The following is a 143657-nucleotide window of genomic DNA, read 5'->3' on the forward strand; positions in this document are numbered from 1 at the left end:
GCTCCCTCATTACCACCTCCCATATCCGCCTCCAGGACTTCTCCTCAGCCTCGCCTATCCTCTGGAATTCGCTACCCCAATCTGTCATACTGTCTCCAAATGTATCCACTTTTAGTCTATCCCTGAAAACTTTCCTCTTCAGAGAAGCTTATCCTGCCTCCATCTAACAACTGCACTATTTTCTCCTTTAGCTCATCCCCCATAGCTATTACTCTTTTGTATAACATGACCCTCCCTCCTAGATTGTAAGCTCTAACAAACAGGGCCCTCTGATTCCCCCCTGTATTGAATTGTATTGTAATTGTACTGTGTGAGCTAATGTTGTAAAGCGATGCGTAAACGGTCGCTGCTATATAAATCCTGTATAATTATAAGAAATAATAATTTGGAGATTTCATAATTTGCCACGTCACGAATGTTAATTCTCCATTACAAATGCTAGTTTGCAAGACCGACCACTTCTGCTTCTGACCATGCGTGTTTTTACTTTGGACTTTTGTCCGGCGGACTTGTGTACACATGATCATAAAGTCTAACAACACACATTTGTTGGCGGAAAATTTGAGAGCGTGCTAGCCAACATTTGTTGGCGGAAAGTCCGACAACAAATGTCCGATGGAGCATACACATGGCCAGACTTACCACCAACATTTCCCGTCGGAAAATCCGATCGTGTGTACGTGGTATTAGAGTGCTCTCTGTCTGAGTCTGAGTAGGATCTATTGGTTAGGTCTGCTCATTGTGCTCAGGTGCAGCTCGGCTTGTTCTGACTGTCCCCCACTTTTCCAATAGGGAGGCATATTGGGACAGTGGGAGAGGACCTGACAAGTGAGTGCACAGGCTTTGTTACAGTCCTGGTAATTGGCAGAGGACAAGTGCTGCATTGCATGTTGGTATACTGTATATAAAGCCAGAGTACATGTGCTCATGGTTAGTTGAGCCGGGGAACAGAGTCCAGGAGGGAGGGGGCAGCTGCCCTCCCCTTCATGGAGGAGATTGTGCGGTCCTGGGTGGTCGACCCAGGGACCTAGAGAGAAAGAGAAACTGAACCCAGAGGTCCTGCAGAGCTTACTGGAAGGGAGACACCAGGAAGGATCTGACTCTGCCTATTGTGAGTGAGTACAGATGTGTGTCTTTGGGGCCCTGTCGAGTGAGGTCCGCCCCCTTCAGCTAGAAGAATCAGTGGATGGGTGTCAGTAAAGGGGATGCTAGATCATGTCCTCAAGATAAAGTAGTGCATCAAGTTGCTGCTAGTGAGATTACAAAGACTTAACCCTTCCATTGTGGCTGTATGGTTAAAGCAGTGTGACTGCTTCTACTACCAATTCGATGAGGCCAAGTGAGAGTTGTCCTTATCCTTTGTAAATAGTTCCAGTTGTAGTTTTCCACCCATCCCTTTTCCCATCCAAGTTCCAAAATAAAATACAAAAAACACAAATACCCTGGACTGGTCATTGAGTAACGAGCAAGCGGGAGTAAGAGTGGGCACTCCTAGCAAACAAGCGGGAACCCCTAGCACCAAAGTGGGAAAACCAGCTGCAGGTACCCAAAGAGAGGCCTATGAAGTGAGCACTCAGCAACCCCTACAGGGACAGTGTTATGCCCTGTACACACGGTCGGATATTCCAACAAAAAAATCTGTCTGATTTTTTCAGACGGATTTTGGCCCAAACTTCTCTTGCATACACGCTGTCACACAAAGTTGTCAGAACATCCGATCATTCAGAACGAGGTGACATAAATCATGTACAACGGGACTATAAAGAGGGCAGTAGCCAATAGCTTTCATTTGGTAATTTATTCTGAGCATGCGTGGCACTTTGTCCGGAATTGTCTACACACGATCGGAATTTAAGCGATCAGATTTTGTTGTTGGAAAATTTTAGATCCAGCTCTCAAACTTTGTGTGTTGGAAATTCCGACGGAAAAAGTCCAATGGAGCCCACACACGATCAGATTTTCTGACAACACGATCCGATCGCACATTTTCCAACCGGAAAGTCCGACCGTGTGTACAGGACATTACACTTACAAACCAGGGAACGCCGAGAGCAGTCATATAGTACATCTCTTTGCAGAAGAGACATTGCATATCTCTTCTGCAATAAATAGATTGCCTACTCTCAGTGAATAACAGCAGAGCTTTAGCTCCATTTTAAATATTGTAAATGTTGTGGACTTTGTCCTGCTTGCCCAATGCTGGCCCCTTCTACATGAGAAAGCTAGGCTAAGATGTGTGGAGTTTACTGTAGGTGCAGCCCTGCATGGCAGTTATTTCTGCTTGTGTTGCAGATATTATTTCAGCTTTGTCAGTCGTATCAAGGCAGCTCTTTGGCGTCACTTAGTGGTCTTTTCATGTATTGCGCCTTTGTGTGACACACTTGTTGGCAGATTCTACACTATTGTTGAATTATACTGCGAACAAGCTGAATCTGGTGAGCGTTTTTCCTCTGCTCTGCAGCTGACCTGAGCTCCAAGGTTCTTCAGTGGCACTGGTGCAGGCTTGTTGCTGTATGCCTTCCATTACAGAGTCAGACTACCCACTGGGTTCCCTTCGCACACCTACTGTGGTTTGCAAGTGGAGGGAGAGTGTGGGGAAGGGACATTCAGACACTTATTCTGTCAGTGGATCTGGTCTGGTGGCATTATTTTAGCTTCCTGTGGGGTCCTTATCCCGAATATTAGGACTCCTCTCCACCCCAGTCTATTTCAGACTCTGGTAGGCCTTCCGACCTGCTGCAGAAAGACACGGAGGAGGAAGGTTTAATAGAAGAAGAGGGTGTTCTTTCCTCTGAATCTGAAGATTAATCTAGGGAACAGGCTACTTTAGCCATTATTTCTACCAAGTTCAAAGATATCATCTTTGTCTTTGAGAAGCTGCATTCCTGTCATAATCTGGAGACATGGGCATCCATCCACCATAAAATCAGCAGTATAAGTTCTAAAAATGCTGCAAACTTGACCAAACTTTTCTTGTGCAGTCTATGGTTGAAGAAGTTTTAAATGGGGCATGGCCTCTCCCCAACAAAGTTTATTTAAGTCTTTAAGGGCTCGTTTAAATGTCTAAAGGTCTATTTCAAAGCTCGCTTGAAGCATCTGCAGCTTTTGAAAGGCTTTAAATCTGCTTTGTTTTGGAGAAATTGTAGGAATGGGATTTCAACACACACACTTGGCATCCTCCAAGCTTCATTAAAGCTTCAAAAAACCACCACCGAAGCCTCATTAAAGCACCACCGAAGCATTGCAGAAGCATCCAAAACACATCAAAAAAGCATGTTGAAGCAGTAGGCTCTTTAATGTGTGTTGGAGCTGAGGCAAGTGTAAATGAGCCCCTAGTGTTTCTCTCAGCAGTAGCGCTGTATACAAAATAACAATGCGTGAATCTATATAAAAAATTAAACTTATTTGAAATACTCATATGATTTCTGTTGATCTACACCTCAAAGGAGTATTTTCAATATCAATATGTATTGGTGCTTATTAATATCTATACATCAATAAGTGCTTGAACAATGTGTATAAAATAAAACTCAAAAGAACTAAAAGCAAACAGTCCTTTATAAAGTAAAGTCCCAAAAAGTGAAGGTTTTGAAAGGGCAATCCAATTTCGATTCAGCCGGACCACCACCCAAGTGAATATACCACCACCTTAATAGATGTAGGCTTACCGGATGGTGTTGACCCAAATGAACATATATTCTAAGGGTCATGCGTGCTTAGCATTCTGGTTGTGGGGAACACACTTCCCAGATCACAAGTTTGTCAACCTCCGTGTGGAAAATGCCTTCCTTCAACTCCTGGACATACTCGATCCTTTCCACTCAAAAAAGATCTCTGACACCAGCCGGCCCTTCTGTGCCACTGACTAATAACACGCCTTCTACTTCATATAGTGAGGCGGTACAGAGATGGCCGGACAGAGACGCACAACAAAAAGTGCATCATTATAGTCCCCGCACTCCCAACAACCAACAGAGAGGTAGGGGTAATTTTCGAGGAAAGAGAGGGAGAGGACAGTCAAGAGGTCATCCCCATAATCCAGGTGCTCCTCCACATAGGGAGTATGATAATTCACCATATTATCTTCCACCAAGAGAAGTGGGGCGTTCCATCTTTTACAATAGTGGACCGCAATATTGTAATACTGTAACGGTCCCTACACAGAATAGGTTCTCTCCACTTGGAGATATGAGAGATTCTGACACCACGTGAAATGGATATGGGCCATCTCAATATCCATACAATCTACCTACTGTTAATTACGAACAACAGGGTTTTTACAAAGACCCGTACACACGAAAACGAGGCCAAGACCCAAGAGAGGGTGTAGAGGTGGAAGGAGACTACAGAGGAGGAAAGAGAAGAAGGGTATGATAGAACAAGGGGTTTTTAACCTGAGTACCAAAATCCTTTACACAGGAATAAATGTCCGTTTTGGATAAAGGGTTAAAATATGCACCCCCTAAGAGATTGAACAAATTCAACACTTTTATTGATATACAGAAGTATATACGTAAAATTAACATTCAACGTTATCTAATATATAATCCGTATAGATTGGATTATAATGCCGCCACATCAGGGACGGTACACTCAGGATTATCCAATCCATCCCTTTTTACACCTCCGGTACCTACAGACTCAGCAGTAAAAATTTTTAAAGAGTTGGTACTTAAAGATTTAGCTAAACTTCCGGTGAGACAACAGTATCCTCTGCCCTTTCCGAGGACAGGTTTTCAATCACTGTGTAATCAAAAAGAAGTGATTATACGTCCTGCGGACAAGGGCGGAGGTATTGTTATATTCGATAAGACACAATATGAAAATGTATAGGATTCTAAGTGAACCAGGAACATATAAGATACTTGAATAATAAAGAAAAGTCGTTTTTAGTTCCTGTAGCTCCACGGATACCTACAATTTATTATTTACCCAAAATTCATAAGGATCCAGTTAACCCCCCTGGTAGACCGATAGTTAGTGGTATCAATTCAATAACTTCACGTGTAGGCCGCTACATAGACTTTTACTTACAGCCCCTTGTTAGAAAAACACCATCGTATCTTAAGGATACAGGTGCTACTATTAGGAAATTGGAGAACATCGATTTACAAGGCCAATATATCTTCGCCACTGCGGATGTCGCGTCTTTATACATGTGCATACCGCATGGAATAGGTATAGAGGCTGTTCGCCATTTTTTAATTCAGGAAGATTCTCTAGCACCATTCCAATTTGAATATCTCATCGAATTGTTAGAATTTGCTACTGAACATAGCTATTTTTGGTTTAACGATAATTATTATTTACAGCAACGGGGCGTAGCAATGGGGGCTAAATTCGCCCCCAGCCTCGCTAACCTATTTATGGCCAAGTGGGAGGAGGATGTCGTCTATGCCAAACAGAATCGATCATTGGTTCTGTGGGCTAGGTATATTGACGACATCCTCCTCCTATGGAGTGGCACTCCCCAATCTTTATCTGAATTTTTTGAAATCTTGAATTCCAATGATAGTGGCATCACATTAACTTGCCAAATGAGTAATAATAAAATAATTTTTTTGGATTTGGAAATAGAAATAATAGATTTTAATTTAAAACCTACTTTAAATCCACGGACCGCAATGGTTTCATTTCCATGGACAGTTGTCATCACAAAATATGGTTAAGTTCTATTCCAAGGAGTCAATTTCTCAGACTCCGGAGGAATTGCAGGAACATAGATACATTTTATGCGCAGGCTGAAATTTTGAAACAACGATTTTTGGATAAAGGATATGACAATGCAAGTCTTAAGTCAATAGAGAGTCCCTTCTAGCGGTTAAACCACAACGGGAACCGGATGAGAATTTCAGATGGGCTATGTTCACCACATTTTCCATCCAACATAAACAAGTCAAAACCATTTTGGATAAACATTGGGATGTCCTCAGAAATGACTCCATTTTAGGCCCCAAATTGCCTCGAAAGAGCAAAGTAGGATTGCACCAAATATTAATCCACCTGTTCGTCTGTCTTTCTTCCATAATTTGATTAGTTATTTCCCTTGTAAAAAATACCTTTGTCAACACAAGACAATAGGGAAACGTAAAACACTTGAATTTAAGTCAACTGTTACCAATAAGAAATATTTGATTAAGACGTTCTGTACGTGCAGTAATAGATATGTGGTTTACTTGATTACCGATCAGAGTGGGCGAACACATTGCTCTAATTAAAAGTAAGGACTCTAAATATAGTGTCCCCAGACATTATAAGGAGTTCCATAACAGTAATCCAGAAGGCACTCAGTTTATTGCTATTGACAAATATATACCACCTTGGAGGGGGGGAGCTATGACAAGCGGAGTATCACAATTAGAGACTTATTGGATCTATGAGCTTCAGTCCCACTCCCCGTTCGGTATGAACGTGGAGTGGGACATTAATGCTTTCATTAATGAAGCTTGATATATATATATATATATAATGAATACATTTTTTTTTCATTATATATATGTAAACAGAATCCATCTCACTGGGTCGCCTATCTGGGAGTAATTCCAATTTTGAAGGTTTTGAAGGATATAGGTGGAGCAAATACATCCAAAATATAAAGGTAGCTATATAACAAGAGGCGTATTGCCTCCGATATAAATGTGAGTTCCATCCAGTACAATATATACAGGATATGCCATCAAATGCCCTTTTCTATATATTTATATATATATCTACATTATTCATATTTAATTTCTATATAGAGCGATTAGGAAATTTTAAATTCCAAATTCATACCTCTTACTATACTATACAATGTAAGTGCAATATATGAAAAGTTTTTTTCATTTTTTACAACAACGCCAATTTTTATTAAATACTGTTATTTGTAGACCCATTGATGGAGTTTTGGGTGAGTAGTGGCTATGTTCGACCATTTAGAAACCTGTAATGTTGGTCGCACTAACCACTTATAAAATTGGCTTGATGAGATGTTGAAGCTAGAACCCCAACGAGGCTTGGCCCATTGCTTTTGGGGATGTTTGGGTTTTAACCGGAAGTGACGCGTTGTTTTTACACACCACTTCCGTCAAATCGGTATACTAGTAATTGAGACATTGAAGCTTGGCACGCAAGCCTCGACGTGATCTAGATGACCCGGAAGTGACGCGACGGACATTTTCTCCATCACTTTCGCGGGTTATGTTTAGTATTTGGGAGTTATAGGGGGCAAGAGAGCTGTGTCTTTTTAAAACAAGTTAAGTGGTGCTTTGGCAAATAATGCCATCCGTCTGGCGATATATCTATTGTACACTTAATGTGGAAGGCATGCTTGTGCTATAGAAGCATGGAACGCACGCCCGGCGGCCATTTAAGCCGCAAACCAGAAGTGATAAGTGGTGACACAGGGAGATGGAATCTGGCTCATTTGCACTTGGCACCTTATATAAGTAAGTTTGGCAGCAATGGCAGTATACCCCAGATGATGTCCAAGTGGACGAAATGCATCGGAGGGCTCCACTATTGCCTATTTTTTTATTGATAAGCGCTTGAGTAACTACACAAATGTAAGTTTGTTACCGTTTAAAAAATATTTACCGTATATACTCGAGTATAAGCCGAGATTTTCAGCCTCTTTTTTGAGGCTGAAAGTGCCCCCCTCGGCTTATACTCGAGTCATCGCCGTCTGACTGCTCGATCAGCGTATCGAGCAGACAGACGGCGGACATACTACAATTCGCAAGCCGCGCCTCCGCCTGTGATAGGCGGAACACTGAATTTCCCAGCAGCCTGTGTTCCGCCTATCACGGACATCGTCTCATCCTCGTCCGTAGTACGAGGATGAGACGATGTCCGTGATAGGCGGAACACAGGCTGCTGGGAAATTCAGTGTTCCGCCTATCACAGGCGAAGGCGGAGGCGCGGCTTTTGAATTTTAGAATGGCCGCCGAGGCGCCGACGAAGAGCGGCGATCCTGGCAAGGCACGGGACGGAGGCAAGGCAAGGCACGGCACGGGACGGAGGCAAGGCACGACACGGGACGGAGGCAAGGCACGGCACGGGACGGAGGCAAGGCACGGCACGGGACGGAGGCAAGGAGGCAAGGCACGGGACGGAGGCTCGGGACACAGGCTCGGGACACAGGTAGGCTGGACACACACACACACACACACACACACACACACACACACACACACACACACACACACATGGACACACACACACAGGGATGGATGGATGGAGACACACACACACAGGGATGGATGGATGGATGGAGACACACACACACACAGGGATGGATGGATGGATGGAGACACACACACACAGGGATGGATGGATGGATGGAGACACACACACACAGGGATGGATGGATGGATGGAGACACACACACACAGGGATGGATGGATGGATGGATGGACACACACACACAGGGATGGATGGATGGATGGACACACACACACACAGGGATGGATGGATGGACACACACACACACAGGGATGGACGGACACACAGGGATGGACGGACACACAGGGACGGACACACACACAGGGATGGACAGGCATGTCTCACCCTCGGCTTATACACGAGTCAATAAGTTTGCCAGTTTTTTTGGGGGTAAATTGGGGGCCTCGGCTTATATTCGGGTCGGCCTATACTCGAGTATATACGGTATTTAAAAATAGTATCACGCTATTTGGCCATGTTCTCTTGCCCTATGTGTATTTCGGCTGGTGTCGGAGATCTTTTTTGAGTGGAAAGGATCGAGTATGTCCAGGAGTTGAAGGAAGGCATTTTCCACACTGAGGTTGACAAACTTCTGATCTGGGAAGTGTGTTCCCCACAACCAGAATGATAAGCACGCATGACCCTTAGAATATATGTTCATTTGGGTCAACACCATCTGGTAAGCCTACATCTATTAAGGTGGTGGTATCGTCACTTGGGTGGTGGTCCGGCTGAATCGAAATTGGATTGCCCTTTCAAAACCTTCACTTTTTGGGACTTTACTTTATAAAGGACTGTTTGTTTTTAGTTCTTTTGAGTGTTATTTTATACACATTGTTCACGCACTTATTGATGTATAGATATTAATAAGCACCAATACGTATTGATATTGAAAATACTCCTTTGAGGTGTAGATCAACAGAAATCATATGAGTATTTCAAATATAAGTTTAATTTTTTATACAGATTCACGAATTGTTATTTTTGTATACAGCGCTACAATTTATATATTTTTTTACTGGATTTGAGCTAAAATATCAATTTTTAGCGTGTTAGCAACTTTATTTGGATAGTGCAGTGTCACTTTTGTGTCACATTTCTCTCAGCAGTACCCTATGGAAGAAGCGTTTGGCAAAACATATCATCTGTGGATCTTGCCATTGTCTGCCTTAATAAGCCCTTAGTCTTTCAAAATGCTGTAGACAAGAGATTTAAATTGCTCTTTTGAGGCTTTATTTTTGCTTATTGGCCCTACAGTGCACCCTGTGATGGTTTCCTGGGGTGGAGTAGTTAGAGAGTTTCAGTAAGAGGAACTGGGAGGTTCCTTATCCTTTAAGAAGGGAAGATAAGTTTCCTGAGATAGCAGTGAGGGCAGTAGGAGACCAACGTCCATATGAACTTGTCACTGTGTGGTTGGGGAAGTCCTCTTCTCCAACACAAGTGATGGTTTTATTGGAGACTGGAGCTGAGATCACACCTTTTTAAGGAAATCCTTCCTAAAACAAAGGGGAGGTGATCCATATAGTAGGGTTGGGAGGGCAAACCACACCAGCAAACAGAATGTGGATGAAAATGGCTATTGGCGAGGGACCACAAATATGGACAAATATTTTGGTATCAGAGCTACCTGAAAATATACTTGGGATGGATGTTCTTCAAGGTCAGTCAATTCAGACTGAACAAGGAACATTCACATTTGGGTATCCTGACAAAGCATATCTGGTAAGGACAGTAAAGGCTGTGGTCAGAGGTCATGAAAAATGGACCCTTGTCTTCATTAGTCCACCAGAAAAGCCAGTCTGTCTCGAACAGTACAGACTTCCTAGAGGCCTCAAATAAATTGGGGATACTATTCAAGAACTATTGAGAGTAGGGATCCTTAGCCATGATGTAGGTCCTTTCTTCGCTCTGGTGTTCCCAGTAAAGACACATATATATGTGCTTAGGTCAAATTTCATGAATGGGATTTACAGCCACTTTAATATTATTAAAAATTACATTTTATTTTCAATCTGCAGCCGCTGTAATGTTCTGTAAAATTCGATGCAATATGGCAACCTAGAGGCACTCTCTGCGCTAAGATACAATTCAGATTTTAGGAATCTTTTGCAACAAAAAGGTCATTTTTAAGATGCTTCTAAAGAGTAAATCACTTCTAAAGGGATGCAGACCTTGCAGCTTTCCTCTTTAGGGCATTGCAATTGCAGCAGCTGATCAATAATGAAAATGTCACTCACATTCAAAATCAGTATCCAAAAGAAATAAAAGCACATACTGCTATTCCATAAGAGCAGAAACAGGTAGAAGATTATAATAAAGTTTGTTAAAATCCCTGCAAAGTACAGTGCCTTGCAAAAGTATTCGCCTCCTTGGCATTTTTTGTGTTTTGTTGCCACACAACCCAGAATCAACATGGATTGTAGACATGTGCAAAAGGAAAAAATTTGTTTAGTTTAGTTTCGTTTTAATTCGTTAATTAATTCATTTCGTTTAGTTATATTAGTTAAATTAGTTAAATTCATTTTCGGATTTTGTTTAGTTTTCTACTGAATTCGAAAAATCGGTGGCATTCGAAAATATTTCAACCAAATTCAAAAATATTTCTACCGGATTCTAAATTGTTTCAACTGCATTGGAAACTATTTTCAACCGGATTCGAAAATATTTTGCGACCTGAATTAAGGGGCCATGTATCTCGGGGTCACTTGGTGCTAGAAACCCCAAATTTGGAGATGTTGTAGAGCTAGTTCTATTGTGTTTGCATTTTGGGGTTTCTAGCTATAAGTGACCCCGAGATACGTGGCCCCAAATTCGGGTTGCAAAATGTCATTCTCTGCTGCAGAAAAGTGCTTAACATTTTGTGACCCAACTTTGGGGCCCCGTAACTCGGGTTCACTTAGAGCTAGAAACACCAAATTTGGTATACAAACACAATAGAACGAGCACTACAACATCTCCAAATTTGGGTTTTCTAGCACTAAGTGACCCCGAGATACATGGCCCTAAATTCGGGTTGCAAAATATTTTCGAATCCGGTTGAAATCGTTTCAAATGCGGTTGAAATAATTTTGAATCATGTTGAAATAATTTCAAATCCGGTAGAAATATTTTCGAATTTGGTTGAAATAGCCCCAATTGGTGATTTTGTAGTTTGCATACCAAATTTGGGGTTCCTAGCTACAAGTGGCCCAGAGATACGTGGCCCCAAAATGTAATTCTCTGCTGCAGAAAAGTACTTGCCATATTGCCCATATCTGGGGTCACTTGGTGGCAGGTGACGTGGCAAGTGGACAATCCACAACTTGGCCATGTGGCACTCGTGGCCGGTCACATGGCACTCGTGTCAGGACAATTGGCACTCGTGGCCGGCCACGTGGCACTCGTGGCAGGTCATGTGGCACTCGTGGCCGGCCATATGGCACTCGTGGCAGGTCACGTGGCACTTGTGGCAGGTGTCGTGGCAAGTGGACAATACACAACTTGTGGCAGGTGACGTGGCAAGTGGACAATACACAACTTGTGGCAGGTGACATGGCAAGTGGACAAATACAATACACAACTTGTGGCAAGTGGACAATGACAAGTATGAAAAGTTGATGTGACAGATATATATAAGTAAGTAACTAACCATCTTCCAAAATTTCTAATTCAAATAGAAAAGATTAGAACAGAATAGAAAAAAATAAAATTTAATAGACTAAAATAGAATATACAACCATCTTGGGAAATTCGAATTTTAATAGAATAAATTAGAATAAATTAGAATTTCGAATAGTATGAATTCAAATTTTTTAATTAATTTAAAATTTGGATAGAAAAGATTATAATAAAATAGAAAATAGACTAGAAAAACGATAGAACAGAATATAATATATTATATTTTATTCTGTTCTGTTCTATTGTTTTTCTAGTCTATTCTTTTATATTCTATTAAAATCTTTTCTATTAAAATCAAAATCATTATATACTAAATTCGAATTTCGGAAGATGGTTTTATATATATATATATATATATATATATATATATATATATATATATATATATATATATATATATATATATATATATATATATATATATATATATATTCTTTCTGACATTCAAATTTCGTATACAATGAATTTGAATAAGAAAGATTAGAATACAAATAGAGAATAGACTAGAACAATAGAACAGAATAGAATATAGATACTATCTATTTCATTTTACATTTTTTTGCAGATTACCATTTGTTTTAATAAGATCTCCTGCAGACTATTAGCATCTATTTCATTTTTTGCAGATCTCCTGCAGACTATTACTATCTATTTCGTTTTTTTCAACAGATCTCCTGCAGACTATTAGCATCTATTTCATAGTTTTTGCAGATCTCCTGCAGACTATTAGTATCTATTTGGTTTTCTCACCAGATCTCCTGTAGACTATTCGCATCTATTTCTTTTTTTAGCAGATCTCCTGTAGACTATTAACAGCCATTTCACTTCTTTTTTTTTTTTGCAGATCTCCTGCAGGCTGTTAGAATCAATTTCATTTTTCTTTTTTGCAGATTACTATTTATTTCCATCAGATCTCCTGCAGTATATTAACATCTATTTCATTTTTTGCAGCTCTCCTGCAGACTATTAGCATCTATTTCATTTTTTTTTTTTGCATTAGAACAGCCATTTCCTTTAGTTCAGCAGATCTCCTGCAGACTATTAGCATCTATTTCATTTTTTTTTGCAGATTACTATTTATTTCCATCAGATCTCCTGCAGACTATTAGCATTTATATAATTTTTTTTCAGCTCTCCTGCAGACTATTAGTATCTATTTAATTTTCTCATCAGATCTGCAGACTATAAGCATCTATTTATTTTTTGCTGGTCTCCTGCCGACTATTAGCAGCCATTTCCCTGTGCATAGAGATATAAGCGGTGATGTCTTTCTTGTTGTCTCTTCCTCATACCGTTCCTCCATTCATAAATGAAATAGAGGCTAATAGTCTGCAGGAGATCTGCTGAAATAAAGGAAATGGCTGCTCTAATGCAAAATAAGAAAAGAAAAATGAAATAGGAGATCTGCAAAAAAAGAAATAGATGTTAATATACTGCAGGAGATCTGATGGAAATAAATAGTAATCTGCAAAAAAAAATGAAATTAATTCTAACAGTCTGACGGAGATCTGCAAAAAAAAAAAAAAGTGAAATGGCTGTTAATAGTCTACAGGAGATCTGCTAAAAAGAAAAGAAATAGATGCTAATAGTCTGCAGGAGATCTGGTGAGAAAACAAAATAAATACCAATAGTCTGCAGGAGATCTGCAAAAAAATGAAATAGATGCTAATAGTCTAATAGTAACAAATAGTAATCTGCAAAAGAAATTAAAAATGAAATAGATAGTATCTATATTCTATTCTGTTCTACTGTTTTTCTAGTCTATTCTCTATTTCTTTTCAAATCTATTCTATTCAAATTCAAATTCATTCTATAGGAAATTTGAATGTCGGAAAGAAATATATATATATGTACATATATATGTACATATATATGTACATATATACATGTACATATGTACAAATATATATATATATACACATGTTATAAAACCACCATCTTCCGAAATTCGAATTTAGTATATAATGATTTAGATTTTAATAGAAAAGTTTTTAATAGAATAGACTAGAAAAACAATAGAACAGAACAGAATAAAATATAATATATTCTGTTCTGTTCTATCGTTTTTCTAGTCTATTTTCTATTTTATTATAATCTTTTCTATCCAAATTTAAAATGAATTAATTAAAAATTTGAATTCATACTATTCGAAATTCTAATTTATTCTATTTGAAATTTTAATTTCAGAAGGTTGTATATTCTTTCTATTTTATTCTATTAAATTATATTTTTGTTCTAATCTTTTCTATTTGAATTAGAAATTTTGGAAGATGGTTAGTTACTTACTTTTATATACATCTGTCAGATCAACTTCTCATACTTGCAGTGTACCAGTGCAAAAAAACACACACATCTTATTTCATTTATATTTATCACATCAATGAATTTGTCAGCATGCCTGATTGAAGAAGTCACAGATGTCGATCTTAAGGCAAGTACATATGCTGTATGTCATTGTCCACTTGCCACGTCACCTGCCACAAGTTGTGTATTGTCCACTTGCTACATCACCTGCCACAAGTTGTGTATTGTCCACTTGCTACATCACCTGCCACAAGTTGTGTATTGTCCACTTGCTACATCACCTGCCACAAGTTGTGTATTGTCCACTTGCCATGAGACCTGCCACGAGTGCCACGTGACCTGCCACATGACCAAGTTGTGGATTGTCCACTTGCCATGTCACCTGCCACAAGTTGTGGGGTTCCTAGCACCAAGTGACCCCGAGATATGGACAATATGTCATGTACTTTTCTGCAGAAGAGAATGAGCTTTTGCGACCCGAATTTGGGGCCACGTATCTCGGGGCCACTTGTAGCTAGGAACCCCAAATTTGGTATGCAAACAGAGTAGAGCTAGCACTACAAAATCACCAATTGGGGTTATTTCAACCAAATTCGAAAATATTTCTACCGGATTCGAAATGATTTCAACATGATTCGAAATGATTTCAACCGCATTTGAAACTATTTCAACCAGATTCGAAAATATTTTGCGACCCAAATTAGGGCCATGTATCTCGGGGTCACTTGGTGCTAGAAACCCCAAATTTGGAGATGTTATAGTGCTAGTTCTATTGTGTTTGTATACCAAATTTGGTGTTTCTAGCTATAAGTGACCCCAAGATACGTGGCCCCAAAGTTGGATCACAAAATGTCATTCTCTGCTGCAGAAAAGTGCTTGACATTTTGTGACCCGACTTTGGGGCCCCGTAACTCGGCGTCACTTGGAGCTAGAAACCCCATGGAGAGGTTGTAGTGCTATTTCTACTGTGTTTGCATGCCAAATTTGGGGTTTCTAGCTGCAAGTGGCCCCAAATTCGGGTCTCAAAATTAAATTTTTCGAATTTGATTCAAATTTCGTTTGAATTCGTTAGCATTGTAATTCGGTAATTCGGATGCATCGGAATGTCCGAATAATGAAAATTCGTCCAAATTTCGATTCGTAACGAAACGAAATGCACATGTCTAATGGATTGTTTGAGGATTTGCATCATTTAATTTACAGAACATGCCCACAACTTTGAAGAGGTGTTTTTTTTGTTTTATTTTTTATTGTGAAGCAAAAAACAAATAGGACAAAATAACTGAAAAAGTCAATGTACATACCTATTCACCCCCCTAAAGTCAATACTTTGTAGAGCCACCTTTTGCGGCTATCACAGCTCCAAGTCGCTTTGAATAAGTCTCTATGAGCTTGCCACATCTTACCACTGGAATTTTTGCCCATTCCTCCTTCAAGTTGGATGGTTTGTGCTTGTGAACAGCAATCTTTAAGTCTGGCCACAGATTTTCTATTGAATTGATGTCTGGGCTTTGACTTAACCACTGAAGTGTTGCTTTAACAGTGTGTTTTTAGCAGTGTGTTTGCTTTAGCCTCAAATCACACACAGAGTGGTACAGGTTTTGCTCAAGAATATCCCTGTATTTAGCACCATCCATCTTTCCCTTAACTCTAACCAGTTTCCCAGACCCGACTGCTGAAAAGCATCCTCACAACATGATGCTGCCACCACCTGCTTTCACTGTGGGGATGGTGTTCTTTGGGTGATGTGATGTGTTGGGTTTGCGCCAGACATAGCATTTTATTTGATGGCAAAAATGTAAAATTTTAGTCTCATCAGACCAGAGCACCTTCCTCCATACATTTTGGGAGTCTCCCACGTGCCTTTTAGCAAACTCAAAACGTGCCATTTTGTTTTTTGCTGAAAGTAATGGCTTTCATCTGGCCACTCTGTCATAAAGCTCAACTCTATGGAGCGTATGGCTTATTGTCGCTCTATGTACAGAAACTCTGGTCTCTGCTGTGAAACTGGGCTCGTCCAGGGTTACCTTTTGGTCTCTGTGCTGCCTCTCTGATTAATGCCCTCCTTGTTCGCTCCGTGAGTTTTGGTGTGCAGCCGTCTCTTGGCAGGTTTGCTGTTGTGCCATGTTCTTTCCCTTTGGTTATGATAGATTTGATGGTGCTCCAAGGGATCATCAAAGATTTGGATATTTTTTTATAATCTATCCCTGACTTGTACTTCGCAACAACATTGTCCCTTACTTGTTTGGAGAGTTCCTTGGTCTTCATGGCACTGTTTGGTTAGTGGTGCCTCTTGCTTAGGTGTTACAGCCTCTGGGGCCTTTAAAAAAAGGTGTGTATATGTAATGACAGATCGTGTGACACTTAAGCCGCGTACACACGGGCGGACTGTATGGCCTACTTAGTCCGTCGAAACACATTTCAGCGGACAGTCCGCTCGTGTGTGGGCTTCAGCGGACTTTTTCAGCGTGCAGTCTGGCGTACTAAGTATTTCGGAATTTCCGTAATACTGTCCGTCATACTTTGGTTTCAGCGGACAATCCGCTCGTCAGTAGGCTAGTTCGACAGACTAAGAATGGCGCATGCTCAGAAAGGATTTACACGGCGAAAGGTTGCATTGCTGTGTATTGGACTTCCTATTTCTAGTCCCGTCGTACGTGCTGCACACGTCATCGTGCAAGCTTTCGACGGACTGTTTGTGCATCCGTGTGTGGTCAAGTCCGTTAATTCGAAAGTATGACGGACTGTCCGTCGGATTGTATGACGGACTAAGTAGGCCATACAATCCGCCCGTGTGTACGCAGCTTTAGATTGCATACAAGTGGACATCATTTCACTAATTATGTGACTTCTGAAGGTAATTGATTGCACCAAGACAGCTTTTTATGGTCTTCATGACAAAGGGGGTGAATACATAGGCACATGTCAATTATCAATTTTTAATTTCTCAAAAATAGTTTTATGTATATAATTTTTCTAAATTTACTTCACCAACTTAGACTATTGTGTTCTGATCCATTGCATATAATTCAGATTGGAAAAAAAAACATTAAACTAAAGGCTGTAATGTAACAAAATAGGTAAAAAGCCAAGGGGTGAATACTTTTGCAAGGCACTGTACAATGATCACCCAGAGAGAAATGGATACAGGCAGGTGGCAAATTGTTGTTCAGAGATCCAGGCAAGAAGTCAGAGGAGAGACTGTATCTGAAGGGACAGGCTCTACTGTTTATGTATTATTGGAAGTAACAAATTACCCACTTTTCTTTCCACCCCACAGGCTCTCTTTGGTTGGCGGGAAAACAGGAGAAAATGGCTTCACGATGAACAGAATAACCGAAGACCACAAGAGCTGTGGAGAGTGAGGCCTTTGATATGTTGCTAGCCTGGACTTGTTTCAGATGAACTTTACTGAAGACTGAGGGGTTGCATTAATAGTGAATAAATCTTTGGTATGAGTGAAAATAATAAAAAAAAAAAAAACTGCTATTCCTTAAGAGCAGAAACAGGTAGAAGATTACAACAAAGTTTGTTAAAATCCCTGCACTGTACATGGATGGTCAAGGAACGCATACATGCCGTAAGATGTACAACAAGTCGCCTCTCCACAACCGCTGGGCATCATACCTATTAAATTTTATAAGAATTGGGGATTATACCCTGTTCAAATTACCTAACAACTAGCTTTCTGACACTAATACTCAAGACAATACGCAGACACTTAACAAGACAATCCACAGGTACTCGCAGACCACTCGCAGACCTACGTGCACTCGCAGACCACTTGTAGAATCTATTTACTAACTGGACTGTGCACATTGCAAAGTGCAGTTGCTCCAGAGCTTAGTAAATGAGGTAAAGCTTCACTTTGCAAAGAATACCTAATCATATGCAAGGAAAACTTAAAAAACAGCATTTTTACTTGCACATGATTGGATGATGGAAGTCAGCAGAGCTTCTGCTCATTTACTAAGCTCTGCAGCAACTGCACTTAGCAATGTGCACAGTCTATTTGCCTTTAGTAAACAATAGCAATGGGTTATGTCAGATATACTGTGTGTGTGTGTATATATATATTTATGGTCGGAGCCCTCCGCTGTAATAGATATGAAAGAACACATAAACACGTCACAAGACTAACAACATAAAATAGACCTGAATTGTGCCCTTGGTCTGCTGTAAGGTAAGCCCTGGTGAGCTGGGCGGTGAGCCCTGCTCTGCTGGGCGATATGCCAAGAGAAGGCCGCATACCTTAAGAAAGTAAATGGATGTTTCTGTAGAGAAACGTGTTTTAAGTGAAGTACTCTGAGAAGGGAAATGGGTGGGTGGGTACCTTGCACTGGAACCGACACAGACCGTTGTGGGTGGTCTGATTATATACCCTCCGGGCTCCTCCCATAATTACGGGCCACCATACTGGCCCTCTTATTTATGGTCGGAGCCCTCCGCTGTAATAGATATGAAAGAACACATAAACACGTCACAAGACTAACAACATAAAATAGACCTGAATTGTGCCCTTGGTCTGCTGTAAGGTAAGCCCTGGTGAGCTGGGCGGTGAGCCCTGCTCTGCTGGGCGATATGCCAAGAGAAGCCCGCAAAAGATTTGGTGTAGGGAGGTAATTATTAATTTATGTACAACAAGACACTACGGGGCAAAGTTTCTGAAGGCTCAGGACATTTCCACTTGTGGATTGGAGATGTATCGAGTAAAGCAGGTGGATTCCCGCCTGCCCATCTTTGATCGCGTGGACTGGGACCCCGTTTCGTAAGGCTGCTGATGCTGCTCCAATGCGAAAGAATGTCCAAGAAAATGACCAAGGTCCTGGCCTAATTTGCTCAAAAGGAACCTGACGTGACTAATGAGCTGGTTGCTGCCTGGGGTACTAATCGAGAACGGTAGTAATGGGCTGTCCTGCGAGGGATCAAACATATGGGCCAAAAATGTATCTAGGATGGACACGGGGCACCAGGCTTTGAGAGTTTGGAAAGGTTTTATGTCAACCCCTGGGCCGGACTATTGTGTTTTGGACACGCTGAGGAGCAAGATGAAGTCTGATGGCGTGTGAGGTGGTGACTACGTAACACTTTACAACTGGGATGGTGACAGTATTCACTGGAGCGTAAGAAGCTGTAGAAAGCCAGGTAGATGGCTGCTTGAAGGACCAGGCTGAATTTAGCCAAAAGGGGAATGTGACAGGATGAAAGACATGTCTCGGAATATGGTGCTGGTGACGGGTAGCCGTTTGATACTGATTTGGGGTCATTGCCTGTGAATACCACACAACATGGTCTTGACCGTATGGGCGGCGAACAAGACGGTTTGTTAGGATCTCATAAGGGGATGAAACACTGGATGTCAGCTGAGTGGGGTCTTAGGTATTGTGTGACAATGCCAACTGTGTGCGGTGGCATAATATGAAGACCAGGATGTGATGGAGAACTCTTGGTATTGCTCTGGGGTTTGAGGCTAGTAACCTGACATAGAAACTCTAGGCTGCCCGGTAGGCCTTCAGGGTGTTGTGAGATAGTGAAAGATTAATAAGGCAGGTAGCGTCGTGAAAGTGTTGTTTGAATCCGAGGTTAGCTACGACCAGTGTGGGATAAGAGACATGGTCGGGTCGGTTCCAGGTTCCTGCAAAAAATAACGAAGCAAAGTTAACGGGTAGTGCGTCGGCCAGATTATTGCGTTTGTCTGGGATGTGGACGCATAGGACGTTAGATTGGTGCTGTGGGGATAGTGGCACCAGCCTGCACAGGAAGGCCACAGTGGCCAGCTACTAGTACCTCCTTTATTTAAAATACTGGCTGTAGCTTGGTTGTCTGTGGTGAACGTTACTGTTTGTCCTGCCCAGTTGTTGCACCAGACTTGAGCTGCTGCGACAATGGGGTAGAGGTCGAACAAAGAGGAGGACTAACTGAACCCAGGAATCAAGAGGATTTCTGACGGCCATGGCCCTATAAACCCAATTTGGCCAAAATTGAGGCGAGGACCTGTGGAGGCTGCGGTGACCATGACTACCTGAGATGAAGAGAGAGATGCTGAGGGAATACACATTGGCATGCCATTCCAATTTGTGAGAAAATCGACTCTCATGGGCAGATCTGCTATAGCTGGCACATCTTAGTTTAAGGATTTAGTCAGGGTCTTTGCCTGGAAGAGAAACACTAAAAGATGGGAGGTAAAAGATCCCCTTGAGTCTGGCTGCTGCCTTGGCTGAAAATGAGCAGTGATAGTCAAAGGATGGGCACCCTGCGTACTTGTGACCTGCTGCGTGCAGATACGGGTCCAATTCTACCCTCCTGTTGGGGTTGCTCTGCCTAGCATGTCTCTGACTGTCCCCAAGGCCCGCACAAACTCTGTGACAGTGAGCTTGCGATTAAGGAAAGGGTCTCTGGCCTTCAGGATGACGGAGACATCTCCCCGCGAATATGATTTGTTCTAGGCCAAGTTGTGTACTGCTATGAGGAGGGATGCTAAGTTAACGTCGTTGTCATCCAAGATGTCCTCCTAGATGCCCTGCTAGGACAAGGTGTGCAGGGAAGACGATGGTGCAGAAGTTGGGTGCATCTGTAAGTGAAGGTACGGGAAAGACGGTGGTGACTGGAGCTGGTAGGGGCACGGCTGGGCGTACCTCCAGGGCTGTCACTCTGCTTGGACTTCGGCGACTGCTGCTGACAGTGTGGTTACCCAGGAGTGCAGCTGAGTAGTCGCAAAGAAGATAGACTGAAGTGGTGCCTGGAAGGGCTGCCACTGGCGGTGGAAACAGTAGCCTAAAGGCTTGGTTTCCTGGCTGCAGCAGGGTAGGATTTACTCCTGCGACACTGTTCTGCTATGAGTTTATTTATTTATTTTTATATATTTTTTTATTATTATTTTATTTTTTTGTTTTTTTTTTGTTTTTTTTTGATTGGTCCAAGCTGTTGTGAGACTGTAAACCGCCGCTTGCTGAGCCCGTAAAAGGGTGATGGCAGGGCTGAGGCAAAGTCCTCACCGTCTGCCTGCGACATGGCGTCAATTAAAAGCAAGGGGGGGGTGCGTATGTTTGAGGTAAGTTGCAAAGGTAGGAGGGGATAGTTGCGTTGGGTAGATAAGATGAAAGGCGGAAGGAAACAAGAAGAATAGGACAAGGAACGACAGCCATAGTGACAGTTGGTTTGCGCTCGAGCGCTGTTGAGTGTGACTTTAGAAAACTCAAAAGAATGCGTGACAACCGAGGTGAGCCAGGAGGTGACTGGCTAGGTAACCGATAGCTCGGGTGTCAGTCTGTGCTCGGCACAGACTAATGAACCAGAGCGCCCCAGGGCGGACTGGGGTGGGTAGCTGAAGTCTGGTATACTAAGTAGGAATGTTGCGATCTGTAGTTAATTGACGTGGGTTCGGTCTACTAATGCTTGCACTGCCAGCAAGTATGGAGATTAGGCGACCTTGTCTGCGTATTGAAGGCTTGTGCTTCGAAAACAGAGTGAAGTGCACAGAAGTATGTGACAGTTGCTAACGCCTCAGGAGCAGGTAAAATTCTGTATGTGAAGTAAAAATATGTAGTGAAAGAGTGTTTAAGAGAAAGGGGGAATCCCATTGAACTACACACCTGACTTTATGCACTAGTTGTGAAGTCGACTGGTTGGTGGTCGAGAACTGAGTGGACCGGGAGCCTGTAGTAAGGTGACATGAGAATTTCGTTTTGACAATGGGGATTGCAAAGAGCTGTTTGGGGCAAAGCTGGCCCCCTGGTGAAGATGCAAGCCCTCGACAATGGGTTTTTTTTTTTTTTGGAAGATACTGTTCAAACCTGGTGCAGGGTGGACTAACTGGTGTACTAACTGGCCTAAAAGGGGAAAGCGACAGAGAAAACGATGAGCAGCCGCGTTGCTACTGGAGACGATGAGTGGCAGTTTGAGCCATTTGCTGAAATGCTTGCAGCGATTGCAAGGAAGCGGCCTTATTTGAATTATAAATTGAATTATGAGGTGAGAATGAATGAATGAATGAGGTGAACAGCTGTGTTGCTACTGGAGACGTTGAGTGGCCGTATTAAGCCATTGCAAGAAAGTAGCTTTATTTGAATCTATAAATTTAATTATAAGTGTGTAGGAATGAGGAGAGCAGCCGTTTTGCTACTAGAGATGAGTGGCCGTATTGAGCCATTGCATCGATGCTCGCAGCGATTGCAAGGAAGCAGCTTTATTTGAAAGGTGAAAGCAATGTTTGCGGATTTATAAGTGTGTAGGTATGAGGTGAACAGCAGTGTTGCTACTGGAGATGATTGGCAGTTTTGAGCCAAATGCAGAAACACTTGCAGCGATTGCAAGAACGCAGCTTTGTTGAAAGGCGAAAGAAAGGTTAGAGAGGAAATGTGATTATGTAGGAATGACCGTGCGCAATACTGAGCAAATTGGTGGAGAGAATTGTGTACGATCATGTATGGATAGACTGAGAAGGTCAAATGTAAGTACTGCTGAATTCGTACAGTCGATGTGACTAGTTTGAACTGGGTTATAGCTATGGAATAGTCTGCGAAAGATTTGACTCATTTGAGTCAGTGATGCAACAGGATTCGGCTTGGTTGTTAGAGTTGCGTTTGGCAAGGACTGGAATCGTTGCGCCGATGCTGCGACTAGACTCGAATCCTCCGTAGATGCGACTGAGAGGCTTGTATATGGGATCCGACCGTATCGCTGAGGATATGGCTGGGTTCGGATTGATTGAATTGTGATGGTGGTTGAAGGGGCTGGTGATTGTCAATGATCCGAAACATAGAAGCGAAGTTGCGACTAGATTCGAAACGGCCATAGATGCGAGGTGACTACAGGGCTCGTATGACAGATCTGCCCGTGTTGCAGATGATATGGCTGGGTTTGAATCGACTAAATGGTGATGGCGGTTGAAGGGGCTTGTGACTGCCGAGGATCCGAAACATAGAAGCGAAGTTGCGACTAGATTTCGAATTGGCCGTAGATATGAGGTGACTACGGGGCTCGTATGACAGATCTGACCGTATTGCCGATGATATGGCTGGGTTCGAATCAACTAAATGGTAATGACGGTTGAAGGGGCTTGTAATTGCCGAGGATCCGAAACATAGAAGCGAAGTTGCGACTAGATTTCGAATCGGCCGTAGATGCGAGGTGAGTAAGGGGCTTGAATGTCGGATTTGACCGCATCGACCGTGAAGTGATCGGCTCGAGTAAACCCGCGTTGGGTAGAAAGGATGAAATACTTGAAAGATGACATAGACTTATGGTGGCGTAAGTGCGACTTTGCAAAACGAACATGATAAACGAACATGATAAGGTAACTATTGGAGTTTAGAAGAGCGGTAACAACAAAGTCCTACCTGCGACAGCGAGTGTGTAGCGTTCCGAGCGTGGGACAATCGATGAAGATATACGACCGATCTCGAAGGTACAACTACGTGGACATGCAGTGAGTTGGCAGAGTCAGCCTCTGCAATGCATTTGACACGAATCAGCTCAAAAATGTATGAGATGAATCTGATATAAATTGGCAGTAAGGAGTATCTGATACGAATTGGTTGTAGAGTGTATGCCATTCCTTACTGTGAAACCAAACACCTATCAACCACCCACCCCCCCCAGGCTAGTCAAGTGCAGGAAAGACATCAGGTGGGTTTAATTACACCCCAATCAGCCACAGAAACCCATACAAACAATACCTGTTTATCTCAAAAAAGGATGAGAACAGTGAATTTTATAACCAGTGAAGCCTATGGCGAGTGATATTGGAGAACGACCGACAGCGACTCGAAGGCTTGGATCTATGAATGAATCGTACGTTTGGTAGAAAGAATTTACGAATGCACTATGCCTGTGCCGAACAATGTCGGGACATGAGTGTCAACAACTCAGAGGTAGGTTTTGCGAAAGGGGTGCAGGATAGTAAGCATGATAAGTCGCAAGTTTGCACATGATATGAAAAGATTCGGATACTACTTATCTGTGACCATGAGCGGGAACCGCCGACGAAGACCACGAATGAAGAAGCCGAAGTGCACCTACGATTGGACGCACGGATAGACGACCGTGAGGGAGCTGAGAAGAGTCGGCCCCTTGATGTGCAGTACCTTGCACTGGAACCGACACAGACCGTTGTGGGTGGTCTGATTATATACCCTCCGGGCTCCTCCCATAATTACGGGCCACCATACTGGCCCTCTTTTATATATATATATATATATATATATATATATATATATATACACATATATATACACACACACAGTAAGTACCTGTAATAAGTAAAATACATAAATATCAGTCTCCTTGTGCGATTATTTCACAAACAAATGCCATCGGGGCAATGTTTGCACAATCTGTCCTCTAAAACATGGGAAAATACTAGATACTGTTGTATAATGGGCAATTATAAATGAGTCAATGGCCAAGTACACATTTTAGCTGCTCCCATTGTTTAGAGGTAGAGGTAAAATGTACAGTATGCCACAAGGAAAATTACCTAAGCTGCCACCCAAGAGAAATAAAGGGATTTTAATGGTGCCTTCTCCTTCAAGAAAATACACCCATAAATCCAAAAACTTTATTAATGTTCATAACCAATTAGCACAGGGTTGGTTACTCAAAAACAGTACATACAATTTTTTTTAATTCATTAAAAATAATATGCATCAAGTATATATGAACACCTCTTATTGTAGTACATCCCATCCACAATACCACAATATAAATGGATGTGAAAGCACACTAGGTTTATAAAAAAGGGCTATGGTTACTATCAGTAACTATCAACTATAATATCAGTTCACTAAGTAATATGCCTTTTTTCCTTTTTTTTTTATCAGAGTGCGTTTATTAAGCACAAAAAAGGTCAATACAAATGTGCAATTGACAAACAGAAACAAGAGTTCACAAAAAATAACAACCATTACAGTGTATGGGGTAGATACATTCGTAGCAGTAGTACATAGGGTAAGTAATCCAAAATAACCTAATTAGCATGTATAGGCAAGGCACAGTCTCTTTTTGCAATCATAAGACACAGTAGAAGGAGCGACAAGCATAACCTTAGGTCTCTAATCTGAGTATCAAAGGAAGGAGAAAAGAAGAGAGGAGAGGAGGGGTAGGAGAGGGGGAGGGGGGGGGAGGAATCAGGGAAAGGGGAGCGAAAACAGGAAGGGAGAAAAGAGAAAACATTCACAAGAGGCAACAACGAGATCAGAAAAAATCCATGTTTCCAGGAATCTATCCAAGCCATCCATATCTTGTCAAATTTCCTGGGACAATTACAGCTAGCATAGGTGAGTTTATACAAGGGTAACACTGTGTCAATGGCAGCTCACCAGGATTCTATAGTAGGAGGCAGGAGCAACTTCCATTTGAGAAGTATTTCTCTTTGGGAGTAAAAGGATGCAAAAAAAAAAAAAAAACGGGTTAGTACTGTGGCTAAGCTCTGCACCATCTAGCACCCCCAAGAATAGAATCCTCAGATCCATGGGTAGAGACAACTCATATGTACTGTTAATAGCCTGCAGGACTGAATCCCAAAAGGCCCTAAGCTTAGGGCAGGTCCAAACCATGTGATAGAAAGTGCCTTTATCCCTTTGGCATCTAGTACACAAGGGACTAATCATGGCATAGATACCAGCTAATCAAACAGGGGTATAATAAGCTCTGTGCAGAAATGTTACCTGGATAAATCTATCTTCAGCCGAGATCATAACGGTGACATAATTACAGATATAAATATCCCAGTCTTGCTCAGTCAAATAAGAAATGTCTGTCTGCCATTTAAAGAGCAATTGAATCAGTTTAACTGGTTGAGCCACGGAGAGGCTAAGGTAGATAGATGACAAGGGCCTACCCAGAAACCTAGATGTCCAGAGACACTCCAGGGGATCAGATTCAATGGTAAGGGCTTCAGGGAACTGTGCAGATATCACGTGTCTAAGTTGCAGATAGCGGAAAAAGATTGTTAGGTAAAATAAATTCAGCTTGAAGACCTGCAAAACTCCTCAGCTTGCTATTAGAAATAACATGTTTGAGTCCTACCATTCCCTGAATCGCCTAAAGTTGGCAGTCAGGTAGCAACGCTAAATGCGGCAGAGTGAATATGGGGGAAGACCGTATTGGGCTGATGGTATTGCGCCCTTGCCTGGTGCCAGACTGTAATGGTAGTTCGCATAGGACAGGTAAGCACAGAATGCCCCTTTAGTCCTTGGAAGACCGGATTGCATAGGGCCTCCAGTGTTCCGTCAGGATTATCCCTCGGTTGAGAGAACCACCACCGGACCATGACCGAGGCTGCCAACCAATAGTAGAGACGAAAGTCTGGAAGTGACAGGCCCCTTGGGAAAGTGATAAATTCAATGTGGATTTAGTCAATCGGGAGCTTTGCCAGCCCAGATAAAAAAAACAATATCATCTAATTTGTTAAAAAAACATTTTGTTATGTAGACAGGTGTATTTGTAAATAGGTATACAAACTTGGGTAAATACATTTTCACTAGGTTAATCCTGCTTATAGGGATCAAAGCAGAGGGAACAAATTAAGGTCCACATAAGAGTGGAGGGTATTAGTGACACGAATCCACAAATATTTTAATTCAGTGACCCACTGTAGTGGAGTATTAGTGGCAAGCAAGTAGACCAAAAGCCAAGGGGAAATTGATTTGTTCAATTGATCCTATACCAGAAAAGTCACCAAACATATTTATCAGCTAAAGTGCTGCCTGCAAGGAAGAACCAGGATCATTCAAAAATAAAAGGGTGTTGTCTGCAACAGAAAATTTACAGTTGTAGATTGTGAAGGGGCTACAATTTCTTGACGTGTTTAGCAGGTATGCTTCCTCAGGAGAGGGGTGTTCTGGATAATACAAAATGAAAAGAAACCATAGCCAAATTACAAACCTCAATATACTGTATGTAAATAACAAAGTGTTCTATATGCTAGACAGAGGTGGCTCTAGGCTTTGTGAGGCCTTAGGCAAAACTCAGACATGAGGCCCCTCTCATGCCCAGAATGGGAAAAATAATTCAAGCGATAAAAATGGCTGCAGAAAGATATGCATGGATCTAGCACACAGGCGATCAGCACCACTTCCAGGGCACCCTCCTTATCTATCAGACACATGCAGCCAATATAACATCTGGGACCCAGCAAGGTGACAACCCCTCCAGGAATTTCCTTGTGCCTTGAGAGATTTGGGGAGGGGGTGTCACTGAGTCGCCTGGCACCGACATTCGTGAAAGATTAGGCAAATTAGGCAGCCGAGAGCATGAGGACTTAGGCGACCACCTAATTTGACAAATTAAAGAGCCACCTCTGATGCTAGATAGTGACATTTGCAAACTGGGGCATCTCATCAAGATATATATTGGGCATCTACATATGTTCTCTCAGCCATAATCAAATAATCGGTATCTCAAATATACTAAATGTATTAAAAGTATTAAAAATATATCTTAGGGACAAACGCCTCTTTAATAAGACTTCCTAAATGTAGCAATGTAGTTTACCAAAAAAGATGCTAAAAATTTTGCTTACAGAAACCTTTTCTTTTGCGAAATGCGGGTGATAGATGTAGTCAAGAACCGGAGAGAAGAGAGAGCAGACAAAAAAAGCAAAGGATCGCCAAAGGCTAGTTATATCAAATATACCATGAGCATATATTATACATACCCTCAACTAGCCTTAATTGTGGACCAAGTGTTATAGCTTGTATACACTGTGTGACAGAGGAAAGGGGATTGCATGTATGATACAACTGTGCCATCTAGTTTAAGTTAGGGAATGTTTTGATCTTAGAAACTGATGCAGAAAAGGATATGCCCATGTAGGAATGGCTACACAAACTTTCAAAATACAAGGCCAGTAGCATAAGCTGGAATAGTGCTCCATAACCACAAGGACTTTGGCAGAGGGGGCTTCACAAGACCGATGACACTAACACATGATTTCCTGCAATCGCAGTAGAGATTAGAGCCCTTTCGGTTACAGAAATTGTGAACTATAACCCAAGCTAAGTCGTTTTTAGTGTATCCCATTCTCTGTGCTCATTTACTAGGAAGGTTAGGTAGTTTGTGCATGTGTGGTATGTATATCTGTAATACTTTTTATGTCTTGTATTGTTTTTCTACAGTTGTAGGTCATTTGTGTGTGCACAGCATTTTTGTTTAGTAAAAGCGCAATAATTGTCATGGTCAGGGGGCAGGCTCAGAGGCCAGTAGCTATAGCAGTAGAGAGACTCCCACTGACCAGTTGGATAGCAGCAGCAGGTAACCCAGGGGGATCACATGGACTTCTCCGTGGTGTGGAATCTAAGCACTAACCTGTGTTCGCTAGAGCGCCTGAGGGTGTAGATGGGTTTTTCTGCGTGTTAGTACCAGGTTGGGGTCCATAGGATCGCCCCACCAGGAGGTGAGCAAGCTGGGGTAGCAAATATAGCAGAATCTGCTGCAACAATAATTGCATTTATTAAGCCAAAAAAAATGACTTTTTCACTGCAAGCTGCCTTTATTTTGCTCAGCAACAGCTGGGGAGCCAGTGTGTATCATGAGGCCACAATGTAGTGCACTGGGAACAAGATTAGAGATTTTTTGGATACATTCTGGTGTCACTTTGACTTTGGATAGAAGTAATGGGTGCATAAAAATTGGTCTTTGGGTGTTGGGGGCGCCTTCCCACCGTAACCCTATAGAGCAGGGATATGCAATTCGCGTACCTCCAGCTGTTGCAAAACTACAAGTCCCATCATGCCTCTGCCTCTGGGTGTCATGCTTGTGGCTGTCAGTCTTTCTACGCCTCATGGGACTTGTAGTTCTGCAACAGCTAGCCATTAATTGCATATCCATGCTATAGAGGTACTCTTGATGAAAGCAAGAATTGGCCTTGCTGTAAAAAATTGCAATGATATGCACCTGTCAAACAGGTACAGAAAAATTACTCTTTGGGTGTCGGGGGCACCTTCCCACTGTAACCCTATAGAGGTACTCTTGATGAAAGCAAGAATTGGCCTTGCTGTAAAAATTGCAATGATATGCACCTGTCAAACAGGTGCTGAAAAATTGGTCTTTGGGTGTTAATTGTGCCCATAAAACCTATACCAAAAGCAAAAACCTATACCAAAAGCAAAAACCAACCTGGTGCACTTTAATTTGAGTACTCACACTACACAGACACACTCCATGGATATACTATAATATACTGCAATATAATGCACCAAATGTACAGTGACACACAGAACTATATGGCGTTAAACTGGCGGTAATTCATGCAAAATGATATGGCATTAAACTGGCAGTAACGCACACAGAACTATATGGCGTTAAACTGGCAGTAACGCACGCAAAACTATATAGCATTAAACTGGCAGTAACGCACGCAAAATAATATGGCGTTAAACTGGCAGTAATGCACACAGAACTATATGGCATTTAACTGGCAGTGACGCACACAGAAGTAAATGGCGTTAAACTGGCAGTAATGCAATCAAATAGACGGTGTTCAACCATCACCGCACTGATGCTATCTGAACTGTCCTTACGCTAGCTATACACTAATGTAAAGATTACTGACACGGTCTCAATACACTACACTGAAACTATTTGAGCTGTCACTACTCCACACTAATGCATGTATGAATGACATGGTCTCACTCTATTACAGTGAAACTATCTGAGTTATCCCTACTCTAGCTGCACACTATGCAAAGCTGAATGATGGTCCTCTTCACTAAACTCACACTATCCCTAGATTGACACTAAACTAATATTCTACACTGAATGGAAGCAAAATAGCACAGTATAGCACACTAACTGACTAATAGCACCGAAACAGAGCCCTGTTCTATCTCTCTCAAAAATCACACTGAAAATGGCTGCCATTGAAAGAATACTTTTATACTGTGGGGCGGGAATGAGCCATGATTGGATAAAGTCATGATGACAGTGTCCAATCAGGGCTTGCAATGCACTGTTCAGTGCCTCAAAGCATTGTGGTCAGTTCGTGGGGGGGAACAAATGGTTGAATGACTCGTTTGTTCGGCTGTTGGTCGAGGGACCAAACAACGAAAGTTCGGCCCGAACCGTCCGCCCATCCCTAAATATATTAGCTGTTTTGTATTTGAGTGTTGGTGTGACTCATTATCTCTAGCAGGTATTAAGGCTGACTTGACTTCTGCTCAGGGATTTACAGGTTCATACTCCAAGGGATGGCACAAGATTTATTTATGGGACTCTTCCTTAAGGAATAGAAATACCTACATTTTTAGGATTTGTGCATATATATATATATATATATATATATATATATATATATATATATATGTTGTTACATTACTCTGTTCATTGTTGTTGTATCCAATTCTTCTTAGGGGTGGGGGTGGTGCCTTATTCTCATGATTAGCAGTTTCTCAGTGTAGCACTAGACAGTGAGTCTCCGTACTATAGCTGCTGTATATTAGTACAGAGAATGCTGGAGTAAAGGCATGTAAACTATCATATTGCATGCTGACTATGGAAAAAGCAAGTTCACAAGGGACACTAGTTCTGTTGACCCCTGTTACAACCAGGGATTTTCTCACTTTGGAGGGATTTCCTCTCTCTTCCTGTTGTGACTATGAGATAGGAAGTAAAGGAAAATCTTCCCAATGGGACATTGGTGGAAAAATATAAGCTGGCAGGGGTTATAACCCTCCCTTACTCCACCCAAAATAAAGAAAAAAACATTTTGGCTGTAATTCCACTTGAAGGTTTCTTACACCCATCACCTTCAGGCTACAAAGGCAAAATGCTAATAAAAATAATTATTGCTCCCAATGCTCCCAGTTCATTACCCACTTAATTAAATTCCTAGGTGAATAACACAACAAAGCTTGCAAAGAACATCACAGGTGAGCTAAACGTAATCCCATAATGACCGATAATATAAGTAAAAGGAAAGGTGGGGTTTGCTTTAAAAGAACAATTAAGCACGTTTAAAGTTGTATAAGAAGATTTGAGGTCACATAGGAAAATGCATTTTAGAATAATAAATAGAAGCATTTATTTGTCACATATCTGGAACTATTAAAATTGAATATGGAAATATATTTTATAGCTTTCGTCTGTTTAAACAAATTTATCATGTGTCCTTTGTGCTGTGTTCCTGCCCTGTTTCTATGTACAGTACCATTGAATCAGATTGTGTTGGTAATTTTTTGTGCTATTTGTCTACATTGTACTTGTTTGGTGTCTCACCCTCTTCTCAACTGGTATAGAATTGGGCAGGCTTGTAAACTGGCTCTACACAATTTACTAGCTATTTAAATTAATATACACAAAAATATCACACTGCTGCATTCACATGAGACTGGAAAACATTCCTTATGGAATTTTAAAGATATGCAGACAGCATTACTGGGACTTTTTAGGTACATAATACTGTTACATTTTAGATTAACATATGCTTTTAGTCATATATAAGCATACAATTATCATAAAAGCAATCAGACTATTATTATTATTATTATGCTGATAAATATACTTTATCCTCTGATTTAATCTCACATATTGTACTTGTATAATCACACATTTTCCTAGCCAATTTATGCAATTTTTTCAAGTTTTCAATTATAATGGTGAATGGATTAAGGCAAAAAAACATCAGCAATTGATATTGAAACTATTTTACAATCAAATCTGTTGATAGTAAGGTGCCCAGAGCCATTAAATCCAAACAAAACTCTCTTAACCACTTGCCTCCCAAGCCAATTCTGAAACGTCTCTGCTACGTGAAAAAAAAAATCATATTTTTTTTGCTAGAAAATTACTCAGAACCCCAAAACATTATATATATTTTTTGAAGCAGAAGATAAATTGCTGGTCGTTGTAACTTTTTATCTCACATGGTATTTGAACAGTGTCATGCATTAAAAAACACTAAAGCTAGCCCAATTTTTTTGCATAATGTGAAAGATGATGTTACAGTGCCTTGCGAAAATATTCGGCCCCCTTGAACTTTTCAACCTTTTGCCACATTTCAGGCTTCAAACATAAAGATATAACATTTTTATTTTTTGTGAAGAATCACCAGCAAGTGGGACACAATTGTGAAGTGGACGAAATCGATTGATTTTTGAAACTTTTTTAACTAATAAAAAAATGAAAAGTGGGGCGTGCAAAATTATTCGGCCCCCTTGCGTAAATACTTTGTAGAGCCACCTTTTGCTGCGATTACAGCTGCAAGTCGCTTGGGGTATGTCTCTATCAGTTTTGCACATCGAGAGACTGAAATTCTTGCCCATTCTTCCTTGCAAAACAGCTCGTGCTCAGTGAGGTTGGATGGAGAGCGTTTGTGAACAGCAGTTTTCAGCTCTTTCCACAGATTCTCGATTGGATTCAGGTCTGGACTTTGACTTGGCCATTCTAACACCTGGATACGTTTATTTGTGAACCATTCCTTTGTAGATTTTGCTGTATGTTTGGAATCATTGTCTTGTTGGAAGATAAATCTCCGTCCCAGTTTCAGGTCTTTTGCAGACTCCAACAGGTTTTCATCCAGAATGGTCCTGTAATTGGCTGCATCCATCTTCCCCTCAATTTTAACCATCTTCACTGTCCCTGCTGAAGAAAAGCAGGCCCAAACCATGATGCTGCCACCACCATGTTTGACAGTGGGGATGGTGTGTTGAGGGTGATGAGCTGTGTGGCTTTTACGCCAAACATATCGTTTTGCATTGTGGGCAAAAAGTTGGATTTTGGTTTCATCTGACCAGAGCACCTTTTTCCACATGTTTGGTGTGTCTCCCAGGTGGCTTGTGGCAAACTTTAGACAAGACTTTTTATGGATATCTTTGAGAAATGGCTTTCTTCTTGCCACTCTTCCATAAAGGCCAGATTTGTGCAGTGTACGACTGATTGTTGTCCTATGGACAGACTCTCCCACCTCAGCTGTAGTTCTCTGCAGTTCATCCAGAGTGATCATGGGCCTCTTGGCTGAATCTCTGATCAGTCTTCTCCTTGTCTGAGCTGAAAGTTTAGAGGGACAGCCAGGTCTTGGTAGATTTGCAGTGGTCTGATACGCCTTCCATTTCAAAATGATCGCTTGCACAGTGCTCCTTGGGATGTTTAAAGCTTGGGAAATCTTTTTGTATCCAAATCCGGCTTTAAACTTCTCCACAACAGTATTACGGACCTGCCTGGTGTGTTCCTTGGTCTTCATGATGCTCTCTGCGCTTTCAACAGAACCCTGAGACTATCACAGAGCAGGTGCATTTATACAGAGACTTGATTACACACAGGTGGATTCTATTTATCACCATCAGTCATTTAGGACAACATTGGATCATTCAGAGATCCTCGCTGAACTTCTGGAGTGAGTTTGTTGCACTGAAAGTAAAGGGGCCGAATAATTTTGCACACACCACTTTTCAGTTTTTTATTTGCTAAAAAAGTTTAAAATATCCAATAGATTTCGTTCCACTTCACAATTGTGTCCCACTTGTTGGTGATTCTTCACAAAAAATTAAAATGTTATATCTTTATGTTTGAAGCCTGAAATGTGGCAAAAGGTTGAAAAGTTCAAAGGGGCCGAATACTTTCGCAAGGCACTGTATGTGGAGCAAATAGATACCTAACATGTCATGCTTTAAAATTGCACACACTTGTGGAATGGCACCAAATTTCGGTACTTAAAAATCCCCATAGGTGACGCTTTCATTTTTTTTACAGGTTACCTGCTTAGAGTTACAGAGAAGGTCTAGTGCTAGAATTATTGCTCCTGCTCTAACATTCACGGTAATACTTCATATGTGTGGTTGAATACCGTTTACATATGTGGGTGTGCCCTATGTATGCATTCACTTCTGCATTCACTTCTTTTTTTTAATTGTTTTTTTTTTTCTTTTTCTATTTTCTTTCTACTTTTTTTTTTTTTTTGATCGCTTTTATTCCTATTACAAGGACTGTAATAGGAATAGGGCATGACAGGTCCTCTTTACGACAATATCTGGGGCCTATAAGCCCCCAGATCTCACCTCTAGGCTAGAAAGCCCTAAATAAGAAAAAACGATCTTAGCTTCCAAGCCAAGGCAACGGCATTTTTTGCAAATGCAGAGGCCGGGCATGAGGTCATGGCCTGCAAGATTCTCTATGATAAACTTATGGTGCTGTCAGATTCCTTCTCGGGCTCGCCAATCGCACAGGCGGTGGGGGATGTCCTCTCCCGTCGCCTGTAAGAACAGTCAAACGGCTGAACAGCTGCTATGATTATTCTTATGGTGCAGGGAATCGCCGTCAGAAAAAAAAGATATCTGAATGATGCCTGTAACTGCAGGCATCATTCAAATATCACCACTCAAAGTCTGCAATGTTATATGACGTTGCTTCAGGAAGAAGTGGTTAATCAAACAATCAACTATTTTATTCCATAGGCTGTTAGCATTAGTAAATTGATAGAAAGATATATTATATTTCCTTGTTTAACCTCTTGCCGACCAGCCACTGCAGTAATACTGCGGAAGCTGGCTCGGCTGCGCGAATCGCTATAGGACATTTTTAAACATTGTTTATTCGTTACGTTCTGTAGCAGAAAGTAAAAAGTATTTTTTTTTTTTTTTCAAAATTGTCAGTCTTTTTTTGTTTATAGGTTAAAAAAAAGAAAACACAGATGTGATCAAATACCTCCAAAAGAAAGCTCTATTTGTGGGGGAAAAGAAGGACATCAATTTTATTTGGATACAGTGTTGCACAACCCCGCAATTGTCAGCTAAAATAACACAGTGCCGTATCGCAGAAAATGGCCTAGTCAGGAAATTGGAAATTGGTATATCCTTCCGGTCCTTAAGTGGTTAAAACATTTTTTACATTACGTTTCTGGCCTAGGCCAAAGTTATATCAACTTACATTTAAAATCAGAGTAAAAGATAAACGCAGGCACATCCAATCTCTGCCAAGACCAGGAGTAAAAAGTTACCTGGCTCCTCCTGACGAGTTGCGTCACAGATCACATGACTTTCTCTAAAATTAACTTCCAGATCCAAAGATCCTAAAAGGATCTATATGTGCATGTCTTACCTAAGCATGCCAACCTGTCTGCATGCCTGAGCAAAGAGCAAAGGGCAGATGGATCCCAGGAAGTAAACGCTCTATGTGTCCTTTGCCCATACTCAAGATGGTCATGGCTAGAAATGCAAGGGGGGTGTTTTTTAACCACTTCCCGACCAGCGCACGACGATGTACGTCGACAGCATGGCACGGGCAGGCATATTGGCGTACATGTACGTCCAATATTCGTTGCCGCCATGCCATCGGGAGCGCGCCGCCGGCGGCGCGCTCCCGCGCTGGTCGGGACCCCCGTGAGTCCGGTCGCGGGACCCGCGGACTCGATCGCCGCGGGCATCCCCGCGATCGTCTCACGGAGCGGCCGAATGGAGGAAATGCTGTATAAACAACATTTTCCCATTCTGCCTAGCAACTAGTGACGCTGATCTCTGCTCCATGTGATTGGAGCAGAGATCAGTGTACACTAAATGAAAGCCCAACCCCCCCACAGTTAGTAACACACCCCTAGGAACACTTAACCCCTACACTGCCACCCACTGGTTAACCCTTTCACTGCCAGTGTCATTTACACAGGAATCACTGCATTTATATAGCAGTGATTACTGTATAAATGACAATGGTCCCAAAAATGTGTCAAAAATGTCCGATGGGTCCCCGACAATGTCGCAGTCACAATAAAAATCGCAGATCGCCGCCATTACTAGTAAAAAAAAAATAATAAAAAATTATTAATAAAAATGCTATAAAACTATCCCTATTTTGTAAACGCTATAACTTTTGCGCAAACCAATCAATAATCGCTTATTGCGATTTTTTTACCAAAAATATGTAGAAGAATACGTATCGGCCTAAATTGAGGGAAAAAAATGTTTTTTTATATATTTTTGGGGGATATTTATTATAACAAAAAGTAAAAAATAATGCGTTTTTTTCAAAATTGTCGCTCTATTTTTGTTTATAGCGCAAAAAATAAAAACCGCAGGGGTGATCAAATACCACCAAAAGAAAGCTCTATTTGTGGGAAAAAAAGGACGTCAATTTTGTTTGGGAGCCACGTCGCACGACCGCGCAATTGTCAGTTAAAGCGACGCAGTGCCGAATCGCAAAAAGTGGTCTGGTCTTTGACCAGCAAATTGGTCCGGTCTAAAAGTGGTTAAAGTGATTTCTCAACAAAATAAAGCATGGAGACATGGGGGTTGATTTACTAATACTGGAGACTGGACAAAATATCGTCCAGTTGGGTATGGTAGCCAATCAGCTTCTAACTTCCATTTCTTCCATTAAGCTTTGACAAAAAAAAACTGAAAGCTGATTGGTTTCTTTGCAGTGCTGCACCAAATTTTTCACTCTCCAGTTTTAGTAAATCAACCCCATAGATAGTTTGCTTTGAATATTAAAAATTAATAGATTTACAGGACATTGGCTATATTTATAAGCACTAGTTAAAAAACAAAACAAAAACATTTATCTGATGTTGCCTGTTTATAAAAAGGCAGTATATTTTAAATACCTTTCATGTTCACTGCATGCTGATTAGACTTTAAAAAAAAAAAAAAAAAACTTGCCAAGCTGAGATCATAAATGGTTCAGTTTTGTAATCAAAATGCAATGACTCCCTGTGTCCATTTATGATACTGTGTTTTAAAGTCTGGTCCAGCTGTAAAAGGTTATTAAAAATACATTTTTTTCTTTACATTTTGTTATTTAAAAAATGTATCACCCTCTAAGGCCCCTTCCACATGGGGCAAACTCTGCCAGGGGTCCGCCTACCCAGCGGGAAATCTGTCTGCTTATCCCTCCTGAGCAGGCAAATGACTGGTCCATGTCTGCTCTACTTATGCAGATTGGGCACAGAAAGAGCCCGCTCTCCTCTATGTGCTGTCAGGTGTAAATTGTCTACCTGTCTATTTACACCTGACTGCCATCCGATTCGATTCAATCCGATCTGCTAGTCCAGTGTTTCTGAACTCCAGTCCTCAGGGCTCTCCAACAGGTCATATTTTCAGGATTTCCATTATTTTGCACAGGTGATTTGATCAGTTTCACTGCCTTAGTAATTACCACAGCTGTTTCAGCTGAGGGAAAACCTGAGAACATGACCTGTTGGGGCGCCTTGAGGAGTGGAGCTGAAAAACGCTGTGCTAGACGGATGGGACACAGTGTCCAGGATATTAAAGAAAAATGTAAAAAACTAAAATAGAGAAGCTATTACCGTGAGACAGATATGTAATAGCTCAGAAAAGAAAAGTTTAATTTTATTTTTGGAAAAACTTAATGTAGGCACTTTTCATTTCAAGAAGTATATCATTTCTCTTTTATATAAAAGCTTCATTTTCTGTCAGTGAATGTCTATACAAATCTTATTCTTATTTCTTCATGCCATGCCTATATATTTTCTCATCACTGTGAATCTAAAATTAATCCAGCTGTCAAACTCCAAATTTTGCAAGACCTTCACTGACATTTTCTTAGCTGCTAAATCATGTAGTGTCGTATTGTAGACCCCACTGGATATTTCACAATATAGGTTTGCTATTTCTTTTGCATTCTTACAACTTTTATCATATAATAAGCTATAGTGCATGCTCTCTGATAAATTCTCTTCTTTTGTGATGCCTGTAACCCATTGGTGCTCAACCTGTGGCCCTCCAGGTGTTGCCGAATTACAATTCCCATCATTACTCTGGCTTTGGGAGTCATGCTTGTAACTATCAGTGTAATGTACCTTGGATGTGAGCCTGACGTGCGGAGGGAGACCTCCCGTACCATCCCGGCTCGGAGACCACTGGAGTGGGGACAGTGGTGGTAAGAGAATGGTGAGGTAATGGTGCCTGTTTAGTCCTCACTGCTTGGAGCTGTATAACTGAGTGGATGCCGGATGCCGGATGCCGAACAGCAGATATGGAGATCAGCGGATGCAGGCCAGCAAATGTAGTGGATGCAGGTCACCAGATGAAGGATTGTGGAGCAGTGGATGCAGGTTTGCAGGGATGTGGATGCAGGTCAGCAGATGCAGGCTTGCAGAGCAGCAGATGCAGGTTTGCAGAGCAGTGGATGCAGGTCAGCAGATGCAGGCTTGCAGACAGAAATGGAGTCAGACTAGCCAGGTCATACACATCAGGGTGAACAGCATAAGCAGCAGGCAGAGCATAGTCAGAGTCCAGGCTGGGTCCTGGCAACAGGCAATCAGGCAGAAGATTAAGCAGGGTCAAACAAGCCAAGGTCAGGATTGGAGACAGAGGCAAGTTCAGGAAGCCGGGTCAAACAAAGGAGCAGGATACTGGCACAGAATCAGGAACACAGGTAACAAGCAGATCAAATCGCAATGGGCGGCACTCTGGGAGCATCTTTTATAGACTGTTGGGCGCCAACGCGTGGCTAATGCGTGCGCATGCGCACATTCGTGCACGAAGTCCGCAATGCGTGTGTGCGAAGTCCGCAATTTGCGTGTGCGCGCATCTGTGTGCGAAGTTCGCAATTCGCTTGTGTGTGCATAATCAGCCTTGCAATGCCTCATGGGATTTGTTGTAGTTCCGCAACAGCTAGCGGGGCCATAGGTTAAGCACCCAAAAACCAAAATCACTGTACTTACTGCAGTTAGTGTTAGAGATTAGTTTAGGAGTTAGGCTAGTGTTATGGATTACAGGGTTTGATTTAAAGAGATTGTAAATTCTCATGGTTTTTCACCTTAATGCATTCTATGCATTAAGATGAAAAACCTTCTTTGCTGCAGCTGCCCCCAGACCACCCTTTTCCCTTCCTGAGCCCATCTGTTTCAGCGATGAGCTCAAGCCCAATGGCTCCAGCCGCTGTCTCTGTTCTCATTGGATTGCTTGATAGCTGTCAATCAAATCCAATGACACAGAAGCGGGTGGCTTGGAAAGCGAGTCTCTGTGGGGACACCCAGTGAAGGTGAGGAGCCAAAAGCGCCAACAGGGCACCCCAGAAAAAGAGGATCAAAACCCTTGCACAGAGCAAGTAAGTATAACATGCTTGTTATTTTTATATAAAAAAGATCGAACCTTTACAACCCCCATAACTGTTATGGTTAAGGTTTGGTATTGATGTGAGGCATTAAATGTAAGACATGTGGAGGAGTGAGTTTTTTTAACCTTTTTTGTCTAAGTATAAAACTATGTTTAATTGATGCCTGTTTAAGCACTTACAGTACTTACCCCTCTATGTCTTTAAATAGTGAAGTGGTGGACACCTATTTATGAACAGCACTGCAGAAATCACTACCTTGGGGTCACTGGGCCTGTTAATGGCTGTGAATCAAACAGCTCACCAAAGACTTCACAGACACTATGTACCTGATCTGAGTAGCACTGTACCATGTGATTGCTGTGATGACCAGTCACAGCTATCACCAATGTAAAATGTGTAGTGTTTACTTTAGTAAGCCTGTCCCTTCCTCTTACAATGAGGAGAGGGGTGGAAGGAGGGACAATGAATTAATGAATCATTCATTTATTGGATTCTGTTCCACAGCAGTTGTGGGTTGTTTTTAACTATTTCACCCCCTTCCTCTACTGTATGTCTAATCTTCATGCTGGCTCCCTTATCCTGCACATCTGTAAATTCACCCCTTCATCCCTATGGTAATCCTAAACCATTACATTCCAAAAATACACACAAATTTACTTCCTTGAATCCTGTGACATGCATTCACTATGCCCCTGTAATTAGACACTGCTGTGTCACACATTTTACAGAGCCTGCCATCTGAACTACAGAGGTGCTAAGAGAAAAAGTTTCAGGAGGCAAGTTCAGTAGAGTAATCACAGTTTGCAGGCAACAAGGTACCATGCCATCAATAATCCTTAGAAAATGGAAAGTAGACAGCAGTGGGGAATTTTGAGGCCCTTCAACATCTTCTTTTCCAATGTCCTAAGGCACCTTACCCCTCCCCCCACCCCCTCAATGGTTACCACTCTCAAAGCTTGGAAAATGGGGCTGGCGTGTGAGGATTTTCCATGCAATACTATATCCCTTAGTACTCCGTTGTGCAATCCACTCCTGTCTCGCTACTATACATTGCCGGACCTGCAGGCCTGGGGCAAATATAAAGTCACACTTGTTTGCCATGTTGTGGCCAATTGCTCCCTGTGGCTCATCACCTCTCTCTCTACTGGTTATAATGTACCTAGCTCTTATTTTTTTTAGATACAGTTGTCCCATGCTTTCAATAGGCAATTCCCTCACAGTTCCTTAAGGCTGCTATAAATTGATTTGGAACGACCTACTCCAGACTGAATGCTCTGAGAAACTACCTCTGTGCTGTAAAACCATTTCCTCTTGGTCCACCCCCCCCCCCCCCCATCTCTCTACCCTCCGGGTTGCGGGATATTCCAGACCTAGATGATGAGGACAATTGGGACCTCCTTTCCGTCATTTGGTCTCCTTAAGAGACAGATTTATCCAATTTAAAATTGTTCACAGAGCTTACTTTATCCCATATAGACTTCATAGAATGGACTCCATGGCCTCACTTCTGGAGATTTTTTACATATCTTTTTGGGATTGCCCAATGATAACCAGCTGCTGGGGGGGGGGGGGGGTGATCTCTGTTGTTAATAACATTGCAAATACCTCTCTTGTTCCCACTATGAGTGTCTGTTTACTGGGGTTGGTGGAGAAGTTGGTCCCCACTGTGGCAGAAATGACCAGTCATAAGGCTATTACTATGTCATGGAAAAAAGCTACTCCTTTGTCCCTTACTTTTTGGAAACATTTGGTCAATGTTAATCTATCCCTGTATAAAGATGGTAATAGGGGTTGCCGGAAGGAATATGATAAATTGTGGTCAAAATGGCTGTCTGACCCCTCTACAGCCTCCATTGTTTGATATATCCTAATGTCTTCTGTCAGTCTCTTGTTCTTTCTGTGTATTGCTCATAATTGAGGTGCAGTCTTTTTTCTGGAGACATCCTTCTACCATGAGCTTTGTCAGCAAACATTGATATTACTTTTCTCGAACATGAGCCACACCTTTGTAACCTTGTTATACTGGTAACCATTTGCCTGGGCTCCAAGACGTATGTTCCCTTTCCCTTCCCAGATTGTTCTTATTTGTGTTTTTGTTTTTGTCTTTGGTCGTTTTTGTGTATTGTACACTTGTAATATGCTAATAAAAAGATATTCAAATAAAACAGCAGAAGGGAGGCAGCAAAGCATGCAGGGAACCAGGACGTTATGAAAAGGGATGGCCAGACAGATAGAACTCACAACATGAGAGGAGATTTTTCAAGTAAGCTTATATAGGATTGTCAAAAATAATTGCCTGCATTGCTATTACAATACTGATGTTTTAAATAAAGGAAAGTGTATGTTGTGACCACAGATCTCCTTTAACCACTTCAATACAGGTCACTTATACACCTTCCTGCCCAGATCAATTTTCAGCTTCCAGAGCTGTCACACTTTGAATGACAATTGCGCGGTCATGCTACACTGTTCCCAAACTAAACATTTTTTTCATTTTGTTCACAAATATAGCTTTCTTTTGGTGGTATTTGATCACCTCTGGGATTTTAATTTTCTGCTAAACAAAAAAAAAGTCTGAATATTTTGAAAAAAAGTTTTTTTGTTTCTGTTCTGTTACAAAACTTTGTAAATAAGTAAGTTTTCTCCTTCACTGATGGGCACTGAGGGGGCTGCACTGATGGGCACTGATAAGGTGGCACTGATGGGCACCGATGAGGTGGCACTGATGAGGTGGCACTGATTGGCACTGATGATGGGCACTAATATGCGGCACTGATGAGGTGGTACTGATATGCAGCACTGATAGACACTGATGGACACTGATAGGTGGCATGGGTGGGCGCTGATAGGTGGCATGGATGGGCACTGATAGGTGGCACTGATGTACACAAATGGATGGTACTGATGGGCATCACCAACTGGCAGGCATTATTGTTTGGCACTGATTGGCATCCATTGTGGGCACTGATTGGCATCCCTGGTGGCCATGGGTGGCATACTTGGTGGTGAATAGTGGTGGGCATCCCTGGTGGTGTCCCTGGTGGTCCAGTGTGGGCATCCTTGGGGGGGCTGCACTGATAATCAAACAGCACATACCTCCCCTGTCAGAGAAGCAGCCGATCGGCTCTCCTCTACTTGAGTCTGACAGACGCGAGTGAGGAAAAGCCGATCAACGGCTCTTCCTGTTTACACTGTGATCAGCCATAATTGGAGACGGCTGATCACCTGGTAAAGAGCTCTGTCAGAGACTCTTTACCTAGATCAGAGTTGCTGACACACCGCAAAAATGATCGCCGCAGTGGCTTGATATCCTGGCTATAGCAACCACTTTGGTTAAGTATTAGTTTCAAGTTATTTATCAATTTTAGGTTAGGTTAAGGGTTAAGTTTAAAAGAGAGGGAAAGAGTTAAGCCACCAAAAATGTAAACTAACCGCAAATTTAACCTCTTCCCACCGGCTGTCAAATGATGGCTGGGCGGCACAGCTCCCATTCTGGGAGGATGTCATATGACGGCCCTCAAAATCGACTGCTCTTGCGCTCCCCCGGCCCCAGCCAATTGCAGGCCGTGCCATCTTGCTAGGACACGGCGCGACCCTGATCTGTGTAAAGAGCTGCGGCCGCATGTTTATCCATGTGATCGGCTGTGTCCAATCACAGCCGGTCACATGTAAACACGGAGATGCCGGATGCTCCTCGCCTCACACTGACAGAGTGTGGAGAGGAGAACCGATCGGTGGCATCTCTTCACAGAGGAGATCTAGGGATGTAATCAGGACACTGATCATCAGTGCCCTTATTACAGTTAAGTGCCAAACAGTGCCAGCAATGGCAGCAATGCCACTGCCAGCAATTAGTGCCCACAATTGGCACCAATCTGTACCTATAAATGCTCATCGCTGCTGCCCATCAATGCCACCCATCAATGCCCATCAGTGGCAAATAAGGACAGAAAAAAGAATTACTCCTGCGCTAGTGAAGGCATTGATAATATGAAGTGGTAGTGCAATTTAAAACAATAGAACTTGAAAAAATGATCGTATGTGTCCCGCTGCCTAGACTGACCAGGGGTGGTCTGAAGAAGACTGTGTAGGAAGAGTGGATGGAAGGCGCCTTCCATCCACTCTTTCCACACTGCCCATCAGTGCTGCCTATCCATTCCCACCAGTGCCACCTATCTGTGTTCACCAGTGCCGCCTATCAGTGCTCTTCAGCAGACATGTGCAGAGTAAAATATTTTGTTTCGGAATTTCGTTTTCGTCCGAAAAATTAATTTATTTAGTTACTCCCAAAATTCATTTTTATTTATTTCGTTTTTCGTTCAAAAATTGCATTTGTGCGAAAATCCACATGAATTACGGTCGAATCTGTCTTTGAAGGCTTATGGTGTCTGTCGAATGTATAAAGAAGATTCGACGGAGCTAGTATATAGCATACTTCGTGTGAACTTTAGAACTCTATTAAAGTCTATGGGACTCCAACGTTCAAAATCTAAAGTGCTAATTTTAAAGGCTAATATGCAAGTTACTGTCCTAAAAAGTGTTTGGTGACCTGGGTCCTGCCCCAGGGGACATGTATCAATGTAAAAAAAAAGTTTTAAAAACTGACGTTTTTTCGGGAGCAGTGATTTTAATAATTATTAAAGTGAAGCAATAAAAGTGTAATATTCCTTTAAATTTCGTACCTGGGGGTGTCTATAGTATGCCTGTGAAGGGGCGCATGTTTCTGGTGCTTAGAACTGTCCCTACACAAAGTTTCATTTATGCAGGAAAAAAAGTCGTTTAAAATCACTTGCAGCTATTATGAATTGTCGGCTCCATAATACAGAGAACACTTATTGAAAGTCATTGATAAAAAAAAAAAAATAATAAAAAAAAAGCGTGGGGGTCCCCCAAATTCAATTACCAGGCCCTTCAGATCTGGTATAGATATTAAGGGGAACCCTGCATCAAATTTAAAAAATAAACCTGGGTCATTCTGTTGGAACCACCTGCCAGCTTTTGTGGGTAGTTCAATCCCTTCCCACCACTTTTGATTTATTATTGGCTCATCAATGTGCTAGACTACATGTGTTTCCTTAAGTTGCTTAAAAAAAAATGTTAATAGGCCAAGTAATGCCACGTACACACGTAGCGGACTATCCGGCGGACTTAGTCTGGTGGACTTCCCCACGGACTGTCCGCCGGACTTTCCGAACGAGCTACTTGCCCACATAGGGCACTTTTTCAGTGGACTAATACGGCGTACTAAGTCCGCCGGACTATCCGCCGTACTTTTGAAATGAACGGACTCGCCCACACACACGGAGAAAAGTCCGCTCATTTTGAGCGCGTCTCCAGGTAGCCGGGGCCAGCGAAGGAGGCGTCGCTGGCCCCGTCACCTAGTATGGACTTAAAGGGGAACCCCAACGCCGAAAAAATCGGCGCGGGGGTCCCCCCCAGGTCCACATCAGACCCTTGTCCGAGCACGCTACCCGGCCGGCCAGGAAAAGGGGGGACGAGCGAGCACCCCCCTCCTGAGCCGTACTAGGCCACGTGCCCTCAACATAGGGGGTGCCTTGGGGAAGGGGGGGCCGCGCTTTTCCGCCGAAATGCGAGTCCGGCGGTAAGATTGGAGTGCAAAACTACTTGAGTTTGCCGGACTTTTCCACCGGATTGTTTGATCGTGTGTACGCGGCATTAGAGAGCGTGAATGATACTAAGATGAACCTGAGGACTGCTGTACCCTTAATAAAAGCCAAGTCAAGCCCCACATTTTGTGTAAGATATCTTTGCAGGTATGGTAGAGAACACACGCTCACCAAAAACATAATCTAAAGAAGTGGTTACTTGGAGTAAAAAATATCTGAAAGCAGAACTACACTGCATCTGACTATCACAAAGCAAAAAAGCTATTTGAGTAATTTCTCATCCTCCCCCATCCACCCATGGCCCCATGCTTTATTTTGCTGAGGAATTACTTTGAAAAACACCCCCCTAACATTTCTGGTCATGGCCAACTTGAGTAACGGCAGATGATTTATGTAGAATTGATTCCCTGGAATTCATCTGCCCTTAGCTCAGGAGAAAATTCTCCTCCTCTTCATAAGACTCTTGGTATGACATAATTTGCATAGGCAAGAAACCAGAAAATAACAGAAAAACTGTAAAAACAAAACAAAAGTATAAAACAAGTAAATATGATGTACTTTCCTATCTATTTACTAATGCCAGCAGCATGGGGATTAAAAATAGTCAATATTGATTGAGAAAGTGAAGTTCCACTTTAATGAATCGCAGGAGATCTCTTGTTAGTACAGCCAAAGTAACTACTTGAAATTGAAAGATGAGTACCATTGGTATACTTCACAGCCAGCTTGAAAACAAAGAATATTACCACAATCATTTTCAAAGAAATAAAACAATGATTCTTTTTGTTCTCTATTTTAAAAACACTTTCAATAAGGTAGGGAATTGTGGAACCTTCTCTCTCCACGAAAACAATAACATTCTCTCTTCTTCAACTGATTATGCTGTCATAGATGTAGCGCCCTCCTACTTTAGGCAGTTAGGTCAGTTTAGTTTTGGCTCCTTCTGTAATCAAGGGAGCAGAGATTGTTTGGCCTGATGTATTCAGGGTTTCACAGGCTGGTAGTTGAATTGCTTCCCCCTGCCTCTAGAAGAAGCTTCTAGAGTCTAGCCAATCCCTGGGAAGGTATACCCAGATGGTGCTAGGAAGCTGATAAATAGCCTGGAGCCCTGAAGAGATTGTCTTTCCCCAGTAAAAAAGTTTCCAGGTTTAGGAAGGCTGTTGCCCCTGAAGCAGCCCATGAACTGGGTTGCTGTTCCGTGAAGTTTCAGTGGGGCAGGGCCCTGGAGGTGACTTGGAACTTACTGCAGGACTTCTCCAAAGATGTCTAGTCTAGAAGATGACTGTCCCCCTCACTGAAATGTGTCCGGAGGAAGCTGGAAGGTATGCAGCTGTTCTGGGAACTCGGGAGTAAAGACCCTGCCAAAGAGACTTGCCCTTTGACTTCAGCTGAGAGAAGGTATACTTGTTATTATTCACATTTACTTCAGAAGAAGATTGTCCTCTAACTGTCCTTTGCTTATTGTTTTGAAACACCCCATTCTGTAATTCCTCTCCTATCCCAAGTTTTCCAAGCAATAAAAAAACAACAACCCCCTGACTGAGCCAGAGAGCCGTAGTGCATGGGCTGTTGCTTGGGTGACTGAGGGATTCAGCGCTGTTTTTGAAAGAACCAGTTAATATTTGTGGCCCCTGCATGGGTAGCGCAAGGGATAACTGCATGGGTAGTTACATGGATAACTTCATAACTTCTGTGATTCTCCAAAAAGCAGGGGAAAAAGGAAAACGTGAAAATACCTTCAACTTGTAATTAGATGCCTGAAAATAAACTGAAGAGACATTTCAACAATACCAATGGTTATGCAAAAGAATTTCCAACTTGTAAGTAACATTGAGACCCCTTTCACACCAGGGTGTTTTGCAGGCGCTATAGCGTTACAAATAGCGCCTGCAATCCACCCTAAAAAAGCTGCACCATTGTTTGCAGTGTGAAAACCCGAGGGCTTTCACAATACAGCGGTGCGCTGGCAGGACGTCAGGGAAAAGTCCTGCCAGCAGCTTCTTTGGAGCAGTGAAGGAGCGGTGTGTTTACTGCTCCTCCACCGCTGCTCCCCATTGAAATCAATGGGGCAGCGCTGTAATACCGCCGGAAAAACGCAGCTATTGCGGAGTATTGCCAGAGGTTTTAACCCTTTCTTGGCTGCTAGCGGGGGTAAAAGCGCCCCGCTAGCAGTCGAAATCCACCGCAAATACGGCAGTAAAACGCAGCTAAAAATAGCTGCGTTTTACCGCCCACTCTATGGGCGGTGTGGTGTGAAAGGGGTCTAAGTCTTGCCTAATATAAACGTCCCCCATGTTCCAAACTCTCCTGCCACTTATGTTCCCTTTGCCAGCCTTTTATGATGACCGGATGATTTTATAGTCAGTGTCTTTATTTTATCAATTTATAAAGCAGTACCCTGGGTTCATACATAATGCTTTGCTTTGGGTTCTAGGTTCATACATAGTGCTTGAAAGTAGTTTAATAAGACATCACATTTGGTTCAAATTTGCTGAATATTTAGAAATAACTAGTTGTTCATATAATTTTATTATGCTGTCCTTAATTAAAGATATATTAATGTCTGGGATAGAATCAGGAAAGGACAAGAACCAATGATGAAAGCACTGTGATTGGTTGAATCAGGGGGATGTCCCAGTATAGTTTTTTTTATTTTCTCCATTATAAAAGTTACAGTGACTAAATGCACTAAATCAATACACAAATACAGGTTTTCTAAGATTGGTTCTTAATGATCTCTTCGAAGAAGGATTTAATATTGAATCAACTGTTTGCCAGCCAGGAGTTTTCTTCAAAATTCTACCTTTAACAAAGGTATTTTATTTTATATTTTTTCTCCAGTCTCATCTATGAATTGTTCTTTGGTAATTTATTTGTAGCTACAGGGATTCTTTTCTGTGTGTTGATAATAAAGCAGTTATTAAAGGGGATAACTATGAGCTTTTAATCTTTGCATTTTTGCTTTTATTTTGCATTAATTGTGTGTAGCACATCTGTTTTATTAATCCCCCATCTCATTTAGACAAGTAAGGATGTGAAACATTCATTTCTAGATGCTATTATTTGTTAAGATTTGTTAAAATTTCTATAAAGTAAATGTGGAAATGTATTTCAGGTAAAGAATTAAGAAAAACCCAAGATGACTTGAGGGTCATAACGCAACCAATTTGAATTGACTTGAACCTGATTCTAGCTACTCTTTTCCCTTTCTTCCTTTGCCGTTAAAATTGTTAGTTGCTCTTTTGTTTGTACTGACAAATAGGGACAAATTCTGTACTTTTTGTCCACTTTCAAAATATTTTAATTAAAAGGCAATATACTAAAAGGAAATTTAAGAAACGTGTGATATTGCTCATACAAATAGCATCTTCTTTTACGTAGACGGTGACGCTTGTTTTGCTAGCTTTTGTGCCTATCACTTTTTCTTCTTTTTTTTTTGAAAGGGGCCGTAGTCCACATTAAAATGCCTAACTAAAAGCTACCAAAGGACTAAATAGGTTTACCACCATAGAAAACAATTTACAGTCATACATTTGTTTTGTTTTTTTATTATTTCTTTAAAAGCCTGACTATACTTCTAGTCAAATTTTTTCACTGAGAGTTCAGAGGAGGCACCTAGAGGTGAGCATTCCCGCGAGCCTACACAAAATAGAACCACTATTACACAAATCTACTTTTTGGAAGTAAAGGCCAGTGCTGGTCTAACTCCTGCATTTTATGGGCAATGTAAATGTCCATTAGTAAGGTATGTGGTGCAACTTTTTAAGCAAGGGGACAATTCACACTTTCAAGGGGCTAGATTGTGCCCAGTAGGAGTAGAAACTGTCCCAGCAACAATAGAAATAAACAATATCTCAGGCTTGGTGGTCAGTGGGAGTAAGTAAGTTATAGCCAGTAGGTGGTCAGTAGGTGGAAGAATAGTGCCCCCTCTGGCATCAGTGGGAGGAATTGTGTCCCCTCGGTGGTGTCAGTGGGAGGATCAGTGCCTCAGATCAGTGGGATCAATAGTTTCCCAAGGTAAGCAAAGGGACGCATCTGGCCCACGGTTTGGAGACCACTGCTCTAGAGAAAAGCTGCATGTGGGCTAATGGAACTGCCTGCTATATACTCATTGGGGGTTATTTACTAAAGGAAAATCCACTTTGCACTGCAAGTGTACTTGGACGTAAAGTCACTGTAGATCCGAAGGGGACATACAAGGAAAATAAAAAACAGCATTTTAGCTTGCACATGATTAGATGATAAAATCAGCTTCTCCTCCTTTCAGATCTACCCCTTAGATTTAGAGCAACTGCACTTGCAAGTGCACTTCAAGTGCACTTGCAGTACAAATTTGATTTGCCTTTTCGTAAATAACCCCCATGGTGTCAGTTTCTGTGCTTTGACGTAAGAAAAGGTTTGCTTTAAAACAAACTTTTAGTCAGTTTCAAATTTTTTTTTAAAGATATAGATGTGAATTCACGCCACCCAACCTAAATAATATTTTAGTTTTTATTTACATAGTAGTAATTATTTTCATTATATATATATATGTATGCCTTGCAGCTTGCTTAGTAATGCTGCACAATGTTTTTTGTACTATAGTACTCTTCGATGTCTATGCAAGCCTGCCCAGAATGAATAAAAACAATGATGGGTTAAAAAAATGGATTTTACCTCGGCGGTCATTGAGCATAGATTATAATTTCCTTTTTCTGTTATCCAATCAGTATGTCAATAAATTGTTTTATACTATAAAAGAATGAAGGTATGCCACAGCACGCAAAAAAATTGTAGTTACAATCAATGTTATTGCCAGGTAAATAGCACCTCTCAATTTATACAGATCAATAAAATACATGTTTAGTTATTTTAAAGTAATAGTAGTTATTCAATGTATCTATTTAGTGCGTTTAAACTGAAGCTATTACATTTAGTTTTATTTATTAAGGATTTAATTCTTTCACCAAGGATGTATTACATATGTAACGGCTGTACAACGTTAGGTAGCTGTGATCTAGCAGTGATCTAGTATTCTAGCAATCAAACAGTTAAAACAACCTCACAGATATTGAAAATTAATTAAATTTCACCTATGGCTTCTACGCTAAGGCTCTGTTCACACTTGTCATGAGACTTTGGACACATGATAAGCCATAGCCCATTGATTACAATGTCATCTGTTTCAATCTATGCAACATAAAGCTACAGTGACTTTGAAAAGGTTCCTGCACTATTTTGATGCGACTTGAGTACTTGAGAGTGTAAAATCACATCAAAGTCACACTCCAAAGTCGTAGTGGACATCTATTGGGCAGCTATGTGTGGATGTAAATATCTTCAGTACCATATTTTAATTATTGAGTTAATGCACTTTCATAATATATATAGTATTTAAAGCAAACTGTAAGGCCAGGTTCACACATATGTGAATTGGATGTTTCTCCACATCCAATTCGCATAGCAGGAGATTGTGACTGGCTTTTATGGAGCCGGCTCACACATCTCTGCATCGGCTGCGGTGCAAATTGCACAGGAGTACTGTGCGTCTTTTGGTCCATTTCAGGTCCCATTTTAGCCCAATTTCGAGCTGAAATCAGACCTGAAATGGTGAATGGAGAAGCATTAGACTCCTGCCTTGAGCCACTCCATGTTCCAGTGTGAACCCAGCCTCATGTGCATTTAAAAAAAAAATAGCAAGATGGTTCTGACACCTAATATGTAAAATGGAAAACAGTGCCTGACAGTGAGACTCAGTTCACACTGCTATGACAGAAAAGTCATTTGACTTTGCCTGCGACTTTTCCATGTGACTTTCTTCCTGCGTGGATGCAATTTAGGAGCACGTACATGGGCTGAAATTGCACACAAGTCAGACCAAAGCATTGCATAGGGAAACATTGAATTTGGGATGTCATGCGACTTGGGGTCTCACAAGTTGGATCCCATGTCGCAGCAGTGTGAACCCAGCCTGAAAGGGTTAAAGACAAATATTTACAGATTTATATTAAGAAACCTTTAGTTAAAGTGATTGTAGATTTAGACATACTTTGAATTAAGGTCTAGATATCTCTTTGAAGGGAAAGCAGTGGTATGACCACCAGATCTCAGAGGTTCACACAGCAAGACCTTTACATTGAAATGTATGATATCTGAATTTGGGTTTGTTTCTCAGACAGAAAGGGAAGGAAATTGTGGTTTTCCCTGTATATTTGTTTGGTATCTGATAAGTAGAAATATATTTGTGTAAATTTCCAAAACCAGATCAGTTTACCATTAAGACATCATATACTCAAGATAAATGTTTTATATCAAAAAGATGAGAAAAATGAAATAAAGCATTTATGTGTGTTGTCATACTACTCAAGGAAGTAAGATAATGAAGGAGCTACACTTCACGCAGACGAGATGCATTCCAAGATTAGCAGAACTTAGACCGGGGAAGGGATGGCAGCTCTGTATGCCCATCAGGCTCAACTACATTGTCTGCGTAAATGTCCAGGAGCCAGCTTATCTGTTAGGCAGGGAGGCCTGCATCACAAAACTATAGAAACAGGATTCCAAAGAACAGCCATAGCTGTTAAATTAACTCTGTGCATTGGGGTGCGATTACAGGCGGTCCCCAGGTTACAAACAAGATAGGGTCTGTATGTTTGTTCTTAAGTTGAATCTGTTTGTAAGTCAGAACAGGTACATTTTTTTTAAGTGTAGCGCCAGCCAAAAAAAAACATTTTTAAGCTATTTGGATAGCATAGGGAAGGGTTATCATCCCTGTAACATTTGCTGTCTGTGCCCCTATGCAGAAGATCTCTCCTCACTTTCTGTCCCTATGACAATTGGATTTTGAACATATGGGGTTTTTGTGGAAACAAGCCTTGGTTATAAAGCATCAGTGGAGACACCTTTTTCCCATAGTGACCCTTACAAGAGAGAATTTCCCTTATTAGGGGTAGATTTCCTCTCGCTTCCTGTTGTCTCCCTTAGTTTTTAAGTAGGAGTCGCTTGTAAGTCGGATGTTTGTAAGTAGGGGACTGCCTGTATAAATGAATGATGCCACGACACACTTATGTGATGTATTGTATGTTTCTGTACATTGCTGTGAGGCATGAATGCTCCCCAATACTTTGCACATCCTTTGTTTTGATGCATTTGCAATGTATTTAGCTAATTAAACGTTTGGTTGAGCTTTAACCCTTTCACTACCAGAACCTTTTTTGCTTTTTTTCTCATACATGTTAAAATGCACAGGCTTAAAGATTAGTTATAACCCCCAAACATTATATATTTTCTGAAAGCAGAGACTGGAGATTAAAATGGTGGTAATTAGATACCTTACAGGCTAAGCCTTTAATTCCTATGTGCCTGCAAAACGTCAACAAACTTCAGTACCCAAAATATTCTATAGGCAATGCTTAAAAAGTTTTTACAGGATGATCAGTTAAAAACTAACAATGATTAATGATCCTAGAATTATTGCACTCACTCCAGCTTGTCCAGCAATATATGACATGCGTAGCACAATTATTGTTTTTATGCAGTCAACATTTGCGTTTGCATATGCATGTGCGTAAACGTCAGGTGGGGTTGGAACTGTAATTTTTTTATTTTTTAAATGTCCTTTTAAATTTTAACACATTTTACATAACTTTATTACTATCACATAAGGGACCAATAGCCTCCTATGTGATAGCATATAGCTTGTGACAGGTTCTCTTTAATGAGACATCAGGGGTCTATCAGGGGTCTATCAGGGGTCTCCTTCACCCCACTGAAGCTAATGGAGCACAGATCCTGCGCTATTTGCCATTTACGTGGCAGCGCACTTGCAGAGTGACAGCTCTGAAGCAGGAAGTGAAATAATACATGTCACTTCCCGGTTTACTAAGTGGAAGAAGGATCAGTGAATGTTCACTGCTATCTCTGCCCTGCCTGGCAACACCTGCCATGCCTGTCCCAGGCCTGTAGCTGGGGCAGGAGAGCCTGGTATTCATGGTAGGGGGAAGTCGCGCAGGGTGGGTGGTGATTAATGAAATTGCAAATTCTTTATAATTAACACATACAGTATATAACAATTTAAACAAGAAAATATAATAGAAATACTAAAAAATTTACAAGTTGCTAGTAGTAGTCATGTTTAATTGGACACCTTCTGTTAGGTTAAAGATGTTTTAAAGCTTGTCCAAGCAGATTTTTTCCACCTTTGATGAGTGTCAGGAATATACCCCAGCATTTATAGTTATGTGGGTGATTCCATGACCTTAATACAATTACCACTGGATGTGTTGAAGCGCATCTGGATTTTCCAAGAACATGATGAGAGATGTGAAAGTTTGTGAAACAACCCTATTCTAATTACACAATCCATTCCCTGTGCTAATTACATTACATATACATATTACATATAACGGACATGCTAGTCCAATGGGTGGGTATGTTGTTGACATTCATTAGAACATCTTCAACATTACAGTACAAGTCCAGCCTATGAGACCAACTATAACCATCTTTACAATAACCTTAAGGAATAATAATCTTCACAGACAACAATACAAATTACCGTATTTATCGGCGTATAAATCAGGGGAAAATCGTGGGTGCATGTTATACGCCGATCTCCCGCTGATTGTGAGCCTCTCGGCGGCTTTCGGCCGTTCTCAGCATTAGCTGCCGTCCAAAAGCTGCCGAGAATGGCTGAGAGTGGCCGAGAACCACCGAGAATGGCCGAGAGCTACCGAGCGCTGCCGAGATACACAAGACATCCAGCTCTGTACCTTGGTGGTGCCATTTTTAAACGGCAAGGCTGCAAATGACACTGACAAGGCTGCAATGAAAAGGCTGCAGATGGACACTGATAAGGCTGCAGATGGACACTGATAAGGCTGCATTGATGGGCATTTAAATGTAAGTTTTTTCCCATAAACTTCCCTCCTAAAAGTTTTTTTCCTTAAAATTCCCTCCTAAATTTGGGGTGCGTGTTATATGCCGACTGCGTGTTATACGCCGATAAATACCTCAAATGCCAAATGCATAGAATAAACAAACACACAGCAATATAAGCAAGTGGATACTTTATAAAATAACAGGAATAATAATAATTAAAAAAAATAATGACAAATAATTGAAAAGGCAATGGAGTTGATTCACTAAAGCCAAATAGACTGTTCACTTTGCTGGGGAAATTCCCCTTTGCTTAGTAAATACAGTGTAGTAGTGCTGTCTTCCATCATCCACTCTTGTGCAAGCAAGTATCAGTAAATCAACCACAATATCTATTATATTGAATATCTACGTATATAGAAGCAATATAATTTTGCTTTGAGCAAGCTGTCTTACAAGATGGCATTTGATCTAGTGGAATCTTTTGCATACTATAGCAGAACCTTTGAGCTTTATTCCAGTTCAAGGGGCATTGTATATCTTTTCATGAAAAATTGCTGAAAACAACTGTGTTACTGCAAGGTCATCACTGGTTAATTTTTCACAAGAACATTTTATTTGTCTGTTGCTTGGAAGCAGGTTACTAATACCTGTGAAAGTCTGGATGTTAGAAGAAAATAAGGTAGGTGCAGGATCCAAGGTTTTTTCTTGTTTTCTAACAATTCTTGGGTTACTGCGTAGTTCTTACATGGAAAATAATATAGTTATTGCAGTCAGTTTATTCACATATATGTGTTTTTAATATTTTCTGCACTGTAATACATAATAGAGTACTTGTAACTGTGTGCCCATTCTTGGAGCAATAAGAATGCAGAAATAGTTCACCATTCTGCTGTTTACATATAGAAATCAACGAAGAACGAAGTATTGTATACTACTATATATGTGATAGCTTAAAACAAATGATAATGGTAAATAGTGCAGTTTTTTTGTTGTTATTTATATAAGTTTTTTTTACAAATAAAAGATAAATACAGAATGAACCCCTTACAATACTTTAACATAACAGTAGCTGTTCACTAATCTGTACAGAGCCATGCAGAGCAAAGGGGGAAGGAAAGGAGATGAGTCCCTCTTCTGATTTATTCAGTTTTGGATGTAAATTGCGCTGTTCATTTCTGTCAACAGGATTTTTTTTTTAGCTAAGCAATGAAGATTAGCCTGGTAAACATGTGAAAATAAGCCTAGCTCCACTTATTGGCTAGAAAAATAAATATGCTAACTATTTTACTAAAACTTTTTTTTTTTTTTTATTCTTTAGTATTAAAAATCATTTTAAAATGACAAAAACAATATACATTCACTTTAATGAAGATAACAATAACTAAAATGTGTGTGTTGTCAAATGTGTGTGTGTTTTTTAAAGAAGCCAGTGTATAAGATTGACTAAGGCCCAGAGGGTAGCATTGCAGCTGGATTAGTGTGCATACAGGCTTTTTGTTCATCAGTGCCAGAGAATGGGTGAGAATTATGAGCTTTAAAGTTTGAAAGCTGAGGGCATGGGTTTTGGCGGTAATGCTTGACTCTCATTCTGGGGGTTATAGGTAGGGTACATCATTTTACAGGAGGGAACCATGGCTGTATTAGTTAGGCTAGTAAATTTCTATTATCCCCAGACCTCAGATGATGTATTTTAAGACGATACACGTCGGGACGCTCTGCTGAAGTAACTGTTTTATTTCTAATCACTTTTTTAATCTACTAAAATGTGAGTGTATTTCCTCGTTTTTTTTTATTGAATAAATTACTTCTGATTTAAATGGGATTATACTATATGCCTACTTCTTCTTCCTTTTCATAAATTTGTCCTGTTGGCGCAACTATCCATGTGGCTCTCTGTCTATTACCTATCCCATTGAGGTCCATTGTTGGAGTTGGTCTTCTGGTTGGAAGTCGAGTCCTCTGTGACAGTTTCCCCTGGGTGTGTGACCCTACAAGACTGATTGACCCATTGGGTGTACACTCATTTGGGTTAAATTGCTCCGGTAAAGCCCCATACACACTATCAGATTTTCTGCAGATTTTTGTCTTCAGATTTACCAAAACCATATAATATGAGGTCAAACCTTAGGAGTTTCAATTTGTATGTAATCAGGCAGGCCCTTGCACTATAAGTTTTTGGTATATCTGAAGGCCAACATCTGCAGAAAATCTGATGGTGTGTATGGGGCTTTACCAATCAGATTTTCTGCAGATTTTTGGCTGTATAGTTTTAGCTGTCAGTTTGAGTTTTGTGATATGTGATTGGCTACAGCTAATCACAAGGTATAGGTAGCCAGGTGTGATTGTTGTGGGCCAATCACAGATCACAACAGTAAGCCAGCTGTTCATGAATGGAAAGCTATTTATGACAGGTTACTTGCATTGTTATGTGATCACTATGATAAAGCATAGTGATCACATGATACCTGGTTACCGATTACCAGTAACTGTATTCTCTGTATCCTGTATCCTCTATGTCTGGTCGACACAGCAGTCACAGGAGGGGCATGCCGTGCACTTCTAACTCAAAGCAGACACAATGACGTGCATATACATCATTGTGCCTGCATGTGCTGCCCCACCACAGTGGTTAAAACCCATTTGAAGTCTGACACCTTTTTGCTTTCTGCCTCACACTCAAGTGCTCTATGCTGGCATAGTTGGAGAACAGCCACATCGCTCAGCAAAGATGCCTTTCACAGGTTTGTATTGTAGAGAAAGGGAGTAGGTTTGTAATGCCCTGTGCCGACGGTCGGAAATTCCAAAGTGTGTGCTCTATCGTACCTTTTCCGTCTTAAATTCAGACGGAAAAAATTTGAGAGCAGGATCTAAAAGGCAGGAGCTAAAATTTTCTGATCAGACTTTTTCCAATCATTTGTGGAGAATTCCGACGGACAAAGTGCCACGCATGCTCAGATTAAATTACGAGACCAAAGCTATTGGTTACTAGTCTCTACGTAGTCCCGTCGTACGCAATGAACGTCACCTTGTTCCGAACGATCGTATTTTCTGACAACTTTGTCCGACCATGTGTATGCAACACAAGTTTCGGACAAAATCCGTCTGAAAAAATCTGATGGATTTTGTGGTTGGGATGTCCGACCTTGTATACAAGGCAGTAGACTAATTCTGCTACTGACGGCTGATTACTGAGAGCACTGGCTCTAATTTTAGTGTCTGTTGGACTGCACAGTCATATTTATTTGAAATATTTACCTATTTAATTTACCATTGCAGGTTTACTAGAATTGCCATTATGTGCAGATCAAGGGACAAGTTATGATTTGCACATAATCACTCATTTTTGAATGAAGGTGGCAGCTTCTTGGATTTTTATGATTCTCTACAGGCTTCAAACCCCTAATCTTCTCCCTGCCCAACCAGGTACCCCCTATGTGTATTCTCAGAAATTATCCAGCAAACCTTGCAAAAATGTTGTAAAATAGAAGATGTCAGAGAAATTAGTTGGCAGCATGTCTAGTGAGCATAAGACCATAACTCCTTTAGGCAGCAAATCATATTTGTAGCTTTCACAGTTGTTGCTCTTTTGTATTCTTTATGCAAACAGAAAAAAAGTTGCTGCAGAGAATATTCTGCTTCTTTATGGTGGGTGTGCCCACTGCCCAGGCACCCACCTTTGCTAACTGCCTGGTTACTGTAAGGAGAGGCAGGACTCAGTGGCGACTTGGACTTCCCAGACATTATGGGGAACCCGTCTTCCACTTCCACCTCAAAATGATCCAGTTAAAGAACTATACATTTGGAGCATTGTTTTGCGCATCACCAGTCAGAAATAATAACGGTCAACAAATGACTGTTGAGTCATTCCTTTTTATGTCTCAACAGTTGTCAAATAAAGGGACTCTCTTGTTAGATAACTGATGGAAAATAATTGATATCTGCACATACAGAATTCACCACCTAAATTGCCTCTTTGTATACCTTGAAGTACCCCAAGGATTTACATGCTCCGCATGTAGAACAATCTGCTTTAAAATATAATTTTCTAATGATCTCTAAACATAAGTAAAACTATACACTTGCTGAAAATACTATACTATACTCTAGAAAAGAGTGTATTATTTTAAACATAATCATTTTCTTCAAGTAGGATTTTTTTTCCCCAAAGATATTTATGATATTAATACAATTATGTTGTGTGCAGAAAATGGTGAAGAGAGTTGCTGTGATTGGTGCAGGAGCCAGTGGATTGACAGCTATTAAGTGTTGTCTTGATGAGGGACTGGAGCCCACATGCTTTGAAAAAACTGATGATATTGGAGGACTCTGGAGATACAAGGTGAGTGTAAAACCAATTTTACCAGTAAGGATGAGGATTGCTCTTAATCATCCCTAGTGCCCAAGGGAGGTATCTAGCAGAGAGAGGGATTTTTATAGGCCACCTTCCTGCCTCCCATGGGTGAGTAGGTTAAAATCCCTCTTCCTAATCAGCATTTTTTTGCAACTTTGGACACTAAAGCCTCGTACACACGGTACGATTGTTGGACAATGGAGCGTCTCTGATTTTTGTTAAAAGGGCATGCCAGGATCTTGTCTTGCATACTAACGTTACACAAATTGTCGTGCCACAAACACAAACATAGTGACATACTACGAGTAATTTCAGCTCTTGAGCGCCACCCTTTGGGCCCCTTCAGCTAATTTCATGTTTGGGGAGCACTGATTCTGAGCATGCATGTTTTTACTTTCGATTTTGTGTGAATGAGTTGTGTACTGACCATCTGAAAATCTAACGTAGAGCTGTCATTTGACAAAAATTTATTAGCCTGTCATTCAACATTTGTTGGCCGAAAAATGGGAAAACAATTGTTGAAAGGAGCGTACTAATGGTAAGAACTTCGGACAACAGCCTGTCAAATGACTCCCCTTCTGATTTTCGGCCCGTGTTGTACAAGGCTTAAGCCTATTCACGCTATGTCAGATACAAAAGTTCATAAAACAAAGCACACTCAATTGTAAAAAACAGTAAAATAATTGAAATGTCTTTGGTGGGTCTCTCTTTATCTGTGCTGGCTGGGATCTATAAAAAATGAATCTAATACATTTCTTGCCATAGGATGAGCCTGAAGATGGCAGGGCCAGCATCTATAAATCTGTCGTTATTAACACTTCTAAGGAGATGATGTGCTTTAGTGATTTTCCAGCACCAGAGGATTTCCCCAACTACATGCATAACTCCAGAATTATGGAATATTTCCGAATGTATGCTGAGAAATTCAATCTTCTGAAATACATCCAAAATAAGGTACCTTAATTACTTTATCATACAACATAACACAGTAAGAAAAATGTGTAATTATGGTCCTCTAAATTGTGAGTTTATTGTTTTCAGACAGAGAGCAAATATGTGATTCCTGGCTCTAGAATTAGTTACTTTTCCAAGCAGGATTTCATATGTTCAATCTTTGCATATAGCTTTGTTATTTTTGTTTTTTACCTGCCCGCTGCTAGATATTTACCTGTATGTCTTGCAGAATACACCTACTCATGTAGTATTTTTTACACATTTTCTCCATAATAATGAGGGGCAAAGTGTCCTTATTCTTCAAAGCTGTACATTTTTCCTGAAATAAATAATATTTAAACTAAAATGGTAAAGGACTTTCCTGACCTGTTCCTCCAGCATCCACCCTCCCATGCTAGTCACATATCCATAAGCCAAGGCATTTAGAAACATGCACTGCTAATGAGGAACGCAAACTGGTTGATCCTTCTCCATAGATCATTGGGCTGGCTTACTATAGGATATCCAAGCACGTGCAGATTAAATAACTAAATTTGCATTTCATAATGATTGGATAGTTGTAGTGAAGATTCAGACAATTTATTGCATGAACATTCTCAATCTCCATGTGTCCAACTGCCAAAGCTTTTCACAAGTGGTATTTGACACAACACCTAGTAACATTTAGCACCAATATTTTCAGCACCCTTAAGGTAAGACTGAGATTTTTGTTGTTTCAGTAAATGTGAACACAATCACTAATATACCATATAATCCTTTTACATGGCAATGTAATTTCAAAAATCATTAATCATTTAATCATTTCAAATCTACAGCTTTCATTGAAGTAGAATGTGGCAATCCTTCCATGAGTCCTTGTTGAGGCCCATCTTGACATAGGGGGACCTCTGTCTCCCTCTGTCTCCCAATGCATGCCTGCGTTGTCACCCTGTAACATGGAGACATTAAAGGGGAGGGCCACCCTGAAAAACAAAAAAATGTTAAAAATTACAAAAAATCTAAAAAAAAAAAAATGAAAAATTTTTTTTTTTTTTACTTACCAGAAATGCCTGTTGCTAGGCACTTTCTCCTAATCTTCCTCTTCCTCCTCCGCGGAGATCTTCTGTCTTCTGTCTTCGTCGCGGCGTCTTCTGGGTAATGAGTCGCGCTGTGTTCTGGGAACTGTGTGTTCCAGAACACAGCGCGTCCCATTCAGAAAATGCTGCGGGACTCGCGCATGCACAGTAGCTGCGGGACTCGCGCATGCGCAGTAGGAAACGGGCAGTGAAGCCATAAGGCTCCGCTGCCTGTTTCCCTTACAAGGGATGGCGGAGCCGGGACCCGAGAGCCGAGGGACGGGTCGGCCTCGGGCGGCCGACATCGCGGGCGCCCTGGACAGGTGAGTGTGTTTATTAAGTCAGCAGCTGCAGTGTTTGCAGCTGCTGACTTTTTTATTTTTTTTATAACCGCCCTCCACTTTAAGTAGGCATGATCTCCTAATGGCATGCTCAGGAACCCCACCCTGATCAGGGACATGCAGCTACTATTGAAATTAGTGTACAGAGCTAGGAATTGGTTGTAAAAACCTTGGTAGAGATCAGTAGAGCTGAAATGCAAACAAGGATTTCTGAAAGAAAAAAACACATGGCAGTTGTTTTATTTACTAAAACTTGAGAGTGCAACTTTTGTTGCAGCTGTGCATAGTAGCCAATCTACTTCTAACTTCAGTTTGTTCAATTAAGCTTTGACAGAAAACCTGTAAGCTGGTTTCTATGCAGAGCTGTGCCAAATTTTGTACTCTCCAGCTTTAGTAAATCATCCCCCCATAAATCAGGCTCACTTCTGCATAGAAACCAATGAGCTTCCAGGTTTTATTACCAACACTTAATTGAACAAGCTGGGGTTAGAAACTCATTGGTTTCTGTGCAGAAATTAACCTGATTGTGCGCTTTCCAGCTTTAGTAAATAAACCCCATTATGTACTTAAAAGTGGGGTATGCCTGTACTATATTATCCAGTTAGGGCTTAGATATTTTGTAAGACAAAACCTAGTGGTTATCCTAGGGGTTTAAATAATGCCCAACTCCAAGTTGTACAAAAAGTACAAAATTTATTCCCTAGCATCTCTTGTAAGAGGGTCACGTTTACCGTAATTATGTGTTTAGTTTAATACATATGACTGTTTGGATTTTTCTGCTTTTTTTTCATTATTTCTCCATGTTGGCCAGCAAAACTTCTTCCTCCTTTCCTTCCTTGCTTCTGTCTTTTTTCTGGATGATTATTAATATTATGCTCTTAACATTCCAAATATTTAAATTTCTGATTCTAGCACTGAAAGAGTTAGCCTGTGCTCATGTGTCTGCCAATTAAGCAGTGGAAGACTGGATTAAAGTTTATCATTTCTTTTAGTATTCAGCTTGGCCTCTGTGGAGCAAACCACAGAAAGAGGGAGAGAAAGCACCACTGTCTAAAGCCTCGTACACACAATCGGATTTTCGGACGGGAATTGTGTGATGACAGGCTGTTGGCGGAAAATCTGACCGTTTGTACGCTCCATCAGACAATTGTTGTTGGATTTTCTGCGGACAAATGTTGGATGGCAGGCTCATACATTTTCTGAGGACAAATGTATGTTGTCTTATTTTCCGATCGTGTGTACACAAGTCCGCCAGACAAAAGTCCAAAGTAAAAAACGCATTCTCGGAAGCAAGTGTAGCGACGGTACTCCTGATGAGTATGCGCTATGTATGAAAATTTAGTTTTTGCCCAAAACTGTAGTTGAGTTTTGGGGGTAATTGTGTCAAATTATGCTTTGGCATCAGTTTGGCTGGGGTGTGGATCCATCCATTTCCAAGCCTCAGGACTGGCTAGTCCAAGGCACAGTAACTGGAAGGAAGATTCTAAGGTGTTCCGGTGCCGTCTCTGGTTTGGAGAGGCCCAGCAACTCTACATACAACCAGGGGAGGACTCTTCAGTAAGAGGGCCACACAAGAGGCTGGCTGCTCGGTCAGAGCCTGGAAGCTGAGCTGTTAAGGACACTAATTGAATCCACATTTCTTATGGTATCGCCAGACCAGCTGAAAGATACTGGTACAGTAAGAAAGTTTCTACCTCTATCCTTCCGTTTGCAACTAAGTTCCTGTGATTATCGATGTTTTCATCCAAGTCTGTGGCAGAGACTTTGCTAAGCTAAAATTATCCATAAACAAGTATCCATAAACAAGGATTTATCCAACAGTTAAAGAATCCAGTTGCGAGTGGCTTTTCCCTGGATTATGTACAGAGAGACTTTTATTGAAGTCAGCAGTTCCAAAGTACCTGAGCTATACTTCATCCTTATACCCTCTATTCCCAACTGAGAGACTGAGTTTTGTTCAACTGTTTTATGCAAATAAGAACCCTAAAAGGAATGCAAGTGTTGGTCATCAACCCTGGGAACACCTAGACAAGAACGACGAGTTACGAGCTGGAGGAGGTAATCGATAAGCCCAGAAAATGTCAGACGCTCCTTCGGGGGTCAGTGCTACACAAGGATGAGCCAGAAGCAGTCGGTCTTGTAAACTAGCGTTCGTAATGGAGAGTTAACATTCGTGATGAGGCAAATTATGAAATCTTGAAATGCAGCGCACATTATCTTCTTCTTTAATGGGATAATAATGAAGCTGCTTTGCTGGTGATACTGATGGAGTTATTACAAACAAATTTTCAAAGCCTTTTTTTTGTAGTGATATCAAGAATAATATTATTATGCTTGCTATTTTTTATTTTTTTTGGTGCAAGTTACTACAACACCATTATATTGTAGTTTTTTAACCACTACAATACAGGGCACTTTCACCCCCTTCCTTCCCAGCCCAATTTTCAGCTTTTATCGCTCTAGCGCTTTCAGTGACAATTGCACGGTCATGCTACACTGTACCCAAATGAAATGGTTATCATTTTGTTTGCACAAATAGAGCTTTATTTTGGTGTTATTTATTCACGACTCCGTTTTTTATTTTTTGCGATATATAAGCGCAAAAAAAGCGGAAATTTGGAAAAAAAACGATATTTTCTTTTTTCTATTTGAAAAGAAATCCAATAAAATCAAGTTTTGTCATAAATTTAAGCCAAAATGTATTCTGCTACATGTTTTTGGTAAAAAAAATTCCGTTACGTGTATAATAATTGGTTTGTGTGATCAGGGACATATGTACGCAAATGATCATGCACATATGTGTGCAGATAATCATTGGGACATGTGATTTTAGTGGGACATATGTGGGGGACATGTTTTTATTATTGGGGACATGTGTTTTTATTATTTGGGGACATGTATGTTTTGGGGACATGTGTGTTTTGGGGACATATGTGGGGACTGTGTTTGTACTGTGTGGTGTGTTGTGTGTTGACACTAGACTGATGATCAGTGAGTAAAAAGCTGTAAAAAACAGCTCATACTCACTGATCATAAGCCGGCTGCAGCGTTATGCTCTCCTCTCCTCAGCGATGACTTCCGTGTGAGGAGAGGAGAACCGATTGCCTAGCAACCGGCTGTTTGTTTACATCACATGACGGCCGTGATTGGACACGGCCGTCATGTGATCAGGAGGGCCAATCACAGAGCCCTCCTGCTGATCTGAGATGTGCCGTGTCCGGGTGACACGAGCACATCGGGATCGCGCCGCTGCGCTGGCACGCGCGCGTGCGATCCCGCTACTTCTGAAGGACGTTCCTGAACGTCCTATCAGGAGTAGACGGCTCCCACCCGGCCGTATATATGCATTGGCCGGGTGGGAAGTGGTTAAGATCAAAGCTACAACTATGATGGTGTCCCTTGTTAATTTTACATTGCATTTTCTTTAAATTTAACTGCCTACTCCCAAACTGTCCTTTGAAGTAAAACACATAGCCAAGTATTATTCACCAAAATTTTTATATTGTGCATTAAAAAAAGAAAACAAATGAAATTAGACATGCTATCTGCCAATAGAACTTAAACCCAAAAATATAGAAAATATAGAAAATATAATAAATCAAATCATTATTATTGAACCAAAAAAATAAAATAAAAGCCTCATGCATGTGTCCCCCCCCCCCCCATATAGGGGGTCAATAATGCCAAGAGTTGGTGAAAGCAGGGGTCCGTCATCCAGAGATAATTTCGAAAATCATCCGGATTATTCTCCTGGAGCTCCCGCAGCAAAGGCATATGACATAATTGGTCACGATTAATAAAGCAACCAATTTTTGGTCCAAGAAATCCTCCTCCTCCTGTTCCTGGACTGGACTTGGGTCAAAGCAATAACTACAAGGCCAATATGCACTCACATAAAAGTAAATAGGCACAACATTTCTATGGGTCATTTTAATTCATTCTTTTTATACATATTCCTTTTAATTCATTACTCTCTTCCACTTGTGACTAGATATTTACTTTAAACTGCCCGGTATGATAGGGATGGCTGCAGCTATTGTGATGTTTCCGATTACTAGGCAGGCTTGATAAAGGGGACCTGAAATGTGTTGCCACGCCCACCTATGTGTGATATCATTATGACCACTCTGCCAGCCAAGACTCGCTTCTTTGCAGTCCACTGCACCCACCCTCTGCACATTATCAACTGGCTCTTCCTGGTTCCTGGTTACCCAACACTGCTACCTGTGAAGCCATCCACTGGAGGAGCTTACAATTATATCATTCACCTTTTATTTTGCCACCTGGTGGGACAGAAGCCTTGTATTAATGCAGTTTTTCTATCAACTACCAGTTTTCGATAAATACTACATAGAGTGGTGTGCTCTTTCTTTTTTTGTTCAGTTTTTCTCTCATTCATGTCCGTTGGAGAGACTGCCACCTGCTGTAAACCACACAGATTAGCCTGTTAATCCTGTGCCTACTTATTTTTATGTGAGCACATTACCTTATGGCTTCACCTCTTTACATTTTTCACATATGCTACAGCTAGACAGTGGCACTTCTTTCTACTTTGTTCCATGGGGTTAGTGTTAGATTATAGAGAGATGTAGCATAAGGGTTAGTGAGAAATAGAGTTTCCCCCTCATCCCTTTAAACCCGAGCACATATTGATTACACAGGTTCTGTGGCTGATTAAGGTGGTAATTAAACTCACTTGGTGCCTTATCTGCACTAAATTAGTCTCAGAACCTGTGTAATTCATATGTGTTTGGGTTTAAAGGCATGAGGTGGCAACCCTAGTGTGAAAGTCGGGTTACAATAAGGGTCAGTATGAGGGTTAGTGTGACAGGATACATGGAGGGTCGGAGTGAGGGTGGTCTTGGTTGCTACTACTAAGAGTCTGGCAAAACATACTAGTCTATTACATTTATAGTCCTGCCGGGACTGGTAATGCTGGATCACTAGACTTGCATATGTTTAGAAGATTTGTATCATTACTGGTGGCATTTGTAGTTTTTCCTCATTGGTGAGTACATACAGTATGTACTGTAACTTAAAAGATCCATGAAGAATGTCTATTTATTTCCCATCAAAAAGATTTAGTGGTTTCCGCATACATATTCATGTGTTTATAAAAGTTTGTGATGACTATATATTGTGTTACTTTAGGTATCTGCCTTTAACATTATGATTTTGTGAATATTGTCTTAGCTGTATGTAAACAAAAATAACCCCTAATATTAAAATGCTGACGATGATACACAATTATGTTGCTGTTAATCATTTTCCTTGCAAGTATCAAGCAGTGCACCTCTTGTATCTATTTTTTGACAGCTGTCCAAAAAAGAAAAAAAAAATTCTACGCACATTCAAAATGTAAAAATTTAGCCACAGATATGTTGTTTAATATATATATATATATATATATATATATATATATATATATATATATATATATATATATATAAAATCAATTCCATATTTTAGACTGCTGTGTGTAGCATAAAGAAAACCCAAGATTTCCCCACCACTGGCCAGTGGATTGTTACCACTGAAAGGGAAGGCAAACAAGACACAACTATCTTTGATGCTGTGCTCATCTGTACTGGGCATCATTCATTTCCAAACCTACCACTTTCTTCCTTTCCAGGTAAGTGATCTGCTAATACCTTAAATGTTTAAATGCATCTAGCTATTTTTTGACACTATGAGTTGATTACATTTATGGTCCCTTGGTTTTAAATATTTTTTCCCTTGCCCTATCTAACCAAAAGGTTACAAGTTTTTGACTGATCAGATTATTAAACAAAATTGCTAAATGGCTCTGTACATAATTGGCATACTGTGGCAGGAGTTTGCCTTCCTAATGTTACTGAACTAATGCATGCGATCAAACTATGAGCACTGGATTTCACTGGAGGTTGAATGTGACAGTTTCACTGGAGTTGCAGAAAGGATATACATTGGCTATTTTCAGGGATTTATTTACACATTATGCTTCCCAGGCAGACTTGGATGATAAAACAGTATTTTAAATTTTACATTACTCCCCCCACCCAAGTCATATGATTATTTTTGTGAAAATTGTGAAAAAAGATAAGCAAATTGCTGCATACATACATACATACAGGGTAATTCCACTTTCATGGGAAAAAAAGCAAATAAAAAATAATACGATTGCTACACAGGCAATATTGTGATTGAATGGTATTAAAAATTACCATTCCATTTCAATCTGTAGCGCTGTCATTTTCTGTAAAATTCAATGAAATATGGCAACTTGGAAGCATTTTATACAACATTGGTGTACGGCACACCCAATTTCCTACTTGTGTGATTTTCCCAGAAGTCTGCACAAAGATACAAATCAGATTTTAGGCATCCTCTTCAAAACTGGTATTTTTGGTGAGATACTGCCAAAAGTGCTATTCTCTTCTTCTAAAGGGATGCAGAACCTGCAACTTTCCATATTGGAACACTGCATGTGCATCAGCTGAATAATAACAAAAAGTCACTACCATTCAGATTCACCTTGCTCATTGATTTAAAAAAACAAACAGCTTTTTCTTCAGAGGAGAATCTCTAGAGCTTTGCAACAAAGTTTGTTAAAATCCCAACTATGTACATTGATCACCCAGAGGGTATTGTTTTTTTTGTTTGTTTTTCTCAACAAAAGTGGAGTTGCTATTGAATATTTAATGGTCAATATAGCAACAGTTTGACACCCTTATTGAACAAGCAAAGAAAGATAAAAGGAACTGCGCCAATAGCACTAAATAAAAATTAACTATATATATATAACTATGCAGAGAACATATGGCATAGGTGTCTATTGCCAAAAGTGGTCACTAAACATGCGTATAGTGTTCACAGAAGGATATATGCATCAATAATGTATGAAAAATAGGGACCATACATAAAATTAACATGAACATAAAAATTGTTATAAATTAAAGTCCATTAAGATGTTCCGATATTCCAAGCGATCAGCATATCACCACCGTGATCACACACACACTCCGAAATTCTGTGCCCGTCACCAGATAAGTAATGCGCTTACCAGATGAATGAACAATTATAGCCTTAATGGTATTTAATTCGAAGCAGAGAGATTAGGGCTTAAAATCGAGGCTCCTGCATCCAGATAACCCCCAATGTAGGTAAATGGCCAAATCCCAATCTTTGGAGCTGGCCTGGGTGGTGGACACCTGGCGGCAAAGGAAAAGGTGAAATTCAGCTTGTTGCCTCCACAATGCGGAAAAGTGAGAATGACTCATTCTGGCGCAGTTCCTTTTATCTTTCTTTGCATTTGTGTGTTTGTATCCCACTTCGAGCTGCTGCCTATTTTTTATGTTTAGTATAATTTTTAATTTATAGTTTTTTGTTTATTTACATCCAAGCGCAGTTTACACATTTTTCTATATTGAACAAGCAAACCTGCTCCTGGCTATGATGTTATACATGCTAGAAAATGTGAGCCAGATTATGAACAGGTTTTAGTGTTCGTGTTTTTATTTTTCTTAAGCCCCATACACACTATCAGATTTTCTGCAGATTTTTGTCAGATTTACCAAAAATATGTAGTGCAAGGGCCTGCCTGATTGCATACAAATATTATATGGTTTTGGTAAATCTGAAGACAAAAATCAGCAGATAATCTGACAGTGTGTATGGGGCTTTAGAGTGAACACACTGTTCAGCATTGATCTGATTTTGGACAGGGATAAAGCAGGCTAAAACTTACAATACAGGGTTAGACTTTCATTTGAACATTCTTTTGGAAATTATGAAAAATAATTTTTCATAATATTCTTGCCATCACTGAGTCAAAGGATTTAGTTTTATTACGAACAATGCTTCTCAAATAAAATCACATTCACAGTTCGAATTTTGTTTATTTGGAAAAAAAATTCCACCCTGGTTCTTCAAATTTTTTCATCAAGGAACTCAAATAAATTTGAACAAACTTCTACTGGCATATGGTCAGCTTAAGTGTAGCCGTTCAAATAATAGGTAAATTGGGGCTAAGCATAAATACTTAAGGGGGCTGAGTGTGGGCAGGGGAGAAGGGAAGCAGAATGAAAACTGATTATCAATGTGAGTAGCAGGGAGAGAGGAGTGACAGCGTATGTAAAACTCCTGCATATTTATGGAATATTAGGCAGAGCATTTCATATCTCCCTAGCAGTCTGTATACACCATGGCAGGCAGCGCACAGTGGTGACAGTTTTATAATAATTTATTCATTTAATTCCTAACCTTTTATTACTATATGTTGGTTGTCATCCTATTCGCCATGCTTTCTTGCCATTTTTGTTTATTTCTTCAACAATGTGCTGTTTCATTGTTGGCTTTTTTGTGTCAATGGAGTTAGAGTTGTTTGCTTATTGCTGGTTGTTGCTAATCCTTACCAAAATCCAAGTAGGTTTTCAGAATATTGGTAGACTGCAATAGTTCCTGTGAAAAAAAAGACATCCAAGAGGTGCTGGGGCTTTTTAAGTCTTTCATAAGTTTATACAAAGTAGTGAGAGGGCAAAAACAATTGAAGAGCCCACTGTCTCAGGTTAGGCTGCTCAACAGACAGGGGTACCTCCAGTGGGTACCCCAGCAGGTTACCAGAAATGTGCATACATGGAAGGATCAATGAAAAAATATATGGACATTTATGTGAGAACTGTAGTGACCAGCAGATAAGTACAACCACAATACTGAGAGGAGAATGTCTATCTGTGCAGGAAAGCCAATTGTTGGATTAAAGAAATTACTCGCCAGCATCCATGTATGCAAAGATGTGGGTATTTTTGGATGCACACCCATGCATATGTTTGTTGTTCATGATGTTTGATGATTGTTAGACTTATGATTTTATCAATCACAAGGGGGCGTGGCTATTTGGCAACTATTCTTTGACACACTAAGGAGCACAGCTGAGGCGGAGAGAGGAGGAGACACAGGAGAGAGGACTGGATGGAATTGTTTGGCGCTGATTTTAACTTGATGTTCTGCTGTCAGGTACCATACAGCAATCATTAATAGAGACAGTGTTCATACTGTTAACCCTGCCAGTGACTAGTGTGCTCACCGATGCCTCTGAGGAAAGAAAGCTGTTGTTGAGCAGTGGAGTGTTTTGAAGTGCTTTCATTCAAGTTTGGTTCATGTGAGTGTAATAATGATTGGTTTTTATTGAGATTAAAAGATTTTTACAGTGTTACACTATGGAAAGTCTTTTTGTCTCCTTGAGGTACTTTGAGATGAAATTCTATTGATATCTGAAGGGAATTATACTGCAAGCGATTGCTGGATACTGATCAACATCATTCATAAGATCTTTAAACGCTTTTTTGGCTCAACACGAGAGTGCTGAGCAGTACAGCTGGTGAGTGCTCCATACGAGGGGGGTCACGAACACCAAGGGTGTAGTGAAGGCTTTGTGTTATACAGTGAAGTAACTGATCAGTTCAGTCTAGTACTATTCTTATCCGTTATGTATTCCTTTGTTTAGTCCCTATAGTTTAGCTATCAATCAATACGCCAAGCACATGTTATTGTTAATATCACAATGCTACCACCCTTGGCTATGAAATCAATACACGGTCTAAGATCAATCAAAATCTCATTTATTTCCCAAGGAAATAAGAAAAATGTGCATCAAGTATCAGTAGAAGTTACAATAATACATAGCATACAATCACAGTGCAATCTAAGCCTTATACTTATCGATCCTCGTGACTGGGTCTTCTGATGGAATAAAGAGAAAGAGCTCAGGTCGCAACCCTTTTTGTCAAACATACCTCAGCCATACCACACCCCATAGCCCATCCTACTCTTTCCCGTAGACCAATCAGCGTCTCCTCCCCCAGGCTAACAGTCCTGCCATACTTGGCCTCTGGGGGGCAGTGTTTGCCCATGAATTGCAACTGCTCCGACTGGATTGCTATCTTGTGGCTTGATCTCGGACGCCCCACCAGCTGTCCTCTGTTCTTGCAGACAAGCCGGCGCCATATCATCTTTGAAGTTCAGTACATTCCAGGTGGGCTGAATAGAACTCATTCTGCTATTCAAATTGTGTCACATTCCTTGCTTTTAAACATGTGAAACTGCCTGGCATTGGTATGGCTGAGTTCGGCTGTACAAACAGCTGTGTAGATGTATAATAATAATTCCTGTCTGATTCCAACATATACCGCTTTGCGCCTAAAAGGCGCATACCACCCTTCTTCAGACACTGCTCCTTTTGAACAGTCCATAACTGTCTTAACGTGTGTGGTTCCCCAACATGTGCTTCCGAACCAGTACCTGGGGCACAATCCTTAGCTTGTGTAACGCGTGGTTGTTTCCAACGAGCGCTTCAGAGACATCTCTTATGGAACAGTACACAAGTGTCTTACCACGCTATGTTTTCAACGTGTGCAGAAACAGGTCCTATGGAGCAGTCCATAATTGTTTTACCATGTGATGTTTCCCAACACGTGCCGCTTTGCCACTGAGTGACACACCTCCACCATTCTTCAGCGACAGCTTCCATGTCACCATTCTGTATCTTGGGTATCTTCAGGACGGCAGTACAGGCAAGGGGTGTCCATTCATTCACCATTCACCAGCACCCTTTCAGAGCAACATATCGCCCAGCTTTCAGACCCAGAGTCTTGAGGAGGGCCTTTCTTGCCCATATTACTAGCCTACAATACCCATAGGTCACACTATACCACGAACATAAATCAACTTATTACCGTAATATATACATATATATGTATTACGCACCCCGCTCCCAACCTCCTATAACCTTTTACTGTAACTACGGGTCGGGATTAGGCAGGCTTGCTCGCAGCGGCGTTGCAGGGCTCTGACTTGGCAGCAACATCTCCAATTTGTACACAGAGAGCTCACCGTCAAATCGTCCCTCAACTTGCATAGACAAATGGGAGACCCTTCTAGATAAATATCGCTTAACTACACATATAAGTTTACAACAATTACCAAACCCACACAATTCCACCCCTGTGTCTGGATTCCAGAGATCATGCCCATTGTATACCATGCACCTCTACCTACGGTTAGGTTCAAGGAACCCTCTAGTCCCTTGACTAACACTACACCGGTATTCTTTAGGACAAAGAAACAAAAACTCGCCTATGTCCTAAATAATACCTGGGTGCCTTCTTCCCAGCAATGACCTCTCCATCCAGAATACAGAGAGAAATAACTTCCCAACATTATTCGTTCCTCCCCATGTATTGACCTGGCCTACAAAGGACGTCATGGTCATGCTTCCGACAAAGGGAAATATCAACCTGCCTCCAGCGTTCATCTTCTCTGATCACATGTGTGATATAGCCTCAAATGCAACAAGATAGAGTCCCCAGTCAGTAAGCCCAATGATGCCACCAAATATACAGACCAAGTCTGCACTTCTGTATATGAGAACATACAGCATAACACCTTTCACAATCCAACTTAGCACCACCCATACAGGCATTCGACCACTACTTTGGATTAGTGTAAGCAACGTGTTTTGGCAAAATCTTACTGAGCGGTGATGCTAACTCATCAGGCCACTGCCCCTTCATACAGAGACAGTACAATCAGCTTGATGTTGGCTGATATTTCCACCTGCCACAGAGTGCGCGCCAGAGCCAATGACAGGTTTCTGTCCTCCCTACCAACCTCTCAACATGGTTGACAAAATCCGGAGCCACTCTGACCTGAGTGTTTCTGTGACTTCATTGAATGTTATCGAGGATGCCACCAATCTCCCAGGGTAACAAAGTCACGCTCCTTCTCTGAAGCTATGGCTGTGAGTTTGTTCCTCAGGAGGCCGATGTCCCCTCCATTAATAACACCCATCCCAGCTATTGTTCCCCCCCAATATAGTGCTGAATACATCCCTCCTCTTTCGGGTTACTCCTCAGAAATAAGCATCCTGCATGGACTTCATTGTCATCTCTGGGAGTAAAATAATAAAAACAGTGTAGCGCTTCAATAATAATAAATGTAATCAACATAAATTATAAAAATAATGATAAAACAGAAATCACACAGAACTAAATGTCTAGAAATAAAAGTCCAACGTTAGGCACTCATTCCACTATGTTGATGGCATAGGAGTGTCCAAACCCTCACAGAGAAGGAAAATGGTCTACTAGACGAATGTGTTCATGCGGGTAAACTTGATTGTAAACATCAGTGAAAAGTAGATAAATACTTCTTACCGGAACAGTTGGACTCACACAGTCATATGACGGTTGAGTCTAAAAGGCTTGAGGTCACAATCTGGGACCAAGGAGTGTAAGGAGAGAGGTCAGTTGAGCTGGTGGAGGAGCTCCAGGTGGTTGTAGGCTCAATGGTGGATCTTTTCAGATGGAACGTCAAAGGTCAAGCTCAGACGTAGCCCGTTGTACCAATACTCCAACTTCCCCCGAATGGGGAGGGGGGTGTTTGTGAAGTTTTAAACCAAAGCAATGGGGAAAAAGAAAAAAAGGCTCCACATGGTGCGGGTCAAACGATATAAAAACGTTGGTTTATTAAAGTCAAAAGGTAATGAATGACTTGGTGATCACATAAAAAACAAAATGAACTTAAAAGCAATGTGGGGTACCAACAGCTCGCCCGACGCGTTTCGACATATGTGTCTTCAACTGGGGCATGTTGGAACCCACCACATTGCTGACAAATATATAGAGAATGAGAGAGAGGTTCCGCCTAACAGGAGGCGGGAAATCCAATCTCAGACAGCCTCTTAAAGCTGCAGTGTACAATTTAGTCAAATCAAAGTATACCAATTCAGACACTATAAGCAAATACAAATAACATCTAAGAATATCACTCATACAGACTGTTAGATAGGTATTGATGACAATAAAATCTAGAAAATAAGTAGAGAGTAAGCCACCATGCTCGCGCATGGATAGCACTAAATAGATTACATTGTTCATAGCCTAATCAGATATATAGATGCAGGATGATTCAATTCACTTATAAAGCATATGCAGAGAACACATCAAGCACTAATACATAACGATCAGACCTGCGTTGTTAATTATACATAAATCACATTATACCTTTACCAGAAACTGCCAGTTTACATTTGCATTGTTCACAGACTTATGAATTGCAGACAGCCCCAATGCACATACAGAGCGCAAACAGAGAACACATCCAGTTCTAGTACAAAAAATCAGACATGCACTGTCGATTATACATAAACTGCATTATACTATCCCAAGAACGAACTGATTTGTTTATATTATATCATAAATGGAGCTGTAAAATTCTCAGTGATAATGTCTGATAGAGATCTATTATTATGTAATTTAGATGTCTCTTACTTGTTGTACCAGCAATGTGTAACCTGGAGATGTGTATAAGTAACCATGGTGATAATTCATACGTGATGATCAGTTTTGTAAAGTTCAGATCAAATGATCTGAAGTGTCATGACGTATGATGACACAGGAAAGACTAAACCAATCACTCAATGTGTGTGTCATGTGGCTAAATGTGGGAGTGGTTGAGAAAGGCTCACGTCTATGGAGTAGAGGCATGTGTATTTGCATATCATTAAGCAAGAATGTAAGGAGGGGGTGTCGTTCAAAGCTTGGCGCCAATTACTCCTTGTTGTGCGTTCCACGCTGCGGATCATAACAAGCATCGTGAGCACTTATAGGTGCATGACGGCGAAATGGGGCGTATGTGTACAAAACGTCACATGTTACGTAGTCATGCAAAGGAGTGAAAGGGGGCGTGTAAACGTATACGTCACGCTCTATATCTCTCCACGAAAGTATAGGGGAGGGGGAGGCATTTAAACTTGGCGCCAATTTTACACATGGAGAGCGTCACACGCCACTGGGCGTGGCCGGCAGCAGAAAGGCCAATCCGAGGGTGTATCACTCTACACATGCGCCATGACTAATGACCTGATTACGTCATGTCATGCGCAGTGGTGGATCAAGGGTAGATGCAACAAGGTAATCGCGGGGAATATCAAAGATGTGACAATATCACGTCACGTCCAATAATAAAGCCCGACGTAACCGTGGCAACCACGGAAGCGTCATCGCATTTAAAGTCAAAAAAGGATACCGCAAGTAAAAGGACACAAATACAAAAAGAAAAGACAAATATCGCTCCACAATCAGAATATATCTTACTCAGGAGATTTTACCACTAATAACCAAAGGTTATGTGAAGTAAAAAATAAGAAGTAGTCGCGTGGGTCAGATGCAATGCATACAAATTATGCACATATTAACCTAAAAAAATGTATATTTTGAGGTGCCTAGAACCCGAAAGTGGCCTTGGAATATGATAAATATGGCATATTCTCAACTAATGCCAAAAGTGAGACTAAACATTAGAGTGAGTATGTGAAAGGAAATCCGTCCCAGAACCCACATGATCTAGAAAAAATGCATAATAAACGCATATATCTAGATTCAGGCAGAAATCTGAAAAGGGGATATGTGAAAGAAAAAATATGATAGGAACGCAAAGTGTATGCGGTGAATTAAACATTGTGTCGCAGAGAACACAGATTGGGTAATAAAATGAAAAGTGAAAGTGGGGTGCCCAATAAATAAATAATGGGTATGTTGGTGTGTGAAACCAAGAAAAGGAGAGCTGAAGAAATAATAAAAATATAAGTCAAATAAATAATAAAGATAATATAAGGCACTAGTGATCCATAATAAGATAGATTAAGCCTGATTAATAAAGCTGTTAATGTCCCAGTCTGTATTCATGCCGAAGGGGGAGTAGCACCTCAATTCATAAATCCAAAATGTCTCGAGACGCGAGACCCCCCTCAGGCATGAATCGCCTCTCCAGTTTGGGACAAATTTGTCAATGATTTGAAAACGGGTGCCCGTAGGATCTCTATTGTGTTTTTCAAGGTAATGTCTCGGAACGGGGTGTTTATCGCACCCTTTTTTGATTTTACTAAGATGTTCGTTGACTCTAATGGAGAAATTGCGAATAGTGCGGCCAACATATTGTTGGTTGCAAGGGCAAGTAATCAAGTAAACAATGTACCTAGTGACGCAAGTGGTGAAGTGTTTCATAAGGTATCTACGTGCAGTAGTTGAGGATGTAAAGGAGTCACTTTTCCCCTTACCCAGCATATTATGTAGGCAGACGTTACATTTTCTGCAGGGAAAGTAACCCTTACTCTGAGGGAAAAATTGTATCGATTTGGGGATATCTATTACATTAGGAGCGATATCATTTTGTATAGATCGGGCTCCCCTGTAGATGGTTCCAGCTTTATCTGGAATCATCCCACCCAAAACTTTGTCACTTTGTAGTACCTTCCAGTGCCTGTTAATAATTCTCTTTATGTCATTGTGTTGTGTGGAAAAAGTTGTGAAGAATGACCATTTATATTTATCACTTGTTACTGTTTTGACTTTTTTTTGGGTAAGAGAGGCCCTGTCGGTGTGTAAAGCTGCTTGAATCTCAACATCAAGAGTACGTGGATCATAACCTTTGTCCTGGAACCTCTTTCGAATGGTGTAGGATTGGGAAATATAGTCACTGACATTCGTGCAGTTGCGCCTGAGCCTGAGAAACTGACTGCGTGGGATGGAATTGAGCCATTGGCGATGATGGCAGCTGTCAACAGGAATATAACCATTCCGATCCGTTGGTTTAAAGAAAGTTTTCAGGACCAGGCGTTTCTGCACTATTGTAACCTCTAAGTCAAGAAAATGGATGTTAGTTGTACTGGCCTCAAAGGTCAGCTGAATGCCGCGATCATTGGCGTTAAGGGTTGCCATGAAGGAGTCAAGAGAAGGCCGGCTGCCCCTCCATAGGAGGAGGATGTCGTCTATATACCTAGCCCACAGTACCAGTTCAGGCCTGTTGAGGGCATAGACGACATCCTCCTCCCACTGGGCCATAAACAAGTTGGCCAAGCTGGGTGCATATTTAGCCCCCATGGCAACCCCTCTGTTCTGGGTATAAAAAGTGCCCTGGAACCAGAAATAATTGTGAGACATAGCAAACTCTAATAGCTGCATAAGGAAATTCCTGTGTATCACAGGAAGTGTGGAATCCCTGGAGAGAAACAGTTCAGCAGCTCTCAGGCCTAAATCTTGTGGGATACAAGTATATAGTGCAGAAACATCTGCTGTAACAAGAATAAGATCGTCATGGTACTCAATATTCTCAAGTAGTCGAATTGTATCACCTGTATCCTGTAAGTAGGAAGGTATGTTCCTTACTAAGGGCTGTAAATAGGAATCTATATATTTCCCTATTCGCGAGGTGATAGAATTTATACCACTCACAATAGGGCGGCCAGGTGGATTCACAGAATCCTTATGTATCTTAGGGAGTTGGTATATTGTCGGAATGCGTGGAGCCAGTGGGATCATAAATTCTCTTTCTTTCTTATTTAGAATATTCAGAGAAAAACCTTCGTCTATGATCTGTATGAGTGTTTTTTTGTATTTGAGGGTGGGGTCCCCTGGTAGGGGGCTATAAGTGGTGGCATCGCTCAATAATCTGTTCATTTCCCCTATGTAGCGAGATTTGTCTAAGACCACTATACCCCCCCCCTTTGTCTGCAGGGCGAATGATGAGATTTTTCCTTTCACATAAAGATTTAAGGCCCTGTGCTATAGAAGGGTCTTGATGTGTCCTTTTTATGGGTAACTTGTCTAAATCGTTTAAAACGAGATTTTTAAAAACGTTAATAGATGGAGGTAAGATACCTGGGTTGAACAAAGATGGATTGCTCAAACCAGAGTGTCTAACTGATGTAGAATTAGAGGTTTTATTGGTTACACTTGGAAGAGACAAAAAATGTCTCTGAATATGTAACTTACGGATGAACTTATGCACGTCAATGAATGTGTTAAATTTGTTAAGTTTTCTAGGTGGGACAAATTTAAGACCCTTATCTAGAATACATTTTTCACTCACTGATAATGTTGCTGTGCTTAAATTAAAGATGCCCGCTCCTACTGTGTCCTTTTTCTTTTTATGCTGGATGCGCCTCCCCCCTCTGGTGCCTCGTTTGGTTTTTGGTTTCCTCCACGTATGGGGGTGTCCCTGTGAAAATCCTGATAATAAGGGGGCCCTGATGGATGATTACGGTTATATGGGGGTCTGAACGGAGGTTCATCATTGTAAGTCATGTAAGGGGGAGGGTCGCGTTGAGAATCAAAATGATCCTCATCCCTAAGGGGTAGGTAACGATTGTAAGTACGAATTGGAGTACTATGTGGGTAATCCTCCCTACTGTGACTATAATTGTCATCCCTCCGAGTTCTACTATGTTCACGAGAAGTATGTTGGTAGCCACCATTGTTATTTCCATGGTGTCTATCTAGGCCATGACCCTGATTATTTCTCCCTTTACCCTTATGCCGAGGTTTAGAGCCTTTCCCTTGAAGGTTAGGGTATTGGACTTGGGCAGGGGATCTGTATACATAGTTATTCGTTCTAGGAGGTCCGCTGGGCCTAGGCGGGGGTGGGGGGGGTTCATATATTAACCTTCTTTCCGTCTCCATAGCCTCAGGTTGCATAATGTCTGATGACGGATCGTTACCTGGTTCTGAACCAATTTTTTTCTGCCAATTAAAGACAGCATTGGATTTATAATCGTTAACATCACGATTATACTTTTTTTGTTTTTTAATACGTTGATCTTTTTCCTCTTTCTCCAGTTGATTTCTTAGATTGGAGGATAACGTATTGTACTCTGATGTACCCAATGCTGGTGTAAGTTTTTCTTTGATATCTTTAATTTCTTTGTCAATGAGGGGTAACCTGGCCTGCTTCTTATCTATCAAGAAATTTAACAGTTTAATACCCATCTCATTGAAAAAGATGAACCAGGCATCAAACTCAACCTCTCCTTGTTGGGGATGTATGTCCCAACGTAAACCCCGAGGGACCATTTTCTCTTTAATATATTGCCTCAAGAAGGCGATGTCCCATTGAAGATGAACTTCTGAGACCATCACGTTCTTGAGTCTAATAAAGAGACCACTAACTTCAGTGTTAGTGGAATTAGGTGTAAACACACCATCAGTATTGAAGGATCTAGAGGTCCTATATTCAAAGATATCCATTGTGAAAGAAAAACGATATACCGTATATACTCGAGTATAGGCCGACCCGAATATAAGCCGAGGCCCCCAATTTACCCCCAAAAAAACTGGCAAACTTATTGACTCGTGTATAAGCCGAGGGTGAGACATGCCTGTCCATCCCTGTGTGTGTGTCCGTCCATCCCTGTGTGTCCGTCCATCCCTGTGTGTCCGTCCATCCCTGTGTGTCCGTCCATCCATCCCTGTGTGTGTGTGTGTCCATCCATCCATCCATCCCTGTGTGTGTGTGTCTCCATCCATCCATCCATCCATCCCTGTGTGTGTGTGTCTCCATCCATCCACCCATCCCTGTGTGTGTCTCCATCCATCCACCCATCCCTGTGTGTGTGTGTGTGTGTGTGTGTGTGTGTGTGTGTATGTGTATGTGTATGTGTGTGTGTGTGTGTGTGTGTGTGTGTGTGTGTGTGTGTGTGTGTCCAGCCTACCTTTGTCCCGAGCCTCCGTCCCGTGCCTTGCCTCCTTGCCTCCGTTCCGTGCCGTGCCGTGCCGTGCCGTCGTGTCGTGCCTTGCCTTGCCTCCGTCCCGTCCCGTCCCGTGCCGTGCCGTGCCGTGCCTTGCCTTGCCTTGCCTTGCCTCCGTCCCGTGCCCTCTTCGGCGGCCATTGTAAAATTCAAAAGCCGCGCCTCCTCCTTCGCCTGTGATAGGCGGAACACTGAATTTCCCAGCAGCCTGTGTTCCGCCTATCACTGCCTTCGTATCATCCTCGTCCGTAGTACGAGGATGATACGATGTCCGTGATAGGCGGAACACAGGCTGCTGGGAAATTCAGTGTTCCGCCTATCACAGGCGAAGGCGGAGCCGGAGGCGCGGCTTTTGAATAGAATGGCCGCTGTCTGTCTGCTCGACACGCTGATCGAGCGGGCAGACAGCGATGACTCGAGTATAAGCCGAGGGGGGCACTTTCAGCCTCAAAAAAGAGGCTGAAAATCTCGGCTTATACTCGAGTATATACGGTAACCAAAAATTATATGAAGAGCAAAAAACTATAAGAAGCTGCAGTGGATAATGAGTCACAAAGAGAAATATAAAGAGGAAAAACACTGCGCTATAGTTTGTGAAAAAATGGCCACAACGGCCACAACAGCAGCCAACACCAAAAACAAACAAAGTTCAACAGGTAAAATAATAAAAACAGTGTAGCGCTTCAATAATAATAAATGTAATCAACATAAATTATAAAAATAATGATAAAACAGAAATCACACAGAACTAAATGTCTAGAAATAAAAGTCCAACGTTAGGCACTCATTCCACTATGTTGATGGCATAGGAGTGTCCAAACCCTCACAGAGAAGGAAAATGGTCTACTAGACGAATGTGTTCATGCGGGTAAACTTGATTGTAAACATCAGTGAAAAGTAGATAAATACTTCTTACCGGAACAGTTGGACTCACACAGTCATATGACGGTTGAGTCTAAAAGGCTTGAGGTCACAATCTGGGACCAAGGAGTGTAAGGAGAGAGGTCAGTTGAGCTGGTGGAGGAGCTCCAGGTGGTTGTAGGCTCAATGGTGGATCTTTTCAGATGGAACGTCAAAGGTCAAGCTCAGACGTAGCCCGTTGTACCAATACTCCAACTTCCCCCGAATGGGGAGGGGGGTGTTTGTGAAGTTTTAAACCAAAGCAATGGGGAAAAAGAAAAAAAGGCTCCACATGGTGCGGGTCAAACGATATAAAAACGTTGGTTTATTAAAGTCAAAAGGTAATGAATGACTTGGTGATCACATAAAAAACAAAATGAACTTAAAAGCAATGTGGGGTACCAACAGCTCGCCCGACGCGTTTCGACATATGTGTCTTCAACTGGGGCATGTTGGAACCCACCACATTGCTGACAAATATATAGAGAATGAGAGAGAGGTTCCGCCTAACAGGAGGCGGGAAATCCAATCTCAGACAGCCTCTTAAAGCTGCAGTGTACAATTTAGTCAAATCAAAGTATACCAATTCAGACACTATAAGCAAATACAAATAACATCTAAGAATATCACTCATACAGACTGTTAGATAGGTATTGATGACAATAAAATCTAGAAAATAAGTAGAGAGTAAGCCACCATGCTCGCGCATGGATAGCACTAAATAGATTACATTGTTCATAGCCTAATCAGATATATAGATGCAGGATGATTCAATTCACTTATAAAGCATATGCAGAGAACACATCAAGCACTAATACATAACGATCAGACCTGCGTTGTTAATTATACATAAATCACATTATACCTTTACCAGAAAATGCCAGTTTACATTTGCATTGTTCACAGACTTATGAATTGCAGACAGCCCCAATGCACATACAGAGCGCAAACAGAGAACACATCCAGTTCTAGTACAAAAAAGGCCTCGGATTGGCCTTTCTGCTGCCGGCCACGCCCAGTGGCGTGTGACGCTCTCCATGTGTAAAATTGGCGCCAAGTTTAAATGCCTCCCCCTCCCCTATACTTTCGTGGAGAGATATAGAGCGTGACGTATACGTTTACACGCCCCCTTTCACTCCTTTGCATGACTACGTAACATGTGACGTTTTGTACACATACGCCCCATTTCGCCGTCATGCACCTATAAGTGCTCACGATGCTTGTTATGATCCGCAGCGTGGAACGCACAACAAGGAGTAATTGGCGCCAAGCTTTGAACGACACCCCCCTCCTTACATTCTTGCTTAATGATATGCAAATACACATGCCTCTACTCCATAGACGTGAGCCTTTCTCAACCACTCCCACATTTAGCCACATGACACACACATTGAGTGATTGGTTTAGTCTTTCCTGTGTCATCATACGTCATGACACTTCAGATCATTTGATCTGAACTTTACAAAACTGATCATCACGTATGAATTATCACCATGGTTACTTATACACATCTCCAGGTTACACATTGCTGGTACAACAAGTAAGAGACATCTAAATTACATAATAATAGATCTCTATTAGACATTATCACTGAGAATTTTACAGCTCCATTTATGATATAATATAAACAAATCAGTTCGTTCTTGGGATAGTATAATGCAGTTTATGTATAATCGACAGTGCATGTCTGATTTTTTGTACTAGAACTGGATGTGTTCTCTGTTTGCGCTCTGTATGTGCATTGGGGCTGTCTGCAATTCATAAGTCTGTGAACAATGCAAATGTAAACTGGCAGTTTCTGGTAAAGGTATAATGTGATTTATGTATAATTAACAACGCAGGTCTGATCGTTATGTATTAGTGCTTGATGTGTTCTCTGCATATGCTTTATAAGTGAATTGAATCATCCTGCATCTATATATCTGATTAGGCTATGAACAATGTAATCTATTTAGTGCTATCCATGCGCGAGCATGGTGGCTTACTCTCTACTTATTTTCTAGATTTTATTGTCATCAATACCTATCTAACAGTCTGTATGAGTGATATTCTTAGATGTTATTTGTATTTGCTTATAGTGTCTGAATTGGTATACTTTGATTTGACTAAATTGTACACTGCAGCTTTAAGAGGCTGTCTGAGATTGGATTTCCCGCCTCCTGTTAGGCGGAACCTCTCTCTCATTCTCTATATATTTGTCAGCAATGTGGTGGGTTCCAACATGCCCCAGTTGAAGACACATATGTCGAAACGCGTCGGGCGAGCTGTTGGTACCCCACATTGCTTTTAAGTTCATTTTGTTTTTTATGTGATCACCAAGTCATTCATTACCTTTTGACTTTAATAAACCAACGTTTTTATATCGTTTGACCCACACCATGTGGAGCCTTTTTTTCTTTTTCCCCATTGCTTTGGTTTAAAACTTCACAAACACCCCCCTCCCCATTCGGGGGAAGTTGGAGTATTGGTACAACGGGCTACGTCTGAGCTTGACCTTTGACGTTCCATCTGAAAAGATCCACCATTGAGCCTACAACCACCTGGAGCTCCTCCACCAGCTCAACTGACCTCTCTCCTTACACTCCTTGGTCCCAGATTGTGACCTCAAGCCTTTTAGACTCAACCGTCATATGACTGTGTGAGTCCAACTGTTCCGGTAAGAAGTATTTATCTACTTTTCACTGATGTTTACAATCAAGTTTACCCGCATGAACACATTCGTCTAGTAGACCATTTTCCTTCTCTGTGAGGGTTTGGACACTCCTATGCCATCAACATAGTGGAATGAGTGCCTAACGTTGGACTTTTATTTCTAGACATTTAGTTCTGTGTGATTTCTGTTTTATCATTATTTTTATAATTTATGTTGATTACATTTATTATTATTGAAGCGCTACACTGTTTTTATTATTTTACCTGTTGAACTTTGTTTGTTTTTGGTGTTGGCTGCTGTTGTGGCCGTTGTGGCCATTTTTTCACAAACTATAGCGCAGTGTTTTTCCTCTTTATATATCTCTGGGAGTAAGTCACTGGTACAATAACCGCACCTGATTCAGTGTATACTCAGCACATATAGGGTGATAGGTTTTGTCAACCACCATGAGATGTTGCAGCACCATGTGGTGAAGTGCTATTGTACCCTGGTAGCCAGCGTTTGTTCCCTTTATTTTAACGGAGCATGCTCCTGTGTGTATTTACTGGCATTATCTGTGCAGGGTTTCAACCTCTCAGGTGAGACACCAACCGGGCGTATCTTCCTCATGTCTAGTTCTGGTGTCCCGCATGTCCTGTAACCGAAAGCTTCTCTCTAGGACCGCTAGGATTGAGACACCACCCCTACGAGGAAGTTTTCCCCCATTGATGTGTCACCTGGCACCCTTTAGTCTGATCCACAGCTACCTTATTATGCATAAGCGCCAGTATGCCTCCTGGGTACCTGCACCATATTAACTCCGTTACACCAATACATGTAATACATTAAAACCTTTCTTCTTTCAATTCCTCCTTCCAACAAAAAACCACATATTTTACATTTTCATGTTTTGACGGATTGGATGTGTCATAACTCTTCCCCAACCTCCAATATGTATAAATAACATGTTTGCATTCATCAGGAGAGACTTCAGCAAAAATATTTCACAAGTTCTCTTGCTAGGCACAGTCTTTCAGATTCAGCATTAGCACCCAATTGTCCATACGAAAAAAAACAGGTATTAATCTGAATCTTTCAGTTTTCCTTCTCTCCTGATGTTTATCGGAACTAATTTGTGGTATGGTGTGGCACAGACAAACTGCCAACCAGATGATCATCTGTCATCCATGTTCCAGAAGCCTCTCCAATTCTCGCTCCACTTGGATTCTGGAAATGAAAAACAAGAGCAGTATCAAATTCTTATCCACAATATCTGATCGCTTACCATGTTTACTTATAGTTCCCTCCTTGGAGCTCAGGACCTCAGTATTCCTGTCTTCTGCAACTCTGACCAAACTATCCAAACAACCATGACCTCTTTAGGCTACACCCACTGTAAAATGGATCCCCATGGTATGATCAAAAAACGTTTAAAACTGAACGTCAGTGTTGCTTCTCAAAAACTTCAAATTTTACAAACTAAAAAAAAACAATGCATCTATCTGTATCTTTACGATGTATGCACTACCCCTTTTCAGGTGACTGGTTCTAACTGAGGGCATTGTCAATTCCCCCCCTTTCAGGTGGATTAGACCTACTACTTTTCCACCTGAATAAAAATATAACTAACATAGAGGACTAAACCAATATCAAAAAAAAAATTTTTTTTTAGAAGAAAAAATAAAAATAAAAAAAATAAATAAAAAAAAAAATAATAAAATAAAAAAAAAAATTTAAAAAAAACTTAAAAATCTGGCCATGATCACACAAATAACATGACAAGACAACCATCATACAACAATGACAAACACTCAACTTTTAGTTGACAACATCCATGGACTTTTCTCCTGAGGAGCGTGCTCATTCCAATCTGAAATACAATTAGTTACTGGGGAAAACAAAAAACACAACAAAGCATATGTATCATCACAACATTTTAGCTTCATTTGTAACTCTTTTTAGTACTATTATTTTTCATTGTTTGCAAACAATTACTAACTAATGAGCTCATGGTACCATGTGATAATCGATTATGCATTTACAATAACCTAACCCATGTTCTGCTATATTTTACCACTGTTGTTACTTTGAGAGACCTGCAAACAAATGCAAATGTCCGTATACGAACCAGATTAACTTCTTCCTGGTCTCTGGAAAAAGGAACACACAAGTGATTACACACAATTCTTATGTTAATCAGCAGTATTGGATATTACTCAGGAAAAGTTTACAAAGACTGACAATAAGAGAAGAGTAAAGAAACACAAGATTAAAAAAAACTCATAACAGAAACATCTTTTAACCACACAAAAGAAAAACCACAATACCAATTCAGGGGTTTATCCCTAAAAGTACAAAACAAAAAAAATGTATATCTATATCCAGGTCCTCTATCATATTCTGAACTTGAAACTTACATCAAACCTTTTTCATAGCCGGGAAACATTGACCAGAATATTCTTACCATGCTTGCAGCTCACTAAGTTCTGCTAACATTGTTTCCCCCAGTGCTATATTTGAGTAACCATGCGTCTATCTCCATTTTGACTCTAAGCAACTGTCCTACATATTGCTTTTTAGTTTCTAGACCCCGCATTTGCGTTTTACACGGGAAATGGGTTTGATTACTATGGGTTCCATGCTTTGGATGGCTACCCCACCTTGCTGAATAACACACCTGAAGCCTTGGGGTCGTTTTCGGGTATAATTTCCTTTCGATATCATTATTCGCCGCCCGACAATATTTTGAAATGTGACCCCCCCTTTTACACAAAAAACATTTTAGTTCTGGTTTCCCTGCATAGGCCATTTTTTTAGCATATGGCGCTGGAAACCCACATTGCTGGATAATATTACTGCGATTGGAATGCACAGACTTTACACTTTCGTTGTCTGAGGAGTCATCCGAAGTGTCAACTCCTGAGTCAATTTCAAGTGCAGTTATCCCACCTTTATTTGCTTCTTCCACATCGATTCCCATCACAGTACTATCATTTGCAGTGATAATAGCATACGGGCTTTCTTCATGTTTCACTTCTAGCTTTTCTGTACACTGAGCATGTGCGGAGGGTATCTCCACTATTGCACACTTGGAGGATAACTCCATTATGGCTGCTTGTGCCTTAAGCCTTGTGATAACCTGCAAATTCTCAGCCTCCCTTTGATTCAAAGAGGCAATGCAACTTTCTCTTAATTTGCACGTTTGTTCTAATTCATCTAATCTCTGTTGCAATACACATTTCTCAGTCACTAATTGTTTAATCCGACTACAAGCATCCGCATCAGCCTTTTCAATCCTCATTGATATATCACTTACCTGTTCCATCACTTTTTCTCTATCAGCAAACCATTCTAATTCTTTTTGTTACGCAATTTCTTTCATTCTCATTAACATGCATAAGGCATTGGCCATTCTCTGTTTCCTGCCTTTTTTTGATTTATTAAATATGCGACTGTTATGTGTATTACATTGTTTTAAAAGTTCATTAAACTGATATGTTAATTTACCTTTGTGAGTAAGTTGAAATCTAATCCCACCATGCTTGCTAATGAAACCTTCAATGGCTTCCATTGATATGCTAATTAGCCTATCCACACCAGGTTGCTCCACCAGTTGCTTATACAATAGACAAACAACTATATAACCCCCACAAAGACAGATTCCTACCAACAAACGAACAAAAAAAAATAAATAGATACGAACCGTTTAAATTTCCAGTGACTTGTGGTTCTACAGCATACAAGACACAAGGCACACTCTTAATCAATGCCTTGGTCTTCTATTGGACCAGAGCTATTTCACTCTCACGTGTGTAGAAATAAAAAACCTATATTTCCCCCACTTTTTCCTCAAAGATGTATGGTAATTCCTGCCACTCTCTAACCAACACTGTGCATTAGCAATACACTAAACAATCAGATACCAAACACACAAAGACACAGAGGAAGCTGTTTAGAAGCTAGCTTTGACCTGTAGTCCCACTGCAAATACAGACAAAAAAACAAAAAACAAAAAAAACAAATACAAATCCGTTTACCCACGAATTTCTTTAGGAGAACACACTCTTATTCAATGCCCTCCTATACGATAGCAGGTCATAGGGAATTTCTATTGGGACAGAAAGTTTCTTTCACAATCACGTGGATATTTCCACTTTTCCCTCAAAATTGTATGATTTATCCTGTCAATCTGCGGTTATATCACATAACCAGGGATGATCAGTCCCTTATCTCGCCAGTGCGCCAATTTGCCCTCTGGTTACAAGTTTGCAAACACAACAATACGTACATATATATATATATATCAGTCACAGTTCTCACCAGGTTTTACGCGTGCGTTTATACCAGTGAAATATCTCACAGAATTTTCCTGCTCATCCAAGCGTGGTTTCAGAATTTGCGAGCCAGCGCTAATCTTGTCCACACTAAAGATGACTTCCAGTTCTGGGTGGCTTTGAGCATCTGTGCTTACAGGGACTCCTTAGATACCTTAGATTTTTGTGGATTCTGTGTAAAAATATGTTTTACACGCCTTCTGGGGTGCCAAATGAAGTAACTGATCAGTTCAGTCTAGTACTATTCTTATCCGTTATGTATTCCTTTGTTTAGTCCCTATAGTTTAGCTATCAATCAATACGCCAAGCACATGTTATTGTTAATATCACAATGCTACCACCCTTGGCTATGAAATCAATACACGATCTAAGATCAATCAAAATCTCATTTATTTCCCAAGGAAATAAGAAAAATGTGCATCAAGTATCAGTAGAAGTTACAATAATACATAGCATACAATCAAAGTACAATATAAGCCATACTTATCCGACCTTCGCAGCTACGCCTCATGATGGAAAAGAGACAGAGCTCAGGTCGCAACCCTTTTTGTCAAACATACCTCAGCCATACCACACCCCATAGCCCATCCTACTCTTTCCCGTAGACCAATCAGCGTCTCCTCCCCCAGGCTAACAGTCCTGCCATACTTGGCCTCTGGGGGGCAGTGTTTGCCCATGAATTGCAACTGCTCCGACTGGATTGCTATCTTGTGGCTTGATCTCGGACGCCCCACCAGCTGTCCTCTGTTCTTGCAGACAAGCCGGCGCCATATCATCTTTGAAGTTCAGTACATTCCAGGTGGGCTGAATAGAACTCATTCTGCTATTCAAATTGTGTCACATTCCTTGCTTTTAAACATGTGAAACTGCCTGGCATCGGTATGGCTGAGTTCGGCTGTACAAACAGCTGTGTAGATGTATAATAATAATTCCTGTCTGATTCCAACATACGGACACTGAATTTTCACATAAAAGAAAGTTTTCCGCATTCTGGATTTCTTTTTATGGACTCTATATATATTCTTTGTTCCTTACACACTTGTTTATTCTATTTTTTCACATTTTTTCACACTTGTATTGTATTGCAGTAGAGTTTATCTTTATTGAGTCACCATTGGCTATGCACATGTGAATTTATATAATTGTGGGGTTATTATAGTTTTACCATTAATGTGTATAACTTTATTTATTCTAGCGGTAGTTGAGCGTTACAAGGTGATGTTTTGATTAATTATTTATTTTATTTCTGCATTCACCTTCTGATTTATATATTTGCATTTTTTAAGTAGAAGCTGGAGATAGGGTGTGTTTAGCGCTGTGATGATACACTAGGTTGGCGGTCTGTTTAAGTGTGTATCCTGATTTTTATATTTACATTATATTATGCTATATTGTAGCCCTGATAAAGGGGGAGTTCCATTTGACCCCCGAAACACATTGGCTGTCTTTTACCATAATACCAATGAATTAAATTGGACTCTTTTAGCTCTTGGTCTGGCTCTCCTTCCCTGTATGCACATTTTTTGCAGTAGTTCCTGCTTCCTGCTAAGGCTCAGTCTGTCCTATTTAAACATTAATCATCAAATTCACCTTATCCTACACACACATACCTCCCAACTGCTGAACTTCAGAATGAGGGACACTTGAGTAAGGAAGTAACCTTAGCGCACCGCGGCAACTGTGGGTGTGGTTAAACATCTGACAGTGGGAGGAGCCTAATGGGCATCATTAAATAAAACTCAGGCTTCCTTTTATAAAATATGCTTTTATTATTGTTCCACAAGCTAGAGTCTTATGGATACATACAAACCCCAGCACATTCATTAAAAAAGGATAAAATAATGCAGGGTTTTGGAATGCATTATGTACAGAGTGCAGGGTTCTGGGATGAGCTATATACAGGGTACAGGGTTCTGGGATGAGCTGCGTACAGAGTGCAGAATACTGGGATGAGCTATATACAGAGTGCAGAGTTCTGGGATGAGCTGCGTACAGAGTTCAGGGTTCTGGGATGATCTACCTATGGAGTGCAGGGTTCTGGGATGAGCTATGTACATGGTGCAGGGTTCCAGGATGACCACAGGAAAAAAGGTGAAGATGCAGCAATGTCCCGCCTAGGGTGACCACATTTCCAAGCTGCCATCCAGGGACACCCCCCCTTCTCAAAAAAAGATGGGGGGGTCTGGATGAATGTAGCCTCAGGGTTGAGTGGGAATTCAACGGCAGGGGTGATTTGTTGGGCGAATGGCTGGTGTTGTACTACATTATAATATATAATGATGCAGCGTGTCACCTGCCACATTGCCTGCTGCCAGATGCAGCGCGTCGCTTGCCACCATTGCCTGCTGCCAGATGCTGCGTGTCGCTTGCCACCGTTCCCTGTGGCCAAATGCAGCCTGTCACTTGCCACCATCTCCTGCTGCCAGATGCAGCGTGTCACTTGCTACATGTAGCCTGTCGCCAGATGCAGCGTGTAACTTGCCACCCATAGCCTGCCACCAGTGCAACGCACCAGAGTCCCGGAATAGTAAACGCACCTCCTGCAGCTGGCTGCTGATGTGACCGTGCCTGAGTGTGGCACATCTTCAGCTCTGAGGGGTTCATGCTGGGACCTGTAGTCCCTCACTTTTGGAGGGGTCACATCCCTCAAAAGTGAAGAGCTACAAGCCCCAGCATGAACCTCTGATATCTAAGGAATGGTATCCCCCAAAAATTTAAGGAATACAAGTCCCAGCATGAACCAATGAGAATTAAGGGTGTGACCCCCCCCCCCCCCGAGGTTGAAGGAATGGATAACTCAGATGGGGAACATGTTAAGCATGGAAAAGTATATTTACCAACACGGGGGCCGGGCGGGAAGATTTGAACGACTATGGGGTCCCTGGCTTGATACCCCCGGGCTGTCACCCCTGGAGCTGGTTATGGGTAGGTTGTTTATTTAGGAAGTGTAAGGGGAAATATAACGAGGAATATGGAGTTATAGAGATACAACACCTGACGTGGTAAGGGCAGGCCAGGTGGCACAGGGGCTGTGGCCCGAATGGACCGTTCTGATTTTTACATGTGGTATGATGTTAAAATAGGGAGATGACTTATAACAATTGTGGTGTATGACATTGCTAAGTGAAAAGTGCCTTTATCTGTATGCTGCTTGAACAGGTATATTGTGCTGATTCTGTGATGGACTTTGTGTATCTTTGTACCAATAAAATCCGTTTTGAGTTAAAAAAAAAAGGGTGTGACCCCATAGGTTTAATGGGGTCATGATGGGACCTGTAGTTCTTCATTAATTGGGGGGGTCACATCTTCAACTCTGAGGGGTTCATGCTGGGACCTGTAGTGCTTCACTTTTGGGGGGTCACATCCCCCCAAAGAGTAGGACTACAAGCTCCAGTATGAACCCTGCCCTGATATCCAAGGATGTGTCATCCTCCCATCCCTCCATGGGTTTCATGTCATCTGTCAGTGTCCTCTCCTCTTCTGCCAGCATATCTTCCGAGTCCCGACCATCCTCTCAGCAGTCACAATCTTTCATCTGCAATTCTGCATCCAAAAGGTGCATGTAACTACATAGGTCCGTAATTCCAAATAGATGGATCAATTTAAAGTAGACTTTCCACTGCAATAAGAATGGTTTGTGGAGGATTGGCAAGAGTTTTTTAAATCAGGCCTCGCAGTAAAACTTTACTAAGTGGTTGCCTGGGTTGTGGCGGTTTGACTATACAGTCATATCTCCAACTCAGAATGTTAGATACTCAATCCTTCAAACCTCAAGAGTAGATAGTTGTAGAGAAATATTAACTACTCTTGTGTACAGCTCAGATATATGATCAGCAGCACGTAGAAGATGATAAGCAGTGTAATAGTAGCCACTTCCGTGTTAGCTTAGGAAGGCAAATACAGAGGATAGCATTCCTGTAGACTTTAGCAAGTATGGCGGTTGCACAGTGATAGAAGTAAGCAAGCAGGTACAGCAATCTATGAAAAAAAATAAAGTTCCTGTTCCGTTAAAGCATGTTTTACAGCACAGTGCTTGTGCTGTGTCATTTGGACCCCCGCATCACCTGAAATGCCTGGCTACACCCTCCCCTTGGCATTGTGCTCTGTTTGCGTAGCCTGCTATCTGTCTCCCCCTCCCTCCCTTCTCTGCCTGTCTCTGCTCTACCAGTGCCCCCCCCCCCCCCGGCTCCTGCGGCTCTCCTTTCATCTATTAAATGCTCCCAGCCTCTCACCGTTATAATAATTGTCCCTGTGCCTGTATTTCGTAAGAAAACTGCTTGATTGCACTTGTATGAGCTCCACTCCCCCGCTCAGCTGATTGTTGGTGGCTCGTGCCCTCTCTCTCCCCCTCCTCCCCTTCTGACCTCAGCGGGAGGGTTCAGCCCCGCCCAGTACAGCTGTGAGCCAGAGAGGCCAGGGAGGAGAGGAATAAGCTGAGCGCCGGGAGCGGAGCTCATACAGGTACAATACTGCCATTTGTTTGCAGAACACAGGCACAGGGACAATTATTATAATGGTGCAGAGCGGATAGCAGCATTTACTAAAAGTGGGTTAACAACCAGATTAAAGTGGCTGTAAACCCAATTTATGAAATTTGAGCTGGGCACATATATCTGTAGTATTTTCTTATCTCTCTTCAAAGTCCCATAGCTGTCTCTTCCTCCCTAGCTCTGTTATCGGCCTGATAACTTCTCACTCATTTAGGGAGACGTCAGCCTGAGCTGTGTGTCGGAGGAGGTTGCTATAAATAGATTAGCAGCCAGGTAAACAATTCACAGACTTGTTCTGCGTTTGTGGGGAGGGCGTGTGTGCCTTTCCTCCAATCAGCTTTCTCGTAGTGTCTTACATTGATCTCCTCCTAGAAGGGAACCAGGAACTGAAAAATCTAACAGAACATGTACTTTCTAAACACTATATAGAGCTGAAGACAGCAGATATGCATGTAAAACTTATGTAGGAGGATTTGTTTTATCTCTGTGTATCATCTCTGTGTTCATTTAACTGGGTATTTGTGAGGGTTTACATCCACTTTAAGCATAAGGCGAATAGGTTGCTTTGATCAACATATCTCACTACTTCCATCTGCCTTTCATGTTTGCTCCAGCAGTAGATCCTGCTCCAGGCAGTCCTCGCCTCTTTAACACTGAAGGCCCCACTGTGTGCTGCTAGGAATCAATCCATTTCCAGCTGGGAGGGCCTTTGCTAATGCCACCAGTACATGCACCCAATGCTTTAATGCATAAGGGCGTAGCTAGGTAATGTCATGATTTTTTAATTTTTTTTTAATTTTTGTGAATTAATAAAGTTTATACTGTTTTGATTAACTACTTCCCACCTGGCCAATGTATATATACGGCCGGGTGGGCGCTCTCTCCTTCTGAGTGGATGTTCAGGAACGTCCTTCAGAAGGAGGGGGATCGTGTTCCTGCACAGCGGCGCAATCCCGTTGCGCTTGTTTCACCCGGACACGGCGCATCTCGGATCAGCAGGAGGGCTCTATGATTGGCCCTCCTGATTACATGACGGCCGTGTCCAATCACAGCCATCATGTGATGTAAACAAACAGCCGGTTGCTAGGCAATCGGCTCTCCTCTCCTCACACGGAAGTCATCACTGAGGAGAGGAGAGCTGATTGCTGCAGCCAGCTGGTGATCACTGAGTATGAGCTGTTTTTTACAGCTTTTTACTCACTGATTACTAGTCTAGTTTAAAACACACATGTCCCCAAATAATAAAAACACATGTCCCCCACATGTGTCCCACTAAAATCCCATATCCCAATGATTATCTGCACACATATGTCCGTGATCACCTGCACAAATCTGTACATGATCAATTGCGTACATATGTCCGTGATCACACAAACCAATTATTATACACTTAGCGGAATTTTTTTTACCAAAAACATGTAGCAGAATACATTTTGGCTTAAATTTATGACAAAATTCGATTTTATTGGATTCCTTTTAAAATAGCAAGAAGAAAATATTGTTTTTTTTTCCAAATTTCCGCTCTTTTTTTCACTTATATCGCAAAAAATAAAAAACGGAGTAGTGAATAAATACCACCAAAATAAAGCTCTATTTGTGCAAACAAAATGATAAAAATGTCATTTGGGTACAGTGTAGCATGACCGCCAATTATCATTGAAAGTGCGAGAGCGCTGAAAGCTGAAAATTGGGCTGAGAAGGAAGGGGGTGAAAGTGCCCTGTATTGTAGTGGTTAATTGAAGCCACATGTGTCCATTAAGCAGCTTCTGACCCTGACTAACTGACTGATTGACCTACTGTGGGAATGACTTATGTATCCTATGTTTAGTCACCGTAACTGTTTCATTCCAGAAGTGAAATAGTGTGAATCATTTCTGTGGTTACGGAATTACACTGTTCTCTTCGGGAATTATCCAGTTCAGATCTCGCCCTAGGTGGCTTGGGGAATCAATAAGTGCTTGTAGGGGCTGTACTATATTGGGGGAGGGAGGGATTTACCCATTGCATGAGCTATCTCCCCTTCATTATGTTGAGAGGAGTAATATTTGGATCACCTGTTATATAGCTTTTGGGGAATTGTGTGGCCATCGGAGATCTAATCCCTATACTAGCGATCCTCTTTTTGGTGTTTTATCAGGGATCAGGGGATATTATTTTTGCTCTTTTTCAGCAAATAAAAGTAGTTGTAGTCCAACTCTTTACGGTGTGTGTTTATATCTACTTTGTTATTTTTCCTGTTCTTTGTTAGTAATTTTGATTACACACCCCCCCCCCCCCCGTAATATATGCGGTGAGTGCTACCATTTTATTATAGGCAGGATTCCCATTTGTCCATATATGTTGCTCTGTAAAACCCCCTTCATTTTGGCCATCAGATTCAAAAAAGGTGTAAAAAATTATTATTATTTTTTTTTCCCCTCTCAGGCTAACTGTGTTAATAAAACTACTACACAACTATAACTCACTAGTGCTATCATGTGATCTCAGATTGTGCAACACATTCACATTAAGGAGACCTACAGTGACTTTCTTTTTTGCATGCAGTTCTCCATGAAGTTATTCAGTATGTATTTTGCCATAAAAAGTATTCATTTTAGAGCTTCTAACTTAATATATGATGTAATAAGTTACAGTATATTATAATACTGACGGTATACATTTAATTGATATCTTCAAAGGTATAGAAAAATTTAAGGGGCAGTACTTACACAGTAGAGAATACAAGCTTCCAGACAATTTTAAAGGGAAAAGAGTTTTGGTGATTGGCATTGGGAACTCTGGAGGGGACATTGCAGTGGAACTAAGCAGAACAGCACAACAGGTATGTATGTAGCTTGATTAAGATAGAGTGTTTAAGTACTACTAAATATGCAAAAATGTATGTGTAACTGTTACGTAATACTGATGAATACAATGGAGAAAATAATTATTTGATCCTGTGCAAGTTTGCTCACTTACAAATAAATTAAGGGACTATTATTTTTATCATAGGTGTATTTTAAATGATAGAGACAGAACATCAACCAAAACTCCATAAAAAACACATGATGCAAATGTTATAAATTGAGTTGCAGTTCAGTGAGTAAAATAAGTATATGTTTCCCAAGCATAACATGACTTAGTACTTGGTGGAGAAACCCTTGTTGGCAAGCACAGGTAAGACATTTCTTATAGTTAGTGTCCAGGTTTGCACACATCTCGGGAGGAGATTTGGTACACTCTTCTTTACAGATCTTTTCTAAATCATTAAAGAGGAACTGCAGTCTGCTCACATAATTTGTAATTAAAACATTTTTGCCATTCTGAATCTTCCCTCCAACCACTTTGCATATTACTGTCCGTCATATTTTGGTTTCAGCGGACAATCCGCTCGTCAGTAGGCTAGTTCGACGGACTAAGAATGGCGCATGCTCAGAAAGGATTTACACGACGAAAGGTTGCATTGCTGTGTATTGGACTTCCTATTTCTAGTCCCGTCGTACGTGCTGTACACGTCATCGCGCAAGCTTTCGACGGACTGTTTGTGCATCCGTGTGTGGTCAAGTCCGTTCATTGGAAAGTAGGACGGACTGTCCGTCGGATTGTATGGCGGACTAAGTAGGCCATACAATCCGCCCGTGTGTACGCGGCTTAAGATTTAATAGATGGAAAGTTGAAAAGAAATGACTGAAGAGCTGCTTTAAGGATTCTTGGCTGTCTCTTGACAACTCAGCTTCCTCCATAAATTTTCTATAGGATTAAGATCATTCAAGATTTTACAATACATGGCCCCATCCATTGGCCCCTCAATGTGGCAAAGTGGGTCTGTACCTTTAGCAGAGCAACAGACCCAAAGCATCATAACTCCTTGCTTGACTGTAGGGATGGTGTTCTTGAGGTCATAGTCATAATTTTAATTCCTCCAAACACAGTGAGTCAAGATAATGCCAAAGAGCTCAATTTTGCCCGGGACCTGAGCTGAGTTCAATTTTTTTCTTATCTGACTACAGCACTTTCTCTCAATCCTTCTCTGAATCATTTAGATGTCCATTGGCATGACTGTACATGTGCCTTCTTGAGGAAGAGGACTTGTCTTGTTTGGAGGAAGAAAAATTCTGACTATGACCCTAAGAACACCATCCCTACAGTCAAGCATGTGTGTCTGTAGTGCATGTTCAAACCTTAATACCATAAATAATAACATGTTATTAGATTTTCACTCCAAGAGTATATAATGAGTTTGGAAATTCTAGAGAAATGCTTAAATAATGCATTACAATATTAGTCTACAAAAATTATTTTAGTCTACTAAAATATACTGGAGATTTTAGTGGACTAATAAATGACCAAAACTAAAGCAATTCAGATGGCTAAACTACAACTAAAACTAAAATGGCGTTTTAGTCAAAAGACTATGAGGACTAAAACTAAATTGAGATTTACCGTCAAAAATATAACACTGCTTGAGTAGATACTCTTTTCTTGTTCAAAGTTTTATTAGACAAGGTATGGTACAATAAAAGTAGGTTTTGGTCCATGAATGAACTACAAACAGGTGTGAAACAAAAACAGTACCCAAAGTCAATTAACACAGGAATAGCTATGCATTAGTGAGTGTGGAAAACAGGTATTTGACATATGGAGCCATAGTAAAAGGTCTAGTAGGCTCATTCTTAGGAAGTCTTTCATATCTATTTCTATTGCAGCGTTATCCTTTTCTGTATCCAGAGAAGGTGAAGGGATAAGGGGAGGAGGTGTGGGGACAAGAAAGCCCAAGGTGTCTCTAGGGTGTGCCAGGTGGTGCACAATAAGGAACTTCCCATTAAGGGAACTACTTATGGAAGTAGAAGAGATTCATTGAAACCAGGTAGAAGAAAGTGTGTTACCCATGGGGACCATATGAGTTCATATCTGGCAACTCTGTCTGTGATAATAGCTTTAATTTTCGCATGGATCATGACTTATGTAACCATGTTTATGACTGCAAGGACACAGAGAGTGGGGGACCTCCAGGATTTAGCAATGATTTGTATAGCTGCTTTTGTAATCTGCAATAGAAGTTTAAATTGGCCTTCTGTTAAGGAAGCAATTTTAGGTTTAACAATGCTATAGATTGTTCAGGCGCTGGGAATGTGTCAAAGAGGGTGAAAAGCATGCCAAATATGGAGTTCCAAAATGTTTGTGCTATTGGACAAGACCACCAGATATGTGGGTGAATTACTTGGTCTACACAATCTCTAAAGCAAGTTGGGAGTATTGGGGAACATATTTGGCAATTCTGGCAGGGACCAAGTACCAACAGGTCATAACTTTGTAAATAGTTTCAAGTGCCACAATATTCTTTGAGGAGGATTTTGTGGCTTGCCAGATATATGACCATTCTTTACCATCTAGTGTAAGTCGTTTTCCAAATTTAGAGGTATAAGAGGGGGTGTATGAGGAGCCAGTGTGTACTAGGTGGATGTAAAGGGCTGAAATTAAGCCCCTTTTGTGTGGGTCATTTTTGCAGGTCTGTTAGAAAATGGACATGGAAGGGGCTGAGGCATCCCTAGTGATTAAAAGCATGAGGAAGTGTTTAATTTGGAGGTATCTTCAAATTTTGGAAGAGGGGAGATTGTGTGACTCTCTAAGAGCAGGAAAGGGTTTGATATCATTGGAAGTCATAAAGTTATGTGTTCGAATGAGATTAGTTGAAGACCATATTCGAAAGGATGATGGTGAAGTCCAGGCTGGATAGAATGCTGGGTTGCGCAGGAAAGAAAAACAATGGGTTGTGGGGGGACTGGAGGTAATGTTTGGTTTTAAGTTGGTCCCAAACGGAAAGGGAGTGACGGTTTACCAGGTTACAGTGCATGTCAAATGTTTTAATAAAGTACAAACATACTGTACATCATTCAAAGCCACCCTTTAACTATGCTGTTTTTTGGCTACTTAAAATTGACATGCCATTTTGTGGTGCACAAATTTTAGCATTGAGTTTTGCTGCCAAATGCTTGCATTTAATGTGTTATCACTTATCATTCGTGAAAAATTATTTTATCATACTCATAAAAGCAATTTTTAACATCAAAGTAACCACAACAATTCATACAATAAAAGCCTTGCCAGTAAATGACTTATTTCATAGAATCTGTTCATTTAGCAAAATGAAAAATAGGGAATAAGGTGAACATGTGTTTACTTCGAATACCCAATTATATGGAGGGAAAATAAAAAAAATACAGGCTATTTGCTACTACATATTTGGTTAATTGAAATGAACACAGATTCATCTTATAAACTAATCTAAATGAACATTTACTTTGCAATATAAACATTCTCTATTACTTTAGTAAATCAATCCCTTATTCTCCCTGAGCTCTCTAAAAACAATACAAAGGCAGGAAAGCAGATCAGCTTAACAAAACTAGGTTTTGTGATGTGTTTTTTTTAATTAGCCACCCACAGGAAACCCATAGAACGGGAACCTTTCTGACTTGATCTTTGGAAAAATTAGATGCAATGGGCCAGGTGGAGGAGCCTGGAGCACTGGCGGATGACCTGTGAATAGAAGGGTTGGGGCTTCTCTGTGCAAAACTATAGGTGTATGACATATTTGGTATTTTAATTTAAAACAATCAAGAATTTACAATATTTTTTCAATTTGCAAGCAAAACATTTAAGTTTTGCGAACTTCACCTGAGGTTAATTTAGTGCCAATCTGTGTGGTATCCTCCATGGGTATTCTGAATTTAGACGCATAATCAACCTAGGGAGCTTTTGGACCTTAGGGAGATTGCAGAGTGAACTGATTCAAGCATTAAAGTGATTGTAAAACTTAGTTTTTTGTTTTATTTTATAAAATAATTAACATGCTAGACTTACCTGCTCTATGTAATGGTTATGCACAGAGCAGCCCCGATACTTCTCTTCTGGGGTACCCTTCTGGCTCTCCTCCTCTTTATTGAGTGCCCCCATAGAAAGCCACATTTTATGGGGGCCCTTGTGTGGGCTCACTCCTGAACTGCCCTGTCTACGTCCAATGACACAGATGGCCTCGCCCCTTCCCCCCTTTCCACTCCCTCATCAGAGAATTTGATTGATAGCAGCAGAGGCCAGTGGCTCACACTGTTATTAATCTGTCCTCTGAGGAGAGAGAGAGAGAGAGAGAGAGAGAGAGAGAGAGAGAGAGAGAGAGAGCAGAAAGAGCCACTGCTCTCGTGCACAGAGTGGATCAAGATCAGGCTCAGGTAATTATAAGGGGGGTGGGATAAGGATTTTTTTTTTTACCTTAATGCATTTAATGCATTAAGCTAAAAAAACATTCATGCTTTAGAACCACTTTAAGTTTAGTTATGTACAGGTTTATATGGGTAAAAGGACAAATGTAAGGGGCATTGAAAACAACCAAACCAGCAGCAAAGCTATCATGCTTTGATTAGACTGAGATTAGTTCTAACTAAATTCATATGCAACAATAGGTTGAGGAAAGGGTTAGTGTCAGTACGCAATGTTTTGCAAATTTGTTGGATGGACAAGACTAGACTTCATTCTAGGAGATCCTTTCCAACTAAGCCTAGTTGCTGTGACCCAGCTGCCTATCTGATCATACTGTGACTTTTCTTTACCTGCTTTGTCTGTCCCATTAATTGTCAACCAATCAGGTGGCTCAAGATGAGGTTTTCCTTAATTATTATTGCTTTTATCACTTCAAATTACCAACTAGAAGGAAATTGTGTGTTGTAATGACCCTACAAAGCTCTGTTCTTGCCTCTTTGTCACAAGGTTTGGCAGGTCTGTATTAGGAATAGGGTATAGGTTATATAGAAATTTTTTAATAAAAATTAATGATCTAGATTTTATTTGATATCATTTATAGGTGTTCCTTAGTACAAGAAGAGGTGCCTGGGTTACACACCGTGTTGCTAAGAATGGCTATCCTAGGGACATCGCAAACTTATCACGTTTTCAAAATTTGATCAGAAAAATGTTGCCTTCTTCTATGACCAACTATATGGTAGAATCAGCTCTCAACAGTAGATATAATCATTGTAACTTTGGCCTTCTACCACAACATAGGTAAGATGTGTGCAAAATGGAAGGAAAGCAATTGTGTCTATCTCGCAAATTTTGGAAAGATATTCCTTTCTTCATGTGAGCATAAATGTATTTATAATACAGAATGTGGAAGATGCTGAGTGGCAAGGTTGGGAAGTCTGGTTAGGTGATGATTGCATCTGTTCATATTAAAAATTCTCATTCTTCTTATGCTTGAATCTGTTGTATCTTTTTAATGTAAGCCTAATTAGCTTTCAGTTGTAGCACTTACCCTAGCAGGAACCGCTGGTGATGATGGGTCATCTGTTCTGCCTCAACTCTTAAAACTACTCGGTCCTAGCTGACACACCCCTACTTGGGGTCGAGGATTACTCACACCTGGGTAACTTAAATTGTTACTAAACCCAGGACCCTGCATTCACAACACAGTACACCGAACATAGAAATGCAATTATTTTAGTAAATATAAACTGCTAAATATCTTTTCTTATCAGCAGTTAGAGCAGTCTTGTGGCTCATATTAGTGACCAACCAAGCACTGATTAAAGCTTGTAGGATGAGTTTTCTGACTGACCTATGAGACTGCAAGACCTCTGACCCTCTGTCTGGATAGTGCTAATTTGCCCTGTGCTGATCACATCCTCACACGAAAAAAAAAAAACCCTCTCTAGCAATACACACCAAACTGAGCATGTGTAGCCTGACTCCATAGACTCTATAGACTCTGTGTTATCAGGAAATGATTAGGAGTCAATGGAAGGAGAGGAGGATCAGAGAAGACAAGATGAAACAGCCTATTTACACAATGCAGAGGATTAACCCCTTAGGTTCCACAGTAAGTATAATAAGCATGCTTTACTGCATATACAGACTGATTTTACTGCTGTGGGTTTAGTAACACTATAAACATTAATAAGTCCCAGATGTATAATAATGCACAGAAGTTAGGCCAAAGACTACCAGAAGTTATGTCAAATACGTGTATTATATCAAAGCAGGTAAACAATGAAAGACTTGCATCAAACAGTAAACAATTTAATGGTGTAGAACTAACAAGGTGAATTCTGGCCTAATACAGGAGGAAATACCTAACTCGTGTCAATATTAGTCCAAAGTTCAACTGAGATAACTATTATTGAGCAAAATCAGACCTAAGTAACACAATGATAATGTTCTTGAGTGCACTCTGTAAAGATAACCCAGATACGGGTATCCGTAAGTATTCCTAAGCGAGGTACCCCTTAAAGGTGGTGACAAAGTACTTTGCGCCTTGATGCTAACGTCAGCCATCTTGCAATGGGGCCCTTCTGTCATTGGCATGCAAAATTCTGTCCCTTTAAGAATAAGTGATTATAGCTTAGTGCAACTAAGGAAGGAGCAGCCTATGTGGGAGACTGGGCATAGCAAGTGGTTAAATGTGGGCTCCTCTCTCTCTACACCTGCCAGGCAACAGGTCCTTTTCCATATGCTTGGCAGTTAGTGATTCTGGCCTTCAGGTCTCAGAGGCTCACATAGGCCGCAGTCTCTCAGCTTGGACCCTACATGGAGCAATTCTCTCTCCTAACTCAGTCTCTGAAGGCAGCTTCAGCAGGCTCAAGTGCAGGTCTGTCCTCTCACCCTAATGTGGAGGAACAGACACAGCAACAGGTCCTCTTCTCTCCTCTCTAATGACTCCAGGCCCTCAGATGTGAGGCACAGAACTCGACAGCAGGTCCGTCCTCGTTGCTCTCTTACTAGGACACTTCAGATCTTGATCAGTTTACCTGGGAAAAACTGTGAAGCTCTCCTTTGTAAGCAGCAAGGATTTGTGGAAACTGAAGTCCATTAGCCATGAGGGCACTTTCAAACTAGACCGGGGGGGGGGGGGGGGGTGTCGGTGGTAAAGCGCAGCTAGTTTTAGCAGTGCTTTACCACAGTTTTTGCGGCAATTTTCGTCGCTAATGGGACGCTTTTAACCCCTGCTAGCGGCCGAACAAATGGTTAAAAGCACCTGCAAAGCACTTTGCAGATGCTTCGGCAGTGCTGGCCTTTGATTTCAATGGCAGGGGCATTTTAGGAGCGGTGAATTCACCGCTCCCGCAATGTTCCAAAGATGCTGCTTGCAGGACTTTTTTTCTCGTCCTGTAAACGCACCACCCCCAGTGTGAAAAAATTCCGGCTTTCACACTGGGGTGGCTTGAGAGGCGCTTTCAGGAGCGAATTTTTGCTCAAAAACGCCTGAAAAGCACCCCAGTGTGAAAGTAGCCTAAGTCTCTATAAACAAGTATGATGCAGTGCTTTTTTAAGAACTACAATTCACATGAAGGTGTGCAGCACAGCTAGTTTCTTTCTTATGCTCCAATTGGCTTAGACCCTCCTGGTCCTTGATTGGCTCAAGCTCTCTGCCAGGAGGCTGGAGGAGTCTGAGGGATTTTATACTGATCCTCGCTGTCAGCCTTTAGTGAGAGAGAGAGAGGAGAGAAGCAGGCTGCAGCACAAAGCTACACAGTATATATACACTGTAAAAGCAATACAGATAACAAATTATTAAGGCACTTTTTAGCCAAATTCTTTCTCATAGCAATCTATTTTAACACTCTTGAATTTTTTTAAATTCACATTAAATATGTGTAAAAACAGTAACCACGTGGATTGCTGCTGGTAAACTGGAGATACAGAGGGTACATTGGGTAAAGATAAGAAAGAAGTGTCTGAAATATAGTTTAAGTCTAAGGTTCTCATCCAATATTTTGCAATACATGGCCCCATCCATTGGCCCCTCAATGTGGCAGAGTCAGCCTGTAGATATGGTGTTCTTAAACTCATAGTCAGCATTTTTGTTGAAACCCTGCTACAGAACGCTCTGGACCACAGAGTGGTGCAAAGGTTCATCTTCCAACAGGGCAATGACCCTAAGCACACAGCCAAGATAAAAAAGGAGTCGCTGCGGGATAACTCTTTGAAGGTCCTTGAATGGCCCAGCCAGAGCCCAGATTTGAACTCAATTGAACATTTCTGGAGAGATCAGAAAATGGCTGTGCACCAATGCTCCCCATCCAATCTGATTGAGCTTGTGAGGTCCTGCAAAGGGGAAACTGCCCAAAAATAGGTTTGCCAAGCTTGTAGCACCCTACTCAAAGATTTCAGGCTGTAATTGGTGCGAAAGGTGCTTCAACAAAGTATTGAGCAATGGCTGTGGATACTTGCTGTATGTACATGTGATTTTTTTTTTTTTATAAATTTGCAGAGATTTCAGACAAACTTCTTTCACATTTTTATTATGGGGTAATTGTTTGTGGAAGTTTGAGGAAAATAATGAATTTAATCCATTTTGGAATAAGACTGTCACAAAATGTTGAAAAAGTGAAGCACTGTTAATACTTTCCAGATGCACTGTACCTATCTATGTATCTATACTATTACATAGGGAAACAATACCAGTTGTATGTTACATTTATTTATTGTCCTTATTAATTAATTAATTCATTTAATCTTCAGATTCAGCAGTCAGCATCCAACTGTCAATGATGATCTCCCTAACCGTATTGTCTCAGGCTATGTTCAAATTAGGCCCAATGTGAAAGAGTTTACAAGCACTGATGTCATATTTGAAGATGGAACAGTAGAGAAAAACATTGATGCTGTCATATTTGCTACAGGATATAGTATCTCTTTCCCGTTCTGTGATCATTCACTGCTCCGTGTTAACAACAACAAGGTCTACCTATACAAATATATGTTTCCTTATCACTTGGAGATGTACACACTAGCAGTGGTAGGACTTATTCAGCCGATTGGAGCCATTATGCCAATTTCTGAACTTCAGTGTCGTTTGGCAACTCGAGTTTTCAAAGGTACACCATAGACAACAGTGATTTATGCTTTGAATAATTATTGCCAGTATAGAAATGGCATACAAAAATCACTAGCCAAAGTAATCCTGCCATGATGAAAAAGTGATTACCGTATGTTTCTAAAAGCTTGGGTCGCAAGGTTCTTGCACATGCTTTTATATATTCCTAAATTAAATTGAAATAGTGAAGCCACGCTATCAAAAAGAAAAGCACCATAAACCAAGCAGTTTGATTTGAATAATTAATGAAGTCTGTATAAAGGACAGACTTCCTAAATAGGACATCTTTACACTTTTTGTATATTCCTGTTTTGAGCACCTTGGAGTCCTCCTAAAGTCCCCCTTGATATGAGAGATAAAGGAGCTGATATTGTTGGCCTTCTTTTAAATACTTGCCTACTGGGCACTTTCACCCCCTTCCTGCCCAGACCAATTTTCAGCTTTCAGTGCTGTTGCACTTTGAATGACAATTGCAGGGTCATGCAACACTGTACTCATATGACATTTTTATAATATTTTTCACACAAATAGAGCTTTCTTTTGGTGGTATGTAATCACCACTGGGTTTTTTATGTTTTGCTAGGCAGCACTGATGGGCAATGATAGGCTTCACTGACTTGAGGGGCGCCGATGAGACAGAACTGGTGGCCACTGATGATGCTGCACTTATATACTGCTCTAATGGGCAAGGAAAGGCAGCACTGATAGGCAACACTGATGGGCATTAACAGGTGGCACTGATGGGCACTGAAAGGCAGCACTGATGAGGAGACACTGATAGCTGGCACTGTTGTGCCTACACTAATAATCAGGACCAAGGCCGGACTGGGAATAAAAACCAGCCCTAGAAATAATTTCATACCAGCCCCATAGCATAAAAAAAAAAACAAAAAAAAAAAAAACGATATCAGTAAAAGCCAATGATTACAATTATTTAAAATAAATAAAATTAAACTTTAAAAATGTCCCTTTAATAAAAAAATAAATAAAAAAATAGGTCCTTATGTGCACAGTGTCCCGGGGCGCAGTGCAATATGGAAGCGCCATGTCTATGCAATCACGAGATTGCAGACGAGGCACTTCATTTGCCCCAAAAAAACCTCGCTCTATGGCACAGTTGATCGCGAATGCAGATATGTATGATTTACAGTTTGCAGAATGCAGATATGTGTGATTTACAGGTTGCTTTAGTAGAGCCCTGTGTATAATGTGCAGCCTGGTATATGATGTGCAGAGCCCAGTGTATAATGTGCAGCCTGGTATATGATGAGCCCTGTGTATAATATGCAGCCTGGTATATGATATGCAGAGCCCGTGTATAATGTGCAGCCCGGTATACGATGTGCAGAGCCCTGTGCTTAATGTGCAGCCTGGTATATGATGTGCAGAACCCGATGTATAATGTGCAGCCTGGTATATGATGTGCAGAGCCCTGTGTATAATGTGCAGCCTGGTATATGATGTGCAGAGCCCTGTGTATAATGTGCAGCCTGGTACATGATGTGCAGAGCCCTGTGTATACTGTACAGCCTGGTATATGATGTGCAGAGCCCTGTGTATAATGTGCAGCCTGGTATATGATGTGGATTCTATAAGGGGTGGGGCTTATGAGAAGTGGGGGGTCACACGTGGAGGGGCGGAGCCTTGCACTCGCCCATACTAAAACTTCACCAGCCGCCACTGATGAGATCAGAAGTTAATATGGTCAGTAAAGATACAAAGCTGTTTTCTTTCTTTTTTTTTTCTTATACTGTATAGTAGGGTTTCTCAACTGAAGTTCCACAAGAGGTCCCCAGAGGTTCTGCTGCAATCTACCTGTCAGCCACAGGCAGCTGATGGGTAGATAACATCTCCACTGCTGACACAGGCAGAACTACCTAGTCAAGCAGTTGTAATTGTGTTGACTGTGGAGTGCTGTTCTCCGCCAACCCTTTCTCTCCTCTTGTCCATTCCAGGTAGTTGTATGTGACATCACATGGGATATACAGGAGGGGAGGAGGGACGGAAAGGGAACAGCGCTCAACAGCCAGCCCCATCACAACCGCTTCTCTTCTTAGCTCTGCATATGAAGGATACCTATGCTCCCATGTAATGTTCCCTGCTCTTGTGTAATGTTCCCTGTTCCCATGTAATATGCCCTGCTCCCATGTAATGTGCCCTGCTATGTGCCCTTATCCTGTGCCCTGATCCCATGTAATGTACCCTGCTCCCATTTAAAGTGCCCTGCTCTGATGTAATGTTCCCTACTCCCATGTAAAGTGCCCTGCTTCCACATAATGTGCCCTGCACCCACATAAAGTGCCCTGATCCATGTATTGTGCCCTGCTATGTGCTCCGATCCCATGTAATGTGCCCTGCTGTGTGCCCCGACCCCATGTAATGTGCCCTGCTCTCCTGTAAAGTGCCCTTCTACCATGTAATGTGCCTTGCTTCCATGTAAAGTGACCTGTTCACACATAATATGCTCTTCTCCCATGTCATGTGCCCTTCTCTCATGTAATGTGCCCTGCTCCCACATAAAGTGCCCTGTACCTTGTAATGTGCCCTGCTCTCATTGGGTGTGCCATCCTACCCCCATGTACTGTGCCCTCCTGACCCCCTGGATCCCACCCTACTAACCCCCTGTACACTGCTGATCTCAAGTTTGACCCAGAATTGAGCGTCTGTGCAGGAAAAAGCAAGCACAAATTTCACAATAAATAGGTATGTTTTAATATTGATTCTATCATTTAATACTATTTCTAAAAATAATTGCTGGTATATCAATGGATTACAAAGGATGAGAAACCCTGCTGTATAGTGTATTTTACATTTAATTTTCAGTTTGTTGGTTGGCAGCAGTACTGCAGACTTAATAGCACTACCTTGTAAATAACTTAGGAGAGTTTATCATGGTTTTAGCTTACAAAACTATACGCTATTTTATTATAATAGAAGTGCATAGCAACTTCTCACTTATTTTGGCTCTACAGGTTTGGTCAAACTTCCTGACATAGAAGCTATGACATTTGATATTGGCAAGAAAAAATTCAAAATGGATGATCGGTGAGTTATTCAGGTTGTATATTTGAAACATTCTAAACAAAAACAACTTTCAAATAAAATTTGTAATTTATTCTTTGGTAAAAATATTTAAAAGCGAGTTCAAAAGGTAGGACTGGACCCTGCTGCTGGAGAAAAAATGTGTGAGCAATTATGATGGAAAGGGAATAGGTTTGCTAACCTCTGTTAATTCATGAGCAATCCATAAGCTCTATATAAAGTATATAAAGTCTGGTTATTTCCATAGTTGCATAGTTGATAAGGTTGTAAAAACACATAGCTCCATCCATTTCAACGGATGTGTGTGTGTTTGTTATGTTATGTTAAAGTCTCTAAAAAAAATTCCATGCCCATGTACACAATGCTTACCGATGAAAACATCTATTTTTTTAAAATCTATCTACACGCTTGACTGATACCAATACCCAGAAAAAGGGAGTTCCATGTTTTCTTTTACAAAAGATTTTATTTGCATAGTAATTCGAACAGGTAAGTTAGGTATACAATGAGACAGTTACATTATATATGACAAAAGTGGAGAAAAAAATCCCAACAAAAGGATAAAACAAGATAGTTGCAGAGCTACTAAGTTCCATTTGGCATCATAACGAATGTCCAAAAGTCTCTGGTTAAGAGGGAGTTCCATGTTTTCACTGCTCCAACAGCAAAGAAACAGGAAAGAATATACAGTTTAAGATTAAACACCTTTTGTGTCTTACATTTTGTCCACGTCTTCATATATCACGTGCCCTCTTGAGTGCTTCTCCTTCAAAGTGAATACGTGTAATCCTTATAATTGTTTTTGTTGCCATTCACTGAACTCATTCTAGTTCAAGGACATCCTTCCTGTGGATTGGTGACCAAAACCAAATAGCATACTCAAGATCAAACTGAACCAGTGTTTTATAAAGGGGTAGAATTATTGATATACCCCTTGAATGTATGCCCTAATGCATGAGAATATTCTGCTAGATTTGATAGCTGCAGTTAGGCATTGCTAAGTCTGCAAGCTACAACAGCCCACAAATCTTTTTCCATCATTGGTTCTCTCAGAGTAACCCTTCCCAATGCAAATTTTTAATGAATATTTTTAGCACAAAGCACAAAAGTGTATAACTTTATACATTATTTTTCAATACATGTGCAAAAAAAATAGATAGAACAGAAATCAAAGGCATCAATGCCTGTTGTTAGGGCAATACCTTTAATGAGTGGAGACCAATGGCCGACAATGTCAGGCAAGCTCAGTACTCAGGTCTGCAAGAGATAGGAAAGTCTGAATCGCTAGACCGATGATCAGTGTCGGGGTCACAAGCCAAGGTTGATACAGGAGGAGAGTTTCGTAGTCGGGGGGTCACAAGTCGCTTTCAAACAGCAATAGAAGTAGCTCAAGTAGTGTGCAGGATCTGACCACAATAATCTACGACAGGAAGTGCAGAGCTAAGGCTTTTATTTAGGACGTTCATGGGAGGAGCAAGGAGGTCAAGGTTCAACAACAAGCAAGACAAAAGACAGGGTTGTCCAATGGATCAGGCAGGATTGTCCAATAGATCATGCAGGGAGCTATCCAGCATCTCAGATAGCTCACCGTGAATAATCAATGCCTGACACCTATATATATATATATATATATATATATATATATATATATATATATATATATACCAAAACCAGAAAATATCTTGAAAATGGGACCTGCATGGTGCCAACATAGACGTACGATTATTTAAAAGCTAAAAATATTTTTTTTTTTGATACCAAATAATTTTTATAATGTCATATAGACCTACAATCTAAAAGGCAATACAATATATGGGCTAAAAGGCAGTCAATTACACCATATAAATTAAGAGAAGTAAGCTCCTATACATTTTCTAAATAGAACCCTCGAGTAGTCATCTCAACGTGTTTCAACATGTTTCGCATTTTTCTGGCTTCATCATGAGATTTTCTACTAAAATGCATATCTGTACCATAAAAATAATGAAAAATATTATGTGTACATAAAGAAAATTGGACCACAAGGAAAATGTATTGGATCACAAGAAAAATGTTACTGAAGGGCATCCTTACGACCAGAAGATTCAGGAAATGAAAAAACTCCTCAGACCACTAAATTTTCAAGCTTAAATGAAGCTTTTAGTTTCAATCGATTGTTATGCGTATAAGCCTGTCCCGCATTGTCAGGCTCTTTTTATTTTTTTTATATCATTGTTGGTATTATATATGTTTGCATATCTGCTATTGTTGTTAACTATTCTTCTCTATTGTTAAATAATCATGGATTTCAATTGTTAGCCTCCAATTGGTTTCCTGTGTGGTCATATCCTGGGTTCCTGAGCCGGTGAATAGATGGGCCATTCGCCTAAGGGTCTGGTGGCAATTTTGCACTCATGCCCATTAGTGCTTTGGTCTTCTGTCCCTTGCGCTAACCTGCACCCCCAGTGTTCTGTCCACCGTCTTAATTTGTTCCCCCCTTTTGTATTTTCAATTCTTTTCCCCCTTATGGTTTAGGCAACCCTTTACTTCTTTGGGCATCATTCAGAAACTGGAGGTTATCTCAAAGTACTCTGTTTTTGATGGGTTGCCTTATTGGATTGCGTTACCTTGCTCCCCTTTTGCTTCCATCCCAGCCTAACTGTTTACGGTTTATGTTTACTATGTTTACCCTTGCACAATGACGTGGGTTGTCAATTGTGTTTGCAGCACTTCATGATGTCAGATGCCGAAGGTGTGGAAGTGGTGTTTAAGGCACCCCTTCCGGAGGACATCTTGACAGAGCACAAGGGCGCTTTCTCACACCCAATAATACAGTAGAGTCTACATAACAGGTGCTTATGTTTTTGTGGGAGTTTTTTTTGGATGATTGTTTCCCTATATATATAATAAATAAATATATATATATATATATATATATATATATATATATATATATATATATATATATATTTGTGCAGTAATTGATTTTCCCTCTATAATATATATTTATTAACATAATGGCTTTAACAAAGGTGAAACATGTAATAAACATATAATAAATGTATAAGAGCTTACTCCACTTCATATGATGTACATGGTGTAATTGACTGGCTTTTGGCCCATATATTTTATTAAGTCCCATTTTCCAGATATTTTCTGGTTATGTTTTTTTAATATTGACTCTAGTCTGCCATGTAGCTGCTCATACCTCCATTTTATCAAGGTCTTCTTGTTACATCCTGTTCTGAATTGAGTTTCCTGCAATATCTGGTATTATCAGTAAACACAGAAATTGAACTCCTTCAGTGCCTTGCAAAGGTATTCACCCCCTTGGCTTTTTACCCTATTTTGTTTCAGTACATTCTTTCCCCCCTTATGGTTTAGGCAATCCTTTACTTCTTTGGGCATAATTCAGAAACTGGAGGTTATCTCAAAGTACTCTGTTTAGTTCAATGTTGTTTTTAAAATCTGGATTTTATTGTTACATATTAATGGATATTACATATTAATGGATCAGAACACAATAGTCTAAGTTGGTGAAGTAAAATTAGAAAAATATATACATAAAACTATTTTTCGGAAATTAAAAACTAATAATTGGCATGTGCGTATGTATTCACTCCCTTTATTATGAAGCCCATAAAAAGCTTTGGTGCAACCAATTACCTTCAGAAGTCACATAATTAGTGAAATGATGTCCACCTGTGTGCAATCTAAGTGTCACATGATCTGTCATTATATATACACACACCTTTCTAAAAGTCTCCCGAGGCCGCAACACCTAAGCAAGAGACACCACTAACCAAACACTGCCATGAAGACCAAGGAACTCTCCAAACAAGTAAGGGGCAATGTTGTTGAGCAGTACACATCAGGGCTGGGTTGTAAAAAAAAAATCCAAATCTTTGATGATCTCTAGGAGCATCATCAAATCTACCATAACCAAATGGAAAGGACATGGCACAACAGCAAACCTAGATTATTTTTTGAAACCTTCAGTTTGTACTTTTTGAAAGATATGAGGCATATTATTTAAATTGTAGAAAACATTCCCTGTAGAGATAATAGTCTCCTTGTAACAGCTTACGTTAGCTCATTATACACAATTATAGGTCACCAAGATGCCCTCAGCTCAGTCCAATGGGCACTTGACAAGTCCACTTTACTGCCTGCTCATATATTTTTTAATGAAAGCCCTGGATTTTTGTTTGACCAGAAATTATTTCTGGCATGATGGGAAGTTTTTCTTACAAATACTTGGAGTTGCCATGGGCGCCCGTTTTGCACCAAGTGTCGCAAACATTTTCATGTCACTATGGGAGGAGAAGCTTGTCTTTGGTAGCAGACCGACACAGTTGGTCTGCTACCAAAAATATATAGATGATGTGATCATGATATGGGAGGGTGATCTGATTAGTCTCCAGCTCTTCATGTCTAAGCTTAATGGGAATAATAAGAATATACGTTTAACCTGGAATGCTGATGCTTCGTGTATAGCCTTCCTGGATTGAGAAATTTTTAAGCAGGGTAGTTCTTTTAAGACCAGAAATAATTTTAAACCGACCAATCAAAATGGGTACATATCTTTGGATAGCTGTCATCACCATTCATGGCTATATAATATCCCTAGAGGCCAATTTATTTGCCTACGGTGAAATTGTAATCTGGAATCAGATTATTATTCACAGGCTAATGTACTGACTGATCGTTTTTTACAAAAGGGATACACCCAAGATCACACAGTCAATGACATCAACAATGTTGGAAGTATGGACCGTGCGATTCTGGTTGCAGTTTTTTTGAGTATAAAATAATTTTAGACTATAACATTCAACATAAGAAATTTGAGAAGATAATCATGAAGCACTGGGAAATTTTGAAAATAGCTCAAATACTAGGTACCATGTTACCCCCACGCCCGAGATTTATTTATAGGAGACCACCTACTTTGAGGGGTATGTTAGCCTTAAGTGTTGTGGATTCTCCAATTATAAATGAAAATCGAATTTTTGATTTTCTGTCAGGATTCTATGCCTGTGGGAAATGCCCAGCCTGTAAGAAGTGTAAACATAATCTTAAAAGGAGGAAAGAGTTTACTGCCTCTGCGAATAATAAGAAATATCAAATAAAAAAATCTTACCACGTGCAACACAGTAAGAGTTATCTACATGTTGCAGTGTGACTGCCGACATGTAGGTAGAACTTTTCGACCTATGGGTGTCCGCATAGCTGAACATGTAAATAACATCAAAAGGGTGTTTTTTATCACATAATGTTTCCAAGCATTTTAACATTTTCCACAATCAGGACCAGAGATGCTTGCAGTTCTGGGGTCTGGAAAAAGTAAATAAACATTGGAGAGGATGCAATTATATAAGACAGTTGAGTCAACGTGAAATTTGGACTGGTATTGCTAGATGGCCATAAATATTTTGAGATTTATCTGGTTTATATGTTCACCCTTACAAAGTATTAGTATTCATTTATATAACAGTGCAATATATCAGAGATCCCGTTTCTAACAAAATGGGGCTAATTACTACTCATGGAATTTGCAGACTGATAATATAATAATATATTCAGTAAGTAATATGTTCTATGACCAAATATATATGAATTGGAAAATATGGATCATGCACCCTTGATTATCTGGCTCACAAGTGAGTATGAGGGCTTGTTCACACTTGCCTACATTTCTCATGCTCAACAAATGTTCCTAGGGTGTTAGTATGGGCGTCAGACAGGGATCAATGAGCTTTAGTATGGGCATTAGACAGGCGTTTTACAAGCATTAATGAGGAGTTAAAAATGCTCCCCAAACACCCTATGGGCAGTTTTGAAGCGTTTGACAAGTGTTAAAATGACTCCACAAATGCCTATTCCATTACAGTAAATTAACTTAAAGCTCTGCAACTGCCTGCCAGAGCATTTGCAAGGCATTTCCATAGACTTGAATGGGAGGTATTGAAGCCTTTCAAATGCCTCCTGACTAAAGATGAGGCTTCAATTTTGAAGCGATGAGACGCTAACGCTTAGTGTGAACAGCACTATGTGCTGTCTATTATATTGTGTGCACAGGCATTTGAGGGGTCTTTTTAACGCCTCTCAAATGGCTCTCAAACCGCTGCTCTTAATGCCAGTGTGATCTCAGCCTCATGGATATATACTACATATATATATATATATATATATATATGTATATATGTAGCACCGACCCCCGAAGGAGCTGATGGTTTTATTGGGCTTACTGTTACCTCCTTGTTTGCTTCTCCATCTAGGGATTCCTGTGGTAGATGGCCCAAAGAATGTGGAAACTGACACTAAATCTTCTTTTGGGTTATTTATTTGTAACAGAAACAGAGTCTTTCAATAAAGGGTAGAGAGTTAGGAGTAAGTTCAGGTACTTAGGTTGCAAAAAATAAAGGAAGTCCTTATAGTAAATCCAGAGAATAAAGACCGTTTCACAACTGGATTTTACAAAGCATCTGACCACCCTTGGATCAATTGCATGCTGAGTGACTGTATTTATATTGCAAGAGCAAATTGGCTCAGGGTTCCAGTCCAGCCCACCTCTGAGGAGAGATGTTCAGGTGGGGAGGAGACTGCTGCCTCTCCCCAGCACAGGCTGCCATGCGGCCTCAGGTTGGAGACTTGAGGGCCTGAAACATTGAAGCTGCAGCCCATGGTTCTTGCAAGCTGACTGAGGGAGGATGTCCACAGATCCTGTATGGTATCACTGGTATAGAATGTTGCATGGAAGTTGGAAGGAGGATCTCAGCTGTCCCTGGACATTGTGTGAGTAAAGACCTCCTAAAGCAGGGGTAGGCAACCTTGGCCCACCAGCTGTGGTGAAGCTACAAATCCCATCATGCCTCTGCCTCTAGAAGTCATGCCTGTGATTGTCAGGGTCTTGCAATGTCTCATGGGACTTGTAGTTTCAAAACAGCTGGAGGGCTGAGGTAGGTTACCTACCCATGCTCTAAAGGGATTCCTCGGACGGAGTGTTACTAAAATCACCCTCTTGGTCCTAGAAGTCAGCATACTGGGTGTGTGAGCTAAAGGGGATCCTGGCTAGTGTCTTGAAGAAGCAAAGTCCGGCAAAATCTCTCTGCTTAAAAAGCGACTTGTTTCATCATATTCTGCATAGGGCTACTGACATTCTGCTACACAGTCCTATTGAGAAGTTGTACTCACTGTGAATTGTTAATTTGGAGTATCCTACTAATTCCCTTCTCCTATCCAAGTTCCAAATAAAACATAAAAACACATCCCCTAGACTGGTTATTGGAGACAACGAGCGGAAGAATGTGTGCATGTGGCTGTGTGGAAAATACAGTGTAAATGGCTGTTTATTACTCAGTGGGAGACCCGGGCACAATAATTCAGCAGCTCCTTCAGGGGGTACCACTGTGTATATATATATATATATATATATATATATATATATATATAATTTTTTTTTTTTTTTTTTTTTACTTTTTTGGACTTTAAACGTACACAGTAAATGGCCTTGATGGGTTTTTATGATTTTCACATTTTTTTTATATGTGTGTGTGTTTTTTTTTTTATTAGATCATAAAATGGTAATATATGGCAAGTCTTTTTGTACTGTATGTGTATCCCTCCTTGAGTTGTGTCTATGGCCAACATTTCTGAGACACATTTTTTTCTTTAAAGTGTGATATTACTTGGCCTTGCATAGCACTTGCAAGTATTTTTTTAATTACACTGTACTTAGTAAAATTATTCATTTTAACAAAGTTTACAAATAATTATACAGTTTGTAGTAGAACGGAAATCCCAAACAAATAATTATATAACAAATTATGTATTCCTATTTTTAAGCTATGTGCCAAGCCAGCGTCATACAATACAAGTAGACTATGTGGAATACATGGATGAACTGGCCACACTTCTTGGAGTAAAGCCAGATCTGCTGCGTCTCTTTGCTACGGATCCAAGATTGGGCTTTCAGGTGCTGTTTGGTCCCTGTACGCCTTACCAGTTTCGGCTTATGGGGCCAGGAAAGTGGAGCGGTGCCAAAAATGCCATCATGACACAGTGGAATCGCATTATAAAGCCGACAAAGACACGCATTCTTAAAAATTCTACCCAAGATGCATCTTTTCCAAGAATGCTAATAGTGGGCGCAATTGTGATTATCTTGGCCATTTTTATGTTTCACTACTAAGTATATATCTAGTTTTTGATTTAATCATTTGAGTTTTTTGCTCTATATAGGAAGTGTATACTTTTTATTTGAGTTATTAACAGATATGCATATCAAAGTTAAAAAAAAAAAAAAAGCAAAATAAATAAATATTGTATAAGGACACAGGTGAATAATGCTGATACTGGAGAAGTGTGAACATTTGTAATAAACAAGGAAACACTGTATTTTATTTGAAAGCTTCTGTCTTGATTTCTATTGCAAATTTTAAAAGGTTCTATATGAGAAAGAGGCACTTACAACATTTACAGTTAAGTATGTAAATTTCTATTGTTTTACAAAAAGGGTAGATTGCTGGTATTATTTATCTCTTTGCTCTGTAACCCATTGGTCTGTGTTAACCTCCATTTTAAACTAAAACAGACATAAAAGTGACAATTAACAGCATTCTTTTATGTGGTATCTGGACAAGACATCAGCTGTGTGCTAGTAACTACTGACCTCACAATACCTCAGTTATTTTAAATATATTTAGCTGTGGTAAGTACCACATGCTTAAGCCACGAATGCCCCACTTTTCCTGTAAACCAGCTTGTCTTTTACATGTGCTGGCCTTTAGAACTCTTTCAGAAATTGCATTTCACAAACATGACAAATATGCTGATCATAAAAACTTTACATGGCAAATGTATTCCTTTTAGGGATATCATCATCTGCCCTGCTAATGCAAGTAAAAATATATAGGAAAAATACTAAAAACTTGGTAACCTATCACAAACAAAGCAAGCCCTGTTCTGATTGTACACAAACAAGGCATTGTGGAAATCCGTCTTTTATAATTGATAATTGCATTTTATATTATTGATAATGTAACTGTTTTACCAATAGAAGCATGTAGCAGCTGTTTTATGCATCTCTGGGCCCAAGCTAATTCATAAAAGAAATGTATTAAAAAAAAAAAAAAAAAAAAAAAAAGCATGATGGTTTACTGTAATTAATCAATACATGTTTGTGTGTTTGTCAGTATGGAGCTGATTTAGAAAAAAAACAAGATAAATCTGTCAGACAGATTTTTCCTGGGGTGAGGGGGGTAGGAAGCAGAGTTTTTTTTTTTTTTTTTTTTGCTGAGGTGGACTTTAGCTAGGAGATGGTGAGGGGGAGATTTTTGCTAAGGGGGGAATAATTTTAGCTGGCTGAATTGGTCACAATTGCTCATTTGTTATCCATGTATTGTAACAATTGACTGCTGACTATATATTTTATTTGATTGCACATTTTTAGCTTATGTAAAAATGGACTATCCGCCGGACTTTGCAGCGGAGGTCCGCCAGACTTTCCGAACGAGCGCACTTCCGCACACATGACCACACACGAACTGACTTTCCGGCGGAATTTTGTCGGAGGTCCGCCGGACTTTTCAAATGAACGGACTTGCCCACACATGGACTAAAGTCCATTCATTTTGAACGTGACTTCAGGTATGACAGGACTAAGGAGAAGGAAGTCAATCTCGACACCTCCATCGGCGAGATTGACACCTTGTGAGCCCCGTCACCTGGTATGGGCTTTAAGGGTAACCCCTACGCTGAAAAACAGGGGGCCCCCCTAAAGTCCATACCAGACCCTTATCTGAGCATGCAGCCCTGCCAGTCAGGAAAGGGGGTGGTGACGAGAGAGTGCCCCCCCTCCTGAACCGTACCAGGCCACATGCCCTCAACATGGGGGGTGGGTGCTATAGGGAAGGGGGCGCCCTGCGCCCCCCCACCCCAAAGCACCTTGTTCCCATGTTGATGAGGACAAGGGCCTCTTCCCGACAAACCTGGCCATTGGTTGTTGGAGTCTGCGGGCAGGGGTGCTTATCGGAATCCGGAAGCCCCCTTTAATAAGGGGGCCCAGATCCCAGCTCCCCACCCTATGTGAAGGAGTATAATACCCCTTACCCCTAACCATTCACCTGAGGGAAAAAGTGTCAATAAAAAAAAACACACTACACAGGTTTTTAAAGTAGTTTATTAAGCAGCTCCGGGGGTCTTCTCCACGCTTCCTGGTTCTTCTCGACGGGCTCCTCCTCTATCTTCTGCTCTTTTGCCGCTCTTTTGCTAGCGGAGGAGCCAAGCTTTCTCCTTCTTCGTCGCCATCTTCTTCTTCTTCTTCCTTCTTCTGTTCTTCCGATGTTGACACAAAACACTCTCCCGCTGTAATGCCGTGGACGCGTGGAAGCGGCGACTTATATAGGCAAAAGGGGCAGGTCACCGAGTGATGTCACATTAAAGGGGGCTCCCGGATTCCGATAAGCCCCCCGCCCGCAGACCCTGACAACCAATGGCCAGGGTTGTCGGGAAGAGGCCATTGTCCTCATCAACATGGGGACAAGGTGCTTTGGGGGTGGGGGGGCCACAGGGCATTTTTAAGAATTTACAGCAAGGCATGTTTCTTCACTCTCTCGCAAGCTTAAAAAGTGAGTTCTTGTTATCCTATTCTGTGTTATAGAGCATTGTTTCTTTATTATATGAAAATTTGTACTGATTAACCTCCCTGGCGGTATGATTCAGTCTGGATTTAGGTGCTGAAAGCGGTACAATTATTTTGCATGGAAATTTGGCGTTTTATATTGTAGTCCTGTAATTCTTAGGAATAACTCTCTTAAATCTGTTCAAACCAGAGTCTAGCAGACATCCCGGGTATGATAAAGTTTATAATATAATAAATAATAATAAAAATTATTCAATAATGTAATCAAATCCTAAAACACTGAAAAAGGGACACTTTTTGGTTGCTATGGACAATCTCCAAATTCCAGGCAGAAAAAACAGTATTTATAATATAAAAGTGCATGCAGGGCACTGCACAGACCACTAGGGACAAAGGGGGTGTGTAATTTTTTAATACAGCACTGTAATCTGTGTTTTGTGTGTGTTTTGTGTTTTTTTACTTTTTTGAATTTGCCGCCGTTCTCTGCTCCCGTGCGCCGTAACGCCGCAGGGAACGAAGCTCGGTGGCATTCGGGCACTGTGAATCGTGCAGAGGACGGCTCGATCACACAGCGCGGAGGACATCGCTGGATCCAGGGGACAAGGTAAGTAACTCTCACTGTGCCCTCCCTGCATCCAGCGAAGCGATCCCGAGTCTGGCTCGGGGTTACCCCTCCTATCAGTAAAATCCTAACCCGAGCCAGCCGGATTACCGCCAGGGGGGTTAATGTTTATTTTATCCATTTTTAGTTTCACCTGGCTCGTTCCAATAAATTTAAGATCAAAACAAATATGTTTTTTATATCTGAAGTTTATGGAGCAGAAAGGTTTAGCTCTCTGCCCTAAAGACAGAACAATGCCAAATATTGGGTTGAAACAATATTAATACCTCCCAAGCTTAAAGTATAACTAAAAGCAAAAATGTGTACCTTTTAAATTATATAGTTTACTAACAGTGGAGAGGGATTACAACCCCTGTCAGATTTTTTATTACTGTCTATGTCCCCCTTTAGGGCGATTCACCCCCTCTATTTGACATTTCACGTTTTCACTGAAAGTGAAACAAAATCCCACATTTTGGGTTGTCAGCAGAATAATAGAGGATAAACTTTCCAATAGGGACACTAGTTCTGGTGACCTTGGTGCTAATTAGTAATATTTTAGTAATATTTTGTGCTTAAAGGCACCTTTAAAATCCCTGACATAAGACATTTGTTTATTAGAACATGATAGGTGTTTACAAACATAGATAATTAATGAACGTTAAAAAAATAAGATAACAATAAAAAAAAATTAAATCAAGAACATCACCCAGGGGGTGATTTACTAAGAAGAAGGCACTGCACCAGTCATGGAAAAGTCATTAATCGAACGTACGAACAGGCGCACATTGAATCGCAAATAGTGATAATAAATACCTGCATATGTAAACTGCAACTGGTGCTAGGGTAACTGAGGTTTTCTCATTGATAATAGCGCATGCCCAATACAGTTAGTTAGTTTCATCTCATTGGATGTATCTTGTTATTCGATTAGCAGGTGTTCTCTGTTAATTAAACCTTTTGATGCTAATCTCATTCCTATCACTTCTAATATATCTTTTCGTTTTTTTCTTTTTTTACCCACATCTTTCAATACATTATAAAGAACAGAGAAGTGTTTCTAAATCCAATACATTAATATTTTCAGATCTTGATATTTAAAAGTGACCATACACTACAATCAGTTAGATCTTAAATAAATTAGATTTAAAGCAAGAGCCTGTTTCATTTCCTATAATTTGAATTTATTGTTCAAGTGCATCTTCCTATTACCTATTTTGCCTAAAAATCGAGTTGTACAGAGATTGGACAATCATATTGTATAGTGCAGGACCATCTAAAATGCCAGATTTGGAATGTAGATGTGCCAAAACTGATAACTTTGCTAGTCCCCACTTGGCTGGCTTATATTCTAGTTATTGGCCTTAAAATGGGTATGGGGGCCCAGATCCCACCCTGAGGGACATATATTAATGTCACCAATTTGGACAACCCCAAAAATGAAACAAGGAGAAGTGCCTTTAAAAATGAAAAAATGCTTAAAAGCTAGTAAATTGGGAGGGGGGCTTACTCTGCCTGTAAATTGGTGCATCTGTAGCATGTATCCAAAATGCTGCTTCAAAGATGAACGGCTTTAGAAAAAACCTAAAACTCTACATTGCAGCTGCAATATTTTAATCCAAAACAAAAAATAGCCTGGCCCCCCCAAAACATACAAGGCCATTTGGGTCTGTTAAGGCTTAAAATGAGAACCCCCACGTGAAAAATACCACCCCAAACTAAAAAAATATTGTGCCCCTCCCACACACTAACAAACTCCTAGCGAAACACACAGCAAGCCAGCCCATAAAAGGTGGTGGATGCTTGGGGGCAGGAGGGGCTCAGGCACCCCAAAAGTCAACCACCTTGTTCCCTTATTCAGGGGGACAAGGGCCCCTTCCACACAACTCTAGGCTGGGGTTGTGGGGGGCTGCAGATGGGGGCTTTACGGAATGTGTAAAGCCCCTTTAAACTAGTGGGTATTGGGCTGAGCCCAACATACCCCAAAGGCAGCTAGCTATGTTGAGTGCATGTGGTCTTGTATAGTTCAGGAGGGGGTTGGGCGATCTCTCTTCTTGCCCCTTTCTTAGCTGGCCCTGTTGTTTGCTCTGAAAAAGGATATGGTTTGGATTGGTGAAGGCAGCTCACAGCCTTTTGAGAATGGAGTGGAGTGTGGAGTTCCCCTTTAAAAGCAAAAGCTAGCCCATGGAATTCCAAGGGATTAGAGGGGGGGGGGGGGGGGGGCGGGGGAGACAAAAGCATTGGAGAATGGAACGTGGAGTTCCCCTTTAAAAGCAAAAGCTAGCTCAAGGAAATCATATGCATTAGAGGGGGAAGGTTAAATGACCTTTTAGGAGGAGCTAGAGCAGCGAGAGTCTTTTTAAATAATTTTAACAAGGTGCATGTCACATGTTGGCAACATAAGATGCTAACATGACCTGTGTGCAAATCTCCTTAAAAAAATACATGAAGGTAAACCAGCGTAAAAAAAAAAAGTCAAGTTTAGAGGTGCGCCCGTTCAACCAATGCAATTGCATGTACGTTGCTTAACATTTAGTAAGATTTTGGCCGCGCAGTGAACAAACTCATGTGAACGAGTGCAAGAGCCACTTGCACATGCCCACTGCTTACATTGATCTCACGCAGTTCTAAACGTACTGGCAGGCACAGCAGGCTTTCTCTGAAAGAATAACTTTCTCAATCAATTTTGGGTATATTTGATACTTGGGCAATTGTTAATAAACTTCCTCATATCACCCCACATCACCCCATAATATTGGCACCTCCATCTTCTGTTAATATTGAATTGGAGATGCCATGTGCCATGTCCATAGTGGCGCACAGATTGCATTTTCCCGTGCACCCAGATCGCTATAGTAAATGAGGGATTCAAGCTCTGTTACCGGCGCACCGTGTCATAAATATGGAGATGTGCCTTGTGCCACTGCATTTGGAAACCACTGTAGAACATTGCCTGAACTGAGGTATAAGCTAGCTACCCACAGCTAGGATTCTACTGCAAATGACATTCATTTTCTATGGTCAAAACACAGTTTTTTCTGAATCTGTCTGTCTTACCATTGAAGAATCCCTTGGGTTTATTTTCATACTTTATATGTTTTGGTAAAAAAAAAAAAGAGGTATTTTATGCTTGTTAAGTTTAAGGCTTTTCTGTAAGTTTCAGTAAAACTCTGTGTTTCTCGTTTGTTGTATTTTTTTATTTTTTTTAGTAGTAGACATTTCTAACTAGCACCAAGTATCTTCACCTCACAATCTTGTCTGGGTAACTGCCATCAATCCCACACCTTGCTGTAGCTTCTGATATGTGTCTACACTGTGATACATACATACATATTGTCAAATTACATACAAGTCATTGTGCTATCACTCATCATTTATCTGCTGATTTAGTGATTTGACTCAAATGATGACCCATCCCATACACATCCATGACCCAATTTGGGGCCAACCCATATTTTAAGAATACTAGCCTAAAGTGGAATTCCAGTCAAATTCTAGCTAAGGCTACATCTACTAACCCAATTTTAAGACTATTCTGTCTACCCTGTAAAAGAATAAATGCCTATACTTACTGTACCTATTCTGAAGCCACTCCAGTCTGGTCACATGATTGGGTGCCAATTCTAACTTCACGGCTGCAGAGCCTGGGTGATGGTGCCACTTATGGGCTTACTATGGGACAGCAGTTATCAGGTGTCCCCAGGGGCGGACTGACAACTCATGGGGCCCCCAGGCAATCAGACATTATGGGGCCACACAGTATACAAGCACACAGTATACACAGACATGTTTCTATTGGCTAAGAAGGTACTGGAGAGGTGGGGCAGCTATAATCTCGGGATCTTTAGACCAAAAGGATGTTGGTAAGGGACATTTCAGAGACAGATGTAAAAAAACACAGATTTTTACATACTGTCCCTCGTTTTACTGAGGCTGGCAACCCTGATGGGGCCCCCTAGTGGCAAGGGGCCCTCAGGAAGTGCCCGAGTGGCCCAATGGTCAGTCCGCTCCTGGGTGTCCCTCCTACACAATGAAGCTGGTGCTGGAAGCTGGTCATATGACTGGCATGGAACGGCTTAAGAAGAGGTAAATATACACATCCTTTCTTTTTAAGGGTTGAATAGTCTTTGAATGGGAGTGGGAGTAGATTTAGCCTTAGAATTTGACTGGAAATACAGTTTAGGGCAATGGGTCCTTCTAGCACAAAAGACTAGCACTGCCAGAATGTTCAACAGGCATTGTACCAGCATTTCAAGAAGGATGACAATAATCATTGTGAGCTTCCCATTGCTAAAGGTGCACCAACCCCAAAGTTTTGCTGTCCCAAAAAGTAAGCACAGGATTTCTAGGGGTTATGGATTCATTTGCAACTTAGTTGAACTCATGTAAAAGCATACCCACTAATTTAATACAAGTGACTTATTCAGAGTGCAAGAAAGTCCCAGAATTCTGTACTCAGAATGGCTATTATATCTTTTCTATGTGTTAACACCAAAAGCAACCAGAAGGTGGCCATATTGCTCCACATATATTAACATGCAGATTTTCGAAACAAAACCTAATAGTTTGGAAGTTGTCATTGTTTTGGAGGAGGATCTTTTGATCTGATGTTTTTCTACATGTAATTAAACTTAAACAATTCTACTGAAACACAATAATACAAAAATTATTCTTGGTTAGCCACAGTATAATGCTTATAAAATCAGATAGATTAACAGGCAAATTATTGAATGCAGCACCCTTTATTGCAAACATATGGTTTCTACAGGACAGCAAATTGGAATGTAATAGCATTTTATCTTAGAACAGACTTGGACTGAACATGACAAGAGAGTTACACACTACAGAATAACAATCTATTCTGAAGTCAACTGTTCTCCCATTCACATCTGTGTAACAGAGGAGAGGGAGCGCTATTTAAAACCCAGTGAGCCAATGTTTTCAGCTAAGAATAGGAGATATATACCAACATTTAATGTAGAATTCTAGACATCACTTAGTTTTTTTTTAATTTTGGGTGGGGAAGAGTTGGAACCTCTGCCATGTTTTTTATATCAGCATCTGTCCCCATAGAAAGGTTTTCTTTCTCCTTTTTGTGTCAGTGGGACAGAAAATAAAAAGAAGTCTATCCAGTGGATACACAGACAGCCTTAGTTATTTCAATTTAAATACGCTGGGGATCAAATCTTGCATCAAAATAAAAAAATCTTTGAAGTCCATGTGCCAGACACATGTCAGGTAAAGCAATTTTATTAGATCTAGTTCACATAGGCTTCTGCTTGTAAACACCTGTATAAGAAGCAATCTTTAAGCAGGGCTCAAATAGATTTACTAAGTGCACTAGTTTAAAGTATAACGAAAGACATTTTTTTTAGTTTTGGACAGAGTGGAAGCCCCTGTCAGTTTGTATTGCGGTCTGTGCCCCTGTTAAAGAGGAGGTCCACCATTTATTTTATTTTTTTAAGTCAGCAACTACAAACACTGTAGCTGCTGACTTTTAACCACTTCAGCCCTGGAAGGATTTACCTCCTTCCTGACCAGAGCACTTTTTGCGATTCGGCACTACGTTGCTTTAACTGACAATTGCGCGTTTGTGCAATATGGCTCCCTAACAAAATTGACGTCCTTTTTTCCCACAAATAGAGCTTTCTTTTGGTCGTATTTGATCAGAGACCTCTGCGGTTTTTATTTTTTGTGATATAAACAAAAATAATCGACAATTTTGAAAAAAACACATTTTTTTAAACTTTTTGCTATAATAAATATCCCCCAAAAATATATAAAAAAATGTTTGTCCTTAGTTTAGGCCGATACGTATTCTTCTACATATTTTTGGTAAAAAAACTAAATAAGCGTTTGATTGGTTTGCACAAATGTTATAGCGTCTACAAAATAGGGGATAGTTTTATGGCATTTTTATTAATATTTTTTTTTTTTACTAGTAATGGTGGCGATCAGCGATTTTTATCGTGACTGTGACATTATTGTGGACACATCAGACAATTTTGACACATTTTTGGGACCATTGCCATAAATACAGAGATCAATGCCATAAAATTGCATTGATTACTGTAAAAATGTCGCTGACAGTGAAGGGGTTAACCACTAGGGGGCATGGAGGGGTTAAGTGTGTCCTGGGGGAGTTTTTCTAACTGTCTGGAGGATGGGCTAGCTGTGGCTCTACACTAATCGCTGCTCCCGATGACAGGGAGCAGACGATCAGTGTCCTGTCACTAGGCAGAACGTGACACAATCGCGGGTAACCCAGCGGCGATCGAGTCCACAGGTTGTGCGGGCACGGTCACGGAGCTCGTGGCACGCGCATGCATGGCGGGAATTTCAAAGTAATGCAGGGGTACGTTACTTTGCCCAGCCGTGCCATTCTGCTGACGTATATATGCTGACAGCGGTCGAGCCCGCAATGTCGCACCACCCCCCCCAAGGCCAATCTGTCCATCGGATTGGGTGTCAGCGCCGCCAACCTAACTAAGGGAAACAGGCAGTGGAGCCTTGCTCGCCAAAGAGGAGGAACTGAAGGAACAGTGCAGCGGAATAGGAAGAGGGAGATTGGGAAGACTGCCTAGCAACAGGGGTTACTGGTAAGTAAAAAAAAAATTTTTTTCACATTTTATAAAGATTCATCCACTCTATTTGTCCTGTTTACTATGTGCCACTGGTCTTTACCCCAGTTTGTAGAATTCACAGGATCACAGGGAGAACAGGGAGAAGAGGACTTGTGACATCACCAGATTGGACTGAAGATAACTGGTGTGACTGTTCTGCTCCTGCCACAGTGTGGAAAGCGTTAAGTGTCACCCAAGATTCTCATCCATACAGGTTGAGGGCTCCAGGATGCGTGCTTGGTAAAGAAATTGATCAACCTCCTCTGAGATTAGTAAATCCTGGTTTGTGTTCTCTAGCTCAGAGACTTTGTAGAGACTTTGAAGGGATGACTACCCTAATCTTGGGCCCACATTTTGCAGACAACCAGCACCCTGATTGGACAGGTGTACGCAGCTCCTATTAGTTGGTTACTGACAATAGTTCAGGGCTTTACCCATGGGAAACAGGGCAGCTCAAGCGAGGATGGGGTGGGAGAGTGCATCTAGTTTATCAATGCATCAGTGCTTCTAGAGATAATGCATGTGTGCACAGAGATGTTTGAGTACTGTTTGGAGAAGCAGACAAGGGCATGAAACCCGAGGCCAGGGCAGTAGTGCATGAGAAATAACAGGAGGCTTGTAGGCATATGGTGTTATGGCAGTGGAATGTCCAAAAACCCCAGTAAAGCTAACCTTTTGTAGGAATTTGAACATTCTTTGAAATAAGAGTTTGCAAGAAAGCCCAAAAAATTGAAAATTGTATACTCACCTTTCCGTAATTTTCCTTTCCTGACGCATCCCATGGCAGCACACACACATTGGGTTGCGACTCCGCCTCCACAACCTGATAGGACCGGTTAGCTATAAGATTTGAAGAGGAGCCCACCGTTGCATTCTCAGTAACTATCACCTTAGAGGGGTGGGATCTTGTGTGCTGCCATGGGATGCGTCAGGAAAGGAAAATTATGGAAAGGTGAGTATACAATTTTCAATTTTTCCTGACGCATTATGGCAGCACACACATTGGGAAATAACTCGCTACATGGGTGGTTGTATTTCAAAACATTTATTTGCTCAAGTACAAGGTATGGATGAATTTGTTTGTATGATTGATCTGCCGAACTCAGCTGTAGTTAACTGAGCCGGGTCTATTCTGTAATGCGTCATGAAACTGTTTTTTGATGACCAGGTTGCTGCCTTGCAAATGGTTTCTGGAGACACTCTACAATATGCTGCCCAGGAGGTCGCTACTGCTCTTGTCGAGTGGGCTTTTAATCCTTCTGGTATCTGGAGACGTTGTACTACGTATGCTTTTCTTATTGTTCTAATCAACCAAGATGCTATCGTCCTTGAAGACGCTGTTTGGCCCCTTCTTGCACCATACGGTATGATCAGGAGATGCTCCGATTTCCTAAATGTACTAGTGCCCTCTAAGTAGGAGGAAATGACTGATTTTACGTCCAAGGGATGAGGATTCCCCTCAATTTTGAGAAAAAAAATGGAAGGTTGATTTCTGCATTGAAATGAAAGGTAGAGGCTACCTTAGGTATGAACTTATTCGCTGGTCTAAGGACAATTCTGTCTGGATAGAGCACCAGATGTGGTTCTTTAATTAGCAGAGCCTGGAGTTCTGAAACCCTCCTGGCTGACGTTATTGCCAGCAAAAAGGCTAACTTGAGTGTCAAGTCCCATAGGGAAATTGAATGTAGGGGAAAGAATGGTTCCTTTGATAGAGCTTCTAACACAATTGACAGGTCCCAGGTCGGGAAGACTGGCTTCCTGAGAGGCCTAATTTTCAGGCATGCTTTCTGAAATTGAGTAATGAGAGGATCTGAGGCCCATTTTACCCCTGACATCACAGAAAGAGCAGATATTTGGACTTTTAAGGTGCTGGAACTTAGCCCCTTTTCCAGACCTAGCTGCAGAAACTCTAAGGTCTGCGAAACTAATGGATAAAGGGGGGTCCAGGACTGCTGTTCAGCGAATGTGGCAAATCTTTCCCAGATTTTATTATATATACTATTAGTTGATTTCTTCCTGGCTTGCTGTAGGGTGGATACTACCCGGAGTGAACACCCTTGGTCTAGCAGCCTCTCCCTTTCAACTCCCAAGCCGTTAGGTGTAACCGTTCTGGAGATGGATGTAGGAACTGTCCCTGTGATAGCAAGTCCGGGAATAGAGGAAGAGGAAGTGGCTCCTCTGTGTTTAGTTGCAGCATAGTCGCGAACCATGGCCTCCTCGGCCAAAATGGCAGTACTGCCACTACCGTGGATGTCGATCTCCTCAATCTGGCCAAGAATCTGGCTTTCAGTGGTACTGGAGGAAATATGTACCCTAGGTGGAAGTAGTCGAACCCTGCTGCTGTTGGGTAAGCTGTTCTTGCTAGAAAGCAGGGACATTTGCTGTTCTCCGGAGTCGCCGCTAAATCCATGTCTGGAAATCCCCATCTGCGCACGATCAGAGCAAAAGCTTGATGGCTGAGAGACCATTCGTTGTTTGACACGAAAGTTCGACTCAGATCGTCTGCCAACTGGTTGTGTGTTGCTGGCACGTATATCGCTTTCAAGTCCGCCAGGTGGACTTGTGCTCATTCGAGTATGGGCCAGACCTGACCTGAGTGTACTGCTTCGGGTGTCCCCTTGTCTGTGGACATAGTTTACTGCTACTATATTGTCCATTCGTAGAAGGATACTTTTCCCCATAAGGAGTGGGTTGAAGGCTATAAGTGCTTGCCACGCTGCTCTGAGTTCTAGCACATTTGAAACTATGCCCTGCGGTCGAAAAAGGCCCAATGGCCTTGAACCCCGTGATGCTGGTAATGTGCTCCCCAACCTTGCAAACTGGCATCTGTTGTTATTATCTCGGGTGGTGGGGGTACGATGGGACTCGCGACGTGTTGGATTGTTGACCTGAGTCCACCACCGAGCAGAGATCTTCACCTGAGTAATCACTATTTGCTGATTCATAGAATATCCATTCCATTGTTTCAGGAACGAGTTCTGGAAAGTTCTCGAATTCCACTGGGACCACTGGATCATTAGGAAGGTGGAGGACATTGACCCCAGGATACTCAGACATGACCTTGCAGCTAGATGGTTTGCGAACAGGAGCTTTCTTACTTTGCGGATGAGTGGAAGGATTTTCTCCTGAGGGAGACCCACTGTGTTGCCACAGGTGTCTAGTTCGGCTCCAAGGAAGATGATCTTTTGTATTGGAACTAGACTGCTCTTTTTCCAGTTTATCATCCACCCGAACTGCTGGAGTGTGGAAATTAGAATCGCTCGATGTCGTAAGAGTGTTTCTCGACTGTCGGCTAGGAGGATAATATCGTCTAGCTAATGTAGGGCTCTTAGCCCTTTCTCCCTTAAGTATGCTATAATGGGAAGTAAAACTTTTGTAAAGGTTCTGGGTGCTGTTGAAATCCCAAACGGGAGGCTTTGGAACTGAAAGTGTAGCTGGCCGATGGCAAAGCGTAGGTACTTCTGTAAATTTTGATGTACGGGTATGTGTAAATAAGCGTCGGAAAAAATCAACCGAGAGCATCCAGTCTCCTACTGCTATTGCTAGTAGGATGGTTTGCAGACTCTCCATCTTGAAAGATTCGATTAAAATTGTTTGATTGAGATCCTTTAAATCCAAGACTGGCCTCAAGTCTCCTGTCTTTTTTGTAACTAGAAAGAGGGGAGAATAGAAGCTCACACCTCTCTGTTCCTGAGGAACTTCTATAATCGCCTGTTTCTGTAGAAGCTCCATGACACTTTCGATCAGAAGTCTGCGCTTTGGTTGTGAAGATGGTAACCTGGTGAGTCTGCAGTGGTTTTGGGGTGGTTTATGTTTGAACCTCCATTTGTGGCCGCTTTGGATGGTGGAGATTGTCCAGTTGTCCTGTATATGTTCCGTCCATACATGAGCAAATAGCCTCAGCCTCGCTCCTACTATTGCGGGCTGGGCAAGCGTGACATCAAAAGGACTTTGATTGGTCTCCTGGGGTAGTCCCCTTAAACTTTTGAACCCTCAAAAAGGATGGCTGCGTATTCCGCTTAAACTCCTTTCCTGGCTTATAAACTCTTGCATCCTGATACTGTTTGGGCAGGTAGCGTCTAAAGGATGGATCCCTTTGCTGCTTGGGCCTTTTATCTGACGGTATAAGACCCGATTTCCCACCCGTGACTTTAAATATTGCTGAATCCAGTTTGGGACCAAACAGGTTGGTACCGTCGTAGGGGATCTTACACCAATTAGACTTGGAGGCCGTATCAGCGACCCAGGGTTTGAACCAGAGTGACCGCTGGCCTGCAGGCCCCTCCTGCTGCCGAATATGCTTTTTAAAGGTCAAAATCGATTTTGCGATCCATCACGTCTCTGAAAGTCACGGCATCTTCTAATGGCAAGGTAACATGGTATGCCAATCGCATTACCGAAGAATCCACCAGTGGAGCCAGAATAAGGGGATTCACCGTTGGTTCCTTAAGTGGATAGAGTTTGCTCAGCCTATTGTTTAGGCCTGTTTTCTTGTCCGGTTTTTGCCATTCGTCCCTAATTAATTCTTCAAGCTCCTCAATGAAAGGAAATGTTTCAAAGTCTTTTTTTTTTTTTTGGTTAGGAAAATATTTTCTTAATTTAGCTGGGACTTCTTTTTCCTCCTCCCATCCTATCGCCTCCTTTACTGACTTTGCAAAAGGATCGATTAGCGCGAAATCAAATGCAGCTGGTGGTAACGCTTCATCATCCTCTAGTCTTCCTGATCCTGATGGGTGTAGGCCGTAGAGGCTGAATTAGGAGTTCCAGTCGGTTTAGAGGCTGCTACTTACATAATTGATTCTTTGACTGACTATTTTATTATGTTTGATGCCTCTCTTGCGTCGTACTCTTTATCACGAGTTGCTTCCTCTAAGCAGCCCTGACACACCAATTTGTTTGGGATAGCTTGTGCCCCGCAAACCCCGCAAGCATTGGGCGCAGGATGTGTATGCCTTCCATCCCTATGTTGTTGGGAAGAGGATGACCTTCTGTGATGGTGGGAGGCTCTTGAATGGCTTCTCTGGGACCGAGAATGCCTTGAGGGTGAACGCTATTTTAGAGCGTGAAGATCATGAAGATCCGACAGAGCTGCCGGAAACTAAGGATGGCATTAGTGGCGATGCACTCTTTTTTTCTCCTCTTCTTACCTACCAGTTTAGATGCCCCCTTACCTCTTTTCGTGGATGGTCTACTACAGCAGCGGCCTCCATAAGGAAAGTAAGGAGTGTACCTGTGAGGGAAAGGTTCTCTTAGAAAAAAGACAATAGCAGAGTATGAGCAGCAGGTGCTGGGATAAGGAAATAACAATGCATTGCTTACCAGGGACCAGGCAGACAGCGCTTAGCAAGGCAGCAGCATAATGGAAAAATTCTCGGGCTGTAAAGAGATGTTTCGGTCAGTCTGCAGTTTGTTTTAGGTGCAGACCGCTTTTTAAATGTCCCGCCATCGCGGGGGGTGATGACGCTGCTGTTGCGCATGCGCCGTAGTGTTCAGCGGCACTCGGCGCCATTTTGGAAGCTGGCAAGGCTAGGAATAGCTCTATGTCACTTCCTGAGCACCCGAGGAGTGCTATTGCGGCCGCCATGATGGAGGAGGCAGAGCGGCTGAGGAACCACAGAGCCCAGCGGGGAAAAAGAGAGAAAGGGAGAGGAGAAAAAAACAAAATGCAAACTGAATACTAAAGTATGAGGCTTAAGGTAAAGAGTAGAATGGGATGACCTCTGCAAACTTTTAAAAAACCTTTTTAAGGTTTGTAAGATATTGGTTCAGAGTCCTTGCCCCTGAGACCATTAGAGTGGGGCTTCCCATCTTGTAGCTAATTTAGAGACTGTACGGAGTGGGCTTCCAGGTAGGAGAGGCTAACCTAGCTGGAGTGCAGTGGTAAGGGGGGTTCCTTGCTTCTAACCGAACCAGATCAAACAATCGTCCTACCAGGTGAGGAAAAAAAGGAGAATGCAATGGTGGGCTCCTCTTCAAATCTTATAGCTAACCGGTCCTATCAGGTTGTGGAGGCGGAGTCACAACCCAATGTGTGTGTGCTGCCATGATGCGTCAGGAAATGAAGATTTGGTGAGTGTATCCTTTCCTTGGAAGTGCTACACTTGACCCAATTTCTCAACACTGGGTAAAAAGTATGTGTACTGTACCCTTTTTTTTTCAAAGGGTAAGGTGCTGACTCCAAGGGGGCTTTAACGGGTGTCAGTAAATTTCAGCAATCTTCACACATTGCCTTTTGGGGGACTTTTTTTTTTATCAAAGGATGTTTATTAGAAAACACAACATACATAGAAACTTTACAGCTCACAATTAAGGCACAGACTTTGTCATACATTTCAATTACCAACGCAGGAAGTATAGTCATACATTACTCTCATCATCTAATACCATCTTGTAGTATATATTTCAGGTATTTCCTCTAAAGGGACTAATTATTTATGCATCAGCACCATATTCGAGTTCTTATAGTATAAGTTCTTTCTGTTCTCCACCCTTTCAATATGCCACTCGCTTTCCTAGCCTTTATCTCAGCAATCTGTCCATCACCAGATCAACAGGGGAGAGGCCGGGGGTGTCCAGCCACAGTGCCCACAGCTTATCAAACTTTCCCAGACGACCTCTATGTTGAAATATGTATTTTTCCAGTCTTATGGTGTCCCCCATTTGCGCAATCCATTCCTTTAACGTTGGAGGTTCAATATCCTTCCAATATCTAAGGATCAGCTTACGGGCCTGAAACAGAGACCTGGCTATGGTCTTTTTGAAATTGTCCACCATAGGAATGTCATCCAGTATCCCCAATATACAAGGTTTTGGATCTGTGGGTATGGTAGTCTGATAGACACTGTTGATGGTTGCCACAACCCCCGACCAGAACAAATGCAGTTTGGGGCACCTTCAGGGTAGGTGTATCAGTTCCCCATGATCTCTCGCACATCTGGGACAGTTGGAATCATGTCTTACTCCCATCCTGAACAACCTGGCAGGTGTGTAGTGTACTCTGAGTATGACGTATAACTGTTGGGCCACATTTAGGGAGCAAAGTTGTACTGCCTGGAGTGCCTCCTCCCACTGCTCATCCTCACATGATACCACATCTCTTTCCCATTTTCTCGATGCCCCCTGGGGAAATCCTTTGAGGTAGATATTAAGAATCATGGAATAGGCTCTAGATATAAAGCCCTTAAACTGGGATACCTCAGCCATGTATCGGAATATCGGGGTCGGTGAGAGAGTCCATGCCCCCCCCCCCCCAGTTTGTGCTGTCACTGCGTGATGCAGCTGCATATAATAGAAGAGCATTGAGTTCAGGAGGTGAAAGCGGCAAATATATGTCGCATGTGTGTGACCCCGTGCCTATTCCACCGCGCACCACAATCCAATGACTGCAGCTCCCCATAGTATCCATTATTCCATATCGGGCTGTGCCTGGTAAAGCCCTCTACTTTTTGTAGCTGTCTAGGTTTGTTCCATATTTTTTGCATCAAAACGTATGTGGGAAAGCGTTTATTCGATTTTGCATATGCCACGGCCTCCATACCCATGGGTACGTTGTCGAGACCAGTGACATAGCACATTAGGGCCCTAATGGTTTCAGAGTGTAGTGTAATGGGTTCCTCCGTTTCTAGGTCTTCTGGCATAGCCTGGGCGATGTCTTGCGCCTGAGCCACCAGATAGTAGACCCAAGGTTTAGGGAGGGCGAGGCCTCCCGCTTCCTTGGATTTTTGTAGTTGCTCTAGCTTTATCCTTGGGGGTTTATCTAGCCATATGAAGGCCCTAAAGATTGAGTTAATAATTCTAAACATCTTTAGAGGGATCACCATTGGTGTTTTGTGCAAGATATATAGAAGTTGGGGCATAAAAATTTTACCCTCTCCACCAGGGACATTTTAAGACGGGACCAGATTTTAGCTCTATCACGAATTCTATTTATTATCGGGCTCAGATTCAGGGAGATACAAAAACGTGGTTCTGCCGTGATCTGGACTCTTACATTTTTTAAGCCGGTAGAGATCGGTACCTCTTGTATCATCTGCCCTCTGCTGTCCAGAAGCAGGAGTGAGGATTTGGTCCAATTAATTATCAGTCCTGAATAGGTCCCTTATGGGCATCCAGTGACAACAGAGCCCTATCTCCCATATTATCCGACTGTGTCTGCATGTTCAGGTAGAGTCTATGGAGGTTAATGGCCGTGGACTTTTGGGGCATAAATCCTGACTGGTCTGAATGGATAATGAATGAGATGACCCCATTGAGTCGTAAGGCCAAGAATTTGGATGTCGCTCTGCAGTAGCGATATTGGCCTGTAGGAGCCTGGGTCTAGCGGGTCTTTACCTGCTTTTAGCAAAAGTAGAATATTGGCTCTAGTCATGGATTCAGGGAGGCATTGACCTTCTCTGGCATAATTAAGTACCTTTAGCAAACGTGGTAACATAATTCCCCCATATTGTTTAAAGATTTCCATGGGGAGACCATCATCCCCAGGAGCCTTTGTATTTGTGAAGAGGCCAAGTGCCTCCTGAAGTTCCTCTAGTGTAATTAAGGAATCCAGGATTGTACTCTGGGAAGTTGACAACCCAGGCAGCTCAATTCCCTGCAGATACTCTTGCAATTCAGTGGTCGAGTAATTCACCCGGGATCTATACAAGTCAGAATAAAACCTTACCAGCTCTTTCATAATGTGGGTAGGGGTGTTTACTATCCTCCCTCCCTCAGTACGTAACGCTCCAATGGACGGGGATGTCTGAGAGGCCTTCACTATTTTTGCAAGCAGACGACCTGTCTGCTCACCCTCTTCATAGAAGGCTTGTCTGTTGAAAAACCTCTGTCATCTGCCTCCACTGTGATCCGGTAAACTGTCTCCTGTGCGGCCAGCCACACTTCTCTGGCTGCATCAGAGAGGTCTGCAATAAATTCTGCCTCCAATCGGCTCACCATCTACTCAGTCTGCTCTTTAATGGCATTTTTTTTAGTTTTAATGCCCGTGAACTCAGTAATCAATATCCCCCTGAGGAACACTATTTTTTCATGGGAGGGAAATAGGTTAAGCCAAAATACGTTGAGTTTCCATGGAGCCCTAGGCATATCTGCGGTAGGCTTGGCCACCAAGGAGACCAATAAAGGGGAATGATCTGACATTCTCCTCACCAGGTATCTAATGTCCTCCAGTAAGTGTGTCGTTTGGGTGTGCACAGGCACAGGTCAATCCTTGATAGGGATAGGTAGGTTTTATAAAAGCAGGAAAATTGTCTCTGCAATGGGTTTCGGCTGTGCCACGGATCAACCCATTCCACCTCCTCCGTAAATTTCCGCAATGCCGTTTGAGCTTTTTTTTGACACAAACGATATGTCAACAATATTCTCAATACCTCTGAATTAAAGGGGGGGGGGGGGCACATACAAGACAGCCATCATACATTTCAGCTGATGGATTTTACATAGTAGTATCACATATCTCCCCTCATCATCTATCAATTTGTCTAATAGTTGAAAATCCAGGGCACAATGTACTATCACACTCACCCCCTTGGAATAGGAGGTATGAGTGGAATGGTATGTAAAACCCATCCAGGAGAAGCTCAGACAGGAGACCATGTCCGGCACAAGGTGGGTCTCCTGAAGAGCATAGAGAGCAGGGGAGTATTTTTTAAGTATAGTGGTAACCATGGTGCTTTTAAGAGGACTCTGAACATCCCTAATGTCCCAGGATAGCAATGGGACAGTACTCATTTACGTGAAATTTTGTGAGTAATGTAGGATAAGGCATCTTGTGTACCCTAGGCGCCTTAGGGTGTGCATAGTCTCTATGCGCCAAGTGTGACGAAAACAAAATACCTGAGTCATACATAAGGTAATTCACTTTGGTATGGATGTGAAATCTGCCACGGTCCATCCTGCTTGCTTGCTGGTTCCTTCTTGCGCTGCAGTTGTGGCAATGACATGACAAAATTATAACAAAATAAACAAGTACAGCTGTAGAACAAATGCTCAAAGCGCCCCCTTCCAGTGTAAGGGGTGGTGGAATCCCTGAAGTGGTGAGGGAAACTCCTCTAACCTGAAGAGGAAAAATTAAGAGCTGCAAGGGCCAATAGAAAAAAAATGGATAGGGGTATGCAACCAAAACGTAGGGTTGCTCATGGCAACTCAAATAAACTCCAAGTTCTGCTTTGGTTAAAGTCTGCTTGGGGTAAAGGGGAGAAAGAGCAACTTTGAGATGCAAGCAAGTGCTGGCCTTGAGGTGGAAGGATACCAGGAATGTGTACATGATGTCCACCATCCATGATGTCACTACAGTTGAAGTTCAGGAAAGACAAGGTCCCATTGTAAAGCCAACATGTGTACAAGACTACAATCTGTACATGGGGGGGGGATTTTAAAGACCAAATGCTTCAGCCCTATTTAGCAATAATGAGGTCCCATTTCTGGTACAAGAAAGTAGCACCATTTAATTAATTTGGCCATTTATAATGCCTACATAATTCACACCAAATCCACAGAAAGCCCTGCCCACTTCCTAAAATTCATAGAAGAAGTTGTCACGTCCCTCATCTACCATCAAAGACCCCCCCCAGAAAACCTTTGCTCTGATGCTGTTAGCCGACTTCATGAACGCCACCACGTTCCACCATCTGAAGCAGGCCGAAGACGCCAAAAAAGATGTCGAGTATGCAGCAAAAATGGATTTAGAGGAGATACCAGCTACCATTGTCCCCAGTGTCCCTCCGAACCCGGCCTTTGCAATGGTGAATGCTTCAGACTTTACCTTACACATGAGCCTTGTGTGCGGAACTGTATCGAACGCTTTTGCAAAATCCAAGTATACCACATCCACCCGCCTTTGTCCAAGGTTTTACTTACCTCTTCAAAAAAAGAAATTAGGTTTGTCTGACAACTTCTGTCTTTTATGAATCCATGCTGTCTGTTGCTTAAAATGTTTTTTTCCCAGCAAGAACTGTCTATGTGATCTTTTATTAAATGCGCCAGTATCTTCCCAACTATAGAAGTTAAACTCACAGGTCTATAGTTAATTGGTAAAGACTTTGTTTCCTTTTCAAATATAGACACCACGTCCTGCCCGGCGCCAAAGTGGTACTAATCCTGTCATTAATGAATCCCTAAAGATTAGATACAATGGTTTTGAAATGACAGAGCTCAATTCTTTTAGGATCTGTGGGTGGATGCCATCAGGTGCAGATGCTTTATCCACCTTTATTCTGTCTAAATATTTCTGGACCATATCACTTTTGAGCCATTGTGGATCATTCAGGGCTGTGTCAATACCACCCCCATTATGGACATGAGCCCCCCCCCCCCCCCCCCATGCTCTTTTGCATACACAGAGCTGAAGAAAGTATTTAATAAATTAGCCTTCTCTTTGTCCCCAGTCACCCACTCTAGACTATTTTGTAAAGGGCCTACATGCTCACACCTGACCTTTTTACTATTAATATATTTGAAGAATTTTTTGGGGTTTGTCCTACTATCTTTTGCAATCTGTCGTTGAATTTTTGCATCCTTGATTTCCTTTTTACATATTCTGTTAAATTTTTTCCCTTTAACTGTCCCAGTAGTGCCATTACTCCAGTCAATTTCTGGGTAGTTAAAATCCCCCATTATTATCACCGTCCCAGCTCTTGCAGCCCTTTCCGTCTGTGCAAAGAGCTGAGTCTCCACCTCCTCGTTAACATTGGGTGGTCTATAACAAACTCCAATGATTAACTTTGAACTACGCACATCTATATGCAGTTCCACCCATAGTGCTTCAGACTCATCACACTCTCCATCAACCAGGTCCTCTTTTACACTTGCTTTGAGCTCACTTCTCACATAGAGACAGACCCCTCCCTTTTACCCCATCTCTCCTAAAGAGTGCATAGCCCAGTCATGTGAGGATTGTTGTAACTTCCCATGTGCAAACCGAACCTTGCTTTCATTTGCGGCTTGCAGATGCGCTGACAGGACAAGGTGACTTCCTGAAGCGCGAGTTGCAGATGCGTTCCAGCTGTCACTAGTCACCGGAGCCTGAGAAGGAAAAGAGGACACACAACACAGAGATATGGCTACCATATTAATGAAATAACTCATACATCACCACCATGGCACAAACCTGACCAGACCTGGTACTAGGAGCTGCTCGACCCACCCTACAACCATGGCGTTTACAAGGTCTCCTGCTAATAGCTGGGACGTTTGGCCATATTGCTGCTTGCCTGCCAATGGCCCGGTTAGTAAGCTCTTTGTGGCATTGCATGTTATTGCACATGTCCACATGCTAATAGCTAAGATTGCTGGACTTCAGAGAGAGATCATTGTTTTGAAACCACAGTATCGCTGTGTATACCGCCAGGCCTAGATCACGGAAAAACTTTCTAAAAGGTAAGACTTCATCTTGGTCCTAGGAGTAGGACAAAAAAGGAACACGGCCTCTGGCCCAGAGCAAAGATTTATGGGAGAAAGGAGGTATGAGGGGGCGGAATTAACCCATACGTAGGCTGCCATGGAGTCTGTTAGGATACCTTTTTGTCAGAAATAGCTTTTTGTTCCCCTCTTTTTATAAGCGATCACATTTCCTCTGTTCCCTCTGTTTTTAGCTGCATGGGAGCTGGGGAGAGGATAAACAGCATCACACTGATCTTCCCAGTGAAAGGCTGTGCAGCGGGGGGGGGGTCAGGACAAGTCTGATCATTGGAGGAGAGAAGGATGAGAGAGGGATGAGTCCCCAGCATAGCTAAAGAACTGACCATGGTGTGGTCTCCTGCTTAGTGTGGTCAGTTTCTAAGAGAAAAGCAGAGGGACTGGCAGGAAGACCAATATTTCACACAGCAATGGAAGGAGAACAGGGTACTTTTTCATACAAGTACATGATACAGCAGGCACATATCAGGAATATGAAATGCTGGGATAACAAACAGGTTAAGCTTTTATTTCATTTATTAGGGTAACACTGTGTCCTCTTTTTTATTTATTTAACCAGTTCCGAAGGGCCCCACTGTAAATAAAGCCCTCACAGGCAAGTTAGTACCGTATTTTTTCTGTGTATAAGGTGCTACTTTTTTCCTAAAATTATTAGACTGAAAATCGAGAGTCATCTTATACACGGTCAGCCAGCCTGGGAGAGAGCCGCGCAGGTGCTTAGCTGCCCATAGCTTGTCAAACAGGCTTCCTCCAATCACAAGCTGTATGTTACTGACGTGAGCTGGAGGTGGAGAGAGAGAGTAAATGCAATCCTATTTGAGAGAGTGCGCAGATACAACAGGGTCCGGAGCAGGCTGAGCCCAAGATGTCAGAAAAATAAATAAAAATACCAGTAAGCGATTGTCTTACTCTGCAAAACTCAAACTGAATGTAGTCAGGTATGAAAAAGATCATGGAAATAGAGCTGCAGAGAGACAGTTTGGACCATCTCACTGAGTGTATGATCAGACAGTGGAGAAAACAGGAAGTCTGGAACTAATAGTGACGAAGAAGAGAATAGTGATGCAACAGAGGCTGAATAAAGTAATATGTTGCATAATATACTGGTATGTAAACATTACCTGCGATAGTTGCTAAATAAAAGTGTGTTCTGTTTTACGTTAAAAATACTGATTTCTTAAACTTGGGTTGGAAAAGTGGGGGGTCTTTTAATACATGGGGGCGTCTTATAGACGGAAAAATACGGTAAATTGTACTGGAAAATGTGTAATGTCTTGAAATGTAAAAGATTACAAATTTGTTTATCAAAATACAGCACTGATATAAGTATCAAAACCAATGCGTATTTGGGGACTTCAGTATAAATAGTAGAAAATAATTTAATGAAAGTATTCAGAAGGCAAAATACTTTAATCATTAACAAACAAAAACTACATATTTTACTCATTATAAAAAAAATATACTTTTTGTATTGCTTGAAACAACCAAATTACCTCATATGTGCTTACAAATGTGTGATAATAATTTTGGCAAACAAGTTGGTAGAAATTATTGTTGAATAAACTGGGGAATTCAAACACTTCAACATTTGGTCTAGAATTTGAGCTTTTGCACTAGAAACACAGTTTTTTAGCATCTGTAATTCGCTGGCAATGTACTGAGAGGGAAGAGAAAGCCACAGCTGGAAAATTAAGGACAACAGAGTAATTCATAAAAAAAAAGGTGTTTTTGGGTTACCATTCGGCTTTAAAATGAAAAAAGCAAGATGTTAACATTCCTTTTATTTCTGAATAAAAGAACCCATATTCAGATTCTGTTGTAACATATAGAGAGTACTGTGTCCTGGAATTTTATGGCCTATAAAAGTTATAGGGCATGGGACTATTAGGCTTCTTTCACACTGGGGCGTTGGGGGCATCGGCAGTAAAGTTTACCGTCATTTTTGCGGCACTTTTCGCCTGCTAGTGGGGCAATTGTAACCCCCACTAACGGCCGAAAAGGGGCTAAATGCTCCCACAAAGCGCTGCTGCTCTTCAGTGGTGCTGCCCATTGATTTCATTGGGCAGGGGCGCTTTAGGGGCGGTGTATACACTGCTCCTACAGCTTTTTTTGCCATCCTGCCAGCGCACCACTCCAGTGTGAAAGCTTTCACACTGGAGTGAGAGGAGAGGTTTTTTACAGGTGCTATTTTTAGCGATATAGCGCCTGTAAAACGCCTCAGTGTGAAAGCAACCTTAAATAACACTGACACAAGTAGGGTTTTTTGCAAGCTTTATATTGCACAGGGAAAACTGAGACGCAGAAGATATCAGGTAGGGGATAGTAGTCTTCTCTTGTTAATCTAGAGATTAATTTTAATTTCTCTTTTTTAATTCCCCCATTTCAGTACTCTGAGGTGCCATAAGGTATGCTTTCTTACATGTAATGTTATATAAAGTTACAGCATGGTCTGGAGATGGGGTCCCTATCCCTAGGGGTGATGGGGTCCTTGTCTTTAGGGATGATGGGGTCCCTGTCCCCAGGGGTGATGGGGTCTCTGTCCCCAGGGGAGACGGGGTCCCTGTCCCCAGGGGAGATGAGTCCTTGTTCCCAGGAGAGATGGGGCCCCTGTGCCCCCAAAGCAATGTCCTCTGTCCTTGTCCCTAGGAATGATGGGGTCCCTGTCCCCAGGGGTGATGAGGTCCCTGTTCCCAGGTGAGAAGGAGTCCCTGTTCTCAGGGGTGATGGGGTCTCTGTCCCCAGGGGAGACAGAGTCCCTGTCCCCAGGGGAGATGCGTTCCCTGTCCCCAGGAGAGATGGGGTCCCTGTGCCCCCAAAGCAATGTCCTCTGTCCCCTGCACTCCCCACCACTGTAGTGTCCTCTGAACCCCCCATAGCATTCTCTGTCCCCACAATAGCGTCCTCTGTCCCCCCCACACCCCCACACACACTGTAGGTAGAACTCTCCTACCTTACACAGGTGTACAGCGAGCAGAGCAGAGATCGATATCACAGGGCTGGATGGGGTGGGAACGGCTGATTAACTTTTCACATTAACAGGCTGGTGATTGGTTGATAGGATCGCCCGCAACCAATCACCTGCTGTGTAATGTAAAAAGTTAACTCCAACGGTTCCCGCCATAATCCAGCCCTGTGATAACGCCGCTTGCCACTTTCCATAGAAGAGGACAGTGGTGAAAATGTCTGCGAGATGGGTGCCCATTAATTATTTGTGGGCACTGATGGGCCGGACATCTAGCGGTGGCGGGCTGGGTGTGGCCCCTGGTCCGTGGGTTTCTGACCCCTGATCTATGTCGTTTGGAGGTTTATCCCTTGTTTACACTGAGGGTGGGTTTGAAATCATGCGAATTCAGCTGAACTTGCAAGATTACAAACTGACTTCAGGGGCAATTTGACTGAAATTTGTGTGGGTTCATGCACAGATGTCTACTGAAATCGCCCGAAGTCCACAGAAGTAGTGCAGAAACTACTTTTGGGAAACAGTGAGGCGCTGCAAAGTCCACGTTGCACCAATTCGCATGGTGCCATTGCCGACAATAAGATCACATGCCAAATCGGCCGAATGTGAAAGTGGGCTTATTCCCAGTTCTCTGGGTTCCTTACAAATACATACCAGTAGGTCATGTAATATGTATGAGTGGCTCAAATTGCTCATGTGAATGGTTGTATGTGCTTTGTAAAGATGTTGGTGACATATAATACAGAAAGTAAATACATAAATAATAAATACTGATGCCAAACAGTGGCATCGTTAGGGCGTGACTAATGAGGCTAGAGCCCCGAATCTGGGGCCCATAGCCCCGAGTCCAGGGCCGTCTCTACCATGAAAGTGTCGCGGGCTGCCTGTCACAGCATTGTTCCGCACAGCTGCAGCACTCTCACCAAGTCTGCACTCAAAACTTCACTGACAGCCAGAGCCAGGAGATCAGTTTGAGAGCGAGTCTCCTCCTTGCTCTGCTCATATCATAGAGTCGGGAGGAACTTTCTTACTTAAGGTCCAGAGTTGGGGAGGCGGCAGGTGAGTGCAGACCATGGAGGAGGGGGGAAACTCTGTACTACCCTAGCCTGTCTTCTATATACCCTAGCCTCTCTATATACCCTAACCGGTCTTCTATAAACACTAACCTTTCTGTCAGGAAAGGCAATATCTGCGCAGCAGGAATTGCACGGCAGACACACACGCTCACCGCAATCCGTCACGCGCACACAGGGACCTCCCGCTAACACTAGCGCCAAAGGGGCTTTTTAAGCTGAGTACACCAAGGACTCTTTGTTTGCTCTGCAGCTTCTGTTTGTTCTGACCTGTTACCTGTGCTGACCTATGATCTTGATCCGGCTTGTTCTCACTAATGCTGTCTGCTTGATACCCTGACCCCGGCTTGTTATGGACTTCTCTTCTGCCTGCTGCTCTGCTTATCAGCCTGAAGGTTACCGACCCAGCCTGCCTAACCCTGCACCTGCTCATCCAGCCTGCTACGGCTCAGCTCTGCCAATCGCATACCGTTCCTGCTCCTGCTGCAATTCCAGCTTGCCACCACTCTGGTTTGGTTACCCATCAACAGCCAGCCTGCTGCATATCTGGCCATGGACAACCAGCTATACTACTTACTAGACTGATCTCAGTAACTCCCATGTCACCGTGCTTCTCTGGTTGCTGTTTCACCTCCAACCTACAAGCCGGTGTGGTATGAGAGGCTCTCCTCTACACATCAGGCTCACAAACCAGGTATATGACAGTACCAAACAGCCATTACTGAGCCTGCAAGAGGAGCCTCTCCACTAAAGGAGATCTGCCAGCACCTTGCCTCACTCACCCAGGAGGGACGCGCCCAGGCAATGGCCACACCTGCTGTGACTTCTGCTGCGACTTATACCACATCTGCACCTGTTACTTCCACTGGGGCCTCTGCAAGTTCTATCATAATGTTGTTACCTCCTGAGCCTCGAGTACCAGCCCCCTGGAAGTTTTCTGGGGATGGAAGCAGGTTCAAAGACTTCTGCAACGCCTGTCAGCTCTCTTTTGCTCTTCAGCCAAGGACTTTTTCTCTAGAAGCTACAAAAATGGGATTTACAATACCTCTGCTCCAAGGAGAACCACAGTCCTGGGCCCACCATCTACTGGAAGAAGACAACGCACAGCTAAATACTTTGAAATTATTCCTCACAGCCATGTTGCAACTATACGATGACCCGCCACGAATCACTACTGCCGAATCAGCTCTGAATGCTCTTCAACAAGGCCGTAGACCAGATCAAGATTATGTCACAGATTTTAGACGTTGGAGTGCAGATACTGCCTGGAATGATGCAGCCCTGCCTCCCCAGTTCAGTTCTGTTTGGGCCTCTCAGAAGGTCTTAAAGAGAAACTTTCCCAGGTAGGCGTACCAAACACGCTTGAGTCTCTGATCACATTATTCATACAGATTGATCGCCGTTTATGCAAACTCAGATCTGAGAGATCTTCACAACAGTTCAAACCTGTATGGATGTTGCCCAAGGCACCCAGGCCTGCTGCCTTCATGTTTAGAAATCTGGCCGCACCTGCTCCAGAGGTGCCTGAACCAATTCAGTTGGGCCGTCACTTACCCCAGAGGAACGCCAATGTCAACGGTTGAACAACCTCTGCCTCTACCCTCTACTTTGGGGAACCCGGTCACTACGTACGCACCTGCTCTGTTAAGCTATGTAAGTGCCTGCCACTTTCTACTGTTAATCAACCCGAACATCTCTGCCAATACGGCTCACATAGTCCTGCCCATCTCTTTCCAGCTTCTGGGAAGAATCATACCAGTGACTACAATCATTGACTCACAAGCTTGTAATTGCTTCATTGACCTGCCCTTCGCATCTCAGCAGCACATCCCGCTACAACCTAAGAACCAAATGCTCTCTGTGTTCCTGCCTGATGGATCATGTATTAAATCAGGACTTGTGACCAAGGTGAATTGTTCCACTTCTCACCTCCACTGCTACTAACTACCAGGAATTATTATGCTTGGATGCAATTTCATCACCACTCTTCCCTGTCATCTTGGGCCTCCCTTGGTTGCAAGCTCACAACCCACATATTGACTGGGAATCTGGAAGAATAGAGTCTCTATCATCATACTGCCAGAAGCAATGCTCTCCAGTACCACCAAAACCTCCTGCTTCTTTACTCTGCTTGGAATCACATGCTGAACTATGTCAAGTGGTCCCTAAATGCTACCACGAATACCTGGATGTATTCAGTAAATGGGGTGCAGATACCTTTACTCCACACAGACCATATGACTGCCCCATTGAACTTCTTCTGGGGCCAGAAATCCCCTTCTGATGTATCTTTCCCCTTTCTGAGTGAGAGTTGGAGATTCTGAAGGACTATTTCGACGAGAACCTACAAAAAGGGCTCATTCACCCCTCAACTTAACCAGCCGATGGAGGTACCTTTTTGTGGAGAAGAAAGACCAGTCACTAAGACAATGTGTGTACTACCATGACATAAATAAAATCAGTCAAGAACCGCTACCCTCTGCCCTTAGTTCCTGATCTCTTTCAAATACTCAAATTTGCAAGTATGTTTACCAAATTTGACTTAGGAGGAGCCTGTAACTTTGTCCAGATCAAGGAGGGCGATGAGTGGAAGACCGCCTTCCATACCTGCTTTGGTCCCCATTAGTATCTGGTCATGCCATTTGGCCTATGCAATGCACCAGCCACTTTTGAATACTTTGTCAATGATATTTTCAGAGACCTCCTAGATATCTTTGTCGTCGTCTACTTGGACAACATTCTAATATTTTCCGTTTCATTAGAGATACCCCGGGGACATGTCAAGAGTGTACTCCTCCGTCTCTGCCAACACGGACTTTACACCAAGGTGTAAAAGTGTGACTTTGAACAGCAGAGTATCCAGTTTCTTGGAATATTTATTTCCAATGATGGATTCAAGATGGACCCCCAAAAGGTATTTTCAATCCTGGATTGGCCAACTCCCACTGATAAAAAGAGAATCCGACGTTTCGTAGGCTTTGCCAATTTTTATTGGAAATTCATCAGGAATTTCTCAGCCATTTTCTCCCCCATCACTCAGCTTACCAAACAAGGCATCCATTTCTATTAGGCTATGGAAGCACAGGCCGCCTTTGAGACCTTGAAGGAACTATTTACCACCACTCCTGTTCTTAGTCATCCTGACTCCGCTCTGTCTTACATCTTAGAAGGGGATGCATCGGAAAGCACAGTTGGAGCAGTCTTGTCCA

At 41.5% G+C, this 143657-nt stretch overlaps 1 protein-coding gene across 3 annotated transcripts; it reads left to right on the plus strand.

The window, feature by feature from the left end:
• The first annotated feature begins 25309 nt into the window (after nt 1-25309).
• Nucleotides 25310-114541, plus strand: LOC143928044 (flavin-containing monooxygenase 5-like). Of its 3 annotated transcripts, none has more exons than XM_077452642.1 (9): nt 25310-25439; nt 57859-57993; nt 58771-58959; nt 65825-65987; nt 93949-94091; nt 99108-99307; nt 102764-103119; nt 106091-106163; nt 113985-114541. In XM_077452642.1, the coding sequence occupies exons 2-9, from the start codon at nt 57862-57864 to the stop codon at nt 114328-114330; spliced, it is 1602 nt and encodes a 533-aa protein (XP_077308768.1). In that variant the 5' UTR covers nt 25310-25439; nt 57859-57861; the 3' UTR covers nt 114331-114541. The 3 variants fall into 3 exon arrangements, with proteins under 3 accessions (XP_077308768.1, XP_077308766.1, XP_077308767.1); XM_077452640.1 differs by lacking the exon at nt 25310-25439 and adding an exon at nt 54203-54333; XM_077452641.1 differs by lacking the exon at nt 25310-25439 and adding an exon at nt 56931-57077.
• Nucleotides 114542-143657: the final 29116 nt, after the last annotated feature.

The sequence above is a fragment of the Lithobates pipiens genome, unplaced genomic scaffold (genome assembly GCF_037356315.1).
Source record: "Lithobates pipiens isolate NorthernLeopardFrog02 unplaced genomic scaffold, aLitPip1_a1.2 Scaffold_23, whole genome shotgun sequence".
In the NCBI taxonomy this organism is placed as follows: Eukaryota; Metazoa; Chordata; class Amphibia; order Anura; family Ranidae; genus Lithobates; species Lithobates pipiens.

What these genes read in the sequence shown, in the direction of transcription:
- LOC143928044 (XM_077452640.1), top strand. An exon ending in TGAAATACATCCAAAATAAG is followed by an intron (nt 58,960 to 65,824) that starts GTACCTTAATTA and finishes TCCATATTTTAG; the next exon opens with ACTGCTGTGTGTAGCATAAA. An exon ending in TAAGCAGAACAGCACAACAG is followed by an intron (nt 94,092 to 99,107) that starts GTATGTATGTAG and finishes TATCATTTATAG; the next exon opens with GTGTTCCTTAGTACAAGAAG.